General features: G+C 36.6%; 1 protein-coding gene across 10 annotated transcripts; it reads right to left on the reverse strand.

Moving 5' to 3' along the window:
* Window positions 1-9,187: 9,187 nt before the first annotated feature.
* AGFG1 (ArfGAP with FG repeats 1) lies at window positions 9,188-118,050 on the reverse strand. Of its 10 annotated transcripts, none has more exons than XM_016425267.2 (15): window positions 117,574-118,050; window positions 91,314-91,407; window positions 61,124-61,239; window positions 48,834-48,996; window positions 34,498-34,654; window positions 25,824-25,943; window positions 25,085-25,156; window positions 21,467-21,676; window positions 19,131-19,311; window positions 17,003-17,082; window positions 16,665-16,757; window positions 13,547-13,594; window positions 12,070-12,228; window positions 10,276-10,361; window positions 9,188-9,864 (listed from the first exon to the last, which is right to left on the reverse strand). In XM_016425267.2, the coding sequence occupies exons 1-15, from the start codon at window positions 117,738-117,740 to the stop codon at window positions 9,805-9,807; spliced, it is 1,806 nt and encodes a 601-aa protein (XP_016280753.1). In that variant the 5' UTR covers window positions 117,741-118,050; the 3' UTR covers window positions 9,188-9,804. The 10 variants fall into 10 exon arrangements, with proteins under 10 accessions (XP_016280753.1, XP_016280752.1, XP_016280755.1 ...); XM_016425266.2 differs by having other exon boundaries at window positions 10,276-10,367; XM_016425269.2 differs by lacking the exon at window positions 25,085-25,156 and having other exon boundaries at window positions 10,276-10,367.
* Between the last annotated feature and the right edge of the window lie 26,129 nt (window positions 118,051-144,179).

Below are 144,179 nucleotides of genomic sequence, written 5' to 3' on the forward strand. Positions count from 1 at the left end.
AAAGACACAAATGTAACGAAGTGACTAGAATAGGTTCCTACGAAGTCACAGGACACAAAAGTTATGAGTATCAGGGGACAGCTGGGTGGCTCAGTGGATTGAGTCAGAGATGGGAAGTCTTGGGTTCAAATCTGGCCTCAGACACTTCCTAGCTGTGTGGCCCTGGGCAAGTCACTTGACCCCCATTGCCTAGCTATTACCAGGCTTCTGTCTTAGAACCAGTACCCAGTATTGATTTCAAGATGGAAGGTAAGGGTTTAAAAAATAAAATAGCATCAGCAGACAGGGTGTAGCTATCAATAATGATATAAAGTCAGAACAACTTAAGCAATCTTATTGAAATGAATGCATTTTGTTGTCATTGAGGATCAAAAGACAACTTTCATCTACATACCAAGTAGTTTATACTTTTTTCAAGTCAAGTTGGTGAACTAGTTTTTCAAACTTAATTGTAACTTTTAGTTAAATTTGGGTGCTGCTTACACTCCAAACAACCTTAAGGTTGTGACTCTATCAGTATGTACAATCCTGACATGCAGGTTGTTGTGCTCATAAATTTTTAGATTCTATAATTAGGGTTTATGGTTTTCTCGTGACGATACAGCAATGTCCAAATGCCAAACCACAGTTTAAATATCTTTATATTCCCTTTTCCATAAACTTGTTTGTCATTTCAAGCCCAGAGTGGCCATTAAACATGTGAGGGGGAGACTGCTAAGACTGGAGGAGTGGGAATCTGTGGTAATGATCTAAATGGTCAGTTGGACGTATGTGCTTGAAATTGCTAAGAAGATCAAAAAGAAAATCAGTTCAGATGCAAATATTGCATAGTATTTTAATCTTAATATTGTGCACTCAGATCACTTTACTGCTTTAAAGTTCAAAAGCAAAGCAAGCATTCCGGTTTTCATAAATCCCCACAACAACCCTGTAAGGTAGGCACATATCCGTAATATCTTTCAAAAAAGATATTAAAAATAGATAGTGTTTCTACCTACATAACTTGGATTTAACTCAGTTGCGTAAATTAGACCAAAAGAAAATTTTACACAGGACTTATTGGATATCAAAGGAAATAAATCCTAGGCAAGATTTTCCTTAAAAATTGCCTTAAATCTGGTATCTTAATCTGATGTGACCCTAATTTAGCTATCTGGAAGACGTATCATTTTATTCATGTCCAATGGAAAAAGGTATATTTATTCAATCACTTAAATTTTGAAATCCAGAGTTTAACCAAGGGAAGTCTTTGCATCATCTCAAGATTACATATACAGGGGGTCAGCTAGCTGGCTCAGTGGATGGAGAGCCAGGTCTAGAGGCGGGAGGTCCTAGGTTCAAATCTGACCTCAGACACTTCCCAGCTGTGTGACCCTGGGCAAGTCACTTGACCCCCATTGCCTAGCCCTTACCACTCTTCTGCCTTGGAGTCAAAAGTTGGAAGGTAAAGGTTTTAAAAAAAAAAAAAGATTATATACACAGATTAGTATAATGCAAAATAAGATACTTATTGGATGCATTTTATCATCATAACTACTGTTCATATTGCATTTACTACAAGCCAAGTACTAAGAACATTAAATTATTATCTCCTTGAATACTTTTATTTCACCCATTTTACCCATTTTACCCATGAGGAAACTGAGGCAAACGGAGGTCTCTGTCTCTGTGTCTCCCTACCCCATGGCTCTTCTTTCTCAGACTTCTGGCAGCAGCAGCAAATAAAATTTTGGGTGCAGACCCAGATACAAGCTTCATTCATGCAGCACAGGAACCAATGTTTTGATATATGGAGGACGCCGCAATTCCCCTCCTTGCAAAAAGGGGACACTCCCCCCCTCCCCCCAAGGGATACTCCTAGGCATCGCCGTATATTCGAGCTAAAGGTCATTTTGTTGTTTTTTCATTGAAGGAGTCACAAAGTCAACCCAGAAACACTGCCAAGTTCTGACAACGACCTTGTAGGACCTGCTTTGGTGCTTCCAATCGGCATATGGGCTCGGACAGAAGTATTTGTGCCTCAATTGATCTTAAGAAGTTTGGTCCATCCCTCTAGAATCCTTTTTATACTATTCTTACCATGTGCTGAAAGGGGACTGTAGAAACCGTCTAGTCTCCATCTTTCAACCCACTGAGGACGTCCGGTAAGGCCCGAAGCCCAGGAAATCCCCGACGTCCAGACAGGGATTCTTCCTAAGCCGCAGTTTACTTAACAAATCTTCTCCCGCTTGCCTTTTCAGAGGCAAACAAACCCTCTAGTCTTAGTCCTGTCTTAATGAAAATTCCAAGTTCTGGAGTCTGAAAGACGTTCCCCCCAGCCTTGATACACGGACACACAGGCATGCACCCCGGACCCCTGGAGGAGGAGGCTGCTGCTCTCGGTGCCCTTCTTCAGTCACGACCACTTCAGAGGCATCCTGCGGAAGCTGCCCCTCGAGTGTACACAGCCCCGCCCCCAAAACCCAGGAGAACAGAACGAGCAGAACCGTCTGCCTTCCAAAGAGGCTTCAGCGGGCTCTTCCGACGCCCACTCACATTTAATTGACGCTGTTCAAACGGGACCGCGCAGAGCCCAAGCTTAGCCCATTTTCTACTTGGGTGTCTCGGGGAATGGTGCCCAGTTTTAAAGAGAAGGGCGTTTACGTTGTTCTAGCGGTACCCTACCATTCTGAATTCATTGGTCTAAGAAAAGTCGAGACCTCGTTTCTAATCCCCGTGGAGAATAATTCTGTATTTATCCCCTACACTCTCCCCTGGGAGTCCCTTAATGAAACAACACACTGCCAGTTAATTATCAATAAAATGCTCCCCAACCCCAAAGACACCGATTTCTCCGATACAAGCTGGGGGGAGGGGGGGGGTTGAATGGTTTAAAAAGCAAAGATACGGCCGACCCTGGTGTATATCCTAAGCTGAAGAGCGCTGGCTGACAGGGAGTTGATAGGACTTCAGAGCGCCTCTCCTCTCTTCAGCCTTCCCCTCACAGAGTGGAAGCTACTTAAGAGCACGAGATTTCTTGGTTCTGGTTCGAATAGCCCTGGGTACTTGGCAGAATGCCCTCCATCCATCCATCCATCCATCCATCCATCCATCCATCCATCCTTCCTTCCTTCCTGTCCCGGTTCTGCTACTTACTCTATAGTCTTGGACAAGACAAGCCATGAAGTTTCCATGTCCAGGGTTACAAATAAAGCTGTCCGGACTAGATCTCTAAAGGACCTTACAATGGTATCTATAATCCTGTTAGTTTAAAAAATGAATTCCTTCAAATTTTTGTATCTACACAATATATTTAATGCTCATTTTTAAAAATAATGCCATTTCTACATGAAATAGTAGGAAAAACAGATTTGAAGCCAGAACTCTGGGTTCAAATGTGGGCTACAGCACAACAAAAATTGCTATCATGGCAAACCAACAACCAGGATCAGGCTATTACACCCCAGGTCACGACAAAGCTGAAGGATGCCCGTGCGGAGCTATTGCCCGTGGTATTTGTGTTTCAAACAAAGCAGGTGCCACAGGGCTGAGGAGTGAATGCCTGGTATTGGTGTGCTGCCTTAATCTCACTCCCTTCTCTTGCAGGGCTCCTCCACTGGTAGATCAGGACGCTGCTGCTGGGATGGTTTACCTAGATTTTTAGCAAACCTTGGACAAACTCTCTGATAGGCGACTCTTGTGGACACAAAGGAGGGCTTTACAGTAATAAGCATTCAGAACTGAACAGCCTGAAGTAAGAGAAATGGCGAGCCCTGGGATAATCTGTCTGCTGATCCATGGTAGGTCTCCTCTGGAGTGGTTGGGCTGATGCTATTTCGTATTTCAAATAATGATGTGACTAAAAGCAGAGATGATTTGCCTTTCAGATTTACAGATGTTACAACACTAGAATGATACACTGAATGTCAGGATCCAGAGGGATCCTGACAGCCTAGAACACTGGGCTAAATCTACAATAAAGCCTAATAAGGGTATCATAAAGTCTTTGAATTAGGTTTTTAAAAAGTCAATTTTATAACTACAAGGAGATCCGACTAGTTGCCTTGAAAAAAGTTACGTAATGTTTTGTGCACTGCTGAAAGTCAATAATATGATATGGGAATTAAAAAACAAAAACCTAATGCAATTTAGATTCCAGGAATGAGGGAGCATTTGCTCCGCTCAGACGTGGAAACCAGAGTTTGGGAAACTAAGTATCCAGAAAAGGGCTACCAGTTTAGTGGTGGACCTTGAGATTAGGTCATCATTTGAAGGAACTTGAAAGTTTTACCTGAAGAGACATTAGCTATAGGCTTACTCTGTTATTTCCAAAGGCAAGTACTGTAAAAGCAAAGGGCAAAAGCTTAAAATGTTAAGAAAAACTTTTAACAATTTGTTATCCAAAAACGGAAGGGACTAACTCAGAAGGTAGTGTTGTGCCTCATGAATGGGTGTCTGCAAATAGACTTGCTAGGTATTTTGTAGTTGAAATGACACATTCACATCATACTGACAAAGCAGCAACTGCCAAATCAGAGATGGCAAGGCAAATGCTAGAAGAGCCAAGAAGGAAGGAGAGATCATTTTACCATCCAGGGATAAGGGAAGAGCCTTTGTGGAGGCAATACCTGGAGACTTGATGAGGGCAAATAGGGAATGGAAAGGTACTCGAGCTGAGTTGGGGAAGAGGCCAGCGCCAAAGACAGGAGTCCAAATCCAACCTGGGACACTTACCAGTTATCACTGTGTGATCTATATGAAGCTGCCTGCTTCAGTTTTCTAAGCCATGAGGGGAAAATAATAGCACCTCCGTCCCTTGGGCTGTGGTGAGGATAAAATGAAATAATACTTGTAGAGCACTTCTGTAAACATTAAAGACTTATAGAAGTGCTAGTATAAAGAATGTAGACAAATAAGTGAAAGGGATACTCTGGAAAAGAGGGAGACAGCCAACATGGCTACAGAGGACAGTTCCTGTAGGAAGATTAAAGTAGGACAATGAATTGACAGATTATAGTGGACTATGAAATTAATTTTTAAGCCATAGAGAAAAAAAGATTTCTGTATAGAAGGATCATATGATTTTAAAAAAATAAATGTTTTAGGAAGGTTAATACAACAGGGCCATGCAGGAGACACTAAACAGGAGGAATAGAAAGGCAGATCCAAGCTCAAGCAGTGGGTACATGGAGACGAAAATACTAGAGCCCATGTGAAAGATGAATCGATAGAACTTTCATATTCATATTCATTCATTAACCACCAAATTGCAATTCCACCCCACCCCATAATTAATATGGGGCAATCAAAGGAAATTTAATGGGAAACGGGCTAAGGCTTTGAATTCAAATCATGGTTCTACATTGACTACTTGTTAGGTAAGTCACTCTGTGTTAGGCTTCAGGCCTTATTTGTGAAATGAGGTTGGAGTAGATGACCTCAAAGGGCCCATTCAACTCTTCTGATGCTGGGGTCCTAAAGGGGAATTTTGAGACAAGAAACACATTTTGTAAAACAAGCCATTCTACCACCTAAAGGAGCAAAACAATATACCTCCACCTTATGAGGTCCTTTTCAGATGAAGCAAACCAGTCAATTTATAATTAAGATATCTAATCAAGACAGTGAGAAAAAAAAAGGCAGAGGTAAGCCACTCTACCATATTATGGAGAGACATTATTAATAAATTAATTTATTTAAAGTTGTTTCCCTTTTACATTAGATGACACATAATTTATAACAGAAGTGCCTTATCATAGGAAAACATTGCAAAATAGTTAGCAGACAATACACTCTTAGCAAAATTTGACACATTTACAAATTCATATTTTTAAAGAGTAAACCTTGAAGTTGAATCTGAAACCTGAAAAAAGAATTAGGAAAATGAAGTTTTTGTTTTGTTTTGTTTTTTGCTGGTAAAAGAGAGAGATTGTGTGTGTGTGTGTGTGTGTGTGTGCGTGCGCGCACACCTCCAGAGCCTGCTGAAAGTAACTAGTCCTCTGCTTCTCATAATTTAGCATCTTTTGGAAATCCTAAAATTCAAAAGGGAATCAGCTGTAAGCTTCAATTTAGTGAATGGATTTTTGGCACAAAGTGACTCAAATACACTTCAAAACAGTCATATACCTTTCCTGACCTACCTACTTCTATTCCATGTCTTTTCAGTCTACAAGTGTTTCACAAGTAGCTGCGGGGACATAGATCAGCAGCCAATGTGCCATAATTTGAATAAGGTCTGCCCAGCAAGGGCAACAAACTGAAAAAAGATTTTAAAAGGGGAGAAAAATGTAGCTCTTCTGATATCATTAGCTCTGAACTACTTGAAATTGCATGGCTTTCTAAAATGATAACAATTGTTTTTCATCATATAAAATGCCATGGAAAAATGTTATGTATCACAATACAGTCTTTTCCCCATAAAGAGTAAACAACAGCTGAGTATCATGAATATATTTCCCTTTCCCTTTTAATAAATGTATATCATTCTATAATGTCTTCCTCGCCTATCAAAATCATAGTGCTAAGAAACTACACATGAATAAGATAGGCTTTAACAATTATTCTATATTATTTTTTGGAACAAAAACAACAGCCCCCAATAAAATCCTCCCTAATGATTGAGGGGCAGCACAAACCTCACCCCAGGTCCAGCTGAGCTCATGCTTTGGCAAATCTAATAGAGCTAAAAAGATTTCACCTAATGACTCAATAACACTATGAGTCGGTCATCCAAGCTCACTGTGGAGAGCCCAACCCCTGAATGATGATGTATTTTTTCAGCAAGAGCAACTCATGGACTAACGCAAAAGAGAAAGGACGTGACACACATCAGTAAAGGGAGAACCCACACTGATAAAACACAATCTTGAGATGAAATTACTATAGTTTAACTTAGTCACAACTAAAGGGTTAAGATCATAATGTACTTTCAAGTACATAAGCAACTGTTAAAAGATAAGACAATGTTAAGTTGATCACTATTTTTGACTGAAGGTAACACAAAAAACCTTTCCATTCATACTACTGGGGTTTTACACTAACATAGGAAAGAACCCTATAGGAATCTGGCTGAGAGGAGAAATAAAAAGAGTTTAATTTAATAAAAAAAATTCCAATCAAGAAACTTGAGAATCTTAAGTTAGTTAACATTTCTTTTTAAAGCCTTACTTTTTCCAAACACTCACCACAATCCTGAGTATTGTCACTACAATGACAAAAAAAAACTGTTCTACGCACTGACTTCTAATGGAAGTTAATGTAATTTTGAATGATGGTAAAATATAATTTCATACAAGATCAAAGCCACAAAAATACCTCTTCTTTAAAAAATAATCATTGATCTAATATTGGTAGTTAATATTTTAAAATAGCCTACAAGAGATTCCATTTAATTAAAAAAAAAAACTAAGATACGCTGAGTAAAAACTTTAGTCTTTAATCTTAGTGACAGTTTTGGTTCTTCAGGATGGTGAGCTAGGTTATTTGGAATCCAATATACAAAATTTAGAAACCAAGGACATTTCTTAAAGCTTTTTCCCTAACTAGGAAAGGAGTTAAAGTAGTGCTTTTGGTATGTAGAAACATCTCATATAAAAATTGACAAAGATGGACCAGAGGTGTATATCACACAGTATGATCAGTATTCTAACATGATAAAATACATTGCTTTAAAGGGGAGATTAGGAGAGGTTCATGTGTATAAACCAGATTGCATAGTACAGAAAATAGTCATGATAAACCAGACATCAATCATGGTAAGCAGACATTGACTGAACTACTCCCAAAATACCACATATGCATATTAAAATGCTATGATGATGCTACATTTAATTAGTATCTTTAGGGAAGAACTTGTTTCACATTAGTAATTTCTCTAGACAATTTAAAATGCTTTTATCATTTTGTAGAGAAATAATCTGAAAATATATTATGTATTTCCCTAATGATTTAACTCCTTATGAATATTGTGTTACTGGTCAATAATGTCCAAGGGCAGGAGATAGGGGTTGGGGCCTGTAATTCTATATTTTCTTAGTTCTTGTATATGATTTGCAGGTGTCTTTCTCCAGCATCATCATGGCCATAGCTCTGACTGTTGTCAGTGTGCCTATGAAACTAATAAACCTTTCCCTCCCAGGGATTCTTAATCTAGAGTCTGTGACTTTGAATTTCTAAAATTCTTTTTGAAAACTGTATTTCAATGTAATCTGATTTCTTTTGTAATCTTATGCATTTTTATATAACACATTTTAAAATGTTAAGGAGGACTTGGGCTTTACAAGACTGGCAAAGAGATCCAGGATACAAAAGAGGTTAAGAAGTCTTGCTCTGTCTATACTTTTAAATCTTTAATTTGCAACTTCTAATCTTTTGTGGACTAGGAAGTAAAAAAAATCACACATAACTGTGTGTAAAATAAGGAGCATATACTCTTTCGTCTGGCCTGAGTTCTCTACCTATGAGTTAAGTACATGGGATTTAGTACAAAGACAGTAGGATATCTATAGTGGTGCTAAGAGGTATATTTGTTTATTTCAAAGTTCTCAGCTATGTACAAGATAACTACAATGGCCAGATAAATAACTTTCAGATGAGTGAGGCATTACTAATACATTTCATTTGAATGTTAATATTAAGCGCCCTCTAAACATTAAAACCACTGGCTTTCCTTTAACAAGATATTTTGCACACTGGTCAGCTACTGAACATTGTTTTTCTTGCTCCAGATACTAAACATAAAAATATTTCCTTCTTACATGCTAATTTAATTTGTTTAAAGTCTAACCAAGTCAAACAGATAATGAATATTTCCAATACATTCAAAGATAGGGGAAAAAAAATTGAAATGGGCCCTGCACTTCCTTTCTGCGTTTCATGATTAAATACTAATAAGGCTTGGAGGACTACATATACATACAATTTTTAAAACAAATTGCTAAAACACAAACTGTTAAGAAACCAGAATTAAGGTGATTTTGACCAGCTGCATATAAATGCTTTACCACTTACATTCCTGAATATAACTGTTGTGATAGTTCTTTTAAAATACATTTTCCACATGGCCTTCCCATAATCTTTATAATTGTTTATCATAAAGGTTAGCCACTAGAAATCTTTTAAAATTTTGATTCAAGATGTCCCCATTTACCTAGTCATATTTAAGGCCACTTTGGTAAAGGCATTGCAGCAAGAACACAGAAACAATAGCAAATTTTCTAATATTTATTTTTTCACCTGCAAACTGTAGCAAAACATGATCAGCTTTATTATGCAGACAGGTATCCCTCTACATTTTAAAGAACTTAGGCATGTATAAATAGAAGAGCTCTTTAGGAAAGAAAAAAAATGATGAATAAAACCTCCCAATCTTGACTTCAGAACTTCCAGTAGCAATGGATCAAATGATTCAGTTCATTCATTCCGAGACATGACAGCACCTTAAAAGTGGCTGATCTATTTCTCCAGTAACATTTCTCACACAACAATGTGTTAAAGTTACAAATACTGATATGCACAAATAGCTAATTCCTAAGAAAAAAAAATATGTACAGTACTGCAGCATAATGAACGTGGCATCTGCAATAACTTATTAGCCAATTTTACTATACATGATACCGCTACCTTTTCTGCCAATTCACATGTTAAAAGATGTTGTCAGAGCCCTCTGTTTTGCACATTTTACCTGGTGTTTAATACACAATGCAGGCTTTTTAAAGACTTCTCTTGTGTTTAAAGCTAAATCAGTGAAACGAGACAACAGTGCAAGAGGCGGAGAGATGTTAGGTGACCACAATAAAAGTCCGTTCCAGTAAAGTGTCTCTAAGGCTATAAGAAAGGGTTGGTTGATGAACTTCCTGTAGGAAACTGTCCTGTTGGTGCACCAGCCTAAAAGTGAACAGAAGGCAAAAATCAACACAAAGGAAACAAGCTACCTATTAAAGTCTCTAACATCCTTGGAATAGAAGAGGGAAGCCCAATTTCTGTAAAATGTAGCTCATGCCATTTCAGTAGGGGACGAGACAAGACAACTTCAGTCTGAGTGAGAGAGGCTTGAAGAGTCACCAACTGAAAATTACAATTTCCAAAGAGGATCAGCCGGAGATGTTTGACTTTGAACAGCCTTCTGAATGTCACGGCGTCACAGAAAAATGATCTAGAAAAGCATCTAGAAGGATTCACATGCTTTTCCCCCTAAATTGATACAAAAACAGTTGCATGTTTCTGAAGTCAAATCTCCAAACAGTAATGTGTTTGACTCTGTCAAGATTAGAAAATTAGACAGTTAAACTCACTCACCATAAAAGGATTACTAGACACTCCAGCAGCTGCCACTTGACCAAAAGGGGTTACTACTGGCTTGCTCTGTCCAAACGCTGCAAAGCCTGCACCTTGTTAAACACAGATCCATTAATTACAATGCATACCTGAAAAGATGCCTTTATGTTTATGAATAATTAACTTCTTAGAAATTCCATCTTTAGCAATAACATAGTACAAGAGTCATGTGAAAGATTTTAGTAAGCCCTTCACTGCAATTTCCCTCTTTCTCAAATTTCAGAGGTAAAATTTCTACTTAAAAACAAATAGTTGTCAAACTGTTCTCCCAGCTTGCCCCCAACCAGCTAAATAACTAACCAGTTGAATAACTAACAACCAGAGAATTCTGTTAAAGAAGAAGTATTTATTTAGGTACCAAGTATTAGAGATCCAAGTCCAAAAGAAACAGTCTCTGCTCTCTACCAGATTATCTAACAATTAAGTGTCAGGAAAAATCCTGACTACTTATGCTGTAAGGGCAGTTAGGTGGCTCAGTGGACTGAGTCAGGCCCAAAGATAGGAGGTCCTAGGTTCAAATCTGACTTCAAACACTTCCCAGCTGTGTGACCCTGGGCAAGTCACTTAACCTCTATTACCTAGCCCTTACCACTCTTCTGCCTTAGAAACAATACACAGTACTGATTCTAAAATGGAAAGTAAAGGTTTATATTTTTAAAAATTGTGTTTGTTGTGGAAGCATGGGGGCACTGGATAATTATAAATTTTAATTTATAGATGATGATACACAAACAACAATTTTGAGTGCAAAACTAACTGGCCATATCCCTCTTCTATTCAATAAATTCCATTGGCTCTCTATTCACTTTAAGATAAAATATTAACTACTCTATTTAGCTATTAAAATCCTTCCCAACTGAACTCCAGTCTCTTTGTAGCCTCATCCAGACATTACTTCCCTTTTCCCTTATGCTAAGATCCAGCCAGTCCCTCTCTGTTGCTCATATGACTCTGTTCTCTCCTGTCCCCTGTGCCCCTGCTCTGACTGCCCCCACAACCTCTCTGCTTATACAATGCCTTTTTTCAAAAGCAGCTCACACTCCACTTCCACATTAGCCCTTTCCAATCACTGCCCTCTAATTCCCAAGGCCTCCCCTTCCTACTTCCTGAGCAAAGGAGAAAATATCTGCAATGCATGAGCACGGTGTCTGGCTCATGGGGGTACTTCACTGATGGTCTCCTTTCCCTTTATTTTGTATATAATGTCTCTCCTAATAAGATCAAAGGTCCTTGAGAGTGGGGATTATTTTATTCATTGTGTTTTGCATCTCCAGCTTCTAGCAAATTGTCTAGCATATGGTAAAAGCTCTGAATAAAAGCTTTCTGAGGACAAAAAAGCACCCATAAAATGAAACTCTCAAATCTTTTTTTTTTAAGGTCTGATGGATTATTTTATTTTTTGAAAATTTTATTTAATTAGTTAATTTAGAATATTTTTCCATGGTTAAAAGATTCATGCTCTTTCCCTCCCATCCTTTCACACCTTCCTGTAGCTGATGCACAATTTCACTGGGTTTTACATGTGTCATCGATCAAGACCTATTTCCATATTATTAATATTTGCATTAGTGTGATCATTTAGAGTCTATATCCCCAATCATATCCCCATCAACCCATGTGATCAAGTAGAAACTGCCAATTATTAAAAATGTGTATGTATGCATATATGCATAGAAAGACACAGTTCTCTCCCTCTCTTCTCTCTTGCAACAATGACTAGCTTAGCATGATAGCTACCCATGAGATAGACCTTACCATTGGGCTGCTGAGAGAAAGCAGTTTGTTGAGGAAAAGCTGCTTGGGGTGGAAAAGTAGGTTGCTGGAAACTGCCACTAAAGCTAGTCGGAAGACTGTAGGAGGCAGGTGTTCCGAATCCTGTAGGCATACTCATGGATGCTGTCCCAAATGTTGCCGCTTAAAGAGGGAAAATAAGGGCCATTAGACATCCACAGAAATACTATGCTGAAAAAAATATAATCTTACTTCTTCTCCTGATGCTAAACAGCATCATAGCAAAAATGGGCTTAACCAAAACTGTTTTAGGATGTAACCTAAGTAAAATTAAAAAAAAAAAAGGTTTGGAACATTGTATTTTTAACATATAAGCTCTTAATCTATATTTCCCAAAACATTTTCATGGATAAAACTGGCAGAATAGTCACTAGATACAACCTTTTAAGAAGCATATTCTCAAAACTCTACATATAGATATAGTCAGAGAGAACAGGTAGACAGAGAGAGTTTGACGATAAAGCTCAAGCTGAAACATATATTGTAAAACAACATGCAATTGATGTTTGCTAGCATAAATAGATAGTGTTGTTAAAGTTAATGAATGAAATAACAGAAAAAAACTTATATGGCTTGTTAATCCAAGGGAAACCTTTTTATTAAATCTTTACTGGAAACAAATGAGTGAAATTAAGAGAAACTAGTGAAAACACTTTAAATCCAGAAAAACAGTCCTCCCATAATGAATTCTACTGAAACTGTATTAATAAAGTCATTAGGAAGTCACTGAATTTCTTTTTACTCTGGGCTCATTATCAATTAGACCACTCATTTAAAGCACATAATGATAACAATATATACAATATACACTGTATTTCTCAGAGCAGCTGAAAGCATTTGTTAAATTTTGCCAAAATCAATCCTCATACCATCTGTATGAATATGTAATTAACCCTAATTTCGTCTTTTAGAACGTGACATAAATATACCCATTGGGGAATGAGGGAGAGCAGGATGAAATAATTTTAGAAGTCACTGAATTTAAATGGAAAAGCATGGGATAAAATAGGGCTTTATAATAATGATTCATTGACATAACTCTGACAAATACTTCTTGAGAAAGCACTGCAAAGCAAAACCAAGACATAAGCAAATGAAATTCACTGGGATAATATGGTGCAATGGTTTGCTACATCCAAAAGGTGTCACTCAAGCTATTAGAACAGAAGCTTCAAGGAAGACACTAAAGAAGCTACAGGTACAGACTAATGTGACCATGGAAGTAAGCAATAATGCTTTAAATAACATTTTTTAAAATATTAAAGTAATTGTAAGTTATAATTTGAACCTATGCTAAACATCCATGTCCACTCCATTTTCAAACATGGAAGAAATCTACTCAAATTTCCACATGCAAAGAACTAGAAACCAGCAAGAAGCTTTCACAAGCAGGGAAACATTGAGCCACATGTAGCCTACGTTATCAGCTGGGGTCACCTACCAAAATGAGCATGAGGAAACACGTGAGAGTGCACTGTTCCTGACAGGCCTTATGGAGAGCCATAAAGAGACCAAACAGTGTCAAATAATTTAGATAGATTTATGGACAGCCATTTCTCAAATAACATTACTTCTATTTTATCAAAAGGACTAAACGTCAATAAATAACTTAAAAAAAATAGCAAAAACACTTGATGCTACAAGGGAAAAAAATTATTTATGCTCACCAGGTAGTAATTTAAGCAGGGTATGGGAAAAGTTCAGAAAATCAGTATGATTTTTCAGTTATAAACCCAAACCTCAGAATTTATTAAATTGTTTCAATAAGTAGTTAATTAGATGTGAAAAATACCATTCTAATAGAGAAAACAAATATTAGAGGCTAATATTTACCTAGGTCTATTTTTTCCTATCATTTAACTGTGTCCACTGGGAGGGGAAAATGTTATCTTATAGATACTATAAGATACACAAAATATCTGCAGATTGATGTCTAAAAAGTCACATTCCCAAAAGATTGACTCCTAAAATACTGCATTCTTTACAAAAGGCATTGCATTTAGAATTTTAATTTAATACATTAAGTTGATTATGTGAGTTATGTTAACAAAGGTGAAAAAATGTACAAAGCAGGAAAACTCATCAATATGGATATTGTGAAAAAAATTAAAAGTAAGTACAAGATACAGGGATTAAAATAATGTTCGAGCCATATACCTCTTCATGTTTTACATACTTCTTGAGAAGAACCATATATACATATACATGTTTTTAACAGGTATGACCTCATTGAACTAACTTGATAAGAAATACTCTAAAGCATTGAAGGTTACAACTTGAATAACTGAAATTATTATTAGTTTAAGCACTTTAGGGTTTCATACACTTTTTTAAAGTAGGCAGCAGAGCTTTAAAAATGTTTATACTTGACTCCTCTGCTTCCCCTATAGCACAGCCAACCAAGGTATAATTTATATAAATAATCATATACAAATTATACATACATATAATTTATGTATAATATAAACTTGATACTTTTAATAATTAGATACATATAATTATGCCCCTGTGTGTGTGCGTGCACACATACTTTTCTCCTTTGAGACTTCTCTGTCTTCTTCAAGAAGCCCCAGGAAGCTCATTCTTGAGACTCTACTGTGTCTGGCCATAAATCCCAAACCTCCATTTAAGGAGAAAGCTCAGTTCAGGCACCTCATGTCTCCCCTGGCTGCCAGCCCCCAGGACTTCTCTGACCAACTTCTCCTTCCTCCTTTCCCCCTGCCCCTCTTGTTTCTCAACTTCTTTTTTGGGCACTGTCTTCCCTTAGTAGACTGAAAACTCCCGGAGGGATGAGCCTGGCCTACCTTTCTCTTTTTGTTTTTGTAACCCTAGCTTAGAACAGTGCCTGGCACACAGCTGGCACTTAATGCTTACTGACAACATATGTGATATGGAACTATCTTAATTCACCAAATTTCACTAAGTTAATTGAAAGTGAAAGATGAACTTAAGACATATGTAACTACATGTTGATATTCAAATCTAGAAATGATATAGCTAAAAAAAAAGCAATGGAATGGGAGAAGCTAGGTAGTAGCACAGTAGATAGAGAACTATGCTTAGAGTTGGGAGGACCTGGTTTCAAATTTGACCCAAGACAATTCTTAGACATTTGACCATGGGTAAGTGACAACCTCAATTGCCTAGCCCTACTGTTATTCTGCCTTAGAACTGATACTAAGAAAGGAGATATGGGTCTGGAGGGGGAAAAAAGCAATAGAATGGCGTGGCAAGATTCAGAAGACCAGTTTTACATTATAAACTTGACTTAACTAGTCCATGATGCTTCCAGTTCTAAGCCTTCATTTACTCCTATGTAAAACAGAGATGATAATTTCTGTACTCATGGCTTGAAGGAGTTGGTGTGAGGAATTTTTTTTTAATCTTGAAATATTATATAAATGTGAGAAACTATTATTATTGAGAAGCTAATATTAATAATCAACTTGCTAGACCTAGTTGAAATAAAATATAATAGTATTTTACTTATTTTTATGGTATTTTAAACAAATAAAATGGCAAAACTACTCACCAAAGAAATTTTGAAGAAAAAAATGACAGTACAGATTAAAATCAAAAGTTCATCTAATATCAACATTAGTCATTCAAAATTCAAACCAAATTAAGTCTTATCAAACACAAACTGAAAGATTTACTAGTAAAGAGGAATTAATTTAGTGAAAAACTTTTAATTCTATTCATTAAGATTTCACATTACAATGTGGTTTGGGTAGCATTTCAATATTCAACATCAGCAGTAAAATTGTTGTGACAGATAAATACAAAAAGCAAGATAGTGAGGCAACAGCAGATACTATCTACCCATCTATCCTTGAAATGCCACAATGGCTTTGGTGAACAAATTAGTAAGTCACAAACTACAGAAGTGCCACAGATGAGGCTATGTCCAAACCAAAAGAAGTCGAGGTAAAAATAATTGGGTTTTTTTTTTAGACAAAAAGTACATTATCCACTAACAAATTTCTCAGTAAAATATTCTTAAAGTTTCTATAAGACAGAAGACATGAACAAACTTTACAAACGGCTTGCATTATAATAAGTTATTAGGAAAATTTAAAAATACCTGTAGTAATTTTATAAATGTCTTAATAAATTCGATGACAAGAGTTTAAATATATTTCAAGAAATAATTTTGAAGGCTTAAATCAATTCCTGTCTCATTAGAGCAAATCTGCTACTTCTACTATTTTCATTTACTATGTAAACTGACATCACAGTTTTCTTCCTTCAAAAAGCACCTTTGGGCAGAGACTATGTAGAGAGATGCAGTAGATAGAATAATGGGCCTGAAGTAAGGAAAACTTTTAAAATTCAAATCTCACTCAACAATTTGCTGTATAATCTGGGCAAGCCACTTGACTTCTGTCTGTCTAGGTTTCCTCATCTGTAAATTGAGGATAGTAGAAACAATGACCTCCCACCCAAGGTTGTTGTGAGAATAAAACCTTATTTTTTGCAAACCTTAAAGTGCTATATAAATGTTAGTTATTATCTCCCCAAAATTATCAACAAATATACACAGTTAACTTTTTAATTACCCGTTGTTCCTCTGGTGTTGGTCTGGAATGGGTTCGTAGAAGATGCCACAGAAGGACCAGGAGCAGCAACAAATGGATTTGTGGAAGGTGTAGCTAAAAACAAATTATATGACACACAACAAAATAATTATTCTTTATATTAAAGTATTTTTATATACTTAATATATAATCTATATACTTGTTCATAGAATAATATACAGTTTCTGACTGATTATAAGTGTGTTTGATTATATTATTGAGACTTAGAAACATTTTTACACATTTTTTTCTGCATTTATTTGTGTAGCACACCAGGAAACTGGATAAGAAATGTAAACTTAAAAAATACTTTATGTTACCTCCAAATGGAGCAGGCACACTTGAAGATGCAGATTGTGTCTGTGTAGCAGCACCCACTGGTACTGTTCCAAAAACATTGCTGAAAACAAAAATGTAAAGAAGTCAAAGCTGCTCAGTTTTTAAAAAAATGGTTCAAAAATTTATAAAGCTTTTATTATGAAGGGATAAAATACAACAGAGGGTGACATTCAAGGTAGCCAACTCTCTTATGCTTAATAGTTTATGTTAACAAAAGAAAATAAAATCTATAAGTAATCATAGAACTTAGTTATTTTTCTGATCTCCCAGCTCAGTTTTTTTTTTCTAACTTAAAGAAAAACCAAGTGAACAAATTTTACTTTCACATCTCTCTCAGTGGAAGACATGATAATTTTAAAAGTCAATTTAGAGTAATAAAAGGAAAAAAATAAAAATATGGTACCATAATGATTTATTTATTGAAAAACTTAAAGTTGAATATAGCATATGACCCTTAGATCTTAGATCTTAGATGGTATCTCCCTTAAATTACCCTGTATTTATTTACCTGTGTTCAATCTTCATACTCATCCAGGAAATATGAATTATCTACGAAATATTTTCATCTTTTCTTGCTTCCTGGCTTTGTACATAGTAGATAACGTAATGTTTGACAAACTAAATGGGAAAATTGTAATTTTGGTCTTGCCTCAGTTTTCTAATCTATGAAATGAGAAGTTGGACAAGATGATCCTTAAGTTTCCTTCTCTCTCTCGAATCTTAAGGTTCTTGTTGCTAAAATGTCAGAATTTGTGCTACTACATATAATATCCTAACTAGTACTACTAGTACTACTACTACTACTACCACCACAACCACCACCATCAAGAGTGATTAGTTCACCAATGACTAGTAGTAAACATTTTAGCATATCAGTGAACAATCTTTAATGATCTCAAATATAAGTCCTCAACACCAATGCCTCCTCTACCATACTAATAGAAGATGGAGCTGCCTCCTGGATTTGGAACTCTAAAATTCATTCTCCAAACATATTTGATCTTCATGCCTTTTCTACTCTTTCATTTAACCTCGCACTAAATCTGTTCTTCGAACACCTTCAATCTAATGATTCATTCCCATTCTCCCAGTCAATGTCCCTCACTGGCTCTATGTACTGCATACTCAAGTCTTACTCATGTGGGCTGCCACTTAATTTGGCTCACTAGTAACTACTACAAAATCTTTTGCTCCTCCTGATCTACCCTCTGCTACTCTTAGTCTTCAAACCCTCGTTCCTTTCATATGGTTTCTTTCTACTTCTCAGCTGTTAAGTACTGGCTGGATAAAATCTCAAAGTAGAGCCAGTTTCTATCACTACACATATTAACTTTATTGGGTCTTTACTACTATCTGAGAACTATTAACTTTACTCTTCTTGATTCATTATTTTTATTCCCAACAATGAAAGCTTTGAGCATTTTTCTCTCCCTTCTCACCTTCATACTCTCAATTACAGAAGAATGTTTTTCCAGCTCATTCAAACTAATGCCCTATATACACTTATTGCCTTTTCCTTTATGCCTCCTTTATTCTGTTTTTCCAGAAGTCATCCCCTTTCTCCCACAACTTCAATCTATAACTAGCCATTGCTCCTTCCCCTTTGATTACACATACCTTCAGTTCTCCAAAATACTAACCCTTCCTTACCTCAGACTCTTTATTGCTTAAATTTTGGATAAAGTTGCCCACACCTAAAATTTTCCACTTGTTCATTATCCACACACTCTCTTCTCTCAATAATCTTGTATCTGGGCTTCTGCCAGCAACACTCCATTCAAACACGGTCTCTTAAAGGACACTAAGGACTTTGTCACTACTGAGAAAAAAGATTTATTTTCAGTCTTTTAACTCCCTAAAGGAGCTTCTCTGTACCTTACGACAAATTGACAACTCCCTCTACTGGGTTGTTTTACTCCCTAAGCCTGGGAGATACAATACTTTCCCACATCTCCTTCAATCCCTCTAACCACACCTTCTCTGGCTTCCTATCCTTTTCCCAGTATCTTGGTCCTCTTATTCATGGAAAACTCATTCACTTTTATAGTTTCAAAGAGGCAAAAATTTTTTGACAAAGTTCAAATATGGCTTTGAAATAGATAAAGGTACCTGCTAACATTACTGGTAGAAGTATATGCATTGCTAGAAGTCGCTGTTGAACTGAAAACACTGTCTAATTCTGCTAGTGCTGCATACTTGTCTGACGATATACTTGACTGACTTGGTGTTGAAACAGCAGCACCTGTTGGAGCCTTAACTACTGTACCGAAGCCACTTCCTTGGTCACCACCTAAAATTTTAAAGATCCAGGTTCAAAAGTTAGCTACATTTGTAATATCAAAGAAATTTTTTTTCATGCTCCAATAAAATAAAATGTAGTGTTTTAACACTATAGCTTCGCACAAAAAACTTTTGAAAAATATTTGTTGAATAAAATAATGGAAACTAGTTAAACATATACTTGTTTCTACGCTACACAAACACAAAGCCACTAGTACACAGTATGAACAAGAAAATTATATTAGGTTACAGTGCATACAAGCACCAGCTTGGCATTCTACAATTAAAACTAAGAAATATAAAAGCCTTTCTCTGAAGAGCATGCTACAAATTTAAATATTAACTTTTGAAATTCACTCAAAAGCTAAGACCACACAATTTGTTCCTTTATCTGTGTGTGTATATATACATACATTCATATGATTATACACACATATACAATGGACCTATTATATACATATATATATATACACATCATATACAAATTTTACACACACACACACATAACACCATCTCACAAAGTTCTGTTAATTATGTATTCTATACTGATTTTCATTTTGTAATGTAAAAAGTACTACATTGGAAACTAGAGGTATTGGATTCAAATTTCAGCTCTGTCCTTTAGTACAGAGAGTCATTTTAGGTCTTCAGACTTCATTTTCTTCCTCTATAAATGATGGGGGGGGGGGGGGGGGGGGGAGGCGTGTTGGAATAGGTACCCCATTTTGGCTCTGAGGTTAACAGAAATCCTAAGTAATAATGCAGTGAATCTAATAAAAAGACATTTAAAACAAAAAATATCTTATGAATGTTACATGAATAATTAGAAAAATAGTTCATAAAATGCAGCTATGCTTTCCTCTCCATCATCAATATTAAATAAGGATAACTTTTTAAGTTATTTGAAGATAAAAAGATTTCTATTATATGGAGAAATGGTTATAAAAGATTTTAAGAAGTTTCCAGAATACCATTTGCAAGATTTTATATCTTTAGATAAAAAACTTCTTCCCAATTCTATATACAAATATATTTTCTTTAGAAATACAATTAAGGGGGGCAGCTGAGTAGCTCAGTGGATTGAGAGCTAGGCCTAGAGATGGGAGGTTCTAGGTTCAAATCTGACCTCAGATACTTCCCAGCTGTGTGACCCTGGGAAAGTTACTTGACCCCCATTGCCTAGCCCTTACCACTCTTCTGCCTGGGTTCCAAGACAGAAGGTAAGGGTTTAAAAAAAATACAATTAAGATTTTATGAGGAACATAATGGAGATTTTATCCAATTTAAAATTTTCATAATATAAAGTATTATACTATAAATACTTCTTAAAATTCTAAATTTACACACAGCGGCACATTTTTATATGTGGTAATGATAAAAGCTAAAGTCAAGATTAATGCTAGTAAAAACATAAACAAGTTTAGATGCCAATCAAACAAGTTTAAAGACATTTGTCCTTCAGACTAACGTATCAGTGATAAAAACTTCTTAGAATGTCATCTCAAGAGCTGTTCAAAAGCAAAAACCAGATTTCTTTTGTAGGTTTTTATAATATTTTCAACCAGTAATGTTACTGTCATCCACATCTTAAACATGATCAGAATTACTCTCTGATTTGAGAGAATTTGGAGGCATGATTCAGTTACACACTTTAAGTTCAAGGGACTCAGTACAGAATGTATTCTAACGACATTCATTTAATTGCTTCAATTCTATTTGCAGGTGCAGGTGCAGGTGACAAAGTCATGAAAACAATTAAAAGAACATCAACATTATTACGGTTTAGCTAAAGTCTCAAGCCCTGGGACTCTCCAATTATAAGTGTCTGGTGGTTTTTCCTCATTTATTTAAATATGTGTAAAGATAACCTTTTATATAAAATAGCTGACTTCATAAAAATGATTCAAATACAATCAACCAAGAAAAATGACATAGTACAAAATGAATTATATTAAATTTCAAAAGAAGTTTTAAAGAGCTACTAAAACTTTAAAAGTGACTTTTGTCTAAAATTTCTCAGGTAAATTTTCAAAATGACCTGAAAATTTTTAGCACAGGTAAACTTTTCTTTTTCAAAACTGAGAAAAACACAGTTTTTAGCTGTAAAAAATTCATTTGTATTTACAAACACATATGGACTTGGGAATTTTTTTTAAGCTTTGTACCTTGCCCAGTACTGAAGATATTGTCTAAATTAGCAAGTGCTGCATATTTGTCAGCTGTTTGAAGATTAGCCTTTTTCGATACAACTTTATTGATGGCTGTTGCAGTTTGATGGCTCTGGGATGAATTGAAGGCTCCAAAATCAGCACTGGAGGATTTGGGGAAGTTATCAAAATGGGCAAAATTAGCATTTACTGATGCCACACTTCCACCTGCAATGAAATAAAAATACTTATATTTTTATATAGTTTCCCCCCACTATTCTTAAATATGACATCTTAATTGCTTATCTTATATGAACGTAAACCTACAATCCTAGAATTTAGTTTTACTAAACAAATTATTTTTAACCTCCTTAAAATTATTTTAAATAGTCTTATCAGCTTAATTTTCAAAGTGTTTGTACCATACTTCTACCTGAACTTTTCAATTCTCTAAGTTACTAAAACTATTGTGTTAATCCAAACAGTTATGCTTTTTATAGAAGACCTTTCTAGTCACCAATTATATCTTTCAGTTCTCAAACAAAGGATATGGAAAAGGGGTAAAATACACTATTTGAAACTCAAGTTCTTTCTGAACTTCATGGAGGCATATCTTAAACAAATACTTAGTCTATTAAATTAAGAAATATGTTGTTTTGACTCAGAATTATTTAGTCTAGGATTTCATAGTCTGTAGATTTATAAAATTTGTAGAATGAAGTTTGCTGAGTCTCATGTAATTATTCCAATGCACCAACACAGTCCAAAATTTGAATAAAATTATGCTGCAGGAAAAAGATATTTTAATATATTTATGCATGTGCAGAATTTGTACATAACTACATGTCTCATACATGACACACATGTTACATATACATACCTTATCTATGTATACGAACAAATGTACATACGTATATAAGAGGCAGTGTGTCACAGTGGACAAAAAGCTGGCCACAATCAGGAAACTCTGGGTCAAGTTGTACATTGGATACATATTGGATATGTGACCATGGAAAAGTTCAAAGCATCAAAACTATTTTCATAAAATATATTATAAAATTTGTAATATTGTAAATATAAAAATCTATAACCTATAGATCTTTGATGCATCCTCAATCATTTTTAAGGATGTAAAGGGGTTCTGAGGTCAAATAGTTTGAGAACTACTGCTCGCCGATGACATATCTTCCCATTAAAAAAAGGGCAAACAAACATTAAAGGCAATTTTCATATATGTCCATAGACATCTAGAGCAAACATTTACAGGATTGTCAAAGGTGTGAGCATTTGACAATATATTTCTAAGCCCAATTAATATACTCCATTTAATCTTAGATTTTTAAATCATTCTGAAGCAATGAGTTTGGTTGATTCAGGAGCTATATTCAGCATAAAAGAAAGCAAATACTTGGATTATGAAACTTAAACTTCTAAAAAGGGAGGAAAGCAATCCTCCTCCCAGGAAAAATAATAATTTTTAAATATAAAAAAATAATGAATATATTTATTAGAAATCTTGAAACAAAAATTAACAATTAGTGGTAGTGACTTGAAAACCATTTTTATATAATTTGCTGTAAAAGTGATTTTTCTGTCTTGAAAAGACAGAAAATATAGTCTGTGGGAAGGCATATTGGTCAGGGAATCCCAGAAATAGTAATTTATTTGGAATTTGACCAATTTAAATTGATACATTAAAGGGGAGAAGGGCATGTACACCATGGAATGGATTTAGGAGACAGGGCAGAAGCAAAAACATGACAATAAGCAACACAGAATCTCAGAGGATCGTGGTGGCTTAAACCATATATAATTCCAACACTACATGATCTTTAAAGGGAGTCCAAATGATAGTCACCAACAGTGGGGCCAAGTAACCAACCAAGTTACCCCCAAAAAGGACAGAAGCAATCATCACATGCACCTAACCAATATCCTTCAATGAACAACCAGAACAGAAATTCTAGGATCCAGTGGAAAGAAAAAGGAGGGGGAAAGGAGTAAGAGAAAGGGGAGTAAAGAGGAAGTTAAACAAAAAAAAGGGGAGACAGCAGAGGAAAGGGGAGGAAAGGGGGAGAAATATGGGAAAAGCAGAGAAAAGTAAGGAAGGAGAAGGAAAGTAAAGGAAGGAAAGGGAGAAACAAGAGAGAAAAACAAAAAAGGAAACAGGGAAGAAAGAAGTTGATTTCCTTTTGAAGCAGCTGAGATTTCTAGAAAAGCAACTACTGCTGAAGTAGGTACAGAAAAGTCAAAGCTCAAGGAAATCAAGCCTTTGAAGGGCAGTTCAAGAGAGGTCTCTTCTCATCCAGAGACAAGGGTAAATACAGAATCCCCATAGGTCTATGGCCAGATAACCTAGATGGAGGAAAGCCCACAAGGGGATAGAGAGGCAACAAGAGGTAGCAAAAGGGAAGCAAGACTTTAATCATGCTTCTTGAAGTTCTGGGGTTCCCCCAACTATTGCTACAGGAGTATAATAAGTAGCTTTTTAAAAAGGGCCAAGATACTTGATGGCAATGACTAGAGAAACCTTGGACAACTGCCATTAAAAGTTTGATCTGGAAGAAAGGAATCTAAAGAGGGAAAGAGAAATAAGAACAAAACCTCAGCTTTTGCCCACAAAATTAAGCCATCTAGCTTGGTAACTTTTCCCTTTTAACAATTATTTTGTTCACTATTGTGTTTTTTGCTGAGGAGTAAATGGATAGAAACTGAAGTTTCATGTTATACCACTTACATATGACCACTGAGCAAGTCAATCTCCAGGCAACTCTCTAAGCCTGAAAATTGCACAGAAGGTGCCTATTTGCTTTAGTAAGAGTTTCCAGTGCAATCACAGGTTTTACTCCTGTGTTTCTCTAGAATGCTTAGTAATAAAAACTTTTAAAATCATCCAAAACTAAGACTCAATATTGTTTTCAGGCTGGTGGAGAAAAGGGATGGAGGGGAAGCTCTTCCTACTTGCAAAGCAACAAAGGAGACCCAGCGAGCCGAGTCCTCAAGGAAGAAATCTGTGGGGACACTAGTTGAAGTAAGAAAGACCCTCTCAAGTTTTTATTTAGCCCTTAAATTAAAAGTTGTTAATAATTCCCTTGTGTTGTGTTTAACTTCTGATAGCTGTGACAGTTTGAGACCTTTGCCAGTCTCAGCTCTGGTACCTACTATTCTGTGGAATTGGGGGCAAGTTACTTAAAACCTCTCTGGCCTCAATTTCCTCATCTGTAAAATGAACAGGGATTGGGTTTGGTCTTTGAGGTTCCTTCTCATCTTTAAACCCATAACCTCAAATAAATGTACTTAGTAAACATCAGTTTCCTTTAGCTATAAAGACTTTAGCTATAAAATAATGTTTGTATTACATAATTATTTCATGGACTTGTTTGTAAAATCTTAAAATACTAATATTCCAACCAATAAAATAATTTTTACTCAGTTCTTATGGCAATTTTGCCTTACTTATTTTCCTGGAGATATAGTACTATGTTCCCCATCTGAGTTTACTAATATAGGAATAGAATGAATAAAATTTAGAATGTGAAATGTAATTTTTGAAAGAATAGAAGTACAGCTAAATAAATGATAAAGAAATATAGCACAAAACACAAGCTAGATTTCCTACTTGATGTTAGGACTTACTGTGGACAGCGTGAAGAGGAAAAGCTGAAGTAAATTCCCCATAACTGCAGCTGGATGTTAGCATTCTAAATGCTGGATGGCCAGAAATAATTTGGAGTGAAATTATAAATGTGGGGAGGGAGCAGAAAGAATAAAATTAAAAAGAAAATGTTTTAACACAATACACAAGTTGAAAGGAAAGCAACAAAGTCAAAGATTTAAGCAAATAGCAATTATTAAATGAATTTTAAAATAAAAATGGAAAAGGGAATGAAAAATTTAACCATCAGTTCCTACACAAAAAGTTTTATGCAGAGTAAAAAAGTCAACATAAATCTTTTTTTTTTTCCATTTCTGGCTTGAGTAATTAAAATTTCTTTGTCAAAAAGAAATTATTTGATCATTTCCCTTATAGAGACAAGAGGTCAAACAAGTCAATTAAATTTTAAAAAACTTTGACAACAGCAGCAACAACAAAAAACTGTTACCATGAAAGCTTCAAGTCAGAGTAAAGTTTTAACAGCCTTAATGTGTAGGAAAAAAAAGGAAAAAAATGTTATGGATTATGGTTTTTAGAAAGCCCAGAAAAAAAAGAAAGAAGAAAAACTATTCATTTTAGGTTTCCCCAGAGCTGCATAAGGTAGGATTATGTTGTCAGATAATTACATAAAATGAACTTAAGGAGTAATTTTTTAAAATTTACTTCTAGAGATTTTTTTATTTAAAAAAAAAAGTTAACCATAATGCTATATAGCTCTACCTGTAGGTTGGGGCTGAAAAGGAGAATGACTTGCTGTGGGGAAACCTCCAAAATTACTCGAACCACTAGACTGTCCAAATGCATCAAAGTTTGCAAAATCTGCATTTGCAGAATTCTGAGCTGTAAATGGCAAGGAACAAGACATGTTAATGAATGAGGAAAGGAGAAAACAAAAGGAAACAGATGACAAATAAACTTATGATAATTGGGGAAATTTTGGGTGAACCATGATTTACATTACATTATAAAATCAGATTATACATCACAGCATAAACTAATTCTTAATGGTACAGCTCAGTTTTTTACTGAAATAATTGATGCAATTTTGCCCAAAGAAATTGAAGCAATTTCATGTGATATTAAACCTCTTCACTGAGTGAACAATGGGGAAGATATTTTAAGTTAAAATGATCTGGTAAGTTATGCGAAGCTCTGAAGACAGAATGTCAAGAGTAATGATACGACAAACATATGAAGATATATAATATCAATGTCTTAAAATAATGGCAGTGTTAATCAGCTTAATAGATTCCATGGCAGTTTATATTCAAGCACTGTAGTAACCACTGTATGAAGTATTTTTTAATCTTAATCTTACTTACTTATAAAATCCAAAGTATGAAGAGATCCCATTTAATAAAATTTTTAGAGTTCACACACAAACACACCATAAAAATGACAAAAATATTGGCTAGATGGCCCACCATCTAAATTATACAAACTATGATTACAGTTTAAAAAGGAAACCAAAAAAAATTTCATTTCATCACAATGCTGCCATTTATTTTTGTGGTTATTAAACTAATGGATAGTAATATTTTAAAATAACAGATAGAATTTTTAAAACATTGAACTAAACTCAGAAAAGCAGATTATCTTCCTCAAAATGAAGGATGAAAGAGAACAGAACAAATCATAGTCATGGGGTAGGGGATAGAGAGCCCTGTCTGATACAGAAGATCAGGTAACTAAGGAAAATATGATTCTTAAATGTGCTCAAATGAAGAGAAAAGATTTTTTTTTTGAAAGAACAGTTTCTTGGAGGAAGAATGGATTCAAAGTACTTTTTAAAAACCTACTTCTGCTTTTCTTTTTTCCTTACTGAGTCTTTATCCCTCCTTCTTTCTACCTTTGCAATTACATTGGGAAGGAATCAATACTGCTTATTATATGCTGTTCTTGAGACTTTTTCATGAGCCACACATGATATTTATTTCTCCACGATGTAAATAGTCATTAATTTTCTTCTCAACAAATAAAACTGCAAAAAGCAAATAAAATGGCTTCTTTTAAAAGGCAGGAAAGATTTAAAACCATACTCTAACTTCCTAAACATCCTATAATAGTATGGGATACAATTTACAGCTTAAAACTTGCAATTCTCAAAAAATACAACACCATAAAAGAAGTATTGACAAAATTTTAAACAGTCTCTTCACTTTATTCCTCTTTATTCACTATTGCCCAGCAACACTGGTCAGTGTGCAGTTCCTTAAATGACATTCCATCTCATCTGTGCCTTTGCACTGGTCATTTGCAAATCCTGGTACAGGCTACACTCCTGGCCTCTACCATTTAGCTTTTGGCTTTCTTCTACACTCAGCTAAAATTTCATCTTATAAAGGAGGCTAGGTCTCCCACCCAATCTGCATTTTCTTCCATTATGTACATATGGCCTCCTCCATTAGAATGTAAGCTCCTTGAGGGCTGCTATTGTTTTCGAGTCCTTTTTCCATCTTTATTGTTCTCAGCCTTAAATCTTCAAACTGAATCCTACTAAATTTCCTCTTTCTGTGCTTTTAAATACTCTGTGCCTGGGACAGACTCCTTGATGGCATCTCTGAGAATCTGTGCCTTTCTTTGAATGCCCCCTTCTACAAAAGACCTTTAATACTGATCCTCTCCAATTGTCAGTGCTCTCTCTCCTCAACTTATTTTGTTTTTACTTAATCTTATAAGGTTGTTCTACTGGCCCTGGAGCTAAAATTTCTTTTGTGTTATCTACTTCAACACATTATTGCTATTACTATCATTATAAATAATAATAGTAATATCTAAATTATATCATTATTAATAGTGTGTAAGCTCCTTGAGAAGTGGGACCACCTCTTTTCTCTTTGTATCTACAATCCTTAGCAAGGCATTTGGCACATTAGTGCTTAATAAATGTTCGAACCTCATGCTTTCCCTCCTTGTATGAACCACCAGAACATAAGCATCTTGAGGAAAGGAACTGCTCCAGCTGTTATCTTTATATTCCCATGATGGAGTAGAATGTATTGCATACACATTGCAGATGTAATGAATGCTTATTGAAGATTTAATAGACCATTTGTAGTAAAAAAAAAAAGGAACCGGTTTTCCCAGAAGTTAGAAATAAAAGAATGATAAATAAAACTAGTCTTTATCTTTCATTTAATAGTGTAACTTGATAAGGGCTATAAAAAATCCCCAATACAGTTTCTTATGAAAACGAATTAAGGAGAGTACAATTTCATTTCCGAATTTACAAATGGTGCTCCAAAAGTTAATTTTTAAGCCAGACAGATGTATGGAACTTCTATTTTCCTCCAGAAATGATACTATAAATGATGACAAGATTAGTTCAGAAAATTCTTTTCAAATCAATGTACCTGAAGTAAATAACACCAGGACATAACTCCCTCCTTCCAACTACCGGAAAAGGCATTCAGAGTTCCAAATAGAGACACCAAGAACATACTCATCTATACTGGAATAAGAATAGGGGCAGCTCACCAAGTAAAATCTGGGACAGAGGATATAAATAGAACTAGGTACCTTTAAATATGTACAAAAGAAAAGGTACCTCTCCAAGTCAACTATTCCTCAAAGGGAAAGAGGTTCTGAATTCTGGAACTTCCAACCCACTTTGTTAATTTTGTATCTTTCTGCAACAATAAATGTATGAAATAAAGTGAAGAAAAATTTAAAAGATGCTAATTATACCATTTATTTTTTTTTAAATCCTTACCTTCTGTCTTAGAATTAATAATAAGTACAGCTCCAATTCAAGGCAGAAGAACTGGAAAAGCCAGGCAATTGATATTAAGTGACTTGCAGTGTCACATAGCTAGGAATGTATGAGATCAAATTTGAACCCAAGACCTCCCATCTCCAGGCCTGAGATCCACTGAGCAACCTACCTGCCCCAATTCTAATGTTTGGAATGAATGCTGTCTTAAATTTGATACAGGAACACTAGGTGTTTAGGTATGATTGAATCTTTAAAAGCAAAATTTCTCTTAGATTATGAATGAGTATGTTAAATAACAAGAAGATCCTGAAAGGAAAAAAAAAATTAGTGTTTAACAGGTATTTTGTGGAATATAGACAGAATTGATGGAAGCACAAAGCTAATAATTTTAATTACCTCATAGAGAATATATATTTTGATAAAGATGCTACTCCCAGAAGTGAATGATGATATGAATCTTTTTAAATAAGCCATATGGTAACATAACTCCTTATTCAGACCCTGGAAAACCAGAATTAAAATGTCTCAAAGACATTAAATTACATTTCCATTCTTTCAAGGGTGTGAATTTGTTTCAAATTTTTTGCTTGCTGTGAATTTTAAAACTATTCCACCCTAATCAGACCATTCTTTAGAAGACTGATTTAGCTATTTCCTGATCAATAACAATGGAGATACTTGGAATAACAGAATCAGGTCTTGGAAACTCTACATTCTCCACCCTTCTTAGTTTAACAAGATTAGGAAGGTCTGCATCAAACTCAAGATTTAATTATCTGAGAAAATGGTCTTCAACAGACATGTGCTAAAAAAGGACAGATGTCTGGGCTGTCCTAAATCAAGCTAAGTCATCATTGGTACAGATGAGACCCAGGAAAGTGATGTAAAACTGTCTATATAAGGCACGGCACTTCCTCTCTCCTTTTTTTCCCCAGAGAGATGACTCTGGCTGGCAGCATGCTAAGCGTTTTGACATCTTGGAGTATTGGGTGGTGAGTTTTGCCCTGGAGCTGATTTCAGGTTCGGGCATCTTAGCTGAGCTCCTTTGGAGGTCAGGCTGATTCCTTCCTCCTTCATACTCCAAACCCTTACTCCCTTATCTCTTGATCTCCATGCCAGATACTAATCAGGTAGGGGGAGAGGGAGAGAAAAAACCTCCTACTCCTTCTTCCTTCTTCTTAATCTTCTCCACTATCAATTAAATTACCATAAAAAAATTCCAGCTGACTTAGATATTTTATCAGTTGGGATTTCCCTTGAAGACCACTTAAATTTAGATTTTTTCAGACTCAACCATAATTTTAACCTTTACATTGCCCAAAGGTAGTTATAGCCAATTGAACCTTAATGATCATCTGTTCCAACTACCTCGTTTTACAGACAAGGAAAGTGAGAAAATTTTAATGACTTTTCAAGATAACACAGTTATAAGCAAAGGGGCAGTTTCAGAACCAGTCTCCTGTCTCAGAAATTTATTGTTTCTTTCTTCCTCTCTCCCACTCTGCCTCTTCAGGACTGATACTGATTTTTATGAGTGCAATAGATTAAATGCCCCATATCCCAATAAGAAAGATTTGTATAGGGGAAATGCTGAATCTGTTAAGAAGAAGTACATTGGAACCCCAGGTTGCCACACACTATGTGTATGTATGACCTTGGGCAAGTCTCTTTTCCACCTGGGGCTCTCTTGGTTTCCTAAGATAATAGAGTTGACCATAGTGACTTGACAATACACTCCAATTCTAAATGGACTATTCTTTTGTGTCCAGTAGAGGAACAGCCTAAAGGAAGACGCCCTCAACTGCTTTAGATTCCTAGCTCTCCCACTGAGTGGCCAATTAAAAACTTCTCAGCTTGTACTTCTAACATTTACCTTAAAGGGGTTGTTGACAGATCAAATTAAATAGGATGAATGAGACAAAGTTCCAAAGTCACAAGCAAAGAAATCAGTCATTCTTCCTACTTGTTTTTGCCTTTTTTTTTTAACTTTAGACTTACTAAGCAGGAATTAAAAGTTTAAAATTCTACCTTTAAACTATGCTTCTATGGTCACACTTCCTTCCTTCCTTCTTTTGTTCTTTCTTTCTCTATCTATCTGTCTGTCTTATCTATTCATCCATCTATCTATCCATTTATCTGACTGACTAAAGGCCACTGGCTGAATACATAAGACAACCCACCAGAGTCCATGTTAAAGCATCTTGGTAGAGTAAGAAAAAGAAAGTACTGGATAAAGTTCAGGGGACCTAGGCTCTAGTTCCAGTTAAGCTACTTACTAGTTTCATGGCCCTAGGCAAATTACTTATATGTTTTCTGAGCTTCAGTTTCTTCATATAAAAGGGTTGAACTAGATCAGGAGTACTACTTCTCTTTTTTTGTGTGTGTGTCATGTGAACCCTCTGGCAGTCTTGTATAAAACTATGGTCCCATTCTCAGAATCATGCCTTTAAATGCATACAATAAAATACAGAAGATTACAAAGGAAACCAATGATAATAAAATAGAATGATTGCAATATTGTTTGTAAATTCTGGACCCCAAGTTAAGAATACCTAGATTTAAAGTTTTCTCAGGCCTTATTTAGTTGTGAAATTCTCTGTTCTATTAACTATAAACCATGGTCAACTTACTTTCTGATTAGAGTTGGGGAATGTAGAAAGAAGCCTTGGATTTAAATTCTGAATCTGAAATTTCTTAGTTATTATGATTCTGTCAAGAGCTACTCAATCTGAGTCTCGATTGTTATGAGGAAAGCTTAGGAAGCTGGGAGAGCTGGGAATTCCTTTCTTAATAATCAACACAGTTAAATCTTGCATTCTCTGAACATTTCAGTACACAGTGATTCCTTCCTTGATTCCTTCCTTCCTTCCTTTCTTTGTCTTTGTTGCAAAGACTGATTTGATGGGTAGTAAAAAGGGGAGGAACAAATTTAAAGATGAATGTAATGTTAGTTACTAACAGTGATAATCTAAAATGTTAACCACTAAGATTACTAGAGAAAAAAAAGTTAACAATACAACAAAATTAAAATTCGTGTTTCCTGCAAGAAAGAAGATTTATTAAAAACTGTTGTAGACAATTCTAAGCACATAATACTTGCAAGGACTTCTAGAAAAAGAATTTTAGATAGAATCAAAAACAATGACTCAAATTTAGGATCTAATCCAAGGCAAATTTCTGGGCAAGACTACAAAATATTAATGGCACAGAAGGCCTGAGGAACTCCAAACTAATTACAATCACTTTTTGCTGTGTGTACAATTTATATGTATATACTAAAACACAAGAGTGCTTACACACATGCATTCCCATACATTTATATACACACATATTCCTCATTTAACACTTACATTAACATTTAAATGAATCAGTTAAGGAAAAAAGACTTTCAAATTACAAACCAGTTTTAAGATACAGATTTAGGCATTCCAATGAAACATTGCTTTACAAATAAGGGGGTCAAAGCAACTGTCTCTCTTATATACATATACAGACATTATACTTTCTTTAAAAAGCTATTTTTTCCTCTCTATAGAAAAAGGTCCCAAAAAGCTAAAACCCGCATCCACAAGAAATATATTATCTCCTTAAATGAGTTCCTTTTAATTTAAGTAGGTCAGTGATTTTAAATGCAGTCTCAAGTTCTAATCATTTCTTCAAACCTTCCACATTTGAGAAGTATAAAGAAACTTGAAATGCACATAATAATTATTGCCCCAAATTCTATGAATACTTATTAATTCAATTTACAAATTAAAAAAATCTGAAAATGATCTTAAGATATCATTTTACTACAGAATAGGACCTTTTTGAAAATGGAATTTTTTTTTCCTTTTTGTATATCCAGATACAAATGACTAGAAAAATGCCTGGCACTAAAAGGCTTAATACATGTTAATTAGCTGATTGATTTTAAAAATTTGTTATCTAAGTGTTAAATAATAAGCAGGGAAACATACTGAAAATATTACAAACTAAATTCAAATAAAATTAAAACCAGAATTAAATTCAGGATAAAATATTATATATGGTAGGAAGTCAATCTGAATTTTTAGTATTAAAAACTCAAACTTTCTGTTCAGGTTTCAAACTACAAACATACCTGTCAACAACTATAGTTAAAAAACAGTCTTAAGTAACACACGGGACCAAGACTTGTACATTTTTGTTCAAAAGCAAACTAGTAACCACTTGGAGAATTTAAGGTAAGTCACTGAAAAGCTTTTGCTTTTCAGAAATGATTTCAACTCCCCAATGTTTCAAAACCTCCAATTCTCTCTTCTGTCTCATCACAGATCAGAATGTCCTCATCCCAAGAACTTATGTGGCTCAAATCATACAATTAGTGTGGAAAGACAAACAAAGAAGTTTAGGAATCAGTAAATGATTCTCATATAAATCATGTTGGACACATGCCTGAAAGATGCAGATTTGTTGATCCTTTTTCCTCTAGCCTGAAAATTACGAAAATAAAAGACAAGGGAGGCAAGAATGAGTTTTAGCCAATACTCCTATACATAGAAAGGCAATTTAAAAAATGCAATAGAGATTCTAAGTTAGACTAAAAATAGTGTTCTGAAAATAAAAAAGCTTTTTAATTAGTGTTCTTTATTTGGTTTAATGTCTTTTAAGGTTTATTCCCCACACATATAGGACATACTCTAAAATGCTTTCATGAAAAGATCTCCCCCTATTTCCTACTCTTATTGTATTTTATTTTCTAATTCTGTTATAGACTCCTCATTTCTATTTTGTATTTTGTTTACTTATGTATTAGCTTATAAATTCCTTTTGTGTTGAAACTGTGCCTAATTAATCTTTTGCCCCACTTTCCCTGCATCTAATACGATACTTGAAATGATATTAACCTGATATATCCCACACAGATGTCATATATATGATTATTTCTATTACCTCAACATTTGAAAGAAAATAAAAGGAAAATCAAAGTAACATAGATTCAGAAAATCTATACTATAGGCAAGGAACTATAGGCTCAGAAACAAAAGAGCAATTCCTAAAAGTGCCCAAGAATAGGAATAGACCTAGAGAAATTTAAGAATTGTAGGAGAGATGATGTAGCCCAATCCCAAGAAAAGAAATGAGATAGAAAGACCTTAAAACTGGACAGGGTGGCCTCCTTATACTGCTACCAGGGCCCAGAATCTAAAAATTTATATTATGTCCCAAAATAAATTGATCATCTAGATTTTCAAAATCAAAAATTTTAGATTCACTTTTGTCTTTGGTCTTGAGTTGGGACTTATCCACATTCACTTCCAAGGGACAATTTTTACCTAATTTTCAATCTCAAGTTAAGTGCATTTAATTCTTTTGTTACTTTCTACCCAGCAAAACCTTGCAACAAAATAGCTCTGTACTAACAGTGGTTAACAAAATATACAAAAAAGACTCTTCATATTTCAACCATAATATAGTTTCCTTAAAGATGGATACATTAAAATGAAGATCCAAATTTTAATCACAACTCATTTGATAAAATCATTGAATTACTAAACCCATAAACTGAATTGGAATAACTGATGCAATAATTTGAAGTACAATGAAGTCAGTGAGTTATTTGTATTGAAAAATATACACTGTACACACGTATTCAAGAACAAGCCCTTCTTAGCACTGCTTATTTTTGAGGCAGTTGTCAGAAAACAAAAATCTTACCTGTATGACTGTTGAAATGTGCAAAGTTAGCAAAATTTGCTGTAGCAGTTGACTGCGGAGTTGGAGCAGCAAAAATGTCTGAGCCGAGGTCACTCAGGAGGTCAAACTGCTTCTTTTCTGGCTGCTGCTGTCCTTGAGAGCGAACTACAACAGGGGACTACAAATAAAATACCAGGTATGAAAGAAATCATCTCCAGTTTGCTCTGCCAAAACGTTAGATGTTATCTCTCATTCTTTTTATTTTTTTCTTCTTTTTTTGTTAAATTTTATTTAATTTAATTTTTTTTATTTTATTTGATCATTTCCAAGCATTATTCATTAAAGACATAGATCATTTTCTTTTCCTCCCCCCCACCCCCCATAGCCGACGCGTAAATCCACTGGGCATTACATGTTTTCTTGATTTGAACCCATTGCTATGTTGATAATATTTGCATTAGAGTGTTCATTTAGAGTCTCTCCTCTGTCATGTCCCCTCAACCGCTGTATTCAGGCAGTTGCTTTTCCTCGGTGTTTCCACTCCCATAGTTTATCCTTTGCTTATGAATGGTGTTTTTTTCTCCTGGATCCCTGCAAATTGTTCAGGGACATTACACCGCCACTAATGGAGAAGTCCATTACATTCGATTATACCACAGTATATTAGTCTCTGTGTACAATGTTCTCCTGGTTCTGCTCCTCTCACTCTGCATCACTTCCTGGAGGTTGTTCCAGTCTCCATGGAACTCCTCCACTTTATTATTCCTTTTAGCACAATAATATTCCATCACCAACATATACCACAATTTGCTCACCCATTCCCCAATTGATGGGTATCTCCTCGTTTTCCAGTTTTTGGCCACCACAAAGAGCGCAGCTATGAATATTTTTGTACAAGTATTTTTGTACATTATCTCTTTGGGGTACAAACCCAGCAGTGCTATGGCTGGATCAAAGGGTAGATATTCTTTTATCGCCCTTTGGGCATAGTTCCAAATTGCCCTCCAGAATGGTTGGATCAGTTCACAACTCCACCAGCAATGAATTAGAGTCCCTACTTTGCCACATCCCCTCCAGCATTCATTACTTTCCTTTGCTGTTATCTTAGCCAATCTGCTAGGTGTGAGGTGATACCTCAGAGTTGTTTTGATTTGCATCTCTCTGATTATAAGAGATTTAGAACACTTCTTCATGTGTTTATTAATAGTTTTGATTTCTTTATCTGAGAACTGCCTATCCATGTCCCTTACCCATTTATCAATTGGAGAATGGCTTGATTTTTTGTACAGTTGATTTAGCTCTTTATAAATATGAGTAATTAAACCTTTGTCAGAGGTTTCTATGAAGATTTTTTCCCAGTTTGTTGTTTCCCTTCTGATTTTAGTTACATTGGTTTTGTTTGTGCAAAAGCTTTTTAATTTGATGTAGTCAAAATTATTTATTTTACATTTTGTGATTCTTTCTATGTTTTCCTTGGTTTTAAAGTCTTTCCCCTCCCAAAGGTCTGACATGTATACTATTCTGTTTACCCAATTTACTTATGGTTTCCTTCTTTATGTTTAAGTCACTCACCCATTTTGAATTTATCTTGGTGTAGGGTGTGAGGTATTGATCTATTCCTAGTCTCTCCCACACTGTCTTCCAATTTTCCCAACAGTTTTTATCAAATAGTGGATTTTTGTCCTAAAAGCTGGGATCTTTGGGTTTATCGTATACTATCTTGCTGAGGTCGCTTTCCCCCAGTCTATTCCACTGATCCTCCTTTCTGTTTCTTAGCCAGTACCAAATTGTTTTGATGACTGCTGCTTTGTAATATAGTTTTAGGTCAGGGACTGTAAGGCCCCCATCATATGTGTTTTTTTTTTCATTATTTCCCTGGATATCCTTGATCTTTTGTTCTTCCAAATGAACTTTGTTATGGTTTTTTTCTAAATCAGTGAAGAAGAATTTTGGGAGTTCAATGGGTATGGCACTAAATAGATAAATAAGTTTGGGTAGGATGGTCATTTTTATTATATTGGCTCGTCCTATCCATGAGCAGTTAATGTTTTTCCATTTGCTCAAGTCTAGTTTTAGTTGTGTGGAGAGTGTTTTGTAGTTGTGTTCATATAGTTCCTGTGTTTGTCTGGGGAGGTAGATTACTAGGTATTTTATTGTCTAAGGTAATTTTGAATGGGATTTCTCTTTCTAGTTCTTGCTGCTGAAATGTGTTGGAGATATATAGAAAAGCTGATGATTTATGTGGGTTTATTTTGTATCCTGCAACTTTGCTAAAGTTGTTGATTATTTCAATTAGCTTTTTGGTTGAATCTCTAGGATTCTTTAAGTAGACCATCATGTCATCTGCAAAGAGTGATAACTTGGTCTCCTCCTTGCCTATTTTGATGCCTTCAATTTCTTTTATTCTCTAATTGCTACTGTTAGTGTTTCTAGTACAATGTCAAATAGTAGAGGTGATAATGGGCATCCTTGTTTCACTCCTGATCTTATTGGGAATGCATCTAGTTTATCCCCATTGCAGATGATATTAGCTGATGGTTTTACATATATACTGTTTATTATTTTTAGGAATGACCCTTCTATTCCTATGCTTTCTAGTGTTTTTAATAGGAATGGGTATTTTATTTTATCAAAAGCTTTTTCTGCGTCTATTGAGATAATCATGTGGTTCTTGTTGGTTTCCTTGTTGATGTGGTCAATTATGTGGATGGTTTTCCTAATGTTGAACCAGCCCTGCATCCCTGGTATAAATCCTACTTGATCATGGTGGATGACCCTTCTGATCACTTGCTGGAGTCTTTTTGCTAGTATCCTATTTAAGATTTTTGCATCTATATTCATTAGGGAGATTGGCCTATAGTTTTCTTTCTCTGTTTTTGATCTGCCTGGTTTTGGAATCAGTACCATGTTTGTGTTGTAAAAGGAGTTTGGTAGAACTCCCTCTTTGCTTATTATGTCAAATAGTTTGTATAGTATTGGGATTAACTGTTCTCTGAATGTTTGATAGAATTCACAGGTGAATCCATCAGGCCCTGGGGATTTTTTCTTAGGAAGTTCTTTGATGGCTTGTTGGATTTCAATTCCTGATATGGGATTATTTAGGAATTCTATTTCCTCTTCTGTTAGTCTAGGCAGTTTGTATTTTTGTATATATTCATCCATTTCTCCTAAATTGGTGTATTTATTGCCATATAATTGGGCAAAGTAATTTCTAATGATTGCCTTAATTTCCTCTTCATCGGAGGTGCTGTTCCCCTTTTCATCTTTAATGCTGTGAATTTGCTTTTCTTCCTTCCTTTTTTTAATTAGATTGACCAGTACTTTGTCTATTTTGTTTGTTTTTTCAAAGTACCAGCTTCTTGTCTTATTTATTAAATCAATAGTTCTATCACTTTCGATTTTATTAATTTCTCCCTTAATTTTTAGGATTTCTAGTTTGGTTTTCTGCTGGGGGGTTTTAATTTGATCACTTTTGAGTTTTTTTATTTGCATTTCCAATTGATTGATCTCTGCTCTCCCTAGTTTGTTAATATAAGCATTCAGGGATATGAATTTACCTCTGATTACCGCTTTGGTTGCATCCCAAAAGGTTTGAAAGGATGTCTCGCCATTGTCATTTTCCTCGATGAAATTATTAATTGTTTCTATGATTTCTTCTTTAACTAAACGGTTTTGGAGTATCATATTGTTTAATTTCCAATTGGTTTTAGATTTGGTTTTCCATGTACCATTACTAATCATTTTTATTGCCTTGTGATCTGAGAAGGCTGCATTCATTATTTCTGCTTTTCTGCATTTGTGTGCTATGTTTCTGTGACCTAATGTATGGTCAATCTTTGTGAATGTGCCATGTGGTGCTGAGAAGAAGGTGTATTCCTTTTTATCCCTATTTATTTTTCTCCATATGTCTATTAATTCTAATTTTTCTAAGATTTCATTCACTTCTTTTACCTCTTTCTTATTTATTTTTTGATTTGATTTGTCTACATTTGATAATGGTTGGTTCAAGTCTCCCACTAGTATGTTTTTATTGTCTATTTCTTCCTTCAATTCTCCTAGTTTCTCCATTAGAAATTTGGGTGCTATATTATTTGGTGCATACATGTTGATTAGTGATATTTCCTCATTATCTAAAGTCCCTTTTAACAAAATATAATTACCTTCCCTATCCCTTTTGATCAGGTCTATTTTTGCTTTGGCTTTATCAGATATCATGATTGCCACTCCTGCCTTCTTTCTGTCAGTTGAGGCCCAGAAGGTCTTACTCCATCCTTTAATTCTGACCTTGTGGGTGTCAACCCGCCTCATATGTGTTTCTTGAAGACAACATATGGTAGGGTTTTGGATTCTAATCCATTCTGCTATTCGTCTACTTTTTATGGGTGAGTTCATCCCACTCACGTTCAAAGTTATGATTCTTATTTGTGGACTCCCTGGCATTTTGATAGCCTTCCCTAATTCTAACCTTTTCTTCTTCGGCTCTACCTTTTAGTTCAGTGATTTACTTTGAATCAGTCCCCCTTGTCCCCTCCCTTGATGTTTCCCTTTTTAGTCCCTCACTTTTTGTTCTCTCCTCCTCCCCCCCTTGGTTTTCCCTTCTCCCTACCCTTGTTGGGTAAGATAGAATTCAAGATCCCAATGGATCTGGATGTCTTTCCCTCTCAGAGTTGATTTCCCTGAGATTAAGGTTTAAGTAAAAAACACTCTCTTCCTTTCCTTCTTATAGGAGTTTTCTTCCCCTCCCCTTCCCATGTGAATCTTTGTGTGAGAAAGATTATTCTATTTGGTCTTTCTTTACCCCCTATTTATACATTACATTTTCCCCACATGTTAGTATACATAGATTGATATAAATGTAGTCCTTATAGAAGAGAGTTTGAGTAAAAGAAGAAGATAACATTTTTCTCCTTTCCCCTTTCCTTAATATTTACCTTTTCAGGTATTCCTTGCTCTTTGTTTTTCGGTATCAAACTTTCCACAGAGCTCTGGTCTTTTCTTTGCAAAAAGTTGGAAGCCTTCTATTTTGTTGAATGCCCATACTTTACCTTGGAAGTATATAGTCAGTTTTGCTGGGTAGCTGATTCTTGGTTGGAGACCCAGCTCTCTTGCCTTTCTGAAGATCATGTTCCATGCCTTACGATCATTCAGAGTAGAACTTGCAAGGTCTTGTGTGACCCTGATTGGCATTCCTTTATATCTAAATTGTCTTTTTCTGGCTTCCTGTAGGATTCTTTCTTTTGTTTGAGAGCTTTGGAATTTGGCAATTACATTCCTGGGAGTTGTCTTTTGGGGGTTTAGTGTAGAAGGTGTTCTGTGAGCTCTGTCAGTGGCTGTATTACCCCCTTGTTCTAGAATCTCTGGGCAATTTTCTTTGATTATATCTTGTATCACCATGTCGAGTTTGGTGTTTATTTCTGGCTTTTCTGGAAGTCCAATTATTCTTAAATTATCTCTTCTCCCTCTATTTTCCAGATCTGTCACCTTGTTGGTGAGATATTTTATGTTCTCTTCTAATTTCTTGGTGTTTTCGCTTTGCTTTATTAATTCTTGCTTTTATACGATCGTTGTCTTCCAGTTGCCTGATTCTGGCCTTTAAAGCCTGGTTTTCCTTTTCAGTTTGGTCACACCGGTTTTGTAGATGCGTGAATTTCTTTTGCATTATTTCCCACTTTTCCTCCCAGAAAGCTTCCATCTTTTTTGGTCATTTCTGATTCAAATTCTTCATGGGTTTGTGGAGAGTTTCCATTTCCTTTGGAAGGTTTCAGAGCATTTGCTTGTGTTTCCTCTTCTATCTCCTCTGTATTTTGAATTTTGGCTCCGTAGAATGTGTCCAAAGTCGCCCCTTTCTTCTTATTTTTCTTGGGATTTTGGGGCTTCTGTGCTTCTGTGGAGTTTGCCATCTCTGAATGGGGAGGATTAGCTTTTCTCATCTCTGTCTGGTGTTCAGAGGCTTTAGTCCTGGGCAGATTGTTGGTTCTATGAGCTTTCCCTGGGTTAAACTGAGTATGCCTTAAGGCAATGACTTTCACTGGAACTGGAATGGAAGGGTCAGACCAGGGGGCCACACTCTCCCCTGGCTGTATCTGTTTCCCTGCTGCTAAGGTGCCCCCTCGACAGGACTGGGTCGGGTTGCTTTCCGGAAGTTGCCTTCAGAATAGCTGGCCGTGAGGCTGTTTTGTCGGCCCTGAGGGTTGCTTTTGTTTCAGAGGACCCTGCTCTCTGCGGGGGAAGGGGCCGCGGCTTCCCGGAGCTCCAAGGGCAGTGACTTTCACTGAGACTTGGATAGAAGGATCCGGCCTGTGAGGCTGTCTTGCCCGCCCTGAGGGTTGCTGTTGTTTCAGACGACCTTGCTCTCTGCGGGGGGGAGGGGCCTAGGCTTCCCGGAGCCTTCGACTCTGTGCTCCTACCCCTTAGGTCCAAGTGATCTCGGGTTCTGGCTTTTGAGGGGGGCCGTACCTTTTGATCCAGGTCCAGGTCCAGGAGGAGGATTCCCAGGGTCTATGCTGTTGATTGTTTTGAATTTCGGCGCCTTAGAAGCTTATAGTTTGAGATCAGTCGGGAAGGGTTTTCCGGAGATCTGAACTTTAGCTTTTTCTAAGCCGCCATCTTGACCGGAAGTCCTTCTCTCATTCTTAATGTACATCTTTAAAGACTAAGTAATTCCAAATGAACTTATTGTTTTGATTACTTTTAACATAAATCAAAGCCAAAAATAATCTATCCAAGGGCAAAATTTCCCCATTTTGTTTTACCACTTTGTAAACTTGCCACATAATGGGGCTCACTGCTCACTAACTTGACTGGATGACAAATGAGTAAAATGAATCACAGATAGTGAGTTACCGAAAATGTCACAGCTAATGAGTGACAAAGCCAGAACTAAAGGCCAGCCCTCCTGACTCAAGCCTACTAATGTTCTTTCCAACCAAAAGAGACTGTGATTATAGACCAATTTTGTAAATCCATACTCTTAGGTTGAATTTTAGTCAGGATAGTACAGGATAAAGAAAATCTGTGTAGCTATTCTCTCAAAAGGAAAAAAAGTAGTTAGGCTGACTTAAGACATCTTCCTCTCCCCAGAGTTGTTTGTTTTGGGGAGTGTGGTGTGGGGAATGGGGTGTGAAAACAGACTGAAAACACTCATGTCAAGGTCTAAGTCTGTTATCTTTCTATGCTATAAAGAATTACACAAATGCATTATAAAAATGCCATCATTTTCCAACTATGCAGATTGGAAAACGATCATATACTACTATAGGCGTGGCAAGCCAATGTGCTGGTAGGTAACTCTGGCTTCCATCAGGAACCCAGGTCATACCACATTTTCACATTATAAGGTAATGTAATATTCAAAATATTTCATGAATTTGAAGAGACTTCAGGGTCACGTGGTCTCAACAAAAATGCTACCTTTATTAAGTAGAGTTGGTGGCTTGAAAGGGTTTTTTCATTTTATAAAACTTCTAATACTGTTTTTAGTCCAATAGAATCTATATTTAACTTGACCACTAAAACAGAAAGCATCATCAGCTAAGCCAACAAGAAGAAAAGCCTCAGGACAATCAAAGACCCTAGTTAAATACTTTTAACGATCATACTGAGGAATCCTACTCTCCCTGACCACTCCACCATCACCTTTGCTGGATCTCACTCGGTCCCAAGGTCCTGGCCTCGGGCCCACTTCTCTTCTCTCTCCATTTTATTTCACTTCATAAACTCATGGGCTCCCAGAGATGCAATATGAGCTCTATGAGGAGAACTCTTGGCTCTACTTAACTGTATGGTGTCCAACTGCTCATTACATATCACAACCTGTTTGACTCATTAACATTTTAAACTGAACAGGCCCTGAAGTGACCTTCTCTTTCCCTCTAAAGCTTTCCCTTTTAAGGGCACTGCCATTGTCCCAATTTTGCTGCCCTGCAAATAAGATTTGTCCTCAATTGCTCACTGTATCTGTTCTCAAGGCCTATTGCATTTACCTTCCTAAGCTCTCTAGTACATGTTCCCTTCTTTCCAGTGACAGTGCCACCACCCTGGTCCAGGCTTTCATCTCCACAAGCCTGGATTACTACAGTAGCCCACTGGTGGATCCATCTACCTCAAGTCTCTCCCCCATTCCAAGCTAATTCTCCACTCAGTTATTAAATTAATCTTACCAAAGCTCAGGTCTGACAATATCATCCCCTCTTCAATGAACTCCACTGGCTTCCTAGTACCTCCAGGATCAAACAGAAAATCCCCTGGCTTTCAAAGTCCTTCATAATCCAGTCCTTTTCTGCTTTTCTAGTCTTCTTAAACCTTACTCAGCAACACTGGCTATTCCTCACAAAAGACATTCTATCTTCCAGCTCCATGTATTTTCACTGCCTGTCTCAGAGGCCTAGAATTCTGTCTCCTCATCCCCACCTCCTGGTTTCCATGGCTTCATTCAAGTCTCAGCTGCCTCCTACCTTCTACAGGAAGTCTCACCTAATCCTGCTTACTACCACTATCTTTTCTTTATGGAATAACTCCAATTTATCCCATACATATCTTGTCTGTACATAGCTGTTTGCATATTTGTTAGTCTCCCAATTTGCAACTGTAAGTTCACTGAGTATAGATAGGTCTGTCTTTCATCTTTCTTTGTATCCCTAGCACTCAGTATAAGTGTGTGGTATATTACAGACATTTTTTAAAGGTTTGTTGATTGACAAACATTGGGAAAGTCTCTTTCTCACAAATAAAACATAAGTTTTAGAGTACATGTCTTTAAGGACCTTTACTAATTCAAATTCTATGATCCAATCAAAGGGTTATAATACAATTTTAGGTTCACCTTTACAGTTACTAGGAAGAAAACAAACAGGGAGCAGCTGGATGGTTCAGAGGATTGAGAGCAAGGCTTAGAGATGGGAGGGTCTAGGTTCAAATCTTCCCTCAGAAACTTCCTAGGGTGATCCTGTGCAAGTCACTTAACCCCAATTGCCTAGTCCTTAGTGCTTTTCTGCCTTGGAACCAATACACAGTGTTGATTCTAAGACAGAAGGAAAACATTTAAAATAATAAACAAATAAACCAAATTAGATCCAGATCCTGGCCTGTGTATTGATTTAGAATTGTATAAATGGAGATTTTGAGCCTTTGGACTTCATCCTCCAGAAGTCCCTTAGAATTTCCCAAAATTCCCTTCTCCTCTGTGCCGGCATTATGCATGATTTTATTTTAATGGCTGTAACTCCTCCCTCTTCCTCTTTTTGGACCTGTGACCTGGCTGAATTCAGGTAGTTCTTTTGCCCTAGTTATTATTAATACAATTTTAAAAATATAATATGTAGTTATTGATTATTATTTTTGAAACCCACATTTTGGCTTACCACAAAGCAATTAGGAATTCTCAAAAACTTTTGAGCAGACAGCCTTACAGTAAAGATAGTAAGTTTACCCAGTCACTGCCCCCCACGAGGGTTGGGTGGCAGGGTGTGCCTGTGCTCCTGCCTGGCCCTGCCACCTGCCACAGTCTGTTGTTTCTCCTGTCCATCTGCTTGGCCAGCATTCCTCACTTCTTTCCACCCAGCTTGGAGCTTCCTCTTGCCCAGACCAGAAGAGCCAGACCACAAGAGCCTGCCAATCCCAGCCATTTTTTTTCCACAGAGGGTGATGTATAAAAATCTTTCTACCCAATCCCTTTCCATACTCCACATGTGTTTCTAGCCTGCCATAGTCATTTTTCAGCATGGAGAAAAGAACCCTACACCTTCTAATTTTCAAGCAGATTTTTTTAAAGGTGATCCTGGACTCCTCGTTTAGAAGGCTATTACAAAAGGTTTTTCACAGGGAGGGCAAGTTAGTTCCAAATCAGTAGATTTAAAGTCAGTTTTGGGGAATAAACCTGTTTTTTTTCCCTTCTTCCTTTTGACCCAAAACTCCAAGGAGAAGTATTTTTTTCTCTCATATACAAATACACTATTGTATTCCCTGGGAGTTTTGTTTCTTTCTGTTTACTCTTTAAACCCCATTCAGCCTCTTTCAGGAAAAATGCTATTGCAAAGCATGCTTGAAACTCTGGAACATCAGTCTGAGTTGGTAGAGCAAAAAAGTGCAGTTTGGATCTGCTTATTTCTTATCCTGGGACTTTTTATTTTCATTGCATATTTCCCACTTTATTTCCTTCTCCTCAAGAATATGCCACAAGCTAGGCTGCTTATGCTACAAACCAACCTGAAATATTTTGACAAAGTTCTAAAAGTCCTAACTGCTCTCGACATGCAGAGTGCAGATTCTGCCCAGTGCTTCTATGAGGAAATTCAGACCTCTGACAAACAAGATCTAAATAGATAATAAATACTGGGGGAGGGGAGGAAACTTTAAAAGAGATCTGGAAGTTTCTTGCTAACTATTTTGAGTTTATTCTGCTCCTAATAGTGAACAAGTCTATTGGGATTGGTGAAAAGGATTTTGACTGCACTGCCTGCCTGCACCTTTGTATATATTATTGTGTTTATCTGTATTAATCTAGTCAATAACTTTCTGTAATATTGAATCATTTTAAACTACTATGTTTTACCTATATTGATCTTTAATTTGTACCTTTACCTCTGCTCAAGAACAAAATATCTCTGTTTAAGTCCATGAGAACATCTTCCCTAAAACCCTTGTCACTAGATCCATCGAAGATCACATGTTGCCTTTGCTAATCATCACAGAGATGATGATGGATGGATTTCAACAAAACTGGTTAAATTATATGCAACCTTTGGAGAATCTAATGAGCTAAGAATTTAAATAGTAATTCTAAGGGGTCTTCAGAAATAATTTTAGATAACTGGTGGTTTCTGAATGGATGATATTTTCTATTTATATTTATATTATAAAGAATGTTGTATTAAAGGTAGAGAAACAAAGAAATGTTCCTACCAAGGTGTTTCTATGAATCAGGAAGCTGAGAAAAAAAGAGCTCCTGCCAAATTCTTCATTTTAATTTACTTCCAGGAGAACAATCTAGATTTCTTGATGATGTTCTAGACCCAAATAAGTTTTACTTTGTTTAAAAATATGTTTGCCAAGGTTCAAAGATTTGCTACATCTGTAAAAATTGTGACAAATATCCATTAGTTCGTTGGTTTTTTTATGTCATACAGCAACTTATTTGAAATATGATAGTGGGTTTATTTGCTATTGTAATTAACTGGGCTATTATGAATTTTGGGGACTTTGGTACTTCTTTGAATGTGCACTATCTACTGTGTTACTGTTTTATTCAGAAAATCATTTTGTATTCGCACATGGCTGACACAGTGTATCACTGATTTTAAGCTACATATTTTTTATTTTTAAATTTTTTTTAAAAAACTTTGATTTTTTTCCTTGCATGTACAATATAGTACCGAGTTTGATTTTTTCTCTCCTTTTTGTATTTGAGGCACATCAACAGTATTGAGAAGATTTTTCTTCAAGTTTTTTTGCAGTAATATAAGTTTTAAAGACATTTGTTCTAATATTAATGCATGCCCCAAAAGCTTTAGACTATAAAAATGATGCTATTGATTGGCTGGACTTCCTCTGAGCCACATTCTTTCAAGCAACTACTTTTTGCTGCCATCCTGGCTCCCATTTGCTGCTGAAATCTAGTCCCTTTTTTGTCTTTCATGGTGTGGCAAACTTTCTATAGTCCCGGCTACTGACTGGGTAAATACATAATTGTTTAAATCATTTTAATTGGGCCCTGATTCAAGGACCTGTTAAAGATTTATTTTTCCTTTAGATTTTTTTAGACATAAGACTTTTACATTTTGTATTTCACCCACAAGTTGTTTTTCTCTTTTATTTGGATTTTTTCATGTTTTTTTCTTTTCTTTTGCAAATTGATTCATATACCTCATAACTCAGCCAACCATCCCTGAGTGATCCCTATGTTTGTTATTATTCACCTCAGGGGGGCCAAGTTATTGTTGTGAACTTTGATTTTAGGCTAAGAAACATGCTACCTCCCAGAATCCAGAATGTGTCGTGAAGATAGATGCCTGCAGAGACCATGTGCTGCACCTGAAGATCCAGAGTGACCTTTGGGATGTGAATTGAACTGTAAGAGGTTGAATGTGTTTGTTTTGAATGTATACTCTTATGCCAAAGGGGGCTGCCCCCAAATTAGTTTTTTTGTCAACCTAGTAATCATTGGTTTTGTTCTCTTTTCCTCTTATCCACAAACTAATGAATGCAATCTTTAAGTTGATTATGTTTCCATGATCCTTTTGAGGAAACTGGATTCCCAGTAGGCTCACAGGGGGATGTATAAATGGAGATTTTTGAGCCTTTGGACTTCATCCCCCAGAAGTCCCTTAGAATTTCCCAAAATTCCCTTTTCCTGTGTCCCCACATTTTGCAAGATTGCATTAAAGTGCCTATAACTCCTCCCTTTTCCTCTTTTTGGCCATGCGACCAGGCTGAATTCAGGAAGTTCTTTTGTCCTAGTTATTATTAATAAAACTTTAAAAATATAATATGCAGTTATTGATTAATTTTGAAGACCACAGAATCTTGAACCCTAGAGACTACATTTCCCACAATCCCCTTTACACTAGTCACTATTATTGAAAATGTCTTTTTTAACTATTTTTACTTTTTGCAATAGCATAACCTAAGATGTCCGTTTACCTATCATATATATATTAGAAAACAAGCAAAAAAAACAACAAAAAAAACAAGAAAAGGATTGAACCAGGAAATTCTATTTCCCATTTGTCTCGAGATCTAGTCTTTTTTTCTATTTTCTCTCATGATGTGACAATTTATTGTAGTCCAGACCGCTAAACTGAGTTATTGAGTAATTATTATTCTACATTTGAGACATGGATCACCACAAGAACCTGTTGTGAGCTGTGATTTTTTTTCCTTTTTTCCCCCTACTTCCCAGAATTTTTCTTTTTCTTCAAGTTTTCTTTTTATATTTTTTTATCTGACACAGAAGCTTTTTTTAAATTTTAATTTCTTTGATTCCTTGATTTTTTTTGATACTTGATTCATGCCTTATGACTCGACCATGTATCCCTGTGTAATTCTTACATGTATCCCTGTATCTGCCTCAGGGGGGAAATGTATTCTTATTTTCCTGGGGGTGTGGAGGGAGAAGAAACTATGTCATTGTTGTAAACTTTGACTTGATTTTGAGCCAAATTTAGAACAAATGACTACCTCCTGGAATCTAGAAGGAGCTGTGAAGATGCCTGCAGAGACCACATGTGCTGTACCAGAAGATCTAGAGTAGACTTTGATATATGGCAAATTTGAACTTTAGGGGTCAGGAGGGGGTAGAATACTTTTGTTTTTGATGTACACTCTTATGCCAAAGGGGACTTCCCCCTTATTGGCTTTTTGTCAATGCACCTATTATTGGTTTTGTTCCTTTTCCCTTTTATTTTCCTCTTATCCCCAAATTATTGTAATTTCCCTTTAAAAACTGTAATATTTGCATATACCTCTAGTTCAAGTTATAAGTTAGTTGTGTTTTCATGATCCATTGGGGAGACTGGTCTCCCAAAGGATCACAGGGGAAATTGTATTGATTTAGAATCTTGAACCCTATTGACTACGTTTCCCACAATCCTCTCTTCCTTTTTCTGTTTTTGTGTCTCCTTATGTGGAGGGAGTTTTGAGTTTCTGTTTCCGGCCACAGGGTCTCTCTCTCTGGATCCATGTGGAGAAGGGAGGACCTGCTCTTGGCTTTTTTCTAGCCTTACTTCCTTATACTTCAAGATAAATATTTAATAAATATTATTAAATATAATACTTGGAGTATTAGATATTAATTATAATCTTTACACCTGTTAAAATTCCTATTTGAAAACTGGTAGGTAAGTTTGGCAAAAAAGAGATTTATAGAAGCATCTTATACTATATGCCCACACAAAATGTACATATAAAAGGCAAATATTGTTTTAAAATTTCAGAATATAAAATCAGAGGCACTTTTCATAACTTGGGCTTAGAGAAGAATTATTAATCAAATAATGACAAAAAATCATAAAAGGTAATAAAACAAATATTTTAAAGTTTCTTACAAAAACAAAATTAATATAGCTATATGAAAGTTGTATTAATGTTTCTACAGAATTCTGAGGCAACTGGATAAGTATGTATCTCCTCTAAGGACAAAAAAGTTTAAAACATCTAGCTGATGGCACCAAATCCTATCTATGTGTTCATGCATGTATATGTCCTGCTTTATTGAATCTTAGGACATTAACGCTATTAACATATTCATAATTTAATTAACAATAACAGGAAAAACAGTGTTTGTGTTAAAAAACATTTCCCATTTGTGGCATTTATTCTACCTTAAAAAATAAATCATGAAAACTTCCTTAAAGACTACTCACTTGGCTGGGTGTGCCCTTATTCAAGTGCAGGGCTGGTGCTGTCTCTCCTAAGAGAGATTTAAGTGGTTTGACCTCAGGTGTGCTACTTGTACTACTAGCAGAGGACCCGGATATAGATGCATGGACAGATGCCACAACTTTTGCTTGTTCAGGAGGAACATACCTAAACAAAACACCAAGTATTAGAATTCAGTCAGTCTTTTAAATTTAAAAGTAAAAAGTAAAATGTTGTTTCTACATAACTGGATCAAATAAAATAAGCTAAAGATTACATAAATACTAAAATGCAACAAAATGATAAAGGGAGTTTCACTTGTTTTGCTATTTAAAAGAGCAACTTTTTTCCCCACCAATTAAACCAACATTCCTTTAGAGGTAGGAAATTAGAAAGCCATATGTATGAAAAACTTTGTGGTAAAAAATATTTCCAATATGTATTAGTATAATTTCCTGAAGTAGTATGATAAATCTTCAATTTTTTTAACATTAATGACATTGATTTACAGTGATAGAAGGTGTAATTTAGAAATGTTACTTTTTAACAAAACAAATTCTATCAATAAGATCCTCCAAACCAAGCTAATAAGCATACTTATATTCAGTGATTTCAATATAAAGGTAACAGAGAAAAGCAAAATAAGTGGTACAGAAATATGGCTGAGGAATAAGAAACAAAACAAGACTAAATTCTTGTCACTATTTTGGAACCATTTTGTTGTCAATTTGTTTTGTGTTTCCTTTTAATAAAAAAAGTACCTATAAAACTGGCCAGTGCCCTACAAGAAGCACTGAGATCCGAAAACAAACCTAAAACAGTTTCAAAACAAAAAGCAAGAAAATATCTTCACATATTGAATGTGTCTGTGACATATATATGTGTGTATGAATATAAAAATGTGTATATTGTTAAATACATATACACACCAAAAATGGCTTTGGGCAATGAGGGAGATGGGGATGAGGAAATGGCCATAAATTGGGGAGGGGGGGTAGAGATGTTGACTTCAGTAGTAGTAGAAGGCGTGGAGATATGAAAAAAGTGCCTGTAGTGGGGCAATGAGGAAGAGATTGGGAAGTAGGAATTCACTTCTCTTGGGGACAGGAAACACTAAGAGTCTTTAGGACCACAGAAGAGACAAAATGTTGGGACTGTAATCCTGGGATGAGAAAGAAGACGGATTGATGATTCAAGTTGAACAAGACACAGGGTGGACAGAATGCCTATATATCAGGAATATTTCCTATAAGAAAAGAATATAATTGGAAGGCACAAGGGAGGGAAGGAGGGAGAGAGAGACAGAGATGACAGGAGTGGGGCATACCTTGGAGACAAGGGGTTAGATTGCATTTGGGAATCTGTATAGCATCTTTGACACAAAAACCTGAAAGTTTAAAACTAATATTCCCTGTTAATGTTATTTGGTGACACATCATACCTCACGATATTCAGAGAAACAAAACTGGTGATGGCCCAGAAGGCAATGGAAAAACATATGGAAATTACCGACAATAGAATTAACAATTTAAAGCTGAAAAAGGACCATAAAGGTCAAGCTTCAAGCCTCTTATTTTGCAGAAGAGGAAACTGAGGCCCAGACAAATCAAATGACTTGCTCAGAATCACAAAGGCAGTGAGAGGAAAGATCTAGACTCGAGTCTTCCTTTTGTTTTTAAATTTAATTTTATTGATTAAGAAAACTTTTCCATGGTTAATGCCAATGTGCAATTCCATTGGGTTTTACATGAGTCATTGATCAAGACCTATTTCCATATTATTGATAACTGCACTAGGGTAATGGTTTAGAGACTACATCCCCAAAGACCCATGTGATCAAGCAGTTGTTTTTCTTCTGTTTCTGTTCCCACAGTTCTTTCTCTGCATATGGATAGTGTTCTTTCTCATAAGTCCCTCAGAAATGTTTTGGATCATTGCATTATTGCTAGTAGAGAAATATATTACAATCAATTGTGCCACAGTGTATCCATCTCTGTGTAGAAGGTTCTCCTTCTGAAACAAACCTCTTTTCCTTCCATCTTAGAATCAGTACTGTGTATCAGAAAGGGCTAGATAATGGATGTTCAGTGATCTGAACCTTCTGTCTCTAGCTCTGGCTCTGGCTCTCAAACCACTGAGCCATCCAGCTGCCCCATGAGCCTTCCTGGTTCCACATAGGGCACTTTATGCATTGTGTACCAGCATGCTGCCAACAGTGACTTTTTATCAACTAAGAAATATATAATGAGAAAGATGGGCTAGACATGTGGTAAGAATAAGGAGGAAGAGATGGACATAGAAAGTCAGAGAATACACAAAGTCCTATTTGATTACTTCCCAAAGGAAGAAATCCCATTTCCTGCTTCCTTGCATACCTTTGCAATGGCTGGATTTATCCCTTCCCTCAACACATGGAATCCTTGGATTCCTTCAAACCTGAACCCCCCCTTTTTATGAGTCCTTTCTTGTTCTTGCTAGGTTCTGTCAAATCCTTCAAAACTGTCTTTTTACACAGGGTGTTTCGAAGGTCTGTTTCAATAAAACTGTACTGAGACCTTAGGGACACTTTTTATTGATCCATATATACATAGTGAGGCAGCTAGGTGGCACAGTGGATGCTGTTCCAAGCCTGGAATTAGCATGATTCATCTTACAAGAGTTCAAATCTGGCTTCAGATACTTCTTTCTATATAACCCAAAGCAAATGCCTCCACCTTGTTTACCACCATTTCCTTATCTGTAAAATGAGCTAGAAAAGAAAATGGCAAACTATTGGGTATCTTTGACAAGAAAACTATGAATGGGAACAAGACAAATTGGACGTTACTGAAAGGAATAAATTAGAAGCAGCACATGTAGCATGGAATCAAAGTTTCTTCATTATTTCACTTTTGATTTTGCATCCCAGTAATGGGCATATAGTGGGCATAGGCATTTAAAAAAAAATCCTTGCTTGTTGGACCTAAAACAAGGGTCAGTTTTTTAAAAGGCCAGATTATAAACATTTTAGGATTCTGGGGTAGAGACACAAAATTGATATATAGGAACTTATATAATAAAAGCAAAACGAAAATTTTTATTGACAAAATTCAAAATAACAATGACTGAGTATAATTGTGATACAGATCTATAAAAATGAGAAAAAGAGAATGTCTTTTTTTAGTTATATATTATATATAGAAATCATTCGCAAATTTTGGTCTGTTAATGCTGATTTTTGATGGTATTTTTCGTTTCATCTTTTAAAATGTCATTTCAATGATAGTTACTGCAAAATACAGATAATTATTATTATATTTATGGATCAATACGTGGTTATAATTAGTTATACTCATTCCTTAGAAGGCAATTGTTGATTTTACTAATACTCTTGGTACTTTCCTTTTAGCAAGTCATTCTATTGCAGATTAATCACTTACATTTGAAGACTAAGTAAAGAAGCTTTTTCAATTGCATAGTTAAATGGATTTTGAAATATGAAAATTCTGTTTGCACTAGGGAGGTCAAAAAAAAAGCAGAACTGTATTTTGAGCTCAGAAAATACACCCACTCCAATTCTGTATTGGGAATGGAGATCTCACTTCTTATTTTAACTTGAGATAGCACAGGAACTGTATAAAAGCACTTTAATGTTGTACAAATAATGGTAGAAAAAAACAGTAGAATTGACTTTAGGAGCAGCCAAAGACAACACACCTAAATAAATGAGCACAGATATGCTCCATTAAAAAATGTTTTCATGTGTCATGAAATATTTTTCTTCTTTTCATTTTACCTTGAATCATTAAAAAATGTAAAAACCAATCTTGATGTACCTTTCAAAAAACAGGCAGCCTATCACTAGTTTTGACCTATAATCTAGATGAAGGTTTCTAGCACCAATAAGATAATGTACTTAAAGCATTTTGGAAATACAACAAAAATGTAAAATATAAGGATTGGTAAGAGACTTGGATACAAGTACAGGTTGCTATGCTATCAACTCTTGAAAAGGTATCTAAACAGCAATTAGATCAATTACTAAATATTTACTAAAAACCTACTCAATTTCCAGCACTTTTGCAGAAGTAAAAAACAGTCACTGCCCTCAAGGAACTTAAAGAGTTTTGGTAGTTTAGGTAGACCTATGACTCAATAGCATAGGCAATAAGGCAGTGAAGACAAACTTTTAAGAGACCAAGTGCCCAAACTGCAACCCCTCACCCCCCAAATGAGCCCCACCCCTACCCCAGACAGGGGAGGGAGGAATCACTCCCATTGGGCTGCTGGGCAGAGGGGCAGGTGATGGGAGAAATATCCTTAGACATGGTAGAGAGGGGGAAGGGACCAGCCCCCTCTGGCACGCTCAGCAGGCATGCCATTCAAGTCCTTAAGTAAAACAAAGAAAGCACCAATCTTTACGTCACAAAATGAGCATTTTAAAGTGATAATTTGAGTGGGGCAGCCACTTTAATTATTTTCCAAAGATTTTTAGCCATAGTCCAAAATATTATATAACTGTTTTAAGAGATACTTTCATTTCATTTTCACTCATTCTCCCAGAGGAAGGGAGCTGGAATATTCCTCACTCTGCACTGCCACTTCTGGGTTTCCCCTCTACTTCCATCACTCAGTTTGAAAACAAAATAATGGTAGTTTTTCTTTATAACCCTTCAGGTTGGTAGAAAGCCTTCCTTCCTCCAGGAGTTCAATAAGTAACTGGATTATAATTTTTCCCTTCTTCCCACTCCTGCCTTTGTACTATGAGATTTCAATATACATATTTGCTATTTCTCAAATATCCTAACCACTAAGTTCTTCAATCACTTTCCATGAACAAGTCCTCTAACCAAACCTGGCCATACAGGAAGGTGGTCATAACCTTGATCTTGTCATTACCCATAAATGTTCCATGTTCAAGAATTCTGAAATACCCTATTAGCTTTCCACCTCTCCCTCTGACTTTCCTTAACAAACTCTACTCTTCATCTACACCATGCCCTCTTCCAGGCCATCTCTCTTTTACTAGCCACCCTCTTTTCCCCATCTGGATTCCTTGGTGAATCAGTTTAACTCTATGCTATCTTTTTCACTTGAGTCACTGCCCCCCTTATCATATTGCCAACTGTGCCCTTCAATCACTCCCATCATTTGTCACACACACAGATGCAATAAATGAAGGTGCAGAAAATCATGAAAATGTTCTCAATTGGTATACAACAAATGTACATTATACAACTTCATCTGGGCCTTATAGTTACTAGGCAATCTTTCTATAATTCTCTTTTTTAAAACTCTCTATTCCATTCTCCAAAGCAGCTCTTCAAAATCTTTTCATCCTTCCTCAAATCTCACATCCCTCTTCCTTCCCCCCACTCTCTCAGATCAGAACCTTGACTCGTTTCACAGAAAAAAACAAAACAAAATTGAAGTCATTGGATCGCGAACACCCTCTTCTCCCCTCTTCCTCAACTCATCTCATTATTACTTCTGCCACTATTTCCTTCTTCATCAAGGTTTCACACAATCAGGTGGTGACCTTACTCCTTACCAAAGCAAATCCCTTCTACCTATACAAGTGATCAGATTATCTCTCCTCTGTAATATTCCCTGTCTACTTATTCCTTCCCTCCTGCCTAAAAACATGCACATATCTCACTCCATTTTCAAAAAACCTTTACTTAACGAATCCTATCTTTGCTATTGTCTCTGTCTCTTCTGTCCTTTGTGGCTAAACTCCTTAAAAAGACTAAAATAAGTACCTAACTCATCTCTTTAATGCCAACATTCTCCATAGGATGCTCTAGGGCTGTGAATCATAGAATACAACAGTATCTAAGCTCGCTAAAAGGGAAATGGAGAGAATAATGATGAGTATAAGTAGGTTGAAACATGCCAAGAAAAAATCGGGGATGACTTCTACACAAGAAATGTCTAAAAGTTACTTCCCAGGAAATAAAAACTAGAGTTTAGGTAGTCATGTGTGAGAATTAGAAATAGAAGATGGACATCTGAAGTGTTGCACTGTTATACATAGAAAATTAAAAAGCTCTCAAGAAAGGCCTTGAATGCATTGTATAGATAATCTATGGAGAATTTATGGAAAAACTGATAAGAATTAGTGTCCCACTAATGCATTGCTGGTTGAACTGTGAATTGATCCAACCATTTTCGAGAGCAATTTGGAAATATGTCCAAAGGGCTATAAAAGAAATTTATGATCCAGTAAATAGCAATACTAGGCCTGCCTCCCAAAGAGATAAAAACAAATGGGAAAGGACCTGTTTATACAAAAATATTTATAGCTGCTCTATTTGTGGAAGCAAAGAATTGGAAAATAAGGGGTTTCCCTCAATTGGGGAATGGCTAAACAAATTGTGGTATACAATGGTGATTGAATATTATTGTGCTATAAGGAATGATGAACACAATGACTTCAGAAAGAACTAGAGACCTACATGAAAAGCAGAACCAGGAAAACATTATACATAGTAACAGCAATATTGTGGAACAATCTAATGGCATAGACTTTGCTACTAACAGTAATACAATGATCCAGGACAATTCTGAGGGATTTATGAAAAGAAAATGCTATCTACCTCCAGAGAATGAACTGTTAAGAGTAGAAATGTAGATGAAAACATGATTTCTCACTTGTTTATTAGGGTGTATGTAATGTATTGGGATTTTGGTTTCATAAGATTATTCACTTATAAAAATAATATGGAAATACATTTTGTGTGTATTACATGTATAACTGTTATAGTTAAAAGAGTGGTTGGCATAAACTGTGACCGCGGAAATGTGGTTTCAAATCAAAGATATAGTGGTCGCCATGGGAAAAATTCCCAAATATGAAATACCCAAGTCAGCTGGGTTTTATGGAGATTTTTAATTAATACAAATTAAGGAATTAAGGAAAGGGAGAGAGAGAGTAAGAAGAAATAATGAGAAAAGGGCTAGGCCAGCCTAGGCCAGCCTTAAGAGAGAGATCAGTCAGTCGTTAATCCACTCACCACAAGATTAGTCCCAAGCAAGATTCTAGTGTTCAGAGAGACCCTCCAGTTTAGCTCCTGAGTTCCACTTCGGCTTCCAAGGCTGAATTTCTTTCAGCCACTGAGATAGAGACCAGCCTCCAATTCAGCTCCATAGCTGAATCCAGTTCAGAGGACTTCTGACCTCCTTTTAAAGAGAATTTTCTCCTATGTCACCTCCCTTAGGTTTTCACATCTACCAATCACAGTAGACTTTTTCACAGGACTGACCATTCTTAATTCACACCTGAGTAGACTAAACTTTTGAGTAATTCACACCTGAGTAGTTCTCAACTTCTCTGGGTAGACTAAAACCTCATACCTCTTGCTAAGCTTGCTTGACCTTTTAGTGATTAATTTGACCTTCATAGGTACTTAGCACCTTTTTGTATTAGATCTAAAAACAGACTTAAGGGTTTTAGCTTTACTTTAAGTATGGGTTAAGTACTTTTCATTGTTCAGTAAGGAGTTCACAACTTTATCTTCCCCTAAAGTATGCTTAAGTATGGGTGGAATAATGTAAAGTTCTCAATACATTCCTGATCAAGTACCTCCATTGTTTAAATGAGGAATAACCTTAACCATAACCTTAAGATAATGTTCCAAAGTAGAGTTGAGAATTTTTTAAGATTCACAAGTCTGAGAATTTTTAAGATTCATGTAACTCAGATTGAATTGCCTACCAGCATCAGGAGGGAAAAGAAAGGAAGGGAGGGAAATAATTTCCTTCATATAACTTAGGAAAATTTATGTGAAATTTTATCATATGTAATTAGTAAAAAAAAATTTTTAATCCTAAATTAAAAAAAGAATATGTCCCACTTTGTATAGTATGTATGAACTTCAGCTATGTATAATAGGTTTTATCCCCTCACTTTCTCTGTTTCAAAAAATTCTTACCTTCCCTCTTATAATCAATACATATAGTGGTTCCAAGGCAGAAGAGTGGTAAAGGCTAGGCAATGGGAATTAAGGGACTTGCCCAGTCACACAGTTAAGATGTGTCTGAGACAAAATTTGAACCCAAGACCTCATGTCTACAGGTCTGGCTTTCTATCTACTGAACCATCTAGCCACCTCAAAACCAGTCTTCCTAAGAATTCAATTCTAGGTCTAGTTTATTGTCCATAAGCAGTGTCCGTCTGACACTGACAAACTCCTAGACTGGTTCTTTGCATTATCCATAAAATTATATATCATAGTTTCTATGACAGCAATTCTTCATCTATTTGTTTTTTCTATGTATCTAGTAAGGTCATGCTCTTTTGATTAATTTTGGAATTTACCTTGGAAGTTTGGTAATTGTTCCTGTGTGAAATTAATATAAATTGTACCCCTCTTTCCTTTTTTAAAAACAGTTTTGAAAACCCATTTTGGTTGGTATCAGCCCCACCCTCTAATTGGCCACCCATGCGTATTATGGGAAGGTGCCAGAGGCCTCATGGCTCCCATGATTCCTGGCATCTGAAACACTGGCCTCTGAGCCAGACTGAGGTAAAGTCTGTCTAACCAGAGTCCAAAAAGGAGGGATATCAATAGCTGTTTAGGAGAGGGAGGAAGAAGCAAGTGGGCCTTGGGGGTGGGGGGTGGGGTGGGGTTGGCTTTTGGCTCTCTAGGTCTGGAGATTTTTCTGGCATGGTGGTTTTTGGCTAGCAAATGGAGAAAAAGAGTAGCAAATTTAGATTAAGAACAGCTAGGTGATTATATGACTATATCTCTCTCTAACTCAAACCTTTTCTATATAATAAATGATTATAAATTAATATACAGCCTCCAAAGAATTTTCATCATAACATTCCAATACTTAACAGAAATGAGCACGTTTTAGGCAAAGAAGAACCATAGGAGGAATCCTTCTTCTATTAAAATCTCAATGCCAGACACCTTCCATGACATCAATAAAATATCTTAGTTGAGCAAATCTCCCTTTATTTTATGACATACATATCAATCATTTCATCAAGTAAAATGATCTCCCTTGTTACATGTCAATGGATCTTCTATAACTATAACATATATGGTAGGTACTATACAGGATGAAAGTTTTCAAGGTAGTGTTTTGTTCTATTTAATCAAAAAAATTTTTTTACAGTCAAAGAACAGTAGAATTTCATACCGAGTAACCATAAAACAATACTCTTTACAAAAGCCTGCCATTCTCATATCTTGATCAAGAATGTCTACAATAAATGTATATATCATTTTCATAATAATTTTGAAGAAAGGGGGTTAGCAATTATATTTCTGGGTCAACATTTTTTGGAAACAATGTCTGAGATTTTTTTTTTCTAAGCCTATAGTATCCTTACTTCTTTTATCTTGAAAAGCAAACCCTCCACACCCTCAAAGCTGTGTCACTTCTATAGAGGCCTACTCTGTATATGCCTAGAGCTACTCCAGAAGCCCTTCCTATCTTTATTTTGTTTGCTGGCATTTCTACTTTCTCAGAAAGCAAAAAAAAAAGGATGGTGATGTTGAATCCAAATAAAAGTGGCCTTACTATTAAGTCAATAATGGAGAAAGAGGATCAGAAAAATTATTACAGAGCTCAGATATTTTCTATAGGCTTGCTGTCCTTCCAGTATTAACCTTATATATCTTCAGGATGATTTTGCCTAACTTGGGTCTCTGGGGAAGGTTTTTCTTCCACTGCTTCACAATGTAGATAGTACTATTTATAATCTTCAAGTATCTTCTTCCATAAGATTTAATAAAGGAATTTATATTCTAAATTGGTGGTGGTGTCACTAGCCATTGTATCTCTGCGTGACAAAGAAATCATGTATTTGCTTGCTCAGGCAGTACCTAAGTTCTTTTGGTTTCCTCAATGTAGCAATTGAAGTATAACTGCTATATATCTTTAAAAGTCATACTGGTCTAAGAAAATTTTTTTGTCCATCTTCCATTTTTTGCTCCATGGTATTCTTTCTGCAAATATTTATTTATGAGCACTGAAATCTAAAATAACCAGTTTTCCCTGGAAATAATGTTGCTTGTTGCCTTTGAATAAAAACTAAAAACTAATTCTGACAATTCTTTTTATTTATTTGCCTCTCAAAGTGGAGTCAGTAAGCCAATCTTTCATTTAGCTGCAACCTCCTTTGCCTTATAGCTTCATTTATAAGAAAAAAGTTAATATCTGTATGATTTTGTTCTTTCCATTGAATGGTCAATCATCAGTCACTGAACAAGGAGCTCAGATTTAGAATGCCAACAACTATGTTAACATTTATACAATTTTTAAAAAATATGATTTTTAGTACCGTCTTTTCTCTTTTCCCAACACTGTCACCACAGAAGCAGAAAGGGGACACAAAAGGGATCGAGGCCAACTTTTTATTTAACTTTAGCGGGCTGACATGGCCAAATAATTGGTCTCCCTGAGTGATGAACCTTTCTATACTTTCCTTTCTATACTTTGTCAGAGTCTATCAAAGGCTTCTAATACAATACTAGCTATGTATGCTTTACCTTGAGTTTGCCTTCTGTTGGCGAGGCCTTTGAGGACTAAGAATCATTTCCATTTCACAATCAGGCATATGAGTAGGGCCTTAATTGTTGAAATTCCCCAGGTCTCTACCACCAAATTAGTACAGCTGGTAAGCACTGAGAGAATAAAGATGAGAAAAGGAGAAAAGTAGGAAAGTCATAACGTAACAGCTGGGCTCTAGGGCTAAAAAAACTAAACGAATCATAGTCAAACACTGAGGAACCATGCAGAATGGAAGTAGTTCAAAGGTAAGGTGGGTAAAAATATTGTTCCAATGTAAAAATGGAAAACAATCTAGATTCTTCAAACCATGGAAAAATTGGATATTATTCCTGCTAAAATATTAGAATTCTTTATTAAAAAGTTGGTTTCTGAGCATTTAGGAAGGGAAACAATTGTCCCTTCAAGTCAACACTGGTTCACTCAGAACAAGACATACCAAGCTAACTTTAATTCCCTTTCTTCTTCAAAGAGTTGCCAGATTGTTAGAAGAAATGGAAAATCCTACACCTATAGGTAAGAGATCAAAAACCAATTTCAGAAGAACAAGGTTAAGAAAGTTAAAAAGTAGTCCATCTGAAAAAGATAAGTTAATGTCAAGTGCAGTAAGTGAATAATATGATGTGAGAGACAAAAAGCTAATATAAAATAGGGCTACATCAATAGATGTTTAATTTCCAGAACAGGAGATGTTATCTATCAAGTCATGTTAAGGCCATACAGAGAGCACCATGTTGAATTTTGGATTATATTTTTTAAGAACACTGAGATATCATAATGCATGTGCAGGAAAAAGGAAGGAAAGATATTAAAATGACATATCAGATTCAGTTAAAAGAATAGGAAAAATCATGTGAAGAAAAGACTTAAGAAAGAAACATAGTAGTCTTCCAGCCTATGAAGGGAAGTAATATATAAGAATGAATATTCTAGTACCCCTATAAAGTAGATCCAGGTCCAACGGGTGGAAGTTACATAGAGGGGTATTTCAGTTTGATATAAGAAAAATGTTTCCTAAAAATCAGAATTGGACAAATATGAAACGGTTTCTTAGATAGACAATAAGCTCCCCATTTCTGAAGGTCTTCAAAATTAACCTAAAAGACCACTTGAAGAGGATGTTATAGCAAGGATTGCTTCTTTAGGAAAAGTTTGGACTAGATGACCTCTGAAGCCGTCAACAACTCTAAAAAGAGAAATGGGAAGTATGCAGGAAGGTAGATCCAAAAAGGATGCAGTTCATCCAAAGTTAATGGAAGAAACAACTATATTTTGAAGAGGTTTTCATTGTAGGATTTTCTTCTCTCTCTTTTGTCTGGGGCAAGATAGGGTAAGCCCTAGACTTGAAAAACAGAAACAACAGAAGTAGAAGTCATCTACTACAACAGCTGCCAAGGACAATGCTACTATCTTTGGATAAAATTAATTCAATTGCATTTCTTTTAAAATACTATTTGACAACTACATATTGCTTTAAAGAATACTTTACACACATTATCTCATTTGTTTTACAATTCAAATTGGCTTTCCCCTTGTTTTAATTTATATAACTATAATATATTCTCCACTGAATTGTAGATGATACAAATGAGGCTCCAACTCTGACCATTCCTATCCAAAATGAAAGGTTTCAAGTCTAAATAAAGCAATTATTAAGGTCCAGTTCAGAAATGTTCCATCATCAGAAGACTGACCACAGCACCTCAAAAAACCATCTATCCTGGAATATTAGCAAAAACCCATTCTGATACAATCACTTGCCATTTGGAGTAGGAAAGTAATATTCACTTACCATCTTTTCTTTTCATATTTTTCTTGTAGAAACTCCTTCACTTTTTGTGGGTCCCTAAAGTCTGGAATTGCTGAAGATCTATCATCAAATAATCCTAACCAAATTTGTTTACACACCTGTGAAAAGAATGAAAAGAAAAATACAGTATTTTTATTGGCAAAGCAAACATTCTTAATACTTGAATTACATTTCTTATCTTGCAACAACATAATCTTAAATGTACATTTTCCAAAGGAAACTGATGAGATTTTAAATAGTTTGAATTTTCATTCTTCCATCCTGTCCAAAGACTAAGTAGAGGTCAATGCTGCTTGAAATAGAAATAAGACAAATTTCATTACTTAATGAGACATACAATTCACAAAAGGCAAAAGATACAACTTTAAATGTACATTCACTTCCAAATACTTATTAGTTAGAAGAAGAATACCCTAAACAAATAAGTAACCAATTATAGTACTATAGAAAGAGCACTACCTTAAGGAAGCAGGAAAAGTTTGATTCTTGTTTCGCTTCTGCCACTAACTAGCTATGTGATTAAAAGCAAGCCAGTCCCTTACCATATCTGAGATAATAATATTAATTATAAAATTAATAGCTTCAGTAATGCTTAAGGTTACAAAATAAGCTCTCAAAAATCAATGGCATTTCTATTTAATAACAACAAAATTTGAGAGGCAATAAAAACCCATTCCAAATAACTATAAAATGCATAAAATACTTTGGGTTCAATCTACCACAGCACAAAAAATGTATATGTAAAAATTCAATTATATGGTGTTCCTTAAAGAAACATGGCATAGCTAAAATAACTGGAGGAATATTCAGTGCTCATGGATGGACTGTGCCAATATAATTTTTAAAATGACAGTGATAATCTACAGAATTCAATAAAATAACAAAATCCATTTGGAAAAATAAAATTTGAACACAGGAAACAATGAAAATGGTAGGGACAAAGTAAGAAAAGAACTGTCAAACTTGGAACTATATTACACATATAGTACACATATTCGGAGAAATCATCCGAACAATACAAAAGCAGATTAATGGAATAGGCAAGACAAAAGAGAATCAGAAAAAAATGGAAGTAATCATGCATCCCATAAGCTGGAAAACATAAGTTAAAAAAAAAACTCCCTATTTGATGAAATCCAAATGGAGAAGCAGATCATCTATCTTTAACAAACACAGAATAGACTAAAAAAAGGGATAGAGACAATTACAAAAGCTAAAATGGGTAACTTTGATTAAGTGAAACTGAAAAATTTTTGGACAAACAAAATTAGTGCACATAGAATAAATAAGAAGGAAAACAGTCAAATGGTTAAAAACAACTTTCAAATTTCTCTAAGGGTTTGACATCCCAAATATGCAAATATTTAAAGCACACATACCTGTGTATATCTATATTATTTATCTATTTTGGATATCAAACCCTTTTCATAGAATATATGTGCAGAAGTATGTATTTCTATATACATATACACATATGTGGATATATACATGAAAATATATACACTATGACATTTCCCAGTAGAAAAGTAGTGGGAAAATATGCACAAATAGTTCTCAAAAGATCTGCGACTATATCCAAGAAGGTTTCTCAAAACAAGAGAAATGCACATCCAAACCCCGAGGTTTTGATTCTAGAACTTGACAAAAATGCCAAAAGATAGAAATATAGTCTATGTTCAGAGGAGTTGTGGGAAGGCAGGGACACCAGCATGCTATTGGTAGAGCTATGAACCAATAGTGCAACCACTTTAGAAAGCAGTATGGAATTATGTAAATAAAGTGACTAAACTGTCCAGGCCCTTTGACCTAGAGATTCTACTGCTAACCGTATACCACTCCCCCAAAAAGGTCACTGACAAGAAGTAGGTCTCCATATATAGCACATTGTAAAGATTGGATTTAGAAAAATACAAAATATTTTAGTAGCATTTTTTGGTGACAGCAAAAAATTGGAAACAGTAGATGCCTATCCAATGAAAGAATGGTTAAACCAATTGTGGCACATAAATCTAATGGAATATGAATATGCCTTAAGAAATGAAGAATATGATGAATACAGAGAAACATGAAAAATTCTACATGAACTGATCAATCCAGAATGAAGTAAAAAGAACAACAAAAAAAACCACACCAAAATACACAACTACAATATAAATAAAATGTAAAGAGAAAAAAAGGAAAATGTTACAAAATCACAAAAATCAAAGATGACACTAAAGAAGCAATGCAAAGTCATCCCTACCTCATTCTTTTGCAGAGGCAGGAGATCGACAAATATGAATTCATTGTACAGTGATCCCTCACTTATTGTGGAAGTTAGGTTCCAGAGAACCCCCATAATAGATGAAAATGCTGTTTTATATATATATATATATATATATATATATATATATGCTTTATAAACCCTTCCCACTTTCCTATAAACCTTTTTCCACACTCTTATTATCCTGCCCCACATTCTCATAAACATTTCATATGCTCTTAAACACTTTCAGAATGTATGGGCACAGTGCAGGAGAGCAAACAGACCAACAGTACAGTCACTGAGCCAGTCAGCACCCAGTATACAGAATACAGTGCTGTGGCAGCCAATAGTGTGCCATGTACACTTTCACATTGGAAAATTTGCACAAGCTCATCCACAAAATCCCACGCTATAGTGAAAACTCTGCAACACAGAATTTTTTTTTTTAAAACAAATGATACAGTTGAAGCCATAAGTGAACCACAATATAGCAAGGGATAACTACATACTTTTTTGACCTTTTAAATGTACTGATCATTTTTTTTTCTAATTTTCTCCTTCTTTTGATTTTTTGGTCTTTAAAATTATTATATGAGTTGACTCTCTGGGAGAGGAAAGGTTATTAGAGGGCATTTTGGTGATGTAAAAAAAAAACCCATGACAACGAAATTTTTAAATAAAAAAAACAAAACAAAACAAAAAATGTAGGCCTCAGAAACTTCATCTATAAAATAGAGGTAGCAATACATTATCTTGCACAGATAATACTGGGTAAAATGTTTTCCAAGATCCCTTCCAGCTCTTACGTTCTATGATTCTAACTCCCAATTTTTAATTAACCAATACTTATTAAGCATCCTAACTACTAGAATTTCATAATTGTGGCACTAGGCAATACAATTAAGATTCAAATAATCCAACTTCTTTTCAAACAGGCGTGTAAACTAAAGGAATGATCATTTAAGTTAATTGGTTATGGTCAGACTATAGTTAATGGCACTTAGGTGATTTTTTTTTCTTTTCAGCCTTTTTACCAAAGCATTTCTGTTTTATACAGCTTTGCAAAAACCTAAATGTGCTTCATTACTTTTTAAATAAATAAAGATACCATATAGAGTGATTATTTCATCTATAAGTTATACAAAGACTATATTATGGCACACATGAATAAAGTTCCTACAGTATTGGTATGTTTCATGTGTCATATATATAGATAATTAAAGTGGATTTTAAAGTAAGGAAGTTTCAAAACCTTTCAACTTAAATGTAATACATTTTTACATTGTAAAGTAAAAAAATTCAAGGATGGGACATGAAAAAGAAAAATTTACTTTAATATGCATAAGAAATTAAATTAATTTCCAAAAACAGATATGGAAAAATCTTCTTTCCTTTTCTCCAAAATGGCCCATGAGCCATCCCAGAGTTTCAATGATTCAAAACAAAACAAAACTCAAACATTTGAAAGGCAACAGCTTTGGAAAGCTATTTACTTCTTTCAGAGGCTTATGATTATCATTTTGTAGAAAATAATAAGTTAAATTAGCTAAGCCTTCTCCTAGGCATAGCTTAGCTGGGAAGAGATGATTAGATTAGAGTATATCAGAATTCTAAAATGCTGGATAAAACTAAGAAAACATTGACTTGGTGGGGGTAGTAGGTAGAGGGCTGTATAGAACATGGACAGGAAGAATTAGAATTGCTTGCTTTTGGTAAATATATATATATACACACATATAATAGCTTAACATTGAAGTCAGACCATTTTGGCTTTTCCCCATTAAATAAACCTTGATTCATCTTGGTCCATAACATTTCAAAATATTAGAATTATTTTTAAATGTCCTCAAGTTTTAAACACCAAAGAATGCAAAAGATATAATAAACATAACCACCATTTAAGTATCAATATCTATTGTAAGAACGAATATGGAATTATTTGATGGTATAAACCAAAATTATGTAGAAATTCTACAAAATTCAAAAAGATCTTCCAAACTAAGGCAATGTATGTGTATATTTTGATACTCAATAATTTAACACAAAGTTGCATTAAAGTCAACAGTTTAAAATATAAACTCATTTGAAAACACTATGATTACAAGTAGTGTCGCATTAGAAAACAAAGAAAAGCACTGGAATTGAAAACATGTTTATGAAAAACTTGGAAAAACCACATCATCCAAAAAGCATTAACTCACACAAGGGCAACAAATAGAAAGTGGAGAGAGATTTTACTTTAATGATCCATCATTAATGATAGGATCTAAATCTAGTGGTACCACTAAAACCTCAGTCCCTAATCCTAATATTGGAGAAAACTGAAATGGCACTGAAGATGAAATGAGATTAAAATGTTAGGTCATACAACAAGCAAAGGCACCAAGGAAATTTGTATAAGATAATCTTGAAAGCAATACAGGAATCAAGGATGATATTAATATCCAAAACAGGTGATGGAAACTAAACCTTTAAGGTCTCTTCTAGTTGTAAAAATCATAATTTCTATTGTCAATAACTACTGACATCTCATTTTCATAAAATCTTTCTGAGACTGGTCTAAATCTTCCCAAATTCATCTTCCCAAGTGCTGGTTCTACTACAGTAGGTAGTCCTCCCAGAATAGTGAGTACAAATATAGTGATTCCTCAATCACTTATGATGAAAATGTATATAGAAGTATTGAAAAACTTTTTTTATTTTATGAATCATCCCTTTTCTAAACTTCTTTCATGGACATTCTTGGGATGATATAGTTTATTTAGATTTTAAGCCAAGCTTTCCACAAACTCTGCTTCCACAGCCTTTTATGTTGGCAAAAGTGATACTGCTAAACTTGCTCCATACTTCTCTGGTGTTTTTATAAATGAGGTTGTAGTCTAAACCACTGTTGTCCTTGGCTATCATTTCTCTGCTCGGCAAGGAAATAATTTTTTGCTGGCTACAACAATTTGGGGGTCTTTCTGCCTCCCACTACAGTGATTTTTTATTTTTTTTTCCAGCTTACATATCAATGTAATTTTTAATAATTGTTTCTGACATTTTGCAATCTATATTCTTAGTCTTACTACCATCACTGTTCCCCTACCCAAAATAGTGTGAATATAATATAGGTTGTATACATGCAATAATATATGATGATCAACTATGAATGACTTAACTACTATCAAAAAGACATGGGTGTATAGTAAAAGTCCAAGAACCTCATGATGAAAAAAGTTATGCACTATCATAGAAGGAACTGACCATCTGAATGAAAGTTCAAATGTATTATTCTTCACTTTATTTCATCTATGAATTTTTTCTAGAGTAAGAAATATGTCTTTCATAATATGATAAACACAGAAATATGTATTATATGATAAGCACTTAGTCATTACTAGTTTGAGGCTCTTATTTCTTTGTATCTAAAATAGTGCAGGAATCTATCTTAGCTAGTTTCCATGTCTTTAGTTTCTACTCAGCTTCAATTCTAATTCATCCTAATATTGTTGACATTGATATTTCTAATTGGGGGCAGGATGGGGTGCAGTGGAATAAACATTTATATAGCAACAACTATGTGCCAGGAACTGTGCTGGGCATTTTACAAATAGCTCACTTTGATCTTCAAAATAATCTTGTGAGTTAAGTGCTATCATTGATCTGCATTTTACAGTTGAGGAAACTGAAGCAAATAGAAGCTAACTGACTTGCTCTGACCCCAGAGTCATATACCTAGTAAATATTTGAGGTCAGACTTAAATTACAGTCTTCCTGACTCTAGGCCCTAAAAGATCTCTAACTTTACTCCTTTCATGAATTCTGAGATGAAGAAGTGGCCTTCCCCTAAGGCTATTTCCTACACCCGTGTCCCTGATACCATCACTCCAAGGACCCTGTTCCATCAACAGTTCACCTCTCTCTCAGGTATCTTTCAAATCTTGTCTCTCTTTCCCCTTCCCTACCAGTTCTTTCTCCATCATCTCAAACCACTCTCTCCCCTTTCTAGTCACTTAAGCTATTATCCTTGCCTTCACTGCTTAACTTTTGGAAAGAATAGCCTACAGATGCTATCTACTTCCTCCTCATTTTTAATCTTGTAATGAAGCTTCCAATCCCACTTCTCTATTAAAACTGTTCTTTCCAAGGTGTTTAATGCTCTCCTTTTCAGGATGATCAAAGTCATTGGACTTTTTTTTCCAGTCTTCATTCTCCTTCAGTTCTGCAGTATATCAACAAATTCTTCCATGAGACTCTTTACCTTTATGTTCTGTGACATCCATCAAATGAGATAACATGTGGAAAGCCCTTGGCATAAGTGCCTGGCACATAGCAGGAGCATAATAAATGTCTGTTCCCCTCTTGCTCCCCTACCCTTCCTTTTGTGGTTCCTTTTAAGATTCTATTTCCTATGTTTCAGCAATAGCTATTCTTTATCCTCCTAACCTGAAATGAAGATGCCCCCAAGGTTCTTAGCCTTTTTTATTCTATATCTGATTCAAATCTACTTTTCCAATATTATTTTACTTGTTTCCTTTCTTGTTCTGAATCAAACTAGTCAACCTTTCACTGTATTCCCCCAATTTGTATCCTACTTTACCCGGTATCTCATAGCTTTTTGTTCATCTGCGTCTCCAATACCTGGAATCAATCTGAAATCCCAAACTCAAAATTCTTCCTGCCAAAGTCCAACTAAAACCTCATTTCTACTTAGTTTTCCAAAACCACCCCTCTCTCTGCTACACTATAATTAATTTCCCCCTTCAAAAATGTCTCCTAGCATTTTGCAAGGACCTCGTCTTTGCATTTTCTCCCCCTAATATCTATCATTATGATGTCCATTTATCTTTGTATCCTTTGCTGTCTAGAATAGTTCCCAACACACACTTTAATCCCAGTACAATCTGAAGTCTAACACAGAAAGGAACACTGATGTCACTTTGAAATTTATTTTTAAATCTTTCCTTACAAGCTAAAATATTATGAAAATAAATGTGTATATACTACGATCAATGCAATCAAAGAGCCAGGAAAACAATAAACCAGGATTCCTCCCCAGGCCACATGACCTGCTTACTACAAAAAAAGGGATAAACAAAAATTATTTCACTTAAGCTTGAAAAAGGAATGGGTAACAAGTAATAGTTTGGCTATCCTTTTCCTCAAGTATAGCAAAGCAGGATGGATTCATATTTAATTAAAGCATAAATTTTCAAAGCTAAATAAAGTACATAAAGCAAAAATATATTAAGTGATTACTAAGCAGTTTAGTTACAAACTCTAAGCCAACTGAAATGTTTGAAATAAAATATAGTCAAAATACACAAGACCCACAGGTATAGAAAATAAACCTTTGGGATTTCTCTCCATTTTTTTTTCTGATCACAGTCAACTCACAAGTGATTGAGTGAGAGCTCCTTCAGGATACAGTGTAAAAATGGAGATTTGAACCCCGGACTTCAATCCCCAGAAATCCTTGCTCTAGTTCCCGAGATGCCCTCTTATCTCACTGAGATTTCCACCTGGGCGAGATCAAAATTCCTATTTAACTGGATGTAAAAGCCTACTGAGCTCTTCTTCCTACTTCTGCTTCCAAGCAGATGCGTCTCTCATGATGTAAGTGAAATTGAATGGGCCTTTCAGCCCTCCTAGGCACGTGCTTTCTTACTTGTATTTTCTCTATTTCCTAATCTTTAAACAAACCTTATAAAAATAGAATACTTTTAGCAGAAAAACTAATTTTTAATTAATACAATGGGAATGTTTTTTGTTTCTTGTGGCCTCTGATTGGACCCAATGACAGGAGAGGAGGGAAATGAACTCTATGGAGGAATCAGCTCACTTTTTCTTCCATTTCTTACACCGTCTTTTCACTTCCCTGGAACTTTCCAACATGCAATGCAACTTCTTTTGTGTGTTATCTTCCAGTTGTCCTCTATTAAGTTGTAAATTTATTGAAGGCAGAGATTGTTTTATGGTTTGTATTTGTATCCTTAAGCTTTAGTATATAGTACCTGGCACATCTTTAGACACCTAATAAATATTTACTCATTAATGCAGATTTCTCCATTTTGAAGTCTTCTATATGAATTTCCACAACTCTTTTTGGTTATGGCTACTATAATTATTAAGAAATTTTTCATTATGATTAATGAATTATTTCAACCAAAGTTCAAGTATACTTGTCTTTTTTTCTACCATACATGGAGACAGAGAAAAGGGTTAGTTATTTAATGAGATTATGAAAGAAAAAGTATATTAGACATGAAGCCAGGAGAAATTTTATACTTTAGACACTTAGTAACTATATGATTATATGAAACTTTATAACTCTCCACGTCATTCTGAACATCTATAAAATGGAAATAATTATACTTCCAGTACTTTTCTTCTTACATTGTTGTCATCAAATAATCTAATATGTAAGTTAAAAAGATGAACAAATTTCAAAATACTATATAAATAGCAGCTACTATACGTTAAAAATTAATAAACATGGAAAAGCAACAGTAATTTGTGCCGATATTTGAGTAAGAAAATAATTAAACCCTGAAGGGAAAATAAGTAAATGGAGAAGATGGATAGAAATATTTACTCTTGGTATATAACTGCCAGTTAGGTGACTCAGTTGATTGAGAGCCAAGCCTCAGAGACAGGAAGTCCTAGGTTCCAATCTGATCTCAGACACTTACTAGCTGTGTGACTCTGGGCAAGTCCTCCATTGCTTAGCCCTTACTGTTTTTCTTCCTTAGAATCAATAAATTAAAAAAAAAAGGAAAAAAGTATACACTCTAGCAAGTAGACTTAAAATATATGTAGTATTGCTAATGCTACTAACTATTTTGACAATGGAAAAAACCATGAAGGAGGAATTCAGATATATGATAGACTAAAGCTATAATATTCTAGAAGTCATCTTTTTATTACCTCTTTCCGGAGGTGACCAGTGGATTCTTTCAATTTCTATTTTGCCCTCTGATTCGAGAATATCAAATCAGTTTTCCTTGATAATTTCTTGAAAGATAATGTCTATAAGCCCTTTTTTTTTATCATGGCTTTCAGATGGTCCAATAATTCTTAGATTATCTCTCCTGGATTTTCCAGGTCAGTTGTTTTTTCAATGAGATATTTCACATTTTCTTCTATTTTTTTATTCTTTTGACTTTAGTTTTTTCTTGCTATCTCATGGAGTCATTGATTTCCACTTGCCTAATTCTAATTTTTAAGGCATGCTTTTCCTGAGTGAGCTTTTGTACCTTCTTTTCCTTTTGGCCAATTCTACTTTGTAATTTCTTTTCCTCAGGAAATTTATATACTTTTTCTAAAGTATCAATTCTGCCTTTTAAGAAGTTCTCTTTAGTGCATTTTTAATATCTTTTCCCATTTGTCCAATTCTGTTTTTTAAGGAGTTGTTCTTAAATTATTTTGGCCCTTTCTGTTTTTTAAAGCATTAATTTTTAAAATATTTTTTGTGCCTTTAATAAGCTGTTGACAATTTTTTTGTGATTTTTCTATATCATTCTCATTTCTTTTCCCAATTTTTCTTTTACCTCTATTATTAGATTTTGTTGTATTCTTCTGAGTTTGTGTTCATCTTCCCTGTCACCAAAATAATTTTCTTTGCCTAGTTTATTTTTTTATTGTTTGCCCATTTTCTAGGTTTTTTTTTTAACTTAAAAAAACTTAAATTTGGGCTCTGTAATTGTGGCAAAGGGAGCACTGTTTTCTAGGTTTTTTTTTTAACTTAAAAAAACTTAAATTTGGGCTCTGTAATTGTGGCAAAGGGAGCACTGTTTCAAGCTCCAGGGTCTTTGTGCACCTTTCTTCAGAGCTAGTTCTGTGAATCTATCTGCTTTCAGTTCTTCCAAGGTGGTATGATGTAAAGAGAGAAGAAGTGTTTAATATTCTCCAGCCTATGCTTTGGTCTGTGAGTAACCATAAACACTCTTTTACTTCTTGGAACTGTAACCACGATCCCCTGTTCCCCTGTGGCCTCAAGTATTGGTGTATGCTAGTGTTCCTTCTTACCCTGAAACCTTGTTCTAGAATTGCTACCTGAATCTGTAGGTGAGCAATGCAACAAGAGTCTTGTACCCAGAGCCAACGGAGTGACCCCCTTTAATCTCTTTCTGAAAACTTGTTCAACATCCCTTACTATCTGTGGCTGAGAGCTTGGACTTATTTAAAAATTCTTCCTATATAAAGCCTCTTTAAAATTTCTTTTCATTAGTCTTTTAGAATTCCAACAAGTTATTCTTACTAAAGAATCTACAAATCTGAACAATGCTATCATAGCAATTCCCTTCCCAATTCTCTCTTTTCTTGGGATTAACCATTTCTGAAATTGATTTAAAATGTTTAAATACCTATTAACTTTTCATACTCTACAAATTACGAAGACTACAAAAACTGCTAGCATTTATATAGCATTTTTTAAATTTACAAAGCACTTTGTTAACTCATATGATCCTCACAATCCCATGAGACAGGTGCTACTATTATCATCCTGAACTGAGACAGAGAAGTTACATAATTTGCCTAGGGTCACATGGCTAGTGTTTGATGCCCAGATTTTAACTCTGCCCTTCCTCACTCTAGATCCATTGCTCTATCCACCATGTCACCTAGTTGCCAGCTCAGTGGATTGAGAGCCAGGCCTAGAGACGGGAGGTCCTAGGTTCAAATCTGGCCTCAGACACTTCCCAGCTGTGTGACCCTGGGCAAGTCACTTGACCCCTATTGCCTAGCCCTTACCACTCTTCTGCCTTGGAGCCAATACACAGTATTGATTCCAAGACTGAAGGTAAGGGTTTAAAAAAAAAAAAAGAATTTACTATTAGCAAAGTGACCTGACTCATCTACTGTCTAGCCTTAAAATATGGTTCCAAGAGTGGTGATAAGATTTTCACTTAAAACATTCAATCTATTTATCTGGTTCCCTTGGTGACCAATTAATAGCACGCATTCATCAATTACTAGACCTCAGTCTTTGGCTACCAAAGAAGATAACTAAATAGATATCAGAGCTGGGAGCCTGGCTCCCCATGACCAAATTAACTGATTTAAACTACTATTTAGATATATATACACAAATTTCAAAGAAATCTAATAGAGTATATAAATTTTAATGCAATAGAGTAAGTTGTGATCAATGAAAACTTAGTTCAAAATAGGCTCTATTTAATCAGGGAAACTTCAGAGAAGGTATGACTTTTAAGGACTCCAAAAGTACACAGATTAGTTAAAAATTTTACTCAGACAAATGTAGGATGCAAGGAGGTGCAGCTAAGAAGCACAGTAGAGCACCAGACCTGAGGCCTGGAGTCAGAAAGATGAGTCCTCCACAGTTAAAAATCTGGCTTCAGGTACTTACTAGTTTTGTTATCCTGGGCAAGTAGTTTAACCCTGTTTGCCTCAGTTTCCTCATCTCAGAGAAGGAAATGGCAAACCATTTTAGAATCTGCTAAGAAAATCCCCCCCCAAAAGGTCATCAGATCTGAAAATGCCTCAATAACAACAAAAAGAATGCCAGTATAATGGTTGCTCAAAGATCAAAGGTGGGAAAGCGCTGACCAAGTTGAAGCAGAGGAAGCAAAAAAAGTAGGTAGTGTGTGGCCTCAACTTAAGGAGTTTAGTGACAAAATTTAGTTTACCTTACATTATTTTTACTGGCTCAATGTTCTTGTTTCAAGAATTAAAATTATATTATGAGCAAAAAATACAGTGTTACACAAAAATGAAGTCTAGTATTCTGAAGATTACATTATTAACTATCTTATCATATTTTATCAGTTATAAGAAAGACAAATTATGGTTTCTAAGGATCATTCTAGTAGCAATCATCTAGATCTAGGTCTTGGAAAAGAAGATACTGAAAACTGAAGCATGTAACCTAGAGACATTTTGATACCGTATTATTCTGAATCCTAAAAGCAACATTTCCTCAGGGATCTGACTAAAAGAAATATTCCCTTCTAACTCATTAGCTATCCTAACCAATGTCTAATCTAAAAATAGGAATATTTTAAACTAAAATTTATGAGTTACCTCTGAGAGGTACCAAATTGCACCTAGCTATTCTTCTAAAAGTTTCAGTTATTTAATTCTTTTTTTTTCTGGCAGTCCTAATATTTTTATAAAGTAGAAAATGGACATAATATGGATTTTGGTCATATCTTGTTACATGGGCCAAAAGATCAAGGGTACCTACCCACAAAGTGTTCAGTGGATTTGGAGTCTGAAGAGCAATCAACTCTTGGCTTTCTTCATTTTTCTGTTACACAGATGAGTTTTAGGGTTCATTCATATTCCTAATCCTAAATAATAAAGTGGTAGTAATGTGCCCTTCAATCAAACACTTAAGTGGGAGAAAAAAATCTTGAGTGCTAAACTTCAAAACCTAAAGTTATCAAGTAACAAAAACTACTGCAAACTGATTGGGCAAGTTTTACATCTAAAATAGGTAATGTGCTGAGGAATTTCATATTAGCATATAATATAATTAGCAGGAAGAGAACCAAGAAAAAGCAAGGTCAAGAAAATCTCAAAGGGGAAGACAGAGGTCAACAGTATCACATGTTATTAAGAGATAAAGGATGAAGATTCTGAGAAAAAGTCATTAAATCTGGCCATTAAGTAATCAATGGTAAACTGGAGTGAGTAGTTTTTAGTTCTTTGATGTGGTCAAAAGCCATACTACAGACGTGTGCTTAAAAGAAAGTGGTAAGAAAAGGAAGTGAAGGCACTGAGGGTAGATGACTTTTTTGAGGAGTTTAGATAAGGAGAAGAGAAATATAGGACAATAGCTTAATTTATGGAATATTATGGGTTTTGAAAGATGGTGAGTTGGAGAGTTTGTAGACAATAGGGAATGAAGCAGTAGACAGGAAAATATCAAAATGGGGGGGGGGTGATTATAGGGGAAAGATAAGAATGGATGGGATCAAAGGTACACATAGAAGGGCTGATGGTCTTGGCAAAGAGATGGACCACTTTGTAACCAGTCTAGAGGAGAGAGAAGGGATCAAGATGTCAAAGAGTTTTAAAATATGGAATAGGAAAGAGGGAGTTCAAAGTGAAACAATCAAATGTGATTGATTTTGCTACCAATAGCAATACAATGATCCAGGAAAATTCTGAGGAACTTATAAAAAAGAATGCTATCTACCTGCAGAGAATACAGATGAAAACATGGTTTATCACTTGTTTATTTAGGTATATAAATTTGGGGGTTTTGGTTTTATAAGATTATTCACTTATAAAAATAAATAGAATGGAAATATATTTTGCATGATAATACAAGTAAAACCGCCCCCAGAATAAAAAAAATAAACAAAATGAATAGTCTTTCTTTTCTTTAAACCCATGCCTTCTGTCTTAGAATCATTACAAATATCAGTCCCAAGACAGGAGAGTGATAAGGGATAGGCAGTTGGAGTTAAGTGACTTGCCCAGGTGACACAATTAAGAAGTGTCCAAAGCCAGATGTGAATCTAGGTCCTTCTGACTCCAGGTCTGGGGCTCTACTGAGCCACCTAGCTGCCTAGGATGATCTTTATTTTTAAAGTGAATTACAAGACATCATCCTGAGGGTATGCAGGATGGCTGAAAGAGAGAAAAAGTTTGGAATAGCTTAAGAATAATAGAGAATCAATTAAGGAGGAATTAAAAACATTATCTTTCTACATATAGTTAGGATCCAGTTGAGATCCGATGACAAATTTGGAGTAAATCCAATCAGCAAGTTTGCATGCCTTCCTTCAGTAACACTATCCTGAAAAAGAAACAGGACTAAAATTGATCAAGGGCTGGGGTTTGACAAAGCCTGAGTGGCCTTAATTAAGGAGTCAGTGTAAGAAAGATTAAAATCAAGACTGTTAAGAGAGAAAAGGAATTAACCGATGATGCTGAGAAAGACAGGTTTGGAAGGAGCAAAGTATAGACATGGAATGTTATGGGATAAAACAATGGTGAAATCAAGGGTGTAACAATCCCTGTGTACAGACACTATTACCATCAGCACTGCTCTTTCCATCACTAGTGTCTTTGAAGCAGAAGAACAGCAAGCGGAGTAACCCAAGCCTTATCCATGGCCACTGCTGAGCAACAAGATTGCCATCAAAACTATGATTACAATTTATGTGCCACCTACCACTACCTCTATGACAGCAAACTCCCACAACTTGTTACTCTCCCTATCACTAATTATCACTAATATTAATCACTAAGTAACTCAACCTCAACCTCATTCATGTTCCACTCCAACAAGACCACCAACAAGACCACTTCAACAAGCACCATGTGACCTTGGACCCTCTTCTCATACTTCATCTACTTATTCTCATGGAAACCTGGCCTTGCCCAAAGGACTGTGCATCCCTGATCAACCTCTACAACACTAGATATACTTCCATTCACCCTCACCTCCACCCCAATGCAATCCCAAATAATCACACAGAACCTAAAATGAAATACTGCTTTCTTACCATTGCTACTTAGTCCTTTTGTCACTACCATCCAGCAACCCTTCCTCCTTTGAGGCCCATGTTATAAATTTTCCCTAGTTATCAATCAAGCTATCAAAAAGCAGTGTAAGTTCTTACTATGTGACTAGTACTGTGCTAACTGCTAAATACAAAAGGGGAAAAAAGACCAAACCAAAAAAACAAAAAACTCCTGGCCTCAAGTAGCTCCCACTATAATGGGAAAGAAAACATGCAAAAAAATTATGCATACAATATCTTTTAATTTCAGTTTCTTTAGGTGCTCTGAACTGGTATTTTAAGACTTCTGAATCCAGTGAGAAGTCCCAAGGCATTTTCCCCAGCGAACAGACTGTCTCCACATTTGTTCTTATTCATTCTAGGTGAAGCAACTAGAACTTCTGATCTTCTCAGTTTTGAAAGTTTAGGAGAACAAGCATGCAGGCTTCCCACCATCCAGGCCAGTGATGGTGAACCTTTTAGAGATGGGCCTCTGAGACCACATGCTGTTCCCGCATTTCCCCCAGTGCTGGGGGGGGGGCACCCTTCCCTCATCCCTTACCACACTTGCTCCCACTGGACTGCTGGGTGAGGGTGGGTGAAGTGAGGAATGTCCTCAGCCAGTGTAGAGAGGGGCAGGGGAGTGGCCCAAGCACTCTGCTCCCCTCCAGCTCTGCTGCCCATGAGTGGCCCACCTTACCCAGTATGAGTTCCCATTGGGCTGCTGGGTAGAGAGGCGGGAGATGTGAAAAAATCCTGATAGGAATGGTGGAGAGGGGGAGGGGAGCAGCTTCACCTGAGACCCTCTGCCTTTCTAGAAATGAAGGGGGGAACAGGAGACTGGGAAGGTATGAGAGGGGGGTGGCCACAGCGAAGCCAGCATGACCACAGAGAGCACTCTGCATGCCATCTTTGGAACCCATGCCTTAGCTTTGCAGCTAGCTCAACATATCAGTGCACAAATGAGAAAAAAGTAACCTTTGAATTACTTTTAGGATCCTATTGGGGCAGCTGGGTGGTTCAGGGAATTGAGAGTTAGGCCTAGAGATGAGAGGTCCTGGGTACAAATTCAGCCTCAGATACTCCCTAGCAGTGTAATCTGGGTTTGACCTCCATTGTCCAGCCCTTTCCACTCTTCTGCCTTCGAACCAATACAGTAGTGATTCTAAGATGGAAGGTAAGGGTTAAAAAACAAACAAACAAATACTTTAGGACCTAATCCACTGGTGCTTTCTACTTAGGATGAATTTTATTACAGGCAATTAATTGTTCCCTTTTCAGCAGAATTCAATGCTATTCTTAAAGAAAAACTGATTATATCAGTTGTAGAAAAGGAGGAATCAGCCCTGAAATACTGGAAAAAATCTTTGCAGAAAATTTGGAAAAATAAGATTACTACTGCAGGTATTGGACAAATCAGCATGACCTATGCCATCAGCATACTTGGAAAGAATTATCTTAAATTAACTTGTCCTTCCTAATGAAATTCTGGAAGACAAGAATATTTTTCCAAACTCTTAAAATCTAAGATTGTTAGTCAATATAGAAGAAGTTCACCAGAAAGAGGAGGAATATTCTCAATCTAGCACAGAGAAATATGAATGAATGTCTTTCAAATTTATTATAACCTAATTTGTAAAGTATATACCAAGCTGTACTACAATTGTAGCATCCAATCCAGTGGATATTTTAATCTATATCACCTGGAAACCAGCAGGCTGCCAAAGCAACTTGTGATTGGATATGGATGCAATTCAGCTGGATTTCATTATCTTTTGTCTAAAAAAACTTGGCATTTACCCAAGTAGCTGCCAGGGCTGGGTCCTAGGAGAACACAGGGACTTAAGTGAAATTGTATGAAGTGCTATGAATATGGCATGTGTTTCTCTCACAAAGATGAATCCAGAAATGGATACTGATAAATGACAGTGAAAACTGGAGTTCATAAGAAATTGATTCTAAGTGCCTATGATGTGGCCAAACTTGAAGGATACACAAACTAGGCTAGAGATTAAGTGTCACTGATCTTAATTGTGACCATGTTGTCAATTATGGTGAATATGATATACAGTATTGAGAATGACATCTTCCAAAGCCTTCCTTGCACTTTGAATGCTCAGACTAACCAACGATCTCAATCAGAAACTGAAGGAGGTAACAACTCAAAGTTCAGATACCTTGTGGAGCATCCAAAAGTCTTGAAAAGCTCTAATATGGTAGTTATCTACAGAAACCCAAATTAATTATCTGATTCACTATGCACACTCAGTTTTTAGTCATCTTAGGGATAACAATTTTTTTCTATCAAATTCCAACTCTGGCCATGTCATCAAAATGAATGCCTAATTAAAAGGCTTGTTCTATGAACCTAACAATAAATGACTATAGTGAATAATAAAATGGAGGAATTCCATGGGGACTAGAACAACCTCCAGGAATTGATGCAGAGTGAGAGGAGCAGAACCAGGAGAACATTGTACACAGAGACTGATACACTGTGGTACAGTCAAATGTAATGGACTTCTCCATTAGAGGCAATGCAGTGATCCTGAACAACTAAGGAGGAATCTACAAGAAAAAACACTATCCACATCCAGAGGAAACACTGTAGGAGTAAAAACAACTGCTTGAATACATGGCTCAAAGGGATATGGTTGGGGATGTAAACTCTAAAGGAACATCCTAGTGTAAACAACAATATGGAAATAGGTTCTGATCAAGGACACAAGTAATACCCAATGAAAGTGTGTGTTGGCTGCAGGAAGAGTGGGTGGAGGGGAGGGAGGGAAATAATGTGATTATTGTAACCAAGGAATAATGTTCTAAATTGACTAAATAAACTTATTCAAATAGAAAAAATAAATAAATGACTATAGTGTGTTCTCTCCATCATGATAAATTCTTTTTAATACTTTCTGTTATGCAAATAGCCTTTTTCTTTTTTAACATAACAGAACATTAAAAAGTTATACCTGCAATTACTAGGCTAAACACAAAAAAATGAACATAAGCAGTGGCTCCCAGTTGCCTATGGTATCGAATTCCTTTGTTAGACATTTAAATCTCTCTATATTCTGACTCCAGACTAACTTTCCAGGATTACCATATATTCTCCCCCTCCTGCACTGCATGGTCCAACCAAATTAGCCTTCTTTCTATTTGTCTCATGTCACTCCATCTCTCTTTTTGTATTTGTTATATGTACCCTCATGCCTGGAATGCCTCCTCATCATTACCTCACAGCTTCCCTCTCTTCCTTCAACATAGAGTTCAATCAACACTTTCTATATGAGAGACTCTTAAGCCTTTTGTGTGTCATAGATACCTCCAGCAGTCTAGTAAAGCCTACAGACTCCTTAGAATAATGTTTTAAAATGTATACCATAAAACTACAGAATTTCTAAGGAATCCAATTATATTGAAATATGTTTTCAAAATATTTAAAAAGCAAATTCATGTGAAAAAAATTAATATTTTGTTCTATAGAAAATCTTTCCTAATCTCCAACTAGTGTCTCACCTTCCATATATTTAATTTCCTCATTTTAAAAATTCTCTTTAAATTTATTCTACATGCTTATTTGCATATACTTGTCACCCTCTGTATGTGTCCTGGAAAGTACAGAATATATCATTCTTTGAATTTCTATCTCCAAAACGTAGCACGGTAATAACACATAGTTGGAAGGTTATGGTAGGCTGAGGAAGCAAGTCAAGAAAGTTTAATAGTCATGTGTTCGACTGATATCAAAATGTTAAATAAAGAATTCCCCAACTGAAAATATACATAAAAATCAATATGTTCATCTATTTTAAAATCTAGTCACAATGTATAATAAAATTTAATTAAATCCCCTCTAAAGATTATCTCCTAAATAGTCCTACTATCTAGACCAGAGATTTCATTGGAGAAAGATGTCTACAGATCTCACTGATGCATGGTCATTCTGTGGTTAACTGACTTGCTCCATACAGTCACAGAGATATTATGTGTCAGAACTTGACCCCAGGTATTCCTGACTTCCAATACATGCCCTATTATCTACTGTGATATGCCTGCTTTCCCTTTGTAAACAATTATTATGGGGGCAGCTGGGTAGCTCAAACGATTGAGAGCCAGTCCTAGAGACAAGAGGTCCTACTTTCAAATCTGGCCTCAGACATTTCCTAGCTGAATAACATTGTATGTCAAGTACATACTGTATGGCTGTATGGCAAGTCACTTACACTCCATTGCCTAGCCCTTACCACTCTTCTGCCTTGGAACCAATACACAGTATTGATTCCAAGATGGAAAGTAAGGGTTTAAAAATAAATAAACAAACAATTATTATTCAACATTATCAATATAAAATTCTAGATACAGCTACAACAAAAAATAAATACCAGCATCCAGAAAGGGTATACAGGTCATCCTCTGAGAGGAAACAATAAGCTTTTGACTTGTGTTCTAAATGCCTGCTAGGACTATTATGATTGTTCAAAGTATAGGATGGTACATTTTGAAACTGTGTAAACTAAATGAAAATTATACTATTTGTAGAAACTGATGATAACCTTAGCTTATTAAACAAAATAGTTCACATCATGTATACAGGCTTTTAAGTTTTACAAAGTATTATAGATACATTATCTGATTTTATCCTTACAATAACGCTATGAGGTAGGTTCTTTCATGCCCCCTAGGAAGCTGAGGCTTAGAGAGGTTAAAGGACTTCCTCAGAGTAAAATATCTATTACCAGCAAAGTACTGTCCAATGGATGTTTTTATTCCCCATTGCTAAACAAACACATGGAATTCTGTTATTAGAGAATATATTTCTTCAAAAGTTTTTCTGCTTATTACTTTTATGGATGTTATTCTTGGGGGGGGGGCATATCCTGGACCTGTACTATTTTTTATTCATTAAACAAGCATTTCTTAAGTACCTACCACATACCAGGCACTGTGCTAAGCATTGGTAAAACAAAAATAAAATATAAGGTTCCTGACCCCAAAGAGCTTGGGGGTGGGAGAGGGGACAAAAAGTGGTTGGGATAAGCCTCGTGTAAAAGGAGCCACATATGTAAAAGAAATTCAAGATGCTGGAGGCTATAGAAAGGAGAACATATACATGTTCCAGGCACAGGTAGAAGTAAAACTTATAATGCTATTAATGGGGAATGTCAAGGAGGCCAGTTTGATTGCACTGCAGAGTAATGGGCTGCAGGACTATGCTTATAAATGGCTTTACTCAAACAGAGGTGTTTTGCTTTTATCCCGAAGAGACTGAGAACCATTCTGAGTTTCCCCAAGCACAGAAGTTCCATGACAGTACTGTGCTTTAGGATATCAGTTCAGAATCTGTATGGGGGGCATGGCAGGAGACTGATTCAGCAAAGACAGCAAGACAGTCCAGGTGAGATGTCAAAAGGACCTGAACTAGGTTGTGATTTCTGGAGTGAAGAGGATAGATGAGAGATGCTGTGGAGATGAAACAGACGAGACCTGGCAACTGACTGGATATTGGATGAAGCTGGATGACTAGAAGGTGTCGCTACCCTCAACAAAACAGATAGAAAATGTGAGATATAATTGGTCTCTACACAGGGATTACCTGGGGCACTACAGTGATGTAAATGGCACAAAGCAGTGAGTGTAAAAGAATGACCTGAACACAGGTTTTCTGCCTCCAAGATCAAGAGTCTTCTGCACTGAGCAGAGATGCTGCCTTGCCCACACACATTCTTGCTCTGTAGAAGCCCCTTCAAGTTTGTATGAATTCCTTCTCCAGGGTGTCCCAAAAATCTTAGTGCTAATTTTAAACAATTAAAAATTAAATTGGTGAACATTGCACTTAAGACATTGGGAACAATCTGTGTGTACCCTTTTACAGGAACCTGTATCATTAACTATCAAACTTTAAAATTGGCAAGGAACTCAGAGTTCATCCAGACCATGCTCCTCTTTTTACAAAAGAAGGTACTGAGGCAGCTGGGTGTCTCACTAGATAGTCAGGTCTAGAGATGGAAGGACCTGGATTCAAGTCTGGCCTCAGACACTTCCTGGATGTGACTCCCACTGCCTATCTCTTACTACTCTTCTGCCTTAGAATCATGTCAATTCTAAGATGGAAGAAAAGGGATTTATAAAATAAAACAAATGGGTTTTTTTCTCAAATCCCTTTTTTAATATGAAACTTAAGACATAAACAATCTTTCTGCACCAGGGGGAAGAGGCTGACTGAGTGAATGTGATGGAGAAAGTCCAAGTTAGAGCCCTGTGGTTCTAGGTATCTCATGCTGAAAGAAGTGGAGTCCCACTACATAATTGTTAAACATGAATTGAGGTCCTGGTGCATTTCTCAGGGAAAAGAAGGTGCCAAGGCTTTAAATGCCTAGCTATGTGGTGGGTGAGCTGAGGCCCAAAACATTTTTCACTGCACCTTGATCTCTTTCAAATAAATACATAATTATTTAACAAAGACTGACTATGCCCAAAGAGCTATAAAACTGTGCATATCCTTTGACCTATCAATACCATTAGATCTGTCTCCCTAAAAGATCAAAAAGAGAGAAAAGGGTCTATTTGTACAAAAATATTTATAGCAGGTTTTTTTGGAGTGGCAAAGAATTGTAAATTGAGGGGATGCCCATCAACTGGAGAATGGATGAATAAGTTGTGGCATGATTATGATGGGACTTGTGCTTTAAGGATGGTTTCAGAAAAACCTGGGAAGACTGACACAAACTGATGCAAAGTGAAGTGAGCAGAACCATGAGAAAAATGCACACAGTAATAGAAATATTGTAATGATAATCAACTATGGAAGACTCAAGACAATGATCCAAGACAATTCCAAATGACTTATGATGAAAAATGCTATCTGACTCCATAGAGAGAATTGATAGAAACTGAGTGCAGATTGAAGCACACTATTTTAAACTTTATTTTTCTCAGGGGATTTTGTATGTATGTTCTTTTACAACATAGCTAACATATAAATGTTCTGCATGACTTCACATGTATAATCTTTGTCATATGGCTTGCCATCTCAGTAAGTAGGAGAGAGGCATGAGTGAAAGAGGGAATTTGGAACTCAGCCTTAAGAAATGAATGTTAAAAAATTTTACAAAAATTTAATAACAAGTATTCTTTAAAAATAAATTTTAAAAAATACTGAGTGTTTTTAAATTTCTAGATGTCTTAAAGAACAAGGAGGATACCCTCCCCACAGCCTGCTTACCATCTTATTGGCAATGTAAAACATATAAAATGAATAATAAAATATGGTTCTACACTTTAATTTGCAAATGAATGTTGTAAAAGTTATCATCTGATCTCAGGACCTACAGTTATCATCTGCTCTCTGTGCTCCAACCTTTCATTTCTAATTGTGTTGGACATTTTCACCTGGGATGTCTATCGGTGCCTCAAATTCATCAATAACCTGCCTCATCTCACAACTTTACTTCTAATGATCATCACACTGATTCTTTCAGTCCCTCAATCTCATTAGCAGAGTCCTCCTTGATTCTTATTATTTGCATCAACTAATCAGTTGTCAGGTTGGTCTTTTTCTTTCAATCTAGTCCTGAAATTCTCCAAGTTTAAGCCCTCATTTCCTCTTTTACACACTATTCTAGTATTATCCTGACAGTTTGTTTTGGTTTTTTTTGGTCTGTCTCTCCATCTCCGTCCTTAAGCTGATGCCGTAATAGTTCTCAAAGGATTTCAAAGTAAAAAGGACATCATAGGACAGTGATGGCTAACCTTTTAGAGACTGAGTGCCCAAACTGCAAACATCATGCTGCATGTGGGCCCTCTGCCTTACTCCAGACAGGGGAGGGAGGAAGCACTCCCACTGGGCTGCTGGGTGTCCTCAGGCACATGTGAAGAGGGGAAAGGGAGCAGTATGCTCTGGCATGTGTGCCACAGATTTGCCAACATGGTCATGGACTATCCCCTCCAACTATTGCATGGTAAATCTCTTTTCCAAAATCAGCAGTAATTTGAATTTTAATTACTATGCCATTTACTTTAAGAATTCTAATGTTGGGGGCAGCTGGGTAGCTTAGTGGATTGAGAGAGCCAGACCTAGAGATGGGAGGTCCTGGGTTCAAATCTGGCCTCAGACACTTCCTAGCCATTGTAAGGATGATATTAGAAAATCATTATTGTTTTATTAGTTTAGGGATAAGAAGTAAAGTGGCTGCTTGAGAAAAGAACTGGAGTTTGAAGCTGAACTGAGAGAGCATGTTAATTTCAACTGCTGACAGTTATAACCATTTTTTCTATGTCATTTACTCTCTCTGGCAGTTGGCAGAGACACTCTCTGAGACTCTCTCTCTGGGCTGGAGGAGGTAATATCTTTGCCTCTCACTCTGTCTGAGGGAAAGATCTAAAGGAGTTCAGTGCTTTTCTTTCCCAAATTGGGAAACATTATTGAATATCTATTGTGTTTTATAGATTATTTAACACTGAGAAGACCAAAGAAAAACCTGGTCTTTAGTTTGGACTCTGAGTCTGTTAAGACTCAAGAGTCCTAACTGGATTCTTGTTGAGATTGAACCAGCTAGCCTTTGCTATTTTATAATCTGAAGGCAAAATTAAGATTTATAAAGATAATAGCAGTAATTTTATTCAGATAGTATAAATTTGGGTTAGTTAGATCAAGGAGAATTAGTGTAGCCTGTGAAACACAGGAGAAGCGGTTCCTTGAGGAACTTGGGAGTTTATTTGGGTGGATTTAGAATCCCTTAGAATTAGAACCCTTTATTTATCCTTATATATTTCAATAAATATTTTATGTTTACAATAAGAGTCTCTTTAGTGTCCTTGTGCCTGGCCCTGATGGGAAGTTCACATTTGAGCTTCACTTCATCACTGAGGATACTTTTGATTACCTCTATCAAAAGTATCCAAAAGGATCCAAACAGTTTGAACTTGACTGGTGAGTTAAACATTTTTGAAAAGTTTTGAACCTATATTGGAACAGTTTTTCCATCTAAATATTTTATTTTTACAACTCACCAAATTTTAATTTTACACAATGTGACCCTGGGCAAGTCACTTAACTCCCACTGCCTAGCCCTTACCACTCTTCTACCTTGGAACCAATACACAGTATTGATTTTAAAACGTAAAATAAGGGTTAAAAAAAAAAAGAATTCTATTGAGGCATATGTTGCTAACTCCCCAAAAAGTTATTTTCATCTTTTCCCTTTCCTTTCATTTCCCCTAAATTTGGTTCTCTAAAGCTTCCCACTAACCTTTGTTGGGAGGCATGATGGGAAGAGCCTATATTGAAATTGTGTGTGTGTGTGTGTGTGTGTGTGTGTGTGTGTGTGTGTGTGTGTGAGAGAGAGAGAGAGAGAGAGAGAGAGAAAGGGGGGAGAGGGGGAAGGGAAGAATGAAGGATGGCAGAAGGAAATAAATCTAGTTGATTTCCTACATTTACAAATTACAGATTTACAAATGGAAAAGATCTTATTAACTTCATTTTTAGATGAAGAAACTGAGACTAAGAGAGTTTAAATGATTTGTTCAAAGGTCTTTTGGTAGTATCAGAACCAGGATTCTACAAAAAACGTCCCTAACAATAAGTCACATTTATATAATACTTTAGTTTTGCAAACTGTTACTCACAAAAGCTCTGAGAAGTTAGTATAATATTTTTGGTTACATTTGATGTGGAAAACAAAGTTCTTAGAGACTGAAGACTTGCTCATGGCTATAAAACTAAGAAGAATCTGAGCAATGATTGTTTAGATTGTGAGTTCTCCTTGAGAGCAGGAACAGTCTTGCATTTTCTTGTATTTACAGCATGTCGTTAGCACAGTGTCTAGCATGTAACAGGCCCTTAAAAATGTTTATTGAATGAATAGAGGTCAATTTCCACATCTGGCATTGTTGACAGCATTTCTTGCCCAAGTCTTCTCTTCTCCATGCTAAATCTCATATGGTAAAATTTTTGGCATTCCTCACAATCCTGGTCTCTCTAATTTATTATCAGTGTTTTCCATAAAAAGTTGTGTTTAGAATGGAGTATAACAACCATAGCTATGATCTGACCCAGCCAGACTACAACAAAACTATCATTTCCTTTGTTCTGGATATTATCACTTCTGCTAATGCCATTCAGGGCAGGTAAGTGGAAAAGTGGATAGAGGGCCAGTCAAGAAGACCTGAGTTCAAGTCCAACTTCAGCCACTTTCTAGCTGTGACCCTGGGCAAGTCACTTAAGTCTCTTTGCCCCAGTTTCCTCATCTGTCAAATAAACTGGAGAAGAAAATGGTAAACTACTTCAGTATCTTGGCCAAGAAAACCCCAAATGGGGTCACAGATTAAAATATAACTGAAATGACTGAACCACAAAAATAACATTCATTTTTTAAACAAATTATATCTAATCAAATTATTTAACAGTGGAAAACACTCTATAAATCTTAAAATATTATAAAAATATTACCTAGTTACTGACTGATAACATCCCACTACTAAATTACTGAGCTTATAGTTCTATAAAACCCATAAGCTGTTCTCACTATTGTCTAGCCATTGCAAAATTTGCACTTATAAAGTTTTTTTGAAACCAAGGGTAGAACTTTAGACTTCATCCTGTTAAATTTCATTTTATTAGATTATGCAAACAGTTCTAGTCTCTCAAGATCTTTATTTTTCAAGAAATACATGGACATAGAATCAACAACTGAACAATTGTTCAGCTGTAGGAGGAACTGAAAAGGAAAACCCAAGATAACATTGAGGTTGTCAATCAGAATGTCTTGGGAAAATGGTGGTGCCCTTCACAGAAAAGGAAAACCCAAGATAACATTGAGGTTGTCAATCAGAATGTCTTGGAAAGATGGTGGTGCCCTTCACAGAAACAGGGGAGGTTAGGAAGATAGACATTTATTAAGTACCTACTATGTGCCAGATGCTGAAGAAATCTCTACTGTCAAGCAGTATTTTTCTCCCTCCTTATCTCTAATTAGGACCTTCCTTGATTTCCTTTAAGTTCCAACTAAAATCCCATCTTCTCCAAGAAACATTTCCAAATCCCACAAATGCTAGCTTCCTTCTTGCTGTTGATTATTCTGGAGAAATAAAACTTGTTTGTACATAATTGCTTAAATGTTATCACTCCGATTAGAATGTAAATTCTTGACAGCACACTATTTTGTGGGGGGGGGGGTGAGAAGGGGGGCCCTTTTAACACCTTTCTAATGCTGTTCTCATCTTCCTCTGGAATTCAAAATCATGCTCCTTCTTCTGGAATACCTCTCAGTACCTGAGACCTCATTCCATGCTCCAGGCTCACTTTTGTAGGACTATCCCTCTATAAAATCCCTCATTCTCTCAGTGATGAGTTCTTCTTAGAGTCTTAATTTTACAGAGGGGTCCAAGACTTCCAGCTTTCAATCCTCTCTCTGCCCATGTAGTCAGGCCAGGTCACAGAATAAAGGAATTATATCTCCTACCTAGTGATGGATACTATATCCATTAAGACTGCATTAGTTTTCCAGGCTGTAATATTATACAGTTGGTTCACACTAAGCCTAAAATCTCACCACATTAAAACCTCCAAATAATGACCCAGGCCAAATCATGATATATTTGTGAACAGCATCAACTAAATGCATAAGCACTTCTTTATCTTCAAATTGAACACCAGATTCCATGGGCATGCCTTTTTCTTATCCATAAAAGATTTGTGAATTAGATTCCTTGTCAGTTCTAAAATAAAGAACACAAACACACTGAAAGAGATTCCCAATAGATAATCATAAAACAAGAAAATATTTGATTGTTCTCTTTTCCCAAGTGTATACTTTTGTCTCAAAGTCTTTTTCCTTATTTATGAACAAAGTCAATAAGTACAATTTGTTAAGGTAAAATTAGGGTTATTGACTGAATATATGTTAATGGTCTCCAGGGATTTAAATTCAATCCCAATAAAATACTCAAGTCAGTTTGGGATTTTTATGGTGGTTTAATTATAATAGAAGGAAGAAATTAAGAAGAAGAGGATAAGGGTAGGAGATTTTTTCCAGGCCGGGAGTAAGACAAAGGGAGTTCAGAGGCCTCAGCTATGAGGCCTCCTCCGAGATGAAGGGTCTTCTAAGAAGATAGTGCTTTTCAGGAGGTCAAGGAAAGGAGGAATCAGCCTTACCACTCGCTAAGGTCGCTCAGGGAAGACGCCTCACCTAAACTACACTACAGAGTCAAAACCCGCAAGCATGCCAAAACACCACCCAGAACTCCCAATGCCACTGAAAGAGCTCCCACTCACAGGAAGTGACGTGAAATATAAAGGCAGTTCTTTACATCACTTCCTGTGTCTCACATGTGCCAATGGTGGCTTAAGCTTGGCTTAGGACAGCCCAGCGGGTCAGTCAGTTGTTTCTGATTTGTCACTTGGTAGCACATGTTGGTCATAGGCCTTCCTCCCTGACACTTAATCCTTAAGTGGGGGTGTATACATTCCTGGTTGCTAAAATTCTAAAGACTAAAGAGGGTGGAGTAAATCTAAAATTCACCAACTTGAATATCCTGAATCTTGTAAACCATAGGTAAATATGCCTATTGTCTATATAGGTCCCAAATTTAGATGATCTTACTTAATAAGATAAGCTTACTTCTCAATGATATATACACCACATTTGTTTACACACAGATCACTGTTTCATTCAACATCTGACCAAGTATTTCAGTCTAAAAATCTAGATCCAACAGTCTGTTCTATTGATCCCTATGGAAATCCTTCTCTCCAACCAAAATGATTGCTGTAACCCTCACTGGATGATTTCAAATGCCCAATGTTTTATCTTCTGCTCTCTACCTATTTAAATATTATCTATCTTTAAAGAACCAGTCTAAACTTGACTTCTTCTGGAAAGTTTTCATTTTATTTTGCTGAAGTGCACCCTCACTCCCAACTCCTCTTACATTTTTCCCCCCAAGGACATTAATTCTATGACACTTACCTTTAATGCCCAAAACAACTGTTTTTAACTCTTGCATCAGCAAATATATTGAAAGTAAATCAAAAAGAACTTTCTTAACTCTTCATTTTCAAATACAGAATTTTTGTCAGCGGAAATGCAAATCTCAAAGTCCATCAAAACAGATTTCAGAAAAGATTTCAAGAATTATCATAGCATCTCTGGTCCTCAGAGCTTCTAGGCTAATCATTATAGAAAAAAATAGGATCTAGGTAAAGAATATGTTTAAATTAAAATTAGTGCAAACCCATCACCATTGCTCTAAAAATAACTCCAAGAACACACCCTTCCTACTGATACTAGATCAGTAATGTCATCTTCACATGTAAGAACAGGACAGTAGAATCTAAATTGAGTTCCAATATATCACATATCTCTTCTATAAAGAGTCTTAAGGAACACAAGGATTCTATGAGGCAGAGGTAAAAGTTCACTCTAGGCACAGTAACAAAGGACAGATTATCATGAGTGAAGAATCAAGAGATGGCTGGCAAGAGAATAGCAGCAATAGACTCAAGGGGGAAATGGATTTTAGAATACAGGACAGTATAGAATTGAAATCACTTAACTATAGAGTTTAGGTGGAAGAAGGAAGACAATGAAATTAGTTATTATTCCTGTTGAAACTAAGAGAGGTTAAGTAACTTGCCCAGGGTCATAGGCGGGTCCATATTCTGAAGCAGAAATAGATTTCAGGTCTTCCTAACTTCAGGATTCTATTCATCACTACCTAACTACCAGAATTTATTTGCCTTCAACTTTGAAAATGCAACACTAAATAAAAAGCCAGTTTCTCCAAAGTCATGAAACAGTCCATCTACCATTACTGAAGGATAGTTAGTATAACACAGCTTTCCTGAATTAAAAATATATAGAGTAAATGATAAGCAATGGCAATACAATATATGGAAATGTGGTATTCAAGATCAGAAAAACAAGAATACAATGAAGCAAAATGATATAGCATAAAAGTGATATTAAGAGATATAGAATGAACCAGGTTGGATCAATGAGAGGTAAGATTGACTATGAGGAAAAATGGTAAATAATTTGAGGCTCTACAAATGCCAACTAAAAACCAAAGAAGCAGTCAACTAAATTATACAAAGTATGAAAAATAATCACTTTGGTTCTTGACACCATTATCATATACATTGTTCAGGATGACCTCCATCAGAGAATGATGATGATACATAACATTTTAAAGTAAGCTGAATTGAAAAAGCATGGAAATAACTGTATACATTATGTAAAAGCTTGCATAAACAGATTTCTTTGCTTTTGTGCAGACCTATGATTTATCTATATTAATTTGGAGAACTCCTACAGGATGACAACTTTATAATTTAGTCTTAGACTTACCAGAGCACTCACACACAGCTAGTATCAAATGAGACTATATATAAAGTACATTGCAAATCCTGAAGCATTATATATTCACTATTATCAAAACATGATATAAAGGTCTATTATAACTATAACAGAAAGCAGAACTTTGCAGAGAGATCTTCCTGACATTAAGGTATACCACAGGGTCTCATTCCCTGCTTTGTTAATTATATTAAAATAAAGATTAACATACTGAACCAGGTAAGCAAAAGTAATTGAATTAGGAGTCATTTCTTGTTTGGATATTTAGGAGCAATGATTTTATAGACAAAATAAAGGTCAGGTTTTCCTAAAGGTGGTTTTACCATTAACATGACTATTGCCTTTCCAAGAACCATCTCATTGCCAAAAACACAAAAAGACATGGGCTTTGGGAAAACTGGTTTTAGGTAAATGAAAAGGAACAGAATATTCCACTACAACTTTGGTCCAGTTGCCCCAAGGATTTAACATTTTAATTTTAGTTCATTATCATTAATCTCATTATCATTCCCAGAGTTGTTTCTAATAAAGTCATTAGCAATAAGAATCAAACTAGATGTGTTTTAAGAAAACATTCAACATGGAGTTAAGAGAAAAAAATTTAAGAATTTAATGTATTAATTGTGCCCATAAGCTTATAAGAGCTTATTACAAGAATTCAAAATTCTCTCTTTTCCTACTTTTGGCTTTTTTTTTTAAACCCTTACCTTCCGTCTTGGAGTCAATACTGTGTATTGGCTCCAAGGCAGAAGAGTGGTAAGGGCTAGGCAATGGGGGTTAAGTGACTTGCCCAGGGTCACACAGCTAGGAAGTGGCTGAGGCTCTACTTTTGGTTTTTAAAACAAAGAAGATAGCTATTCCAACAGAAAATTATCTTTTCAAAATCTTTTTAGGAATTAAAATGTAAAATACTAAATGTAAGATGCATATTTAGGGTTCATATAAAAGATTTCAAATGTTCTAAATAATACTAATTTAAGTACTTACTAAAAAATTTTTAAATCTTTTTAAAATAAAGAACTCATAGAAAGTAATATTCACCAGCTATCTATTTTGACCAAATAACAACTACAAATAAAACAACTAACAATTTTAAAAGCACTTACTTCATTCCCATGTTTTTGCAGAAATTCAATTTCTTGTTGTGTGAATGTTGTCATAGAGATGGACTTCACCCTATGCGGCGGATTTAAACCTCGCCTAAAAGATAAAATATGTTTAAACATTTTATTTTTTTTAAAAATGTACATTGTCTACATGTGCAAGATACTACAATTATATAATTGTGATATTATAGTAAAATGCCATATATTCATAATACCTATAAATTTAAATAACAAGTGTGGGTTTCAAGTACTTTAGTATTTATACTTAAATTAGCACAATTCTTTGATTCCAATGTTACTTTAGATTGCACTAATTCTCACTATATGCAAGACAAGTTTAGAAATAAATGTCATCAATTTAAATTTATAGAGAGCTTAACATGTGCCAGATAGGCACTATGAAAAGCACTTTACAATTATTACTTCATTTAATCCTCACAATCCTAGGAGGTAAGTACTATTATTGTCCCCACTTTTATAAAGGGTACTGAGGCAAACAGAAGTTAAGTGATTTGCCCAGCTTCACACAGCTAGTAAGTATCTGAACCTAAATTTGAACTCTGGTGTTCCAAACACTAAGTCCAGCCTACTTTACTAATGCTAAACTTCATTGCTTTTTAAAATTACCAAGTTTATGTTTTCAAATAAAAAATATGAAAGTAATGGTTTAAAAAAGCAAAAGAATCATTAGTCACTTCCGATATTTTGATCTTTCTAAAATCTCACCTGTAAGGTTAGACATATAGCTATCTGATTCTTTTAATAAGTGGTTCCTATGTTTATATAAGGCTAAAGACTCAGAACCTTGGAGCTTAAAGGAAATTAGGAAATCATATCTACATGCAATAAAAAAATTTTTTTAATTACCAAGAAAACCAAGATCTTATATTCAAATAGCTATACAATCTTAAATAAGAACATTTTATCATATAAGATACCCTTCGAAAGCATTTCATTGAGGATATTCTGCATCAAAAAATAAAGCTACATGCCTAATAAGAATATCAACAATTTAGGAAAATTTTATTCAAAATAATAGTAAAGGAATTTACACTACCCACAAAAAATAAAAACTGTTAAAAAAAACATTGCAAATTTTCCTCTCTGAGAAAACTTCAAAATTACATCTTGGCAAATTTCAACCTCTGGAGTAGGGGTTTTTTTCCCCCCTTTTCAGTAACATTGGTTTAAGTGGGGAAAAACCCACTTAAATATAAAAACAATTTTTTGGCATTGATTTTCTAACACTCTGAATTCCACATTCTTATATTCTTTTTTCCCTACCTGAAAGGATAAGCAATTTGCTATTGTTTATACATATTTCATATTCATCATGTTATGGAAGAACACACACAGACACAGACACAGACACAGACACAGACACAGACACAGACACACACACACACACACACACATTTCATTCTCTGGAAGTGGAAAGCATTTTTCATCATGAACCTTTTGTGTCTGTCTTAGATCACTGCACTGCTTAGAAAGACTAAGTCATCCACAACTGTTCATTGTACATTATTGCAGTTGCAATATAATGTTTTTCTGATTCTGCTCACTTCACACTGAATCAGTTCATGCAAGTTTTTCTGAAAGCCTCTGGAGTAGATTTTTAACATTTGGCTGGGTATGTCTTAATAGTCAGCTCTCAAATATCCAGGATAATAAAGTGGGTGATAGCACTGAATCATCAAAAATAGTGAAGGACACATAGTAGATATGCACAAGTGAATACGGTGTCTGTCCTAAGAGCTTGTTAACCCCTCAGAGACTCAAAACTGAGAAGCCATAATTAACATAAGGGAATTATTTGGAAAGCTACTCAAACTCCCAATTCTGCCCTAAAATATCACTCACCCCCCAAACCCCATCTCAACCCTAAAATCACACGCCCCCCCCCCTTATTTATGGCAGGAAAGGACCACAAGACTTAAAGCTCAAAGGCAGCCTTCATACAAAAAATGAAGGTCTGAAGTAACCCTGCCAGGGACATATCGGGACTTGGGGCAGACCCACAATTCAGCCCAGCCCTCTGATTTCAAGTCTGCTGGTACTGTTCTCCCAGTTCTTTGTCCAATGTGGCAGCTGGATAGCAATATTGGAGGGAGTAGGGTGGCTACTGTTTTTAATTTCCTTGGAAATGATCCTACTGGTGATTGGATCCTCCTTACAAAGGCCCAGGGACAGAATTTTCTTTTAATAGATTAATAAATTGTCCATTTCTAAAGTCTCTTCCCACTTTATCCAATCTGACCTCTCCATTGATAGGCTAGGGGACAGCCCTGCTACAATACATTTATATGGTACTTTTGGTTTCCAAAGCACTATCACATATATTCTCTCATTTGTGCCCCACAGTATTTGTATGCATTGGTAAAGCAGGTATACTGTATTAGAGGATGAAAAAAAATCTCAAATAAGTTAAGTGATTTATGTAACATCATAGAGGTAATTTTTGTAATCCAAAATTTTCTGTGCAATCCTAAATTAGAAAGATCCTGCTTAGTAATCAAAATATCTCATCTCTCAACTCACAAAACTGACCCACTTAGTAATAAGGTTTTAGTGGTATGTACAAAAAAAAAATTCCCAGCTCTGAGAGACTATACGTATAAAATAAGGTGTGAATTAAAATTATCTCTAAGGGTTCTTTCTAGCTTAAAAAATTTGATTTATGCAAAACAGAATGTCCCATTATCAAACAACTAAAATAGCTGAGTCTAAATAATACTTTAATAGAGATTCAGGTACTTCCTGTGAATTTTTAAATGATCTAAGCTTAACTAAGATTTTAGAAAGCTCTAAGGTAATAACCTTCTATCATTCTAAAATTTATAGTTGGAAGTATACAAATTTCATGGAATCTCACAGTTTACATAAAGATGAAGGACCAAAACAAGCCTTCCTACTCCAAACAAGCCTAGCAGCTTTGGCCTCAGTTTAAGAGTAAGAATGTTAAAATATTGACAATATTTCAGATCCCAACCTTCCAGCAATAAGTTTCAATGCATCAAATTTTCATGCTCTTACTTTTTACTATATCATATTGATCACAAATTTCATTAAATAGCTATGAATATAACCATAAGACACCACCCACAAATCCTTTAGACCTCTCACTGTTCACAATGAAAAAAAAAAAGTTACCATCATAAAAGTATTGAGACCTCTGGTTCTTCCATATTTCTACTCTTCCCTTCCTCACCTATTGATATCAGTACAAAGAGGGAAAGATCATAGACATCTGCATTAGGGATCTGGCACTCATACCAGAATCAAACCCCTGCTCCACCAATATATTATATGACAGGAAGAGAAGCCCATTCCTTGGTTGTTCACATTTTGCAGTTGCCCAAAAGCTCAGAAATAAAGTTTTTAAAAATCTCTTTTTAATGAAGGTAAGTTTTAATAACATCTCACAACTATGTGTGATAGAGCCTGCTTGAAATGAGCCAATGTTTCAAGTTTAATGTGCAGCATGCCTTTTGATCCAGCAATACCATTACTAGGTTTATACCCCGAAGTGATAATAAAAAAAGGGTTGTACAAAAATATTTATAGCCACGCTCTTTGTGTTGGCAAAAAGTTGGGAAATGAGGGGGATGTCCCTCAATTGGGGAATGGAGGAATAAATTGTGGCATATGATGGTAATGAAATACTATTGTGCTATAAGGAATGATGAACTGGAGGATTTCTACATGAACTGAAAGAACCTCCATGAACTAATGCAGAGTAAAATGAGCTGAACCAAGAGAACATTATACACAGAAAGAGGAACATTGTGGAATGATCCAATGGACTTTACTACTAGTAGCAATGATCCAGGACAATCCTTAAGGACTTATGGAAGGAATGCTATCCAGATCAAGATAAAGAACTGTGGGAGTAGAAATGCAAAAGAAAAACATATGACATCACTTGTTTATATGAGTATATTATTTGGGGTTTTGGTTTTAAAAGATTGCTGTATTGCAAAAATGAATAATATGGAAATAGGTATCAAGTGATAACATTTGTATAACCCAGTGGAATTGGTTGTTGGCTCTGGGAGGGGGGGGAAGGGAAAGAGAATCATGTAAAAATGGAAAAATAGTTTTAAAATAAAAAAATGTAAATACAATTTTGTTTTTTTTACTGTTTAAAGAAATTTTAGTGTGCATATTTTCAGATCAGAAATCAGCAAATCAACAAATCAGGGCTTGATTTATTGTTGCTTACTATCTATGTTTCAACTGATGGAGAAAATGTTAATTATGCAGTTTAAACTTAAAAGTGTTTCCATTTGTGCAGCTACATTGCTCAGGAGATAGAGAGCCAGGCCTGGGTCCTGGGTTCAAGTGTGACCTCAGCCACTTCCTAACTATATAATCCTGGGCAAATCACTCAATCCCAATTACTTAGACCCTACCATTTTTCTGCCTTAGAACCAATACTAATTATCAATTCTAAGACAGAAGTAAAGAGATTTTTTAAGTTTCTTACTTTTTTTTAAATTTTCAGATACCTGGTTGTTAAACATTCACCAGAATACTACTACATACAAATGTCTTATAGGACAAAATAATGGAATTTAGGCCTTTTTTTTAACTGTCATAAAATGTCTATACAGAAAACTGCAATAAAATAAAATATATTCACAGATCAACACCCTGCATTTGCCAAATTTTAAACTACTTGCATTGGGAAAGCTGATATTTTTCCATAAAAAGAGTATTAAGACACAACAGCCATGACATCTAAACCTATGATAATAATAAGTCAGACTAACTTATCTTTTTTCCCCAAGTTAATGAAAACAAAGTATTTAATTAAACAACTTTTAATATCAGGAAAATAAAATTGAAATAATCCTCTTTTCAGCAAATATCAGTGCTTTGGCCATCTTCAGTTAAAAGCTCTTTATCATAAAAGACATGATTTTTAAAATTTATTCAAAATGAACTTAAAATCTCTAGAACCTCCCACATATACATAATGAAAAATGTAGTAAAATTAGCAAATACCAAACTATATTGGTAGTTTTTGCATTCATAGGTTGTAGTTTAAAGAAATTACACATCCACCTAATATATGTTGATTCTTAGGCTAATTAATTGCAGTATACAATGTAATAAAATACAATATACATTCATGGTGAAATATTTGGTTAAATCTACAAGAGAGCAGCTAAAGATTAGATTTCAATACTGACATTTAATTATCCTATAAGCAATTAGCCATAAAGGTCTACATTACATAATAATATGCCATCAAAACAACTTTTATACTTAAAAAAATAAGCCATTATTTTTAACTTTATTACAAAATTAAATTCTTCAAGTAGAAATAAATATAAAAAATAAAATTTGTTTATGCATTCAAATCACATAGGATTTCATTTTTCACCCCTTATACTGGGGGGAGGGGGAGATGGGAGAGGGGAAGCTCATTTGCGCTTTGGAAATAATCTAAATATTGAGGACAGGAACCCAGAAATTAAAGAGTGAAGAACAAGAGAAATATCTTTTTATTTCCAAAGTGCAAAGCCTTTTCACGTCAAAATGGATAAGTTTGTCTATTTCCTACCTACCTCCCCTCCAACCTGAGCTCTCAAATACAAAATACCAAAAACACCAAATACCAACATCAGTACCTACACAGGCCTGCCCAATCACCCAAAGGACTCTGTGCTCCAAAGTAATCTTCCTCTTTTCCCCTAATCAAATTTCCCATTCCTTGTTACAAGTGAAATAAACTGAAAAACAATATAGAAAAATAATCTAATTGAACTATTTTACACTAAAGTACTTTTCTAAAAAGGGGATGTACCTCAATTGGGGAATGGCTGAATAAATTGTGGTATACAATAGTGATGGAATAATATTGTGCTGTAAGGATTGATGATCTGGAGGCTTTCTATACAAACTGGAAGAACTTCAATGAACTGATGCAGAGTGAAATGAGCAGAACCAGAAGAACATTGTACACAGAAAGTAAAACATTGTGGAAAAATCCAATGTAATGGACTTTGCTACTAGTAGCAATGCAACAAGCAGGGCACTCCTGAAGAACTTATGTAAAAGAATGATAACCACATTGAGAAAAAGAACTAGGGGAGTAGAAATGCAAAAGCAAAACATATGAGATCACTTATATGTATATATATGGGTATGTGATTTGGGGTTTGGGCTTTAAAAAATCGCTCTATAGCAAAAATGAATAATATGGAAATACGTGTCAAGTGACAACATTTGTACAACCCAATGGAACTGCTTGTCGGCTCTGGGAGGGGGGAGGGAAGAGCAGAGGGAAAGAAAATGAATCATGTAAACACGGAAGAATATTGTTAAAATTTAAAAAATTAATTAAAAAAATAAAATAAAAAAGATTTCCCATCAAACCAAATATATCTCTTGTTGGCAAATTTTCTGGCAGAAAGAATAGAAAAAATTTCAGAATTATAAAAGAAAAAGATGTAGCAAGAATGCCACTACATAAGCAAGAGCCAGCCTTACCTGATTCTCCCAAGGTCAGGCAGCCCAAACTCATCCTGCTTCTTTATTTACTTCAACTTAGAATTCAGTCTTTTAAGGTGTTGAGTTTTTTTCCTATACAATGGCACTTATAGCAACCAGTCAGTCTCTTTTCCTCCTCTCTTTAAGGGATGTAGCATAGAGTTGGAAGTGAGGGGAGGATAATCCCTTTTAAACCATGTGTAAGTGGGTTTTATAAATCAGAGGTCAACACATAGAGATTCTTTTAAAGGAGGTGGGTGGGATGGGGATGGGGAGGGCAGCTGGGTGGCTCAGTGGATTGAGAGCCAGGCCTAGAGATGGGAGGTCCTAGGTTCAAATCTGGCCTCTGACACTTCCTAGCTGGGTGAACCTGGGCAAGTCACTTGACTCCACTGCCTAACTATTACCACTCTTCTGCCTTGGAACCAATATACAGTATTGATTCTAAGACAGAAGGTAAGGGTTTAAAAGAAATTAAAAAATAAAATGTACAGGGGTAAACCAATCAATAATTCCTTACTTCAATACTTCAAGTATCTATAATTCCATCAACATAAGTACTCTGCCTTCCACTAATACATAACAAAACCCCTCCATACCTTAATAAACCATCTCCATCCATCCTTGTAACTAAAAAAACAAAATCATCTGGTGACCATCTTTGGAATATAGCTAGGTTAGTCTTTAGTTAATAGCCAGTTGGCTAATACTTGGGCCTTAGAGAAATCTGCAAGCACTGTCCTTTGTAAACACAACAATATCTCTCCATGCTATAAAAAAAAAAAAAACCTTCTTAAATTAAACTGTAAAATGGATGAACTTAAGTTTTCACAGTTAACCTTCCATCTATGAATGCTGATATTACAAATAAATGTCTCTAAATTGTTAAAAATCACCAATTCTTCAAAATAAACACTTTAGGTTCTCATTTCAATCACATGACCCCTGGGATTTGTTAGATTTTTTTTTTCCTTAAAAAAACCTTAAGAGATCATTCCATCCCCTCATTTGATAGATGAAGCAATAGGACTAGAAAATTATTCCCTTCAGGTAAGGAATAGAGTATCCAAAACAATGTTTTCACACAATCCTCCCCTATTCCCTTCTAGGAACATTTATCTTAACATCCACACCTCAAAATCGTCCAAAATTCCCTAAAAGACAACAACAGAAATAAACTAGTTAGTGATTCTTGGTTCATAAATATCAGATGAGTCATAAAGTTAGTACAAAGATGTTTGTTCTTGATTGTGATAAAGCTGAACCAGAGTCTAAACTGAAAGATTTCTCTATGGATAGTTTGGTCATCCAGATGCTTCTGTCTGTGGATAGCAATTGTACTAGCTGCATCTAGGGCTCAAAAGAGGTTGTCTTGACCATCTTCACAGAAAATACAAACTGGATAAAGACTACCTACTACCTAGATTAAGCCATGCATTTCGATGGACAACAAACAGAACTAGTCCATCAGTTTGCGCGCGCGCGCGCGTGTGTGTGTGTGTGTGTGTGTGTGTGTGTGTGCTGTGTACATATATCTCTAATATAGTATTCCAGGTATAGTATCATCTTGAAATTATAACTTATGTGCTCATGTACCAGACTCATGGTCATATTATTTCTTGATTATTGTATTTCCAAATCTTCAGTCCAAAGTGTATTGACAAAAGGTCAAAAGAATTCCTGGGCAGACTGTTTCCAGCTATTGTGTAATTAGAATTTGCTCCCCAGAACTCTCTTTCCCAGCTTCCCATTTTCCTTCTCACCAATATTGAGTGTAGTTCCTCTTTCTCTTTCTCTCTGCTCCTCGGAAGGTGGTTGTGTAGATTAGGTGAGAGCCAGGTAGGAGAATTTTATTCATATGGTCATAATTAAGCTTTGTACTTCTATTTCTTCTACTTCAAGTGATTACTAATAAATCTTATAAAATATAATACTTGGAGTTATTGATATTAATTTAAATCTTACACTATCAATGTCCTTCCTAAATGTGTCACTCAGAACTAACCATGGTTCTGTGAGATTTATACTCACATATCCTTCAAGTCATTCTATGGCCACAAAAGGCAGATACTAACAAAGCAAACAGTTTTCACTGTCTCTATAAAACAAATATCCTTAATGGTCCAAATAAAAGAATTGTCTTCTTATTTTGATAAAATAACACTATTTTTATAAGAAAAACTAGTTAAGGATTTGTTGTATCAAAACTTATATGAACTTATTTATGAGAGAATTTGATTTGTAATACTCTAGATCAGTGATGGCGAACCCATGGCACATAGAGCCCTCTCTGTGGGCATGTCTACAGTCACCCACCAGAGGGACTCAAGGTGAAGCTGTTCCCCTTTCCCTCTCCATGCACCTGAGGATATTTCTCCTATCATTGCCCCTCTGCCCAGCAGCCCAAAGGGAGGTGAATGGTTCGCATGCTACATGACTGGGTGGCACAGGCCACAGCCTGCTGAGTATGTGAAGGTGATTCTCATTGTAGTAGGGTTGAGGGAGAGGAGCTAGGTTTGAAGGGAGCAGAGCTCACAGCATGGCACATAGCTTGAGGGGAGCAGAGAGCTCAGACCACTTCCCTCCCCCTCTTCACACACACTTCCCATCACCAGTCCCCCTGCCCAGCAGCCCCAATAGGAGTACTTCCTCCCTCCCCATCTATGTTAAGATGGAAGTTGAAGGTGGGGAGGGGTTGAAGAGCACTAGGTCCTGGGGGGGGGGGGGGGGCTTGAGGGGGAGATGGGGTCAGGGCCCAGCACTCCTCTAAAAGGTTTGCCATCATTATACAGATAATTGCGTGCAAGTACAACTAGCCTGAAACAGTGGCACAATGATTTCTCGAAGTTAGGCATTACAGGGTCAATTCTAACATCACTGTTCTACTCTAATACTCTCAACCACTGGCCTATCAATATAGTTTGTTATAACCATAAATTCATATCTTACAGAGACAGGCAGTTTAATGAATCTCATAAAGTTACCTATTAATAGTGTTGTACTTTACAAAAGGAAACGTTCAAGCCCCAAGAAATACATTTAATACCATGTCACTGCCTTTAATATTAAACAAAGACTAAAGAAGATAAATTCAACTATTAACACTAAAGGTATGAGAATAAGAGATCAGTCATTATGAAATTTTTTGGTACTAAATTTCAAAAGATGCCAATTTTCTAAAAGCCCAACAAACTTTGTCCAGTACATTACACACCTCAGTTTACAATAGCTGTTTAAATTTGAAAAGATTGAGAATGAGGACCTAATTTGGCTTTTGAGAAATAACACTATTTTTTAATAGTTTCCAGTGTCTCAAGTAAGTAGCCTCAAACATCAACAACATCAATAGTCAAGATTATTCACCCCATCTCAATAGGATCAGTAAGAATCTTAGACTCAAAAGTTAAAATTGACTATCTGATCTTCCATCCAGGGGTAAGGTAGATTTTATTGCAGTCTCTTCCCAACATTAATATAGAAAGGGGCATTTTTGTACATCTATGAAGAATTTCTTTTATTTATTTGTTACAATAGCATTCCTAGGTAACTTCCTCCTACCCTCCCTCTCCACACTAGAAAAGGCATCATCTGACCAAAAAGAAAATGTATATATAAAACTATGTCTTGCTTGTTTTTATGTATTTGTTCTTTTTTCTGGAGATAGACATACACAAATTATTCTTCAAACAATTCTGTTGCTGTATAGAATGTTCTCTTAGTTCTGCTCATTTTACTTTTACTTAATTTCATTAGGTCTATGAATTTTTTTAATTAATCTGCTCATTTTACAGCAAAGTAGTATTCCATCACAATTATATGCCACAACGTCTTAACTTATATGGGATTTACTAGCAAATCATATTCTTCCACTCTTCCCAATCATTCCATTATCTTTCTTTTCTTTTGTCTTTTTAATAAAGTACACCAATTTGTTTCCCTGAGTAAACCAAATCAAAACAATCTCCCCTTAGGGTTTTCTTTCTTCTCAAGAGTTTGTGATTTCTTAAAAGTTTTCTCCCAAGTGTCAAAATTACTTAAAGGCAGATAGGTGGCAGAATGGAGATAATGTTAGAACTAGAGTCAGAAAGATCAAATTAGTCTTAGACTTCCGGCTCCAGAGGTAAGATGGGGGAGCAGAAGCAGGGAAGCTTGAAACTCGCATGAGAATTCCCTCCAACCAATCTTAAAATAATGTCACAAAATAAATGCAGGAGTGAAAGAACCAAAAATGAGATAGAGTAAAGCAACTTGCAAGAAGAGGAAAACCTAAAAGGTAGGCAGAGAACATCTGGGCTGTTGGGGTATGAGGGGAGCACAGCTAGCAGAAGGCTACAGCAAGGAAGCAAGCCAAGAATGAGTCCCCCAACTCCCCCCACCCTACATTTGCTGTGCCAGGTTCTGATCCTGAGCCCAAGGCAACATACAAACCCTGCCTGGGTAAACAGAGGTCCAACCCAATGTACACCCCTTGAGGTTCCAAGCAAACCTGCAGTGGGGTCCGGAATTCCAGTCCAGGGCAGTCTGTGCTGAAGCAGCCTTATCTGTGTGGACCCAGAGTAAGGCCAGGAGTCCCAACTGGGGCCTGTGGAGAGGACATAGATCCCAGCTGGGAGTAGTTGGTGGACCCCAAGAGCCTTTTGGCAAAAGTTCAAGGACAGGGAAGTTTGCAGTGTATGTAGCCTGATCAAGTTCTGAGTGAGAGCAAAAGCTGAAGTCTGAGGTGAGAATTTCAGCCACTAGCACTCTCAAGGGTTAATTGAATCAGCAGTAGGAGGTGGCTCTCAGAGCTCCCAGCCCCTCAGGACATAGCACCATCTGACTTCAGTTAGAACTGAAACTGGAAGAAACCCAGAAATAAAGCTAAGGGTAGCATCAAGGAAGGACTGAAGTTTAACCTCCCAGAAAACAGAACCTACAGATAAAAAACCTACCCTCCCCCCAAAAAAATTAGCAGACAACAACAACAAAAAAAGCACCTAACCATAGAGAATTTTTATGGAGACAAAGAGTAAGGCACAGATACTGAAGGGGACAGTGAAAGCAAAACTAACACATGCAAAGTCCAAAAGAAAAATATGAATGGGACACAGATTCTGGAAGAACTCAAAGAGGATTTCAAGAAAGACCGAATTTAAAACAGCCTCAAATGTTTGCACACTTAGCTAAGCAACTCTGTGTATGTCCCTTTTTTATGTCCCTATTTGCCTCGATTTTATAATACCATTTTTTTCCCAAGGCTGTTGGAAGATCAAATGAGCCAGCATTTGTAAAGCATTAAGCACTGTTGCCTGGAAAATACATAGCAAGCAATTAATAAATGCTCGATCCCTACATTCTCCAGATGAGAATCTCAATTAGCTATTTATTCCCAATGTGCAGTTTTCCATCTAGAAAATATGGATGTGATATATTGTGATTATAAAATTTATTAAAATAAAAACACCTGACTCCAACAAATTATACAAACATTTTAAAATCTCAAGCTTTTAAACCATCTTCCCATTTGTGTTAACATTTACCACCATTTGTTAACAATGACCCAAAGAAATTACTTATGCTACTACTCTACTCAATTAATAATTATTATTGCAACAGAAACTCATCCCTGGTAATTATGGTAAACAATCAAGTATATTCCTGAAGTATGTAACTTTTCCCTTTTTTGTTGGGCCAATTTTGCCATTATATAAAGTTAAGTAATCATAATGTGTTTTTACTGTTTATATTAGTCACGATTATCAAGTGAAAACTGTTCGACAAGAAAATCACTTTTTTTAAAGTTACAAATATTTAAGCAAAACTCTAAATTATAGATCCTAATATACTTACTTCAAATACTGTGCAAAAAAAAGTTGACAGTTACTTCTACTCTAACATTGGCAACTATATTTTTGCAAACAAATAATTTTAAGGAATATTTGCTGATGATTAATTTTTAACTAAGTTTTCTACTAATGGAATGGGGAAAAAAATTTAGTCTTAAGACACATGAAAACCCCTAAGATCTTCAGTGTGAACTACTACCATTCAAGTACAATTATAGAACAAATGTGATTTGTTCCATAAGGTTGGTCTACACTTTAAAGTATTTCTAAAACAGCTTTGTATATATAACCTTTTTTCTCAACAAAATAAAAACGTGTGCTGTGTAGAAAGTAAAGGGCTAGTACACTCATTATTTTATTAATTACTTTATCTCCAAAAAAGGAATAGGCTGATTTAAAAAAATTTTTACTATAGTTTTTTTTAGACTGATATACTATCTAATTTGACAAATATTGAGGTTAATTCAATATTATAGTTTAAACTAAATCTAGATATTCAGTATATGTACTTTGTCAATACAAGGAATCCCTCCTTGATACAAGTTACTATACTATCCCCCATCCCTTATAACTTAGTATATGATCTTTCAGAATTAATATGACCAAAATATGCATCACCCTCTGACCAACCTGGCAATGAGCCTCTCAAAATTAAGTTCAACTGGTCTCATGACAAGATATATACGTTCTATCTCTTACATCTAGGCAATAGGGGTTAAGTGACTTGCCCAGGGTCACACAGCTAGGAAGTGTCTGAAGCCACATTTGAACCTAGAACCTCTCATCTTTAGGCCTGGCTCTCAATCTACTGAACCATGCAGCTGCCCCCTATTTCCCATTTCTTAAAAAATGGTTTCTCTTCATCATCAACATGTTCTTTTCTTAAAAATGTAGAATCCTAAACTATGAATGCAGAACAGGACCTTAAATTCCTTCTAAGAGAGGTTCTTTACCTATCTGTGTGTAAATTTAGATGGGGAAAAAATTACATCTAGTTTCATTACTATGTAACCAAAATTTTGCATCTCCCTCATTTATTAAACACTTTCTATGTGCCAAACACTATGCTGAATACTAGGAGAGATGTGTGTTGGGGGGGGGGGGGGGGGGGAGGGGAGAAGTAGCAATGGTTCTGAGGGACATAAATGAAACACCAGTAGCCTGGGTTTTCTCCTTTTTGGGGGGGTGGGGGTGGGGAGGCAGGGCAGCAGGAGGTATTAGTATTACTTCAATATATTTGTGATCTCAACAATGAGAATAACTCCTGCCAATCGAAGACCTATATAAGTAATAAGTATGCTGAATTTAAATGGAATTAAACTCATCAAAGGCCTCTCATTCCGTTCAACTACTGCCCATATCTTCTACTGGAGCCCTGAAACATGTTAGAGGTATTCCTCTGACAACATTCTGGGACTGCACTAATTTTTAGTTTTTCCTGCCTAAATCTGCTTTTCTGCAAGTTCTACCTAATACTCCTCTAGTTATGGCCTTTACGAAGCAACCCAAACGAGCCAAATACCTATTTCACAGGCCAATCCTTCAAGAAATGTTATTATGTCCTCTTAATGTTTGTCTTCTCCAAAATTAATATGCCCAGTTCCTTCAATTGATCCTATTCAATACCTTGGTTGCCCTTTTCTGGATGCCTGTCAGTTTATCACTGTCCCTCGTAAAATATGATACTGACAAAACAATATTCCAGATGTAGTCTGACCTGGCAGAGTATACAACAGGACTATCAACCTTCCTAGTCCTAGAGAGGATGTCATTGTCTAGTCAAAAACTATATACAGCTGGGTGGTTCAGTGGATTGAGAGTCAGGCCTAGAAACAGGAGGTCCTTAGTTCAAATCTGGCCTAAGACATTTCCTACCTAAGTGACCTCACTTGCCTCCATTGATTCTAAGACAGAAGCTAAGAGTTTAAAAAAAAAAAACTAAACTGACTATTTAGGTTGTCATAAAACACAATTCACTGAGTTTGCACTGTACTAAAACCCACAGATTTTTTAAAAGTCAAAGACTTATATTTCAAATGATTTTTCCTTATTAGAAGTCCAATTATCAAACTGTTTCTAAATCCTGTCTGTTTACTAGTGATAAGTTTGCTATGTTTCTCAGCTTTATGTTCATTAAAAATCTGACATACTAATCCCGTCTTTGTCTAAGTCAGTGATAAAAAAAAAAATTAAACTGCACAAAACTAGACACAGATCCCTGGGTGCACTAGAGACCCCTTTCTAAAGGTGACATTGAATCATTAATGCTTAATCTTTGGATATGGCAATTCTCCCTGTTCACAATCTAACTTATCCAGCCAACATCTCTACATTATTCCCATTAAAATGGCATGATTTTTTAAAATGCTTTGCTAAAATGTAGGAAAAGTTAACATTTACCTTGAAATACCATTCTACTTTTGGTTTGGACCTGTGATTTCAGTTGGGTAAGGGAGGGGTTGAATTTCTAAACTGAAGAACAATCTCCATGTAAATAGGAGCTTAGAAAGTTTCCTGGGAGACCCAAAGTTTAAGTGACTTGCTGGTCATCAATAAAACAGTATATCATGGGCAGGATTTGAACCAAGGTTTTCCTGATTACAAGATATCTGGGTTCTCTAACCATAACAACAAGTATCCATCCATCTAGTAACTATTTTTAAAAACAAAGTTAGTCTAGTTTAACCTATTCCTAAAGACGTAAAATTGACTCTTATCATGGCTTATTTATCTATATGTTCACTCATTCTAAGGAAACTTGATTATCAGATTTCTAATACTTGGAGCTTTGTGACATTTGTGAATCACTTAACCCCTTTGTGACTTGGGGTTTCTTCATTTATTAAAAAATTTGCATAATGCTTCCTACTCCAATGGCTTCACACTTATTATGAAGAAAGCTAGGATATTTTAGAGAATTTTTGGTCACCTTTATATCCTCCACAGCCCCTAATTATGCTTCAAACACAACTTTTTAAAAATTATCTGTTAATATGTGTATTTGGTACAAGAGTTTTGTTTTTCTTTGGAGGATGAAAGAAAAAAATAATTGCTCAATACCTGAAAAAACATGTTCCATATTTGTTCAACTAATTGTTAAAAGGTATTTCACTCTGAAACAAGTCTCTCCAAAGTTACTAAGCAAATCTAATAGGTTGTTTTTTACCCTCATACTTTTTGATCTCTTCATCATCTGACACTGTTGACCACCCTCTGTCTTCCTAAATACTCTCCCCCATCTGGGTTTACCTGATCTTGCTCCCTCCTAGCTCTCTTCCTATATGTTTAAGTGCTGCTTAATATCATTTGCTAATTCATCATCTATGCCACACTAATGTGACATTATCCCCCAACCCTGTCCTAGGCCCTCTTCTCTTTTTCTCTCTATACCCTCTTTTGGTAACTTCATCAGCTCCCATGGGTTCAGTTACCATCTCTAGTAGAGTGACTCCAAAATCTATGTATCAGTTCTACTCTATCCTAACTAGCAGTCATCTCTTATCACCAAATGCCTACTGGACATTTCAAATTAGACATTCTACCAACATCTCAAATTCTTTTCCCTGAAAATCCACTCCTCTTAAATTTCCTACTACTACTCAGGGCCTTCCTCTAAGTCACCCAGGCTCACATAACATCAGTGTTTTTCTCAATTCTTCATTCTCACTTATCTCACCTTCTATCTCCACCAACTCTTCCATTGTAATTCAGGTACTAATTGCCCTCTTTCCTGGACTACTACAATCTTCTAAATGGCTTAGGTGTCTCAAGTATCTCCTTACTCCGAATCATATTCCATAAAGCTATCAAAGCTTCCAACTAAAAAAACTCCAATGATAGCATTTATTTATTAATTACCTCCAGAAGTAAATACAAGATCTTATGTTTGACATTTTTATTTTTGCATGTGAGCCCTTTCTACCTTCCCAGTTTTTCTATATATCTAGCCACACTGGCCTACTTTCTGTTCCTCACATACAATTCCATCTCCCATCTCTACATCACTGTAATATGCTGTCCTCCATTCCTCTCTCTTCACCTACCTTTTGGCATCCCTAGTTGTCACCACTTTTCATCTAAGGTCTTTCATGATCATACCTAATAGCACAGGCTCCTCGAAAGTATGAAATGCTTGACTGGTACCCTAGTATCCCTAGTACTCATTCTTTCAGTCCCCAGCTCAACAACGTAGGTATATCTTCAACTCTTCACTCTTTCTCACCTTCCACATCCAATCTGTTGCCAAATCCTATCACTTTAATTTCCTACCATCTCTTGTCCATGTCCCCTTTTCTCTTCTGACATTGCCACGATGTTAGTGCAGGTTCTTATCACTCTGTTAATGGGTCAGCCTATTTCAAGAATCTCCCCCCTTGATGTCTATCAGTTTGGGAATAAATGAACAAATTGTGGTATATATTGGTAATGGAACACTATTGTGCTATAAGAAACAATTTGCAGGATAATTTCAGAAAAAGCTGGAAAGACCTACATGAACTGATGCAGAGCAAAATAAGAATAACTGGGAGAATATTGCATGCAGTAAGAGCAATACTGTATGATAATCAACTGTGATAGACTTGGCTACTCTCAGCAATACAATCAGAGGATAATTCTGAAGAACTTAAACAAAGAATGCTATCCACCTCCAGAGAAAGAACTGTTGAAGTCAAATGCAGATCAAAGCATGCTATTTTTCACATTATTTATTTGTATATTTTGAGGTGTTTTTTTTTTAAGCCCTTACCTTCCATCTTGGAGCCGCTCCAAGGCAGAAGAGTGGTAAGGGATAGGCAATGGGGGTCAAGTGACTTGCCCAGGGTCACACAGCTCGGAAGTGTCTGAGGCCACATTTGAACCTAGGACCTCCCTCTCTAGATCTGGCTCTCAATCCACTGAGCTACCCAGCTGTCCCCAAGGTTTTGGTTTTATATTACTTACTTTATCTAAGAGGGGACAGGGAACAGAGAGACAGACAATTTGGATCTTATAATTTTGGAAAATGTATGATGAAAATTGTTACTGCATGTAAATGAAAAAACAAAATATCTTTGAATGATTAAAATATATAAATTTTCCCCACTCCAATTTAACATCCATTCAGCTGCCAAATTGATCTTCTTAACGGACAAGTCCAATGATATTACTCTTCTACTCAATAAACTCCAGTAGCTCCCTTCTGCCAGGATCAAATACAAAATTTTCTGTTTGGCTTTTAAAGCCCTTCATAATGTGAATCCTTCCTATCTCCCACCACCACCACTCCACACACAAACTCTTATTCTGTAATCCTGTGACATTGTCAGCTTTGCTATTTCTAGATCAAGACACTCAACTCTGAGCATTAATATTGGCTCTCCCCAATAAGTGGAATTCTATCTCTCCTTATTCCCAGCTCCTAGCTTCTGTTAACTCAGTTAAAACACCACCTTCTACAACAAGAAACCTTACTTCTTCCTCTTTAATGACTAGTACTTCCCTTTGATAATTAATCATCCCCAGCATATATATATATGCATATAAAAGTTTATAAATCTCCAAGTTATCCTATATATATTTTGTCTATATATAGCTGTTTTCAAGTTGTTTCCCCAACTAGACCTTGGTGTCCTTGAGAACAGAGACTGTTTTTTGCTTTAATTTGTATCCCTAGTCCTTGACACTAAGTAGGTATTTAATAAATATTTGTTGTTTGATTCACTCATTTATACTCATTTTGTAGCCATGTCCAGTTGGGGTGAGTGGGTGTGGGTGTTACTTCTTATCTCATTTGCCTGTGGCATTAAGCAAATTACCCATATGGTCCCACAGGGAGAATTTCCCCACCTCCCACCCACCCAGCCAGTCCTAAATCCAGGACTTCATGATTCTTAGACAAATCTTCAAAATTCAAAATATGCCTTGCCAGCTTCCCTACCATTTGACTGGGTTGCAATAACTTTAATCCTGTCAGTTTATAGAAAATTAACACAACTAAAGAAAGTCAGAAGGATTTGTAACAGAATAAATAGAGTTCACTTTCAATTTTAGCTAAAGTGCTATGTTTGGAGTATGAACACTAAATCAGTCTCTTTCTGGGTATCTGATGCTTCATCTATAAAATGAGATGAAACTAGGTGACCTCCCAAGTCCTTTCCAATTCTAAATCTAAGAGGTGAACTCTAGCTACAAATTGCTAACCATTTCAATATCCCAACTTTCTACCCAGCTCAACATATACCTTATTCAAATACACATCACATTGATATAGCTGTTTCCTCTAACAATGATCATAATCCATCCAGTCTTTCCCACTCTCTGGGACTTAGTCAGAATCTCCCAAAAATGAACCCTGGGATCCAATCAACGTGTAAGGGGCCTTCCCTCACTTTCTAGTTCTCCGAGGCCAGTGATGGCGAACGTGTGGCATGGGTGCCAAAGATAGCACACAGAGAGCTCTCTGTGGGTACAAGGCTTCCCCTTCCTGCTCCCCCACCCCGGTTCATTACTAGAAAGGCAGAGGGCCTCAGATGGAGCTGCTCCCTGCCCCCTCTCCACCTACCTAATCACATTTTTTCATATCCCCTGCCTCTCTGCCCAGCAACCCAATGGGAATGCACAGGGGGAAGGTGGGCAGTTCACTGGCAACAGAGCTGGAGGGGAGCAGTGCTCAGGCCACTCCCCTCCCCTTGCTCTCTACACTCACTGAGGATATTTTTCACTTCACTTGCCCCATCCTATGCCCAACAGCCCAATTAGTGTTCTCCCTCCCCTGTATGGGGTAAGAGTGGGAGCAAGGTTCACTCCACACTCAATGGGCGAGAGGGGCATGGCACTCCATTTGGGGGATGTGATGGGGGCAGGGCCTGACACTGTCTTTAAAAGGTTCACCATCACTGTCCTAGGCTCTAGCCTGTGTAATTAGAATTAAATTCCCTATGTTTTTGGAGATAAGGTTCTGTAACCCTGTTCTCTTGCTCTCTTCTCCCACTTTCACAGTCCAGTAAACTTGTCTTTACTCAGACTATACTTTTCCTCTACTTCAAGTGATTATTAATATATCTTATAAAATATGACACGGAGTTATTGGTTATTAATTTTAATCTTACAAGCCAATAACCAGAGCATCTTTTTCCATTATACATTCCCAGAGGCCAAGCTTTATTTTTTCTTTTAAGATCTTTATTTGTTTTATATATATATATATATATATGTTGTAGCTTGTTTTCACCCCTCCATTGCCTTCCAACTAATATTTATTTTTAATCTGATGTGATAAGTGTTCTGGGACTCACAGCTATATAGCAACCCTGAAAGAATACTGGCATAAAAAAGATGGGCAAACTGAGTAATAGCTAAAAGTTATGATATACTAATGTAATAGAATATTACTATCTAAAAGAAATTATGAATATGATGACTAGGAAGAGGGAGTATTAAAAAAAGCAGAATCAGGACAATATACAATGATTATAGCAATGTCAATGGAGAGACCAACAAAACAAAATAAAGGGCTGTAAAATTATTAGTTCCAAAATAAGTACTTCCTCCTCCCCTTCTTTGAAAAGATGGGTAACGATGAGAAACTTGCTACAATGTGAGACTTCTGAAATGGTACTTTAAATGAACTGTTTTTTATTCTTTATTATAAGGCAATGATGGCAAACCGATGGTACACAGAGCACTCTCTGGGGCACTTGGTCATCCTTCTTCTCTACAACCCTACCTCCCCTCCCCCTCTCCACTGTGCCTGATGACATTCTTTCACATCCCCACCCCTCTTCCCAGCAGCCCAATGGGAGCACCCATGGTTAAGGTGAGTGGCTCAGAGGTGGCAGAGCACTCATGCCACTCCCCTCCACCTCTCTACACTGGCAGAGGGCATTCCTCACTTCACCCACCCCTCACCTAGCAGCCCAGTGGGGGTACTTCCTCCATCTCCTTTGTGGGGTAAGGAGGTGAGGCATACCTGGCATGTGGTGGTGGGGAAGGGCCCAGCACTTGGTCTGTGGGTGGGGCCCTGTACTCCATCTCTAAAAGGTTCACCATCACTGTTATAAGGGATAGTTTCTGAAAGAAGTTGATGTAGTTTAAAAAAAAAATAATAATAATTTTAAAAAGTTGAAGTAGTTGATTTTTTTAAGAAGAATTTATTTTTTAAAAGGCATTGTTTTTAAAGATAGATCTTTGTTTCTGGGAGAAGTGTGGGGTCATTAATGAAGCTCTACAGTTTCTCACAGGCAATTTAATTTTTCTACTTAATTCTGGGCCCAGTTTGAAGTCCATCTGCAATGTTGACGGGGAGGGGAGAAGGGGGGAAAAGAGAAAGAAAGATCTATACTCACTATACCACTGTTAGAGGTAAATTTCCCAAGACTGTTAAGGTAAATTTAGGGTTGAGACTGAATATAAATTTTAGTTGGTAGTCAGGGATTTAAATTCTAAATCCCAATGAAATACTCAAGTCAGAATGGAATTTGATGGTGGTTTATTTACAATAGAAGGAAGAATTTAAGAATGAGAAAGAGAAAGGAAAGGGAATTAAAATTGCTCCAGCCTGGGCTGAGTGAGGCAGGAGTTCAGAGGCCTTGGCCAAGGGGCCTCTCCAGAAAGCCAAGGGAAAGAAGAGTCAGTCTTATCACTCACCACATGACAGTCTAAAGGGAAGCTGTCTGAGGAGCTCCTCCAGGCTCAAGTTCCAGGGTCAACTCTGCCAAAAGCCCTCCTCACAGGAAGTGATGCAAAATGTAAAGGCAGTTCTTTACATCACTTCTGTGTCTCACATGTGCCAATGGTGGCTTAAGCTTGGCTTAGGACAGCTCAGGAGGTCAGTCAGTTGTTTCTGATTTGTCACTTACTAGCACGTGCTGGTCATGGGCCTTCTTCCCCATACTTAATCCTTAAGTGGGGGTGTATACATTCCTGGTTGCTAGAATTCTAAAGACTAAACATGGTGGAGTAAAACTAAAATTCACAACCACATTGTCCCTCTATATAAATATGTCTAAAAATGAAATTTTAATTCATCCCACTTAAAACAAACCTAATCATTATTATGCTTTCATTTCTATTGCCTATCAATCATTTAAACTGATTCCAAGAGTCATTAAAATAGTTTAACTGCTCTAAAGTAAACTCTTCAATTAAAAGACAAGCATTTATCAAGTACTTAGTACCACATGCTAGACAGTATGAGGACTAAGAAAAAACAGTCTTGGTCCTTAAGAAGCTTATATTCTAATGAGGAAACATGTACATAAATAGGTACCTACAAAATGCATAGAGTAGATTAACTGAACCCCGGTGATAAAATAGTAAAAAAGAGCTGATGGAGACCAAGAAAGGACTTCTGTAGATGTGGTAGGAGCTGAATCTTGGCGGGGAAAAAAAAGTATGGATTCTAAGAGGGAGACATGAGAAGAATGTATTCCAGGAACTGGACTAGACAGTAAAAGGTAAGAAGAAAGGAAAGGACATGTCCTGCATGAGGAACAGGAAGTAGGCTAAGTATAGTCAGACTGTAATGAATGTGGAGAAGATGTGGGAAAATTGGAAAGGTTGGAAGAGGCTACCTTATGAGAAGTTTTAAATGACAACCAAAGGATGCTATTTAATCCCAGAGTGAGCCACTACAGTTTAGTGAGTAAGGGAGTGATGTTAGTGATCTAAGAAAATCACTTTGGTAACTGTGTGGAAAGACAAACTAGAGTGGGAAGTGGATTGAAACAAGAAGACTGATCAGAAGATTTTTACAACAGTAGAGATGAAAAAGGTGATGAGGGTTGTACCTGTGTAATGTAGTAGTGTGAGTAGAGAGGAGGAAATAGATGTAGATGTTGGAGATAGAAATGACAAAATTTCATCACTGTGAGGTGAAATGAGGAGTCACTTAATGTAAAGGTTGTGAACCTGGGTGACCAGAAGAATGATGGTGCCCTCAATTGTCATGAGTAAAAGAATCTTGGTTTTGGATATATTGGGTTGGGAATGCATATGGGACATTCAGTTTAAAATTGCCTATTTTAAGGCAGTTGGTGATACAGGATTGAATGTCAGTAGAGTCTAAAGAGAGATGAATATAAATCTAGGAATGTCAGCATAAATAGGAGCTAATGAGATCACCAATTATGATACTGTAAATGGAAAAAAAGAGAACCAAGGGCAGAAGCTTGGGGCACATGTCAGATCCAAAAAGGAGGCTCAAAAGAAGCAATCAAGCCTGCAGTAGGAAACCAAGACAGAAATATTGTTAAGAAAATAGAGATAATGCAAACTCCAACAACAGGGAAATGGGTTCGAGTCAAGAACACATGTGATAAGCAGTGGAATCATGCGTCGGCTATGGGAGAGGGAAAGGCCGGGGGGGGGGGGGGGGGGGGGGGGGGGAACGATCTTTGTTTCCAGTGAATAATGTATGAAAACGACCAAATAAAATAATATTTAAAAAAAAAAGAAAATAGAGAAAGTATTCAGGGGAGATGAACAATGTCAAATGGAGCAGAAAAGTCAAAAAGTGGGACTGAGCAAGGCCATTAGATCTGGCAATGAAGAGATAGATCACTGGTAATCCTGGAGAAAGCAGCTTCAGAAAAATGAAGTCTGAAGCCAGCCTGCAGAGGACTTGAAGAGAATGAAAAAAGAAGAAATGGAGGCACTCAATGTAGATAGCTTTGTCAAGGGAGTTTAGCTGAGTAAGGGAGATACACAGGACAAAGTATGGAGGATCTAGCAAGATTTTTTTGTTGTTTTTTAAAAATAAAGGATGCACAGGTATGTTTGTAGGAAAAGGAACCATAAAAACAAGAGATTAAAATTTTTTCAAGATTATTAATCTTTAGAGAGATTAGGAATGACAGTAAAGTAGTTTTCTGGTGAAGATGGACATGGATGGGGGTATATGTTGAGAGACTGGATTTGTCAAGAAGGGATTGCTCTTTTAAGAATGGACATTTTACATCTGTGTGTGTGATGATGAGGCTAGATCATCAACTGAAAGAGTGGATGGAGGATGAAATGGGGAAAGCTTGAGGAGAGAACTTTTAGAGAAGCCACTTTTACAAATGAAATAAAGCACTGATCTAAGAAGAATAAAAGAACTTCTCTGAATCAGTGAGAACCAGTTTCATGGCATCCTCTACCTCTGTTCAGTAGATGAGTAGGATTGTAGGAGGAATAGTCTTTAAACAGTTTTAGTCAATTGAAAATTCCCACACTAAGCACTACTACATTTTATAGCAACAGATAAAAAGAATGAGTTATAGAAGTTCAACTAAAGGCAAAAGAAACTATGTTTGAAAAGTTACATTAGGTTTATTTCCCCTAGAAGTTCCTGGCTCACACTAGTTCACAGGCTCTTAAATTGGCAGAAATTCTGCCATATTCCTGATAAAACTTTTTTTTCAAACAGATATTATGTTGAATTTTTGAACAATAGTTTTTAGCACCTATCTGTAAGTACACAAAGTAATGTCTACTGCATACTTTAAGATTTTATAAACATGGTGAGATAAACATAAAAACCAGATGCTTGAAATTGGTACATTTATTCAACAAACAAAGCCAGCTCTATTTGAGCTTCAGGTGAAAATCCAAATACCTAAATATAAACCTCCCTCTCTGGTTGTCTAGAGTATGCATCAAATATATTTTAGTTGCTAATAATAATAAGCATTTATATAGTGACTTAAGGTTTGCAAAGTGCCTTATAACTATTATCTCATTTTATCTACACAACAATCCTGGGGGATAGATGCTATTATCCTTATTTTACAAAGGTAGAACCTGCCACAAACAGAGGCTAAGTGACTCACTCAACCTCACATAATGAGTAGCAAACAGAAAGATACAGATCTGTGTTCAAATCCTCCCTAAGACAACTTATTAGATGTGTTACCTTAGGCAAGTCACTTAACATCTCTTAGCTTTGGTTTTCTCATTTGTAAAGGGAGGAAGCCAGACCTCCAAGACAGTCTCTAAAATCCCTTCTAGTCCAAAATCCATATTCCTTCTGAATTTCCTTTTTCACAAGCAAGCATACACACAAGAGATTTCTATGCAAAAAAATAAATAACACATACACAGAAGTGAACAAGGAGGCAAATATTAATCATAACTGATAAAAAAAAGAAAGTTGTTCTAAGGAAATTCAATATTTGACAAATTCATTCAGCTTAATTATCCTTTTACAGCACACAAAGTTGCTTTTCTTCAATTCTGCAAGAATTGTGGTTATCCTAAAAATCAGAATTAAAATCCAGAAGTCATTATTTTCAATTATATAATTAGTACAGCACTAAACAAGACTATATATTAAATATTTTAAATTGCCAGAATTTCCATTTTCTTTTCAGTAGCAAAACTATCCTCAAAAACTGCCTTTTAAAAAAAAAAAAATCTTTACTTTAACAGTTCTATGACACAAGGGCAAGGGCTAGGCAAAAAGGGTGTTAAGTTACTTGTCCAGGGATACCCAGTTATTGAACTGTCTGGCTCAAATTTGAATCCAGGTCCTCCAGGAGGGATGCTCTATCCATGCCAACTAGCTACCCCAAAAACTGCCTTTTTGCATTATTTCATAGAGGTACCTAAGAATAATTACATGAAAGGAAGTCCCAAGTCCATTAAAAGTCAAATCCTGTTACAACACTAGGAGGTACCTAACTTCTCACATTGTATGGCAATCTGCTTATTCTGAATATTTTCTTCAAATAACTGTAATTTTGGAAGGAACTTAAAAAATATTTAAAATGGCAAACAACAAATTTATCAATTTCTCTGCTATGGATATTTCTGAATAAAATCCTCTCTATTTTTTAAGTTTGTATGTAAATAAGAAAATCAAATCATTTATAACACACTATAAGAGTTTAATATTTACTTCAAAGATACAGTATAAGGGCAAAAATGTAAAAGATCAATTTAAAAATTGTGATCCTATGACTTTAATTTTAATGCTGTATGACCTCAGGGCAAGTCATATAATCTCTGGATTTCAGTTATGTCAAAAATGAGGGATAAAAAGTAGATAATCTCTGAGGTCCATTTTAACTCTGGGATCCTTCCGTTGCTTCGATCTCTACAAAGTCCATGATTTTCTGCTTCTTTAATTCTGTAATACATTTACCAGAAGTGTCATGAAATCTCCCTAATTTTGTTCAAGTTTAAAAATGGACTTTTTGCACTCAATTGTTTGGCTGATTTCAAGAGCAAAGGGGGGGGAGGGAGGAGTTGGGGTGAGCACAGAAATATACATATATAATATATATAACAAGGTCCATTATTGGACGTGCTCTGAATTTCTATCCAAGCCTCCCCCAAATTAGTCACTTCGTGCACGAACTGCATACTTTTCTCCTCCATATTTATCTAACAATCAAAGGTTTTTAAGTGTCTAATAACAACAACCTCTTGGCCAATCATTCACCAACTCTGGCTCCAAAGTAACTGATGTGCACAAGGAGTCTGGTTTCCAGATACATATCCTGGTTTAGATAACCTGTCCTAAAAATTTATGCCAAATTTTCCAACAGAAAATCAAAAGAACGACTGCAGCAACAACTTAGAGCCAAGTATTTTTCATGAGGAAAATGCAATCAAGGAAACCAAACGCCCACAGCCAGGGTCCCCGGCGCGGAAAGTTTTATTTTGGGGGTCTGGGGACCAAGCCTCGGAGCAGCTAGTCTGCTGAGACGGAAGAACGGGGTCAAGTGCACACACAGCTCCAGTCCCCTCCTGGCCCGCCCGGCTCCAACTCCCGAAGTCCCCCCCACCCCGAGACCTGGTGCAGGGGTTGCAGACTTCCCCTGAGCCCTCGGTTCAGGTTTCCCCGAGAGGATCCCCCCACAACTCCCCCAGCCCGAGGGCAGGTGCCTCCCTCCCTCCCCAGAGAATCCGGATAGGCGGGGCACACAAAGGATCCCGCGCCCCCACCCTCCCCCATCCCTGCCCGCACTCACAGGCTGCCGGAGCAAGAGGTACACACGAAGGAGCCCACGGTCATGTTCACGTAGGTGGGGCCCCGCTGGTCACAGTCGAAGCACTTGCGGTTGTGCGCGAGGCCGGTCATGTCCCGCAGCATCTTCAGGTGCTTCTCCTCCTGCTTCCGCTTCGCGCTGGCCGCCATGGCCGCGGCGGGGAGGAGAGGGAGGGAGCCGGGCGGCGCTGCGCCCGGACCCCGCACAGCGCACCACCCGCTCGCCTGTCAGCCGTCGCCGCCGCGCTCAGGCACCCCCGGCTCGACTCGGCTTGGCCCGGCACGGCCCGGCGCGGCCCCGGCCCTCGGGCCACCCAGCCGCAGCCTCCGCGCGCCCGCTCACTAAGCTACCCCAACAAGCGGCCCACAACGAGCGCCGACCCCGTTCGCTGCCACCGGCACTGCCCCTGCCGCTGCTGCTGCCGCTGCTACTGCCGCCGCCACCACCACCACCTTCCCGACTTCTCCTGAGGGGAAAAGACAAGGAAGGGGAACGGCCAAGAGGAGGCCCGCCCCGGGGCGGCCGCAGGCCAAGTGACCGCCTCCGCCCTCGTCTGGACGGGAGGAGTCACTGCAGGCAGTGTGTGCGCAACGGGGGAGTGGGCGTGCCCAGGCTTGGCACCCTCCCTCTGCGAATCAGCTTGGGACAGCCGGGTCTCCAGCAACTTTGTGCTCTCGGCTTGGGGTGCATGCTGGCTTCCCCGAGGTGCCGGGGAGTCATTTGCGGGCATTCTCTTTATGCTTAGCACTTAGCAAGGAGCCTGGACCAAAGGAGGCGCTCCATAAATCGTGCAATAAATGCATTCATTCATCCATCCATCATCCTCCCTTTCTCCCTCCCTGCATTCCTATCATCTTCCCTTCTTTCTTTCCTCCATCTCTTCCTCCCTCATTCCTCTAGCCTTCCCTCCCTCTCATCTTTCCTCCTTCTCTCCCTCTCTTCCTCTCATCCCCTGTCCCTTCCTCCTGTCCTTCTTTTCTTCCTTCTCTTCCTTCCTCTCACCTTATTTCCCTTCCTCCGCACTGTATTCCATTGCCCACATTCTCTTTGATTTCCCCATACCACACACACACACACACCCTAAACGAGAAGTTCTCTGTTTTTACCTCTGAAATCTCTTCTATTTTCCCTATCATTCCATCCCATTTATTCCCAGCACATAGCCCATCCTCCTCACAGACCTTCCAAACCTGGTATCTAAGCTCTTAGCATCAGACCTGGCAAAGTACAATCAATTTAAATGCTAATTCCCCTGTCTTTGTCTGTCCCAAGGCCAAATTAATCTCCTTTTTACTATGCAGATCTGACATCTAAGTGGTCCACCTTTGTCTCTCAATAGTTTATTTAAACTCCTTAGCCTGGTATTCAAGGCTCCTGACAAATTGAACCCACCTTATCTTTTCAGCTTTTTCTTTCCTGCTTTTCTTCAACTACATTATCTTCTTTGAAGCCTTTCTTGGTCCCTCATCCATCAGACAGACCTCAAACAACATCTAATTGGCCCCTCTCTTAGGCATCTGTCTTAGCATTTCCAATTTCTAAGGAACCTCCAGGGGTCCTGTCTCATCCAACCCGAATGTCAAGACTAGGAATGTCTGAATAGGAAACTCCACTGCAAACTTGCTTGATAAATTCACATCCAGCTTTAATTTAAATACTTCCAAGGACCGGAAACTCACTACCTCCCAAAGCAGCCTTTTTGGACAGGGAAACTATCTTGTTTTCCACTAAAGGCTCAAGTCTCCAACTCTGCGCACTGCTCCAAGCCCTATCCCCTGGGGCCAAACAAAACAAATGCTGGGTTTCTTCCACCAGAAAACCTTTCAGCTATTAAAAGATAATTCTTATCTTGTACACTGGTTGTAGATTGTGAGCTCCAGGAAGAAATAGGGGCCTCATTTAATCAGTCTTTGTGGACCTTCCCACCAACCCAGCATCTAGGACAATGCTCTTTGTACTATGTTTAATAAATGTTCATGGATTCAAATTTGACCTCCAACATTTCCCAGCTATGTGACCCTGTGCATGTCCCTTAATCCCCATTGCCTAGCATCCCTCTTCTGTCTCCTTAGTGTCCTCTTAAGACAGAAGGGAAGGGTTTTAATGAATAAGTAAGTAAATTGTTGACTCTGGTGGCAGCCCCAGGCTCCTGGTAGAAAGGACAGAACAAATTCCTTTCTCTACCTAGTGACTAAAAGGCCACTTTTAGTTAAAAAGAAAGAGAAATCAGCAAAATAGGACCAGGGGAGGGGTTGAATGAAGTCTATCTAGGAATTCAAGTGCTTTGGAGCTTACTAACTGGCACACAGACATCTCCAACCCCAAGATTAACCTCAAAAAAATTCCAATTCAACAAACTTTGTATCTTTTAATGTGCAAAACATTATGCTAGACCCTGCAAGAAAGGGAAAAATGAAGGAGACAGTTGGCTGCCTTCCAGGAGGAGTCAACACCTTCACAAATGATCTTGATATAAAAAGGAATGGGGCAGAGCTTTAGGTCCTTGAGAGATAAGGGAAGGGAGGCATAGTTGACTCCCTTCATTGTGGAATTGATTCCTATTGACAGGAATCTTAAATTCCACCAAGACCCTTAAAGTCCAAGAAGAAGCATTAAAAAAAAAACTCTTTACTTTCTGTCTTAGAATCAATACTAAATATTCATTCTGTCAACCTGAAAAATAACTCATAATGACCAGAGTTGTTATTAAGAAGAGCATCTTCAATCAGGACTAAGGAGAGAACCCCACAGAGCTGCTGCTCCTAAGAGCCTTGCTTCCAGAAAGGTACTGCCAACATGGAATCTAGGAACCCCAAACGTGTGGCCTAGTGGGATCTGGTGAACCCCAAGTTTTAGGACTAGCTTATAGGTTGGAGACCCCAAAGCTTGTCCTTGTTCCCTTTTCCCAGAGGAATCTACCCTGAAGGGAATCTCAGGCTAGCAGTTTCAGACTGAGTGGGGGACCCTCTGGGGATGACTTGAGATCATCTCAATATCTTGAGGAGTCTATAAGGAAAGGAAGGCTAGAGTGTCTGGGAGTGGCCTAAATCTAAGAAGACAAAAAGGGTATTTTAAAATTGATTATATCTATAATGGTGTCTTGGGGAGTGCTTAAAGGTTTATTGTTCAGTCTGGGACAAGGGTCTGGGAGTTTCTTAAAGACCCATTATCAGGGACACTTTGGGGTTTCCTAAAATAAGGTTGTTAGTTTCCCAGGCAGAAGAGCAGTAAGGAGGAGGCAAATTGGGGTTAAGTGACTTTGGGAAATGTCTATGGTTAGATTTGAACCCAGGACCTCTTTCTTGTCTCCAAGCCTGGCTCTCTATCCCCTACTCCTAAATAATCATTAAGTGCCTACTATGTGCCAGGGGCTCACCAAGTTTTGGCATACATCTATGGCATTGTCATATTACAGACTTCAAAAGAACAAAACATAATCTCAAAAGCAAACAGCTCCATATTTGTGTGTGTGTGTGTGTGTGTGTGTGTGTGTGTGTGTGTGTGTGTGTGTGTGTGTGTGTGTGTGTGAAAAAGGGAGAAAGGAAAGCATTTTGAAGCCACAGAGTTGTAATGTGATGCCTGGATGCCTATAAGACTCAGAAACTCAGATTCCTTTTCTTCATCCCTTCCTCACACAAGACATTCCATCTCTGGACTCCATGCATTTGTATCTGATGGCTCTCGTGCCTGAAATGTGTTTCCCTCCTTGCTTTTCTGGACTCCTTCAAGATTCATCTCCCATCTCAAGGGGAGCAGGGGGAGAGACAGAGAGAGGGAGGGAGAGAATTCAAGACTCAATAGTCTTTGAAAAATGTTGGAAACTGTTTTTACATGTAATGGGAGGGGGGTTGAATTAAAAAAATGTTTTAAACTCCTCTCCAATCCCACCTTTTCCAGGAGGCTCTTCCCAGTCTCCTTGCTCCTTCCCTTTCCGCAATAGATGCCTTCCCTCCAAGACCCGCCTTCAATTTACCTGCTATTTATCTCATCCCTATAACAATGCCTTGCCTGTGGTCACTGCCATTACAATGGGGGCTCCTTGGGAGTGGAGACCTTATTTTTGCCTTTCTTTTGTATTCCCACGGCTTATCACAGAGCCGGCACTTAGTAAATGGTTCATCAATGCTCATTGACTCACCAGCTGATTTCCAGACCAATGTCTATTTCATTCACGCACAGGGGATACCATATTGCTTCCACGCAGGGGACACACGCCAGGCTAGCCTTGTTTGATCTTTCCCGACAAGATAACTCAATTGGGAGAAGAGGGAAATGGGGTAGATAGAAGCCAGCTAGATTTGAGCACAGTATTTAACAAATGTTCTCGTGTTGTTAGTGTGGGAAAGAAGGGGAGAAGCACAGCGGCGAATAGCGCAACTCGATTTGTTTACCACTGGCTAATCCGCAGTGGTTCCGTAGCACCCTGGAAGGAGATTGCCAGGAGAGCATCCCACGGTTCTATTCTTGACTCTGGTGCATTTTTCACAATGACTTGGCTGGAAATAAAGATGGCAGGGGCAGCTCAGTGGATAGAAAGCCAGCTTTAGAGACAGGAGATTGTGGGTCCAAACCTAGCCTCAGACATTGTCTAGCTGTGTGACCCTGGACAAGTCACTTAAACCCAGATGCCTAGTCTTTACTGTTCTTCTGCCTTGGAACCAATACTTAATATTGATTCTAAGACAGAAAGTAAGGGCCAAAAAAACCAACAAACTAAGATGGCAGGTTTATCTAGTTTTCAGATGACACAAAGCTAAAAGAAATTGCTTATATACCAACTGATAGATTTAAATTCAAAAAAGATCTTAAATATGAGGCATTTTTTTTTTGAGAGATTGACAAAGGCTTTCCATTCTTTGATGTTTGTAGTCCAGGTTATTAAATTGTTTTTCAGTCTTGTCCAACTCTTCAAGGTTTTCATGGCAATGATACTGGAGTGGTTTGCCATTTCCTTCTTCAGCCCATTTTACAGATGAGGAAACTGAGGCAAACAGGGTTCAGTGGCTTGTCCAGGTTTACACAGCTAGGAAGTGTGTGAGCCTAGATTTGAACTCAGGAAGAAGAGTCTTCCCAACTCCAGGTCTGGCACTCTATCCACTGTACCCACATACTTTGTTGTTGTTTTTATTTTATCTTGTTTTTTAAAGCCATGCAATAATTTGTTAAGGCCTCCTAAGGAGAATCTTCATTCTTCAGCCTCCAGGTGTTATAGTGGATAGAGAACTGGACTTGAGTCAAAAAGAACTAAATTTGAATCTTGACTCATATTTATTACCTTTAATAAACCTAACTCCTAGTGGAGTTGTTGTGAGGACCAAATGAGTTAATATTTGCAAAGTACTTTGCAAATCAAAAATGCTATATAAATGCTAGCTATTGTTATTATATGGAAAGAACCCTAGGCTAAATCTAATAGGATGAAGTTTAGATTAATTTTTAATTGATTTTTTTTGTTGGTTACATTAAAATTCCCAGGTATCTCTCTTCTTCCCTCTCCTCCCAAACTAGAGAAGGCACCACTTGACAAAAAAAAAAAAGTATATATAAAGTGTCTTGTGTTTCTATATAGTTGTTCTTTCTCTGGAGGTAGACATTCACAAGTCATTCTTCAAACATTAATTCTGTAGCTGTAAATAACGTCTCTTGGTTCTATTCATTTTGTTTTTTGTGATTTTTTTCTCTTTCCAAGTTTTTTTTTTAACTAACCTATTCATCATTTCTGACTTTTGTAGTAGTATTCCATCATAATCATATGCCACAACTTGTTCAGCCATTCCCCACTTTGACGGGCATCCCCCCCACTTTCCATTTCTTTGCCACCACAAAGAGGGCTGCGATGGATATTTTGGAGCATACAGGTTCTTTTTCTTTTTCCCTGATCTCATTGGGAAACAGGCCCAACAGTGGTATTGCTGGGTCAATAGCTGACTGGGCATAGTTCCAGATAGGATGAAATTTAATGAGGTAAATATAAAGTCATAGATAGATTCTAAAGATCAATTTCACAAATATAAGACAAGGGAAACCTGCGGGGCAGCAGTCTGTCTGGGGATTTTAGATGACTGAAAGAAAGTTCAACATTAGTAAACAGCCTAATGCAGAAAACCAAGAAAGCTAATGCAAACAGATTAAATTAGGGTAATCATAGCATCCAAAATTTAGAATGTAAGAATCCTACTACATTCTGTCTTGGTCAGAATATAGCTGGTTCACTGTGCTTGCTTCTGGGTATCACAATTTAGAAAAGACATTGATCAGCCAAAGAATGACCAAAACAAAAACAACCAGTATGATAAGGAGCTTCAGTCCATTTCATGTGACAGTAATTTGAAAGGACCAACAGGATTTAACTAGAAAAAGAGAAACACAGGAAAGAGCAGTCACTGCCTTTAAGACACTCATCTCCCTGTGCCCAAGGATTCTCATCTGTCTGTACAATGAAGAGATCAGACTAAAGACCTCTGAGGTCTCTTCTAGTTCTCAATTTGTCATACTGTCATTCTAAGTATATGAAAGGCTGTTTCATAACAGGCATCTTTTTGAGGACAAAACTAAGAACACTTGGGAATAATCTAAAAATGGGCAAATTCAGACTTGATGAAAGAAAAAACTTTCCAACAATTAAGACTACCCCTGCCCTCCAAATGAAATTTAAGGTCGATTTAACAGGTAGGGATAGTACATTTCCTCTTCAATGGCACAGAGTTACGTGTTAGCCTTATGTGCTTAATTTTTTGTTTGTTTGTTTAAACCCTTACTTTCTAACTTAGAATCAGTACTAAGTATTGATTCCAGGGCAGAAGAGCTGTGAGGGGTAGGCAACTGGGGCAAAGTGATTTGTACAGGGTCATCCAGTTAGGAAATGTGTGAGGCCAGATTTGAACCTAGGATCTCCCATCTCTAAGCTGAGCCCCCCAGTTGCTGAGATCCTCCTCAGAGGCCAGATCATGTCATGAAGAAGACCCTGGATTCTAGAAGTATCAGATAGTGGAGCAAAAATTCTGGTAGGTTCTACCAATCAGGCAATCCACAAGCAATTATTAAATTGTTGTTGCTGTTTTTTTATGTGAAAGGAAGGGGAAAAGCATTTATTAAGCACCTTCTCTGTGCCAGGAATTGTTCTAAGCATTTTACAAATATTTTCTCATATGATTCTCAAAATAGCCATGGGAGGTAGGTGCTGTTGTTATTATCCCCATTTTAAATGGATAGAACTGAGGCAGACAATAATTCAATGACTCACATTGGATCACAATGCCTATTTCCAGATTTGAACTCAGATTTTTCTTATTCCAAGTCCAAAATCCAAGGAGGATCAGGAAAGGCTTATAGTAGGACATGCCACTTGGCAGAGATGAGAAAAGAGTGACTTCCAGGGAGAGGAAACAACCTGAACAAAAGCCCAGAGATGAGAAACAATATCCTCACTTTATGACCCTGAACAAGCAACTTTACCCAAAATGCCTATCCCTTATTGCTCTTCTGCCTTAGAATGAGTATCTAATATTGATTCTTGGATGGAAGATAAGGGTTTAGTAAAACAAAAATTTGGTTTGGTCTCTGGCATTTAGTAACAATCAATACTAGCTCACTTCCCTTTCTGCATATCAAAATTTTAAAATACCAAAACAAAAGAGTTTGTATTTGGTTCTAGAAGCAATAGGGAGTCAATGGAGCTTTTGGAGCCAAGGAAGACATAGCACTTCCTTGATTTGGGAATATCACTTTGGTAGTTATGTGGAGGATGGATAGGAAATGGGAGAGGCTGGATACAGGGGGAAGACTTAGGAGTTTATTGCTGCACTCTGGCCAAGGGATGAGAAGGGCTGAGATGATGAGGGCTAAAGTGCTGGTTTTTCGAGGAGGAAGAAGGCAGCAGAAGGGAGAGATGTCATGGAAGGAGATGTAACAGGATGAAGAGACTGAATGCAAATGGCGGGGAACAAAAGTCCAGAAATGAACCCAGTAAAGGTCCAGCTACAGATAGTGTACCTGTGGTCTGAGGACCAGCCTATCCAAGACCAGAGAAGCTCATTATCAGAGAGAAGACCAAGAAATCATTTATTTAAGCCACAACGCCCATAAAGAGCCCCCAGAGGGGCTCTGATCTGTATTGAAGAGTTGAGTCATTCCACTGATGGAATTGCATGTTTGAAACTGAGCAGAGATGAATGGACCTTCTTCTGATCTAACATTGAAACTCTCTCCTTTCCTTAGTCTGAAAACAAGTCCCTCTTTCTCTGCTCTTATTGCCCTCTCCTCCTTTTCCCAGAAAGAGGACCCCAACCTGGACCCAAACCTAATTTCTTTCAATATTTGGACTCCAACACAGTCAGAAGTTGAGGGTTTGGAGGATAGAGATCCTCATTCTCCACTCCCAAGACTATTCTAATCAATCTTTGCCTCAAACCTCATAAAGTCTCAAATTAACTTTAGTTAGATTGATAATAATAATGCATCTGCTGACAACAAGCACCAGCATTGCTATCTATGGAATGAGAGTAATAAAGCTGTAGGCTGCATTTTCTCTTTTTATTAACATTCTTTCCTGACCACAGCATGACTTCTTTGGACTCTTGGCCAACAAACCAATGTTAATTTTTATGAGCAGTTCAGGTAATACAAAAGAAAGCAATATTAGCATCATTGACTCACCCAAGCTCCTCATTTCTTAACTCCATTGCAGATTTCATATAGTGAATAATTAATGTCTAGCCTAGCATATTTTGCAAAAAAAGAAAAAAAAACATTGTAACTTAAAAATATTTTTTCTACCCTTTTCATGGTCTCATCCTGGCTTATTTTTAACTTTGCTTCCAAGTCACCTTTTCTTTTTCTTTTTCTTTAATTTGCAAAAAGCACTGAAACAAATAAAAAAAGAAGACAAGGAGAAAAAAAAACAGTGAGAAAATAGTCAGTGCATACTTCCTGGAAACAAAAGTGTGGTTACTGCAAGTTTTAAGAAGTTGTGCACTCAAAAGATGTACATGGTATACATAGAGACTGTGTGCTTAAAGAAACATATTCTTGACCTTTTTTTATCTCACAGTACATCTGGCCATCTAACAAAACCTAGGACCCCTGCTCAGAATGAAATTTTTAACTTCATAAAATGCATAAGGTTACAAAGGAAGCCAGTTACAATGAAATATAGTTATCAAAACAGTTTTAAAACAAGCTTAGAGTCTCCAAGTAAAGAACCTTTATTCTAAGACTCCAGGCTAAGAACTCTTATTTTAATTTTTTTAATTTAAAAATAAAAAATAAATATATCTATTTATTTTTTAAATATTTTCCCCATAGTTTTATGATTCATGTTCTCCCCCTCCCCTCTTCCCTCCCCCTTCCTGGAGCTGACAAGCAAAACCTTGAAGAACTCTTATTTTAGATGTCAACACCAAGAGGGTCAGCTAGGTGGACATCTCCTAGCTATGCGACCCTGGGCAAATTACTTAACCCTGGTTGCCTAACACTTCCTGCTCTTCTGCCTTTGAACCAATGCAAATATTGATTCTAAGTTGGATGATAAAGGTTTAATAAAAAAAAAGATATTGACACCATTATGCTAACAAGTGATAAACTGGCTGCCTTGTCCCAGTCAGTGCAAAAAGTCAAAAGAGCCTTATTCCACTATGGGTCAGTGGAAGGCTTGCTTCCTGTCTAGCTGGGAGTTTGACTACTTTTTCTCATATTTTTTCTTGTATGTTGACTTTGTCTCCCCTGCTAAATTTTAAAAATAGGGATCCAGGGAAATGTCTGTGTCCTTTTCAGCCCCTAACAGAGCTAGGCACAGAGTAGGTACTCAACAAAATCTCCAGCTGGTCCTGGGGAGTCCAGTGAACTGAATTGAGTCCTGAGTTACCAGTGTATCAAAGGGACACATCCGGTGTTCAGAGAGAAACCACAACAAAAAAGGCTTTAACTAATTTTTCTCAAGTCATTTCACACAGGTTGGTTTTGTCTCCCCAACTAAATTTGAAAACAGGGCTCCACATAAACTTCCTCATCCTCTACAGCATCTAGAAAAGGGCTAATTTCTCAATAGAGATGGGCTAAAAGCCGAGGAATTCTCCTGTTCCATCAGCAATTACCAGCAAAGAGCTCTAACAAGTAAGCCCCACAACTGGCCTCCTCATTTCATTCAGGAGGGTATTTCCATTTTAGTGCCATCTGCCAGAAAGCAGACACTGTGGAATCAAAACACCTCCTGTGACAGCCTTGGTATCATAGAGAGAGCCCACATCATAGTAAATAGGAAACTGCACGAAAGAGAAAATGTCCCATTCAAGTTTCTTGAAATGGAACTCAAATTTTTTCCAGTGCTGGAAAGAGAATGAATTTCTTATCTACTTAAAAGGGGACAGGCTAGTAGTGAAGAAAATCTTGTCTTGTTCTCAGAAAAGAAAAATCAAAGGGGCTTTGCTAGAGTTTAAAAGGCAAAATAGACTCTTACTGTACTATATTCAGAGGAGAAATGGGATTTTTTTTTAATCTAGAGAGAAACATACTTCCTTTTCTTCATTTAAATTCCTCCCAGGCTCAGTCAGTCAGAGAATGGCTTGTTATATAATGAAGGGTAAACTGAGTACAGTACCAAGTAATTCCTCTAAGCCCAGCTGTCCAATGCAGCAATCAGACACTGATCCCTCGTGAAAATGGAATCATCGTCCCAGATGCACGATGCTGTCTTACACAACAATTTCAAGTCAGACATTTTCTGTTGCAGTCCCACTGCATGGAGGCTCCAGTTCTGCCCTAAATGACAGCAGGAAGGCAAGGCAGACAGATGGTACCATTTTTGCTCCTCCCTGACAGCCCCTCAGTGCCCTGGAAGCCACTGAACCATCACATATTCCCAAACTAGACCCAGGTAGCCTGTTGGGACCTACAGTCTAAACTCATAACATTGGAGAGGAGGGTATAGAGGAAGGGGACAGAAATGCTCTGCATCCCAGCCCAACAAAAGAAGCCTCAGCACAAACACCATTAAAGAATGGACCTAAGAGCATAGATTTGGAGCAGGAAGAGACCTTGGAAGTCATTCACTCCAATTCTCTCATTTTACAAATTGGGGAACCGAGACATTGAGAGCTTCAGTAATTCATCCAAGTCCCACATGTGGCAGAATCAGAAATCAAACCCATACCATACCCCCTCCAACTCCAAACATATCACTCTTTCCTTTGTCATATAGTCTCACTAAAAAAAAAAAGTTGTTTATGAAACCCAGAGAAGAAAATAATCTGAAGAATATCATGCAACGTTTGATCTCTTTATTATGAACATAGAGAATTGTTGCAACCAAACTTGTCCCTGCTCCAGTTAATTATGGCAATTCCCAGTCATCTATAATTTAGTAGAGAAGGCTAAGAAAGTTCTTTGAGCCTTGGCAATGTTAAATGGCTCATATAGGTGATAAATAGCAATGAATTTGGACACAGAACTTCCTGACTGCACATCTTAACATTCTTTCCACTAAATTATAATAGATCTCCCCTGATATCTTGACTCTAAAAAGATCAACATCTATCTTAAAAAAAAAAAAAACAAAACCAGAAGCTAGCTATGTGACCCTGGGAGAGTCACTTAACCCCCACTGCCTAGCTTTACCACTTTTCTGTCTTGCAACTAATACAGAATATCGAGTCTAAGACTGAAGGTAAGAGTTTTTTGTTTGTTTCCTTTTTGTTTTTTTAAGTAAGTAGCATCTACCATCAAAATAACCCTGAGGTTTACCTCAAGCCTGGAAAATTTGCAAAGATAAAAAAAAGATGGAAACAGTCAATATTGGAGAGCTTATGGAATGACAGGCACACTCACACATAGTTGGCAGAGTGATAAATTAATATAACCATTCTGAAAAGCAATTTGGAATTATGCAGATAAAGTGATTGAAATATCTTTACTCTTTGACCCAGAGATTCTATAAAGCTACAAAAGAATTCACTGACAAAGAGAAATGGCTATATTATATACATATACACATATACTATACATATAGCATATAATTTAGTATATATACCAAAATATTTATAGCTGCACTTTTTTGGTAGCAAAGAACTGGAAACAAAGTAAATGTCAAACATTTGGGGAATGGCTAACCAAATTATAGACTCTGAATGAAATGGAATATTATTATTCTGTAAGAAATGATGAATGTGAAGAAGCATGAGAAGATTTACATGAACTGATACAAGGTGAACTTAACCAGGAAAACAAATACCCAATGACTTCAACAATGGAAATGGGATGAACCACCACCACAAAACAACTGAAGATGAATACTGCAAATTTAGAAAAAAATGAGCTTAGATATAAGAAAACAATTACCCCCACTCCTTCGCAGAGGTTGAGAGTAAGGGTAGGGTCCATGAGTGTGGAACATTGCATATAACATCAGATTTGGGGGGGGGCATATTTCTTGGTTTTGATTAATATTTAAAAATTCTTTATTATAAGAAATTAACTAAGTGATATAAAAACAAAATAAAATCAATTTAAATTTTTAAAAATGTTTAAAGAAGTCAGTAAATTCCTCTCCATCTATAAATCTTAAAAAATGCTATATATCTCATTGTTTATAGCCCTCTGTGTCCCCAAGGCTATTTTTATAATTCAGGCTTCTACTTTCCTACACAATTCCCATCTGTAGTCTCCTTGGGTCACCCTCCCACAGAAGCACAGCCCACAAGTTGATGTTTGAGGGGGGACACTTGGGGTCACACCTCCTAATTAGGGTTGATCATACTAAGAGGCAGCCTTTGCAGAGGCTTCTGGTCAGGAAACGGAGCATCAGAAATCTCAGCAGGCCAGGGGAAGGGCATAGTTGGATAACTTATTCTACTATTAATTTATTAGCTAGCATCGCTTAGTGTCTATGTGAAGGGGTCTTCTATGGTAAGTCATGCAACATCAGTGCTGGAAGGACCTTAGCGATCAAAGTCCTGCTCCCTTTTTTGCAGCTAAAGAAATCCAGGACCAGAGAGCAGGATCCGTAAAGATCCTAGAGCAAAAGTAGAAGCTTAAGCAAAAATTTTGGCATTGTTAGTATGTGTTATTGTTTGTGTCTTTGGGGACTGTGGAGGATAAGTGAGCTGACAGTAAAGCTTAAAAGAATGTGTTCAGTTCTGGGAACCATGTTTCAGGAAGAACATTGATAACCTGGAGAGCATCCAAAGAAGAACAAGTCAGATGGAGAAAGGGCTTGAGTCCATGGCATTTGAGGATCAAATGGAGGTCCTGAGGATGTTTAATCTGGAGTAGAGAATACCCAGGAAGGGATATGAGAACTGAGTTCAAGAGAGACAGCTTAATACAGTGGAAAGAGCAATGGATTTGGAATTGAAGGAATTAATTAATAAATAATAATTAATTAAGGAATCTAAGGTTAAAATCTCACTTCACTCACTATCTGTGTGGCACTGAACAAGGCACTTCTCTTTGCCTCGGTTTCCTTGTTTATAAAATCAAAGAGTTGGACTAAATGGCCTCCAGCTCCAAGTCTTTTATCCTCAATTACAAAGAGCCAAATTTAAGTGAGATTTGCCTATCCAAACATGGAATAGGTCGGTAATAGACTCCTACTTTGTATACATTGTCTCCTATACCTGGAATATACACCATCCTCTCCTTGACTTCTTGTTTAAAATTGTTTTTATTTTTATTAATTTGTTTGTTGGTTACACTAAAATACTCAGGTATCTTTCTCCCTCTGTTTCACCTCCCTGTACTAGTGAAGATATCACTTGATTAAATATATGTATATATAAATTAAGTCTTTTGTTTCTATTTATCAGTTATTTCTCTGAAGGTGAACATTCACAAGTTATTCTTCAAACATTAATTCTGTAGCTGTATATAATGCTCTCTTGGTTGGACCTTGCCCTCTTTAGATTTCTTAGTTTCCTTTGAGGCTTAATTCAGATGCCAACTCCAATGCAAATTATTTTCATAATTATTGATACTCAGGCTAGGTAGCCCAATGGATTGAGAGCCAGACCTAGAGATGGGATGTCCTAGGTTCAAATTTGACCTCAGAAACTTCCTAGCTGTGTGATCCTGGACAAGTCACTTACCCCACCCAGATTGCCTCACCTTTACTGCTCATCTGCCTTGGGATCAATACACAGTATTAATTCTATGACAGAAAGTATGGGTTTAAAAAAATTGTTCATACTCTCTTCCTCTTCCATTTATCTCCCATTTATATATATATATATATATATATATATATATATATATATATATATCATTCCCTCCCTCCCAGGTAGGTGTAAGAGTTTGGAACTATGTTCATTGTTGTCTTTATATCCCCAGTATCTACTACATATGGGCATTTGATTGACATGTGTTGAGTTGGGTTGGCAAGAAAGAAAAAAATATAAACATCATGAAATCAAACCTTATGGACAACAGCAATCAAAGCTGAACATGAAAATTTCCTGCGAACAGATTGCACAGAGTACGTAAACACATGGACAAAGGACCAAAAATACTCTGCTATTTCTTCTACTAGAAAATGAAATCATTAATGATTACATGAGATAATAGAACATGTATAATTTATATCATATTATCTACCATCTGGGAGTAGGGAGAAGATAGAGGGAGGGAGAGAGCATGGATCTCAAAATGTCAGAAAATATTTGTTAAACATTGTATAAACACATAAAATAATTAAATTAATTTTTAAATGACCACATGAGAAAGTTATTAGAAAATGTAAATGTTCTGAGTCAAGTAAGATGTCCAGAGAGACTATTCAAAATTACAAGGGTATAGAGAGTCAGAAAACAAGAAGAAACCTTGCAAAATCATCTAATCAGTTCTCCTTCCTTCATATATATGTTTACATCAAAACTACAAGAAAAAGATGAGTCTTTGTTATATTTCTAAAGATTTTCTCTCAGGGTCTAAAAATAATCATTCAATATATGATTGTATCTAGTATAATGCCTTTATTCTTCAACATTGGCCACCTATTGTTTTGCTTTGGTGAATGTGGACAATAACTGCTTACCATTTTATAGAATCTCCAAGTTTCTGAGCTGGAAAAGATCCAAATGATAGTTAATCCAACTATAAATGTACAATGGAGCATAGTATCTTAGATTTTGGAATTAATGACCCTTAAAAGGTCCAAAATGTCTGTTTCAGTGTAATTAAAGTAATTCCACTAACCAATTATTAAACACCTCCCACCCTAGAGATCAGGGCAGCAAAGTGGTAGATAGATAGAATGCTGGCCTGATGTCAGTAACATTCATCTTCACAATTTCAAACCCGATTTGCTTCAATTTCTTCATCTGGAAAATAAGCTGGAGAAGGAAATGGTAAAGAAATCTAAGAAAACTTCGAATAGAGTCACAAAGAGTTGGACATGACTGTAAAATGAATAACAAAAACACTAGAGATTAAAGACAAAAACAACAATCTCTGCTCTCAGGGAACTTTTATAGTACAAGGCAATTTGAGGAAGGAGAAAACTCAAGTCTGGGTGATTCAAACCTGTTAGGTTTGTTTGAAGAAGCTTTCCTGTATGGGGCAGAAGGTTAATGAGATGACTTCTAAGGTCTTCTGTAAGTCTAAGATTCTAATTTATATAGTTCTTAAGTCCAGCTAGAGGAATCAGCAGGGGGCGGGGGGGAAGAAATATAGAGGCTTGGGCAAAGTTTTATTTTAGCATGTGGTCCAGACTGTAGAAAGATGAGATGATGAGACTGAAAGATGATGGTGGTGGTGGTTGGTGTTGGGTCATTCGGTTGTGTTTGACTCTTTGTGAACCTGTGGATCATAGTACAAGTCCCTTCTTTCCTCTTCTGTCTCCTGAAGTCTGTCCAAGCTCATGTTCATGACTTCCATGACCCTGTCTATTCATCTTATTCTCTATCATCCCCTTCTCTTTTTGGCTTCAATCTCTCAACATCCCAACATCTTTTCCACTGAGTCCTATTTTCTCATCTTATAAATTATTTTAGCTTCAGTTTTAGTATTTCACTTTCTGATGAATAGTCTAATTAATTTTTTAAGTATTGACTGATTTTCTCTCTTTGCTGTCTAAGGGACTCTCAAAAGAATTTTCTAGCACCACAGTTAAAAACCATCAGTTCTGCAGTGCTCAGCTTTCCTGGTAGTACAGTTCTCACAGCCATGAATTGCTACTGGAAAAACTATAGCTTTGACTGTACTTTTGCAGGCAAAGTAGTATCTCTTCTTTTTAATATGCTGTCCACATTTGCTATAGCTCCCCTTCCAAGAGGCCAGTGCTTTTTCATTTCATGCCTGCAGTCATCATCTAGGATGATCTTTGGGCCCCAAAATATAAAATCGGACACTAATGTCATTTCTTCTCCCTTTAATTGCCTGGAAGTGATGGGACCAATTGCCAAGTTCTTAGGGGGGGTTTGAGGGGAGAAAGAGTTGTGGTACTCTTTATGTTGAACTGGAAGTTGGCTTTTACACTCTCTTCTTTCATCCTCATCAAGAGGCTTCTTCATTCTTCTTCCCTTTTTGCCTTCAGAGTGGTACTATCTGCCTACCTTAGATTGCAACCTTAATTCCAGCTTTTGATTCACCCAGCCTGGCATTTCACATGGTACACCCTGCATATAAGGTAAATAAAAAAGGTTACAATACAGCCTTGTCATACTCCTTTTCCAATATTAAACTAATTATTTGTTCCATGTTTGGTTCTAGCTGTTGCTTCTTGACCCATACTTGGTTCCTCGGGAAACAAGTAAAATGATCTGATACTCCCATCTCTTTAAGGACTTAGCTTATTTTGCTGTGATCTACATAGTCAAAGGCTTTAGTGAAATGAAGCAGAAGCAGATGTTTTTCTGGAACTTCCTTGTTTTCTCCATAATCCAGTAAACGTTGGCAATTTTGTTCTACATCCTCCGTTTCTTTGAAAACCAGCCTGCTTTTCTGGTAATTTTCAGCTCACATTGCTGTAGCCTAGCTTGTAGAAATCTTAAGCATAGTTTTGATGGTATGTGAAACTGTGAGCTCTTCCACTTTTGGTTGCAAAGTATATAATTAATCTGAGTTCCATATTTACCATCTGGTGACGTCCATGTATAGAGTTGCCTTTTGGGTTGTTAAAAAAGTATTTGCTATGACCAACTAAGTTATCTTAACCATACTCAATTAGTCTCTGTCCATCTTCATTTTGTACTCTAATTTTGTTATTTTGTTATTCTAATTACCTTTTACAATTTATTTTAAAAATATTTCTCCAAGGTTACTTGACTCATGCTCTCTCCCTCCCCTTTACTCTCTCTGCTCCAGAGCTGACAAGCATTTCCATGGAGTTGTACATATATTATCACCCACCACCTATTTCCATATTATTCATTTTTGTATGAATCTTTTAAAACCTAAACCCCAAATCATACACCCATATACACGAGTGATAAATCACATGTTTTCGTCTATGTTTCTACTCCAACAGTTCTTTCTCTAGATGTGGATAGCATTCTTTCTCATGAGTCCCTCAGAATTGTCCTGAATCACTGTATTGCCGTTAGTAGCAGTCTATCACATTTGATCATCCCACATGTTTCAGTTTTTGTGTATCATGTTCTCTTGGTTCTGCTTATTTCACTCCGCATCACTTCATGGAGGTCTTTCCAGTTCTTAAAGAAATCAAGCAGTTCATCATTACTTATAGCACAATAGCATTCCATGACCATAATATACCACAATTTATTCAATCATTCCCCAATCAAGGGATATCCCCTTCATTTTCCAATTTTTTTGCCACCACAAAAGTGCATTTTTTATCTCTTTGGGATACAAACCTAGTAGTGGCATTGCTGGATCAAAGGGCATGCATTCTTTTAATAAAATCTTTAAAATTTTTTTTAATTTCAAATTTTACTAATTAAATTAATAACATATAATAATATCCAACAATAAAAAATATTTATTTATTTTTAAAAATGTATCTTCTATTTTAGGATTAATTTCCAAGGCAGAAGAAAAGGCTAGGCAAAGGAGGTTAAGTGACTTGCCCAGTATTACTTAAGAAGTGTCTAAGGTCAGATTTGATCCTAGGACCTCCTATCTCTAGGCCTGGCTGTTCCATTTATCTTTTGATTTCTTCCTTTAGCATTCCATTCCCCTATGATGAATCTGACATCTTTTTTTAGTGTTCTTTCTAGAAGATACTCTAAATCTTCATAGAACTGACCAACTCTGGCCTATTTAGCATCAGTGGTTAGAACACAGACTTCTATTGCTGTGATATTGAATGGTTTGGCTTAGATTTGAACAGACATCATTCTGTCGTTTTGAAATTATATCCCAAAGCTGCTTTCTCACCCTTTTATTGACTATGTGGTCTTCTCCATTTTTTCTAAGGAATTCTTGCCCACAGTAGTAGCGCTAATAATTGCCTAAATGAATTGCCTAAATTAAATTTATCTATTCTCGTTCGTTGAAGTTCATTGACACCCAAAATGTCAGTGCTAAATCTTTCCATCTCATGATTGCCCCCATCTAGCAACATCCTTGGTTCATAGATCTGACATTCCAGGTTCCAATGTAATATTGATCTTGGCAGAATCAGACTTTCCTTTCATCACCAGAAACATTCACAGCTGAGCTTCCATTGGGCTTTATTCTCCCCAGCTCCTTCCCTAGTTCTGGAGCTACTTGTAGATGTCCTCCACTTTTCTCCAGTTAGCATGATGGACACTTTCCAGTCTGAGGAGCTCATCTTTCATTATATGTTTAGTACCATCCAGGGGGGTTTCTTGGCAAAGACACTGGAGTGGTCGGACATTTCCTTCTCCATCAGATCACCTTCTGTCAGAATTCTCTACTCTCACCTGTCTATTAGAATGGCCTTGAATGGCATAGCTCAAGGTTTCTTTGAGCTATGCAAGCCCTACTGCCAGGATAAGGCAATGATCCAGGAGGGGTGAGAGAAGAGACAAAGAAAATCCTATATTTTCATGGGATACAGATACATGATAAATACATTGCCATAGCCTTTCTCCAACCTCAAAAGTTTCCCTACCCAATTTCTTCTCAGTCCCTCCACCTTAATTCCCTAAGTCCCTACAGGTCATTATTTATCAAACCCTTGATTTCTTTGTATATGCAGGTTAAGATCCTCTCTTTCCTAATGAATTCCAAATCACTGAATGTCTAATTTTTCTTCTTTAATAGGATCATATTATCCCAAAGGGCATTTGCCAAGTTGGTCTGTGGAATAATCAGTATTTCATTAGTAAAGGGGTGGTAATAAAAATGACCAATCATGCCTGGATGCTAGGCTTAATGACCTAGAATCATAGGAATTTTTGATACTTGCTTTGTGGAATTTGTCAGGCCTCTCCATTTCCTGTTTGTGACAGAGTACAAGAGAATGATTTGAATACAAATTTTCCCTAACTACAAGTCTTGTTTTTTAAAATAAATAAAGATATAAAGAGCTATTAGTACTAAATAACTCTGATAAAGATTTTTTTAATAATTTGGAAATTACTCATTTGAAAAACATTTATTAATTAAATGAAATTTATTTAATAATTTTTATTTTTTTCATCATAGGGGAATTTAACAAAAGAAAATACAGAGTTAAATAAGAAATGGTTTTGACCCTCAAGGAAATTATTGCCTAAAACAGAGGTTCTCAACCTGGTGTCCATGAACTTTTTTGTTCTATTTTTAACATTCTTACAAGTATATTTCAATATAATGAGTTTCCTTTACAATCCTATATTTTATTTTATGCTTTTAGAAACATTATTCTGGGAAAGAGGCTTCTTCAGACTGCCAAAAACACAAGAGGTTAAAAACCCTTGATTTAGAAGAATGGCAAGATATACACAGAAAGATATATTAAGATAAATAGAAATATAAGTATATGACAGTAAGATAAGAAGCATAAATAGGAATACAAGTATAAGAAAAGTACAAAGTCCTATGCAATCAGATGAGGATAATGACCCATCTGACTGCTACTCAGCACAGGGATTAACCCTTCCTAAGTATTTCTTTAAATAAGGAAATTATATACCTTTTAAATCTCATTTATTTGCTGTCTATTATTTTGTAATGTTATTTGTCTTTACATAAAGATATAAAATATTTTTATTGTAAAAAATAAGGGAGGAAATTATAGCTAACAATAAAACAAAGTATAGGAATGATTAGAAATAATAACATTTAAGTTTCTTTGTTATTATGTATTTGCCCAGCTATCATACCCAATAAAAGGTGGCAGAGGTTAAAAACAACTTAGGGGCAATTTTCACCAATGTATTGGTGACATTATTCTTTGGGTATTTTAGTTAAAAAAAAACTCCAGAAGATTTGTCCTGATGAAAAATTGGAATCTTCATGAAGAGTTTACAACATTAAAAAAAATGGTTTTTAATTAAAAAAATTTTTTTAAAACCCTTAATGAGGTCTATATTCGGCCAGTTAGGACAGCTGGTTTTGAAATAGTCCTTGACCACCCTGCAACAATTTCCCACACACTGCCTTCTCAATTATCTAACATCCTTTTCTCTGGTCAAATCTAGGTCTATATATCTTCCTCCCAGTTCTATAAGTCTGTCCAAGAACTGAGAAGGATTTTCACCAATCTCTTGTCTGAGTTTGTCAAACTTTGTTCAGGTACCTGGTCTGCCAGAAATGCCCTCGTGGCTTTGAGTGCTGTCTCCCTAAAACAATAGGCAGCCTACTGCCAGCAGCCCTGTGCCTGAGAGCCAGACCTCCTGCTCTCTAGAGATCCTAGAGGCAAAAGACCCCTTTATCACCTCACTGACAAACCCCTGTTTTACCCCCTTCCTGTCAGAAAGAAGCCATTCCTCCTTCCTCTCCTTAGTGTCCTGTTCTCTTTGATAACAGAATCTTCACTGCTCGCTGAACCTGTCACTTCTCTGATCCACTGAGAAATCCTGCTCTCTCCCCTCTTAAATTAGACAGAGGGAGAGATTAAGAAATCCCTTTAACAATACTAATTAGGGTGCAGCTGGGTAGCTCAGTGGATTGAGAGCCCAGAGATGGGAGTTCCTGGGTTAAAATCTGACCTGAGATATTTCCTAGCTGTGTGACCCTGGACAAGTCACTTGACCCCCTTGCCTATCCCTTACCACTCTTCTGCCTTGGAACCAATACACAGGATTGATTCTAAGACAGAAGGTAATGGTTTAAAAAAAATTATTCTGCTTTAGAATTGATAATTAGAATTGATTATTAAAAAAAAAAAACAACCCTTATCTTCTGTCTTAGAATCAATCCTGTGTATTGGTTCCAAGGCAGAAGAGTGGTAAAGGCTAAGCAATGGGGGATAAGTGACTTGCCCAGGGTCATACAGTTAGGAAGTATTTGAGGCCAGATTTGAACCCAGGACCTCCCTTCTCCAGACTTGACTCTCTATCTGCTGAGCCAAAGAGCAGTCCCAAGAATATGGTATTTTAAAAGTACTAACCCCACCCCATCCCACCCCCTCAAAACCCCAACAACTTCTAAGAATTAATTACTTTTTGTGTATATTTTACAAATAGGATGTGAATCTCTGATAAAATCTTACCTCCCAGAGGGCAGACACTGTTTTGCTTTTTATATTTTTATCTCTAACACTTATCCTTATGTCTGGGATATCCTGGGTGCTTAATACATGCTTCTTGAATGACTAGTGGGGGAAAATAATCTTTTTTATTTGAAATAGCCCTAAACTCTCCCCACTGAGCATCCTATGAGAGCTCTGATTTGTAATATCATGGCAAGGCTTAGGTGACAAGGAGCTAAAAGGCTTTATTGATGGCTGCTCAGTGGAATATTAATGAAACGGCAGACCCTGGGGAATATGCCAAGACAGCCGAACATATTAACCTTGAATAATTCTCATCCTATGCAATTAACTTTTCGCCCAGGATGCTCACCACATGGCTTGGTCCAGAGAGCCTGTGCATGACCTAGCTGGAAGGGCTGACTCACCCAGCCCTATTCCCTCTGCACTTCACTGGCCAGAAAACTGGGGCTGCTGTGAGACTTACAAGAAGGGATCTGACCCAATAATAATATTATGGCAGCAGATTGGGTTTGTCTTTGAGCACATCTGCATAAGCATTTCAGAAAGTGTTTTTGTTTCTAAAGAAATGAAATGTACTTAGAAATACTTCCTGTAGTGTTCTTATCCAGACCCCCTTGGCTCGATGATAGACGCTGGTAACTGAGTGAAGAAGAAGGGGGGAAAAAATAGGCATTTTCACTGTTGGCTCTGAAAATATGCTTTAAAATGCAAAGTAGTTTTTAAAAATGAACTTCCAAAGTCTGCATCTAATTGCTCAAGTGCACTGAGATGACCCACTCAGAGACTCTAAAATAAAACTTCTCCATGGCTCCAAGTAATAGATTGGAAGACACCCCCACCCAGCCCCTTTGCAGAGGGGTGAGGTCCATGGGTGTGGTACATTGCACACATTTTCAGACTTTTTCAAAGTAATAATCAGTATGGATTTTTTTTTCTTTAAAATATTTTCTATTTCAGGACATGACTTTTTGGAAAAGGAACTGGGGGGAGGAATAGTGGGGAAATTTTTGATGATATTAAAAAAGCTACCAATATTCTTTTTTAAAAAGAAAGTTCTTCAGTTCTTGATCTAGACTTGCCTTCACTAAGATAAGAGTGGATTATCCCTCAAGCCAGCTAAGCAAATGCCCTTTGGAATGGTCCAGCCCTCTTAAGAGAGGAGAAATAAGTTAGGTCAAAGGGCATCATTGGTCTGTTTAAGATGATGACAAGACTTCCTCTCTGGGTCATATGTTCAGCTCTTTATGTAAGATCTGTCCACCCACTTTCATGCCACCCATGTGGTCCATACACATTGGCTATTGCTCAACACTAAGGATTTCAAAGTTTACAGAACATAGAGTCTAGCAGTATATTTTCTCTGACAACACAGGGACACAAAGCAGCTTCTAGAAGCTTCCCTGGTCCTGCAAGGGAGACACAAATCCAGGCTTTGGAAGGGAAAGAATACCCAAAATTCAATTCTTTGAAAGTGGAAGGAGAGGGCCAGGCATAGACAATTAAACAAATCTAATTCCTGCTCAGAGAAAGGAAATATTAAACTCTAAAGAGGGTTTATTAATTAGAAATGGATCTTTTTTTTTCCTGGAGTAAAAACAATCCAATGTGTTTTGGTTACTTTAAATGTAAAATCTCATCGATCTTCAGAACACACTTTCTCAGTGTAGTTTCCTGTCCTTTTCAGAAAGGTCAATTGCAGCATAATTTGAACATCTCTATGGAAGCTGTATCCTGACTCAGCTGGAGGGTTGGATGGGATGGGAGATGACTTTTTCATTTCTAAATGTGAAATGGCAAGTTTGTAGATTATTTGACAAAAGAAGAGGAAAAGAGGGAGCAGGGAGGGAACCCTTTTCAAGGAGTCTGTGGCCTGCTAGTTTAAAGGCATGACAAATATTTATACTATACTGATAAGCAGCGATAATGAAAAGGAGGAACTGTCTACAGGCTTGTACAAACAAATGGTAGCTATTGCCAAATTAGTCTAGGGGAGCTAATTATGTGATTGGCTCTTCTGTTTCTTTACATTTCTTTACACCCTTTCTTTTTGTGTGTAACAAGGATTATGCTATATATATGTACATCATCTTATTTTATTCTCCCAACAAATCTCAGAGGTAGGTCTTATTATCATTCCCATTTTCTACATGAAGCAGATAGAGATTAAGTATCCAGGATCACACAGCTGGGGAGTGTCCAAGGCTAGATTTTAATTTGGTTCTTCTTCCTGACTAGGTCCACTGCTTCTCCTAGCTGCCTCTAATTAAATGACTTGCCTAGGTCATACAGAACTTGATACAGATCCTCCTAGTTTCAAGACCAGTTTTCCATTCACTGTACCATCTTGCCTTTCATAAGCTATTATTATTTTATTAAAAATGGAAATTTAACTAACCCCTTCTAGTCATAAATTGTCATGTCTGAATATTGATCCTGCATTTTGGTCAGATTTCTGGTTAGTGGGCTCCATTTTGGACTTGAATCCACCCCCCCCCTTTTTATACAAGGTATTTCAAGGATAGGTTTGGTCTAAACTAACAGCTTTCTTCAAAAGGAATGAGTTCTGTTCTCATCATTTTCTCAGCATGTTTTTGAGCATTAAGGTATTGATTATTCTGTCATGGATAGAGAGGAGTGAGACAGGGAAGAGATCCATTAGGTCATCAATTCCATCACTGAAGAAGGAGAGGGGCCCCTGGGAGAGAAGCTAACACTTGATCTTAGACAAATGACTATGAAGGATTTAGAGCTGTAAGATGATGGATACCTTGGGCAGGCAGGGAGTAGGGCATTGAATCTGGAATTAGAAAGAACCGAGAGGCAGCTAGATGGTTAAATGAATAGAGTTAGGTCTGGAGAAGGGAAGTCCTGGGTTCAAATATGACTTCAAATACTTCCTAGCTGTGGGTCCCTGGACAAGTCCCTTTACCCTAATTGCCTAGCCCTTACTACTCTTCTGCCTTGGAACCAATATTTAGTAATGATTCTAAAACAGAAGGTAAGATTTGAAAGAAAAGAAAAGAGAAAGAAAAAAGAGCTGAGCTAAAATCCAAGCTTAGACAAGTACAAGCTATGTGACTCTTTGGCAAGTCACTTAACTGATGTTTGCCCCAGTTTTTCATCTATAAAAGTGAGAATAGTAATAGTACCTACTTTCCAGAGTTGTTTTAAGGACTAAATGAGATGGCATTTATAAAGTTCATTGTTTGGTATATAGTAGAACACTATGTATGCTTTTTCCTTTCCTTCTCTCCCTACTCCAACCCTACCTTGTCGTTTTCTCCTTTCTAAGCTTGGTTTCAGCTTATTGTAGGATTTAGGCTGGTTACTTGGGGAGGCAACAAGCAAGAATGTCACAGACAGTCCACTGGCTTGTGAGTCAAGACCCTTGGGTCCTAGTTCTAGCTCTCCCACAAATTCATTTTATAACTGTGTTTCTCTAGACTTCAGTTTCTTCCTCTATAAAATGAAGCAATTGGATGGCTCCTGCTAGCTCTAATATTCTATGAGGTACATGATGGATATAATATCAAATTTATAAAATGTTTGTAGGGAAAAGACCATCTAGAACCATAAAGCACTGCATTAGGTCTGCCTATAGAAATGTTCTATCATCTAGAGAAAATAGGCTCATGAGTAGATTGGTTCAGGGGACTAACACATATTCATTCATTCCTGGTATCCTTGCAGATTTGGAATTCTAGCTCTGTGCATTTAATTTATATCACTCTTTTCCAGGATATGCAGAAGTGATTGAGAATTCCAGTTTCATTTCTATTTTCCAAGTGCAGGAAGTAGAGTGTAAGCATGAAAAGTCCTAGTAAGAGATAATCTGCTTGCTTTAACTGTAGGATACCAATATCAGGCAATACAAATAAACCTGAGTCCCTTAAGTACATTTTTTTAGCCTCTTAAGCAGTCATCACTTCCTAGAAAGCTGAGAGTTTGGGTGATGAATCTTCTTTTTTTGAATCCAGATGGAAGGTTGAAATTTTCTACACTGTGGAGCTAATACATTCATTAGTTCACTTGAGCTAAGTTGAATTAATGCTAGAAGAAGAGTAACATAAGATCCTGGAATGAGAGCTGGCAGGGATCCCAGAGGCCATCTAGTCAGTTCTGTCATTGATGTTCAATCACAATTATCTCTCATTCCCTAATGAACTTTGTCTGATCTCCTGGAATTTCTGGGAGTGTTCATGGGACTTAAGCAGAAGAGGCTTAGGGAAGACATCCAAAGAAGTCCATGGAGAAGGAAATGGCAAACCATTCCCATATCTTTGCCAAGAAAACCTCAGATGGGGTCATGGAGAATTGGACATGACTGAAACAATTGGACAATAATCATAGAGGTGCTTACAGTTAAGCTCAACATCTATGTACAAGATATATAATTTAGGACCTTTGTCTTCAGTTGATGTGGCAACTAGGTGACTTGGCATAGTCAGAAACTTGTTCAGTTGTGTCTGACTCTTCGTGAGCCCAGATAGATTTTCTTGGCAAAGATACTGGTGTGGTTCAACATTTCCTTCTTCAGTAAATTAAGGCAAACAGAGGTTAAGTGACTTGCTGACAGTTACACATCTAGTGAGTGCCTGAGGACAGATTTGAACTCAGGTCATCCTTCATGTCAGAAATGTACTTTCTCTTCAATTCTTAAATACTTAAATGCTTTCTAAGACATACTTCAGGTACCATACCCTGAGAATTTTCTTGACCCTTTCAGTTATTAGTACTCTCTCCTTTTTGGAATTTTGTGTAAATTTACATATTTTGATTGTTTAGTCATTTTCAGTCATATCTGACTCTTTTGATCACTTCTGGGGTTTTCTGGGCAAAGATACTGGAATGATTTGCCATTTTCTTCTCCAGTTTATTTTATAGATGAGGAAACTGATAAAGCCTCATTTCTCAAATATATAGAGAACTGAATCAAATTTATAAGAATATGACTCATTCCCCAAATAATAAATGGTCAAAGGATATGAACAGGCAGTTTTCAGCCAAAGAAATCAAAGTTATCTATAGTCATGTG

Source organism: Monodelphis domestica, chromosome 8 (assembly GCF_027887165.1).
Source record: "Monodelphis domestica isolate mMonDom1 chromosome 8, mMonDom1.pri, whole genome shotgun sequence".
NCBI lineage: Eukaryota > Metazoa > Chordata > Mammalia > Didelphimorphia > Didelphidae > Monodelphis > Monodelphis domestica.

Bases quoted from the DNA above. Each gene is read 5' to 3' on its own strand.
- AGFG1 (XM_016425266.2), bottom strand. From the start codon at position 117,740: ATGGCGGCCAGCGCGAAGCGGAAGCAGGAGGAGAAGCACCTGAAGATG. The intron at 25,157-25,823 runs GTAGAGCTATAT...CTGGCCATCCAG, and splicing joins TTTTCAGCCCCAACCTACAG to CATTTAGAATGCTAACATCC. The intron at 12,229-13,546 runs GTAGGTGACCCC...TCCCTCTTTAAG, and splicing joins GTTTCCTCATGCTCATTTTG to CGGCAACATTTGGGACAGCA.